The following is a 111,969-nucleotide window of genomic DNA, read 5'->3' as shown; positions in this document are numbered from 1 at the left end:
TTCCAAGGGCTTATCTTAGACATATCCCAAGATTCGGAAAAAAAGATCTTTCAGAAGTTTGGCCAATCTTAAGAGATATTAGGAGACTAGCTCAAAGATTTCAGGCAATTTCTTTTAGTTGGATTAGCAGGAATGCTAATCGGGTTGCTCAACAAGTTGTGGTGTTTTGCTTTCGTAATAGTGGCTGGCAGGGATGTGTTGCTACTAATAGAGGTGTAAATCGGGCCGTGTTGCCCGCGGCCTGGCCTAGCACGGCTCATATATATATATATATTATATAATATATTAATATATATAATTTGATTTTCAAATCTATTATACTATTCCATTTTATTATTGTATTTATAAACAATTGTATACCTCGAAATTCATATAAAATAAAAATTTAAGATATTTTTTAGTTTTTTGTATATATTTTTTAATTTATGTTAAAATTTTCATTATTTTTTCAAAAATTAAAAAAAACATGGCTTGGCCCAGCTTCGTAGCCCAGCCTGGGGCATGGCACGAGCCCACACAGGCTCAGGCTGTGGGCCGTGCCGGGCCAACCCCCCAAAATATCTCAGGGGAGGGAAGCACGACTTGATTTGACCCATAAGCTGACACGACACAGCCCACACTTTGCACGTGCCGCATGTGAGCTATGCCATGCCGACCCAGCATGGCCTAATTTACACCGCTAGCTGTTAATTATCTCTTATCAGATGGGTGATTTGTTTTTTATTTTATTTTATTTTTATGTTTTTTCTCGTCTACCAAAAAAATCAGCAAGATTTGGTCATTGGATTTTGCGCCATGTATGTTTCTTGATAGAGGGTTGGAGACCCGACTTTATCATACATTTTAGGTTATGGCTCGTTTGGTAGAAAATAAGAGACGAGAGAAATAGAAATTTGAAAGAAATTTATTAGAAAATTTTGTGAAATTCTTTAACAACCTTTTCACATTTTTTGTTTCTTTCTTATTTTCTTTCAGATCAAATACAGCCATAATGAAAACTCAGGCCTTTTTTTCTATCCAATAAATAAGGTTGTATTTGGACAAGTCTAAGAGTTTTTGTTTTTAAATCCCAAATTTTAGGAATAAAAATGTTTTGACTTCAGATTATAATTTTTTTTAAATCAACTCTTACCAAAATGCTCAAGATATTTTTTAGTTCAATTTTGTTTTTCAAAACCCAAAGCTCAAAAGCAAAAACTTATTCAAATGAAGCCTAAGTCATTATTTTCATCATCATCATCATCATCATCATCATCATCATCATCATCATCATCATCATCATCATCATCTAACTCTAATCCCAATTGTATGGGGTTGGCTACATGAATCACATTTTGTCATTCTGTTCTGTTTATTGTCATATCCAAGCCTGCATCATTAGTTTCATCATTATCATCATTATGGCCTACCCCAATTATATGGGGTGGGCTACATAAATCATGCTTTATCATTCCATTCTGTTTGATGCCATGTCCAGGCTTAAGTCAATAGCTTAAAAAAACAAAAGAAAAAAAGCCTAAATCGCTTGCGTCATCATCATCATTATTATTAGTCTTATTCAATTATATAGGGTTGGCTACATGAATCCTGTTTTGTCATTCTGATCTATTTATTGATATCCAAGCTTAAGTAATTAGCCTAGAAAAATAAAAGAAAAAATAAATAAATAAAGCCCCTAGTCATTATCTTCATCGTAGTTATCATTCAAGCCTTATCCCAAGTCCCAACTACATGGGGAAGGTACATGAATCCTATTTTGTCATTCCATTCTATTTAATACTAATCCAAGCTTAAGTCATTAGCTTAGAAAAATAAAAGATTGAAAAATAAAGCCCAAATCATTAGTTTATCATCATCTTTCAAGCCTTTTCCAATTATATGGGGTTGGCTACATGAACCCTATTTCACCATTCCATTTTGTTTAAGGCCATATCTAGGGGTTGATTCCAGCCAAGCCGCTATTCGAGCTCGACTCACCAAGGTAGTACAAGGCATGAGCTCGAGCTCGAGCTTGAGCTAGAATCTTGAGCTTGAGCTCGACTTGAGTCAAAAGCTCGTAAGCTCGAGCTCGAGCTCAACTTGAGAAAAATGTTTTATAAAAATAAAAAATATAATATTTAAAAAATTAGGAATTATAATAATTAGTTATTATTATATATAAAAATAAAAATATTATATATATAATATTTTTATTATTATTATTATATGTATGTATGTATGTATGTATATAGCTATTTGAGCTCAGCTCACAAGCCGAGATTTATTAGTCTCGAGCTCGGCTTGAACCTTGATTGAAACCGAGCCGAGCCGAGCTTTTCACGAGCTGAGCTAGAATAACTCATGAAGAGCTCGGCTCATGGCCACCCCTAGCCATATCCAAGCCTCAAGTAATTAGCTTATAAAAATAAAAATAAGAGAGAGAGAAAGAAAGAAAACTAAAATTCCGATCCATTAAATGCCGTCTCCATCCTCGAAATGATGCCTAGTACAAAGAATGTGGTAAGAGAGGCCTGTTCCGAAACAGTTAGAATTTTCTTTATATCAACTCCTCAAGCCATAAATGCAGGTTGAATTTTCAAATTTTGCAACCGAATTTGCAAATGGTTGGAGTGATTGAATTATTCTTCCTAGTTGCAATGTTCAGCGTACATATATACTATTCCAAACAGGGAGGAATGCATGGATAATAAATTAAATAATAGATGAAAATGACTTCTGAGAAACAACACCAAAGAAATAAATAGGGAAAATTAAGGAAATTAATGCATACATTTTGTAATTTACAGAAGTTTGAAGGAAAAAAAAATTACTTTCTTTGGAGGGAACACAAGAAAAATGAAAAGTGGGGGAGAGATGGTCATTTAGAGCACAAATGGGACAATTTTTTTTCTTAAAATGTGAAGCCTAATTTGTTAGAGAATAAAAATCTATTAAAAAAACTCACCTAATAATTTAAGATTTTAAGTTGAATGGTTCTTTGAGATGATATCAGAGTCTGCTGGATTAAGTGATCTAGTGTTTGATCCTTATTGCCTTTATTATAATCAATTAAATTTTAACACAAGGTACGGGTGGGCCTGTTCTTGTCCCCCCGATGGAGACAATGGGACATATTAAAAAATAAAAACTTACTCAGAAACTTAGCTTAAGCTTTTAAGTTGAATGGTTCATTGAGAACCCAGTTGCCTACCATTTAAATTTTGTGTACCCCACAGGAGTGTAAATTTCTATTTTTGATAGAATCAAGATTGATAACAAGGTAGGGTCATTGCAGTTTTCTCAACCAGAATTTTCTTATCTGATCATCACTCTTTGGCTAGTATGGGTAAATGGCTTTAGCCTTTTGAACAGGCGACTTAATAAGAAAATATAAAAAATTAAACTTTTGTTTGCTATACAACGTATCATAGATTTTGTTGTTTTTCTTACCCGATAATTTTTGTAGCTAGGGGTGCAATTCGGGTTGGTCCGAGTTAGCATTTTATACTATTTTGAGCTTGGGCTTCAGGCCGGAACCATTCAAATCTTGACAAAAGTTCAGCCCCAATCCACTCAAGTTGCACCCTTAAAATTTTGTGGGCAACCTGAACAGTCCAAAAGTTTCAACAGAAAGGGACCATGTAACCGATAAACATGCTTTTCTTCCTCAGTGCACATCAACTCTATACCTTACATGGAATTATTTATTATAGGGTTCGACTATGATACAGGAAAGATGATATTTGAAAATTTATTGTAAAAATAGAAACCAATCAAGTGGGTTTTCACCAAAATTGATAAGAGGGAATTGTGATTAGTCAAAAACCCTTTTCGTTATCATGTCTTTCCAACATCATAGATTTTCCCTTTAATGTAAGCTCTATACCTTACTACCATTTTGAGTTAAAAATTCTAGCAAAGAGAGAGAGACAGAGAGAGGGGTTTGGTTGGTTGAAAGTTCCCTCGAAAGGCATAAATTTCTCCTTTTGGGGCCCTATGTCTTTTATCTTTTCTCTAAACAATTCATTTTCGCATATATTGTATATGTGAGTAAATGTCAATCCGAAAGCAACCTAATTCAACTAATTTGGTTGGAATCCGTCAACCTGAACCCTGACAAATGAATGAATGAATAAAATAAAACAGAAAGATAATAGCATATGGTTGGTAGGCTGATTGAAGGCTTATCATATACCATCCCTACTATGAGGAGAAGTAAGGCCAAGTGCAATTACATCAACACTAGGATTGGGAGTAGATTATCCCAATAATACTGACTGTGATATGTGGGTGTTACAGTGCTATGAATCAGGGCATTAATCATCACTCGGGATTTTCTCTATTATGAATTAAGAGATGTGTGACTGCAATTCCAAACGGGTAGAGAGTGGGTAAGAAAAATGAGTTAGAAATCTGGACTCATTAACCATTGTTCTTGTAATGGTGGGGCTCCTCTCTGCGGCACTGTGTCTTTCTTTTTTTCTCTTTCTCTTTTTCATTTATTTTGTAATGTTATTGGTATAAAATATTTAATATAAAAAAAGAGAAGGTGGTGCACACTTGGGTGGCACGCTTTCTCCTTGGTGGGGTTGTTACCGTGCATTGCTCATATTAATCATTTCATAACCATTCCAAACCAAACACTTGAGAGTCACAATTAGTGGCTGTGATTTATACTCTCCGTTAGCTTTTTCTATAAATGGAACAAAGGGTGTTTAATAGGAACCATTCCAACAACAAAACAAATCACTAAGATCAAATTTCTAGCATTATTAAGGGATTAAAAAATGGGTCATTTACTTTCATGGATTTACTAAAATATATTCCATAGTTTGTATTTTACTAAATCATCCCCTATATTAATCAACCTTCCAAAATGGCACTTTTGGTTCTAATCATGGTTTTTAAAATTGGACTGGACCGGACGGTCGGATTGGAAAACCGGGAACCGGTCAAGTGACCAGTTCCATTTTTCCCTAAAACTGGATTTTTGCCAAAAAATGTTGATTTGGTCAACAAACCGCTGATCCAGGTGGTTGAACCATTTGAACCGTTAAACGGTTTTGACCGTTTTTTAATTTTTTTTGTCAGAACAGGCAGACCATTCGACCTGGGAATCGGACCCCTGACCGGTTCGTTGTCCGGGTCAATTTTAAAAACCTTGGTTCTAATTAATGTCCATTTGAATAAATTTAATCAAAAGTAATTAAAAATGAAAATACCATTTTTACCCTTGATAAAACATGAGCAACCACATTATTTGGATCTATTTGGTCAATTTTGTTTTATGTATGAAGAAGAGTTAGGGGTACTTTTGGAATAAATAATCATGGGCCCATGCCCTTGAACATTTTCCACAAAATTTAGGTGATTATGTCACTATTTTTAGATGGAAAAATAAACACTTATTAGTAAAAGTTGATTAAGTAAATAGGTTGCATTTGCTTCAAAAAAAAAAAGTAAATAGGTTGCAAACTATAGGGGGTGTTTTAGTAAAATGAAAACTATAAGTTAGATTTAAGTAAAATTGTAAAATTATAGGGGTGTTCTAGTAAATGACCCTTAAAAATCTAAAGGTGAAACTTAAGTGTGCTCGAGTTAAGAAATTGTTAAAAGTTTCAAATGGGTTTGGTCTGAAAGTGTGGCTTGCTTGAGGTGATTTCTGCCTCCATTCGATAGGTAATCAGTTCAACTTCCTCTTATATCACGCTTTGGTCACAAGTTGTAGTGAGAATGGGCTGAATGGGCCTTAGTGTTTTTTATTTCTTTTAAGTAGTGTTTAAGGTTATGCTTGTTAGTTATGGGCTTTGTTTTGTTTTCTTTAATTATTTCTTTAGTGCAGGCAACCCCATTAAGGGCATCCAAGTAATTGTATTTAATTTTAAAATTAAGTTAATAAAAGAGATCAAGGGGGCTAGAGAGAGAGGTTCAAACTCTTCTTTTCTCTCTTCCCTTCTCTTCTTCCACAACCTATTGTTGAAACCTTTTTTCTCTCCTTTCTCTTCATTTCTTTCTTTTTTTTCCTATATTTTCTGAATTATTGTAGGTGTATTTCTCAACTTGGTATCAGAGTGGGTTCTCACTTTTGACTTCTTTCTCTTTTCTTTGCCCATACATAATGTGTATGGAGAACTAATCGATTGATCAATCAACAACTTTTGCAACCTAGTTAGGGATTACACAAAGGATGCAAAAACATATAGGAAGTTGGTGGAGAGAAAGCAAGTTTTTGAGTTCCTCAACGAATTCAACTTGGAGTATGATATTGTGAGGCAAAATGTTTTAACAAAGGATGATGTGACTTTGTCTCAGGCATATGCTATGGTGAGTAGTGAGGAGAGAAAAATATAGGTTTAGTTTGTCTAGTCGTAGGTTGACCACTGTGAATACTGCATAAAGCCTAAACACACTAAAGACACCTATTGGAATCTGCATCTAGAGCTCATTCATGCTAGACTCAAGAAAAAAAAATGATGAAAAAAAGTTTGAAACTGGAAAATGTAAAAATGCAAATGTAATCACCTCCTCACAAGGTGAACAAGAACAGGATAGAGAGAAGTTAGTGGGAGATCAGCTTGCAGCGGCTTCCTCTTTTTTCACATTGATTACCTCCACCTCCATTCTCATGCAATCCTATTTATGTGCAACATATTTATTAATTCCTTTTCCTTATTTCCCTCTTCTCAATATTCTTTTACTTTTCTATATAGGTAGTCTTATTGTTTGTTTGGTTTTTTTAACAATTTGACTTGTGGAGTTTTATCATTTTCAGGGTAATTAATGCTTGGTTTTTTTATTCATTGCTTCTTTGATTAACAACTAACACACTTCATAGGTTATTTTGGTTGTGGTAATTCCTATCTTAATTTGTTCCCTTGTGATTGTTGTTCTCTTGTTCATGGTTGCTTTTGGATCCTCTTGATCTTAAAGCTTGTAGGTATAACAATGTCCATGTGTGCAATTGTTTTAGCTTTAAGCACTACCTCTTTGATTTCAACTTCAAGCATTCGGATTTAACCATTGTTTTATGATGTATTTTACTTGTTTGTTCTTTGTTTATTTCTTGACTTCTTGACTTTTTTACTCACTTTGGCTTCATTCTAGCTAGCTACCATATATAGTTCAGAGCTTCAATCTAAGCCACATAGCTAGGTAGCACGCATGGGCCAAGTTTAAATTTAGCTACCTCCCTTTCAATTAATATAATGCAAGTACAAGTAAACAATAAAAACTCAATAAAACTCGAATGCTTCCTAATCAAAGCCGTCCTTTAACTATTAGCTTATTAGGAAAAAACAATTAAAGGGTATGTTTGGTTCAAAAGAATAGGAGTCTGGAATCGGAATCGGAATAGTTCATTCCCATTTCGGATGTTTGGTTAAATGGAATGGGAATCCCATTCCCATTCTGGGAAGAATGGGATTCTCCCATATGGGGGAATGCTCATTCCCGACCCCACCCCAAGGAATGCCATTCCCATGTCGTGTTTCATGCTACCAAAATGTCATATACACTTGCAATCATTGAATGTTGAAGACATTTGTAGTGGCAAAGAGCTGGTGGTATTGGACCCTGTACAGCCAATGGTTCCTCTCCCCATTTGGAGTTAATACTTACCACGTGGTACTTACTACAAGACAAGATGGACCCCACTTAATAGACACCTCTTAATAGAATTTCTTTATGCATTTTTCTGCAAATGGTGTTTTTGCATTTTTTCTACAAAATTTTTACATTTTTTTTTGCAATTTCTGCAAATTTTGAGTATTTTCATGCAATTTTCTGAACTTTCAACAAAATTATTGTAATTTCTGCATTTCCTACAATCTGCATTTTTTATATTTTCATTCATTTTCTGCTTTTTTATTTTTATTAGGGGCAAAATTGAAAATCATGACCGATTCCGATTCCAGCCTCTTAATGAACCAAACAACATAAATTAGAATCCGATTCCGATCTGAACCAAACAAGCAAGTGAAATAGGCCATTCCGATCTGATTATGGGCCATAAGATATGTATGAGACAAGATAATGCTTGTTCTATATAAAAATGTTTCAGCACTTAAGTTATGTATTGGTGCATGTAATGAACTAATGGATCCTCTTCTTTTATCCCTTTATTTTTGTTTTCATATCCCACATCTATGTTGAGTTTTGTTATGCACATGAATTTATGCATCTTCGATGCAATTGATTAAATGGAATCTAAAGACATAAGAAATGGAATCTAAGTTCAAGTTATATGATGACAATTTATTCAATTAATATCAATTAATTAATTTATAGTTATGTAACATAATTAATTTATAGTTTTTAATATTCTTTAACCTAATTAATTTAACAATTTTATTATTTGTTTCTTATATTTTTCATTACTTTTTGTACCATTAATATTATATTAACAACAACCTTCCTTAAAATATTTTTCTATTTCATTTTTATGATTTTTACTATTTTTTGAGATGCAAATTTTATAATATTTTATTTATAGAAATGGTATTTTAATGTAAGCAAAAGTAAGAATGATTTTTTAAAAAATTATTAAAGTTGCTTTTTTTGCATTTTCAAGAAAACTAATGTTATTTATCTCACTATGACTTGAAAAAAGAGAAGAAGACCAAAGAAAAAAAAATATTATGTATATATATCATATAAAATATATTTTTTGTTATTAATATATTGTCAAGTCAGGCTCGAGCTCGAGCCAAGTATTTTTTGAGAAATCCTAAGCCCACGAGCCTAAATTAATGTCCAAGCCTAACTTAAAATGGATTAAGTAACCAATATAATAATTATTTCTCTCTCTCTCTCTATATATATATAAAAGAAAAAAAAACATTAGTAGGTGTATAAGAGGATCTTTCTCTTGCATTTAATGTAAAGATAGAGCATTGATAATTTATTTGTTAGTGCAATGCCAAGAATGTAATATCCTAATTGGCATACAAGGCTTTGGGTTTTGTTTAAAAAATGCTTATTCTCTCTTCATTTTATTGTTTTTTTTTTTTTTCTGTTTCCATCCATAACTAGATTATTGAGGTACGGGATGGCTGCATTTTAATATTTAAAAAAGTTCATTGATTCATAATGAATGTAGGGTATCTGGTAGGTTGCCTATGCAATAATCTATGATTCATATGGAAAAGCGGGATTGTTGTTATGAAATTCCTCTGGGTATCTCTCTATTTCCAAACCCCTTATAAAGAGATTGGATTGAAGTGAAAATATGAAATAACTGAATATATATATTCTTGTGACTAGTTTGGTGGGAATGGACAATGAATACGAATAATGGAGAAAGAGGTTGAGTGGTTTCAAGAGGGGAAATCCAATGGGTCCACAACAATTACCCAGCTAGAGGGTTTGGTGCATCATGCAGTTGGTCCTTGTGAAGCTAGCATCTTTTAGTTGGTCAGTGTGAATGTATATTATTAAGGCATCCCACCTCCATACATTAAGAAGTTGAGATGGTTGTTCATCTTGAACTGTATCCTTAAAACCCAGAAGAGCCTAGTCCAGTGAACCGGCAATAATCCACCTAAATGATATCTGGCACAGTGAACCCTGTAGTGAGAGGCAGACTGAACCAGGTATTCAAATTGTTCGTGGGTATATCCCATGCTTTAGCTATGGTTTTTATGAGTGAAGGATCTATGATGTGATCAACTTGGCCTAGTTTAACTGAACTTCAATTTCATCCTGTTAAGCTCCTGTCCAAATTTAACACCGAGAGGGATATTTAAGCCAACACATGCTGATTTTGACCGGTGCTATGATCATCCTCAATATCATGGTTTTCAAAACCGTACCACACCAGAGGGTCGGATTAGAAAAATCAGGAACCGGTGAGGTGATCAAAAATTGTTGATTTGATCAGCAAACCACTAACTCGGGCGGTCGAATCATTCGAACTGTTTAACGGTTTTAACCATCTTTTATTTATTTTTTGTCAGAATGGGTCATATGTTCATTTCGAACGATTGGACCGTTTGACCCGGGAATTGAACCCTAACCGGTTCATTGTCCGATTCAATTTTAAAAACCTTTCCAAAATATGCATGGCTAGTAGACCCACAAACCATCCGATTTGCTTACCCTTTATCTTTAATTGATGTGTCAAATCAAATTTTTCTTAGCTATCCATGGAAGATGGTCCATTTATCTGATGATATCCATTAATTGGTGGAAATTTTGGATATTTGGATCTTGAATTGGTGTTATCTGGCCTAGGGTGCAGCCATGCTTGATGCAGCCAAGGAAGATGTTATGGGATTTCAGTTATATAAAACCCGGAGAAGAAGAAGGCTGGTGAGATGTCTATCTCACTAAATTGAAAAAATAAGGAAGTCATTATAAACTTTGCCCCCTTAGAGGCAAAGGGTCAGACCAACTCAACTATTAAAATGTCCCAACTACTTTCAACACTTACAAAAGGGCTTTTAATAACAAATGAATTGAAAATTGTTTTCTCTTTGTAAGCCATTTTTAAATAAAGACAGCCCATGTTGTCTTTACTAGTACCTTTTCGTTTTGTATTCTTTATATATGTTTGTCTAACATGCATTTTCACATGAAATTACTTCTATGAATTGGCCAAAAGAATATGGATAACTCTTGAGAGATCTAAAGCCAGGTATTGTTTCCTTTATGTGAAGAGAAATAAATATCTCCTTGAGTTCCATTTGAAGCATGTTTTTTCCAAACTCAACTTGAATTGGACTATTCTCATTTTCTCATAATCAAAGAGGTTTAGTTATTAATAATCAGGTTGCATGGTTAGCTTAGTATGAGATTTCTCCAATATGTATTAGTCAAGCTGAAAGAGATATTTCATAAAGCTTTTAACAATAAATATTTCAACTTACACTTCAGTGTGGTAATGCAGTCAAGTCAATGAGCTGGGCTGAGCCAATCCTTTTTTTAAAGTACATTTAGCTTCAGAGTTCTGATGGGATCCAGGGCATTAGCATCGGTATGATCACAGGAAATTTGGTGGGTCATAACTGGATTCTTAACAGTGTGACTCCCTGACATGTTCCCATAACTAAATTATTGGATCACATCTTAAGGATCATTGATAATCTAGAGGCTAGAGCTGACCCCTACATTCTCACATTAGGACCCACAAGAACACCCAATTGAGATGCACTAAACTGCATCCGACAAAGACCTTAAGTAGGGATTTTGGGTTGCTTAGGCCCCAATAATTTAGTTAAATATGATTATATGTACAGTAAATGTAAGATAAAATATTGTTAATCAGGATTCAATGCATATAAAATAAGGAAGAGAATTCTATCATAGCAGCTGGGTTGTTATCACTTGGACTATTTTAAGGCACATATATGAGCTAGCTTCCATGTGAGAAAGAAAAAGGTAGGAGATCTAATCATAATCAAAAGGCCTAAACATTTAAAAATTTGTCTATGAGCATAGGAATATAGGTTGAATCTAAGGGTTATCTCTTTGAGTGGCATAATCTTATATGTGGAGGAAATGTGAGTGTGGGCCCCAATGTTTTAATGGATATCCCATCATTATCATCCAAAAATAATAGAAAAAATCTAGCTTACAACCATGTCAAAATGGTCTTCTGTAAAAATGAAATTGATCAGGTTATCACCATGACTCAGTCCTTGGCTTCCTTATGGACATGCCAAGAAAGAAGCAGTCATTGGTTCATTGACAAATGACAAGTAAAGAAAAAGAAAAGAACTCTCATATAGTCAGGGTCATCCAGCCAAGAAACTTTTGGCATATCTAATCTCCAAGTGGGAACTATCGGATGTATCATCTGTCTTTACACGTGTAAGTAATTCATGGCTTATAAACTAGATGGTCTCATCCAAGGTTTTCGAACCGCTGTTGATTCGGACGGTTGGACCGTTTGGCCCGGGAACCATCCAAGAAATCGGTTTCATTTTACCTAAAACCCAGTTTTAGTAAAAAAATATTGAAAAAGTCAACAAATCGTTAACTCGGGCAGTTGAACCATCGTCTCGTCAACCCGTTCAATGGTTTTGACCGTTTTTTTAATTATTAATTATTTTTTATTTTTTAATTTATTTGTCAGAATAGGCTATCCATTTGAACCGGATGATCAGAACGTCGACCCAAAAACCGGTGACTAAAATGATTACATTTCCGGAACATTTTTTAAAACGTTAGTCCCACCAATGTTACTGTAGGCTTGTCACAATTGTAAAATGATTATCCGAAGAGAAAAAGAAATACTAAACATATAAAACCTTTATTAGATCTAGATATCAATGAAATATCCTCTGTTGATGCGTATTAACTACTCGGATAAGCAAGACTGAGTAAAAAATGGTGGATGACTGCCAAAAGTCCCATAAGCTACAGCTTGTTTATCTAGCAGTGACAAGCTTCAATGTGGAAGGTTAATTAATCCCATGCCAGACCAGATTCTCTTCGACCACAATTGGAGTCTGTATTGTCACTCAGACATCGCAGAACCAAAAAGCTCACCGGGTCACTGGTCACCGGTTCAGAGTCTGACAATACTGATTAATACACCCTTAGGCCCGGTTCGTTTTTGGGATTTTGAAGAGGGAAAGTTCGTTAATGGGATCATAGTTTCCATTGATGAACTTATCCACGTTCTTATTTCAAAAATATGTGGGACCCACATCCAAATTGATTTTTCTAGGTCTCACTTACTTGAGTAAGTGATACTGATACATTTCTCGGACTTGGGTAAATTGAATTTCCCAAGTAGGGGCGTAAACGGATCGAATCCGAATCGGATAAGGCAATATCTGAATTCAAATCCGATTAAAAAAAATTGATATTCAAATTCGATTCGATATCCGACGAATATTGAAAATTAATATCCAAATTCGAATTCAATTAGATATTCAAATATTCGATTCGATTAATTAATTAATAAATATATAAAATAAATATTTTATTGATATAAAGTATTTAAATATATAAATTATTTATATAACTTAATTATTATATATAAAATATTTTATATATTATATAAGAATTAAATAATCGGTCGAATTCGAATATTTATCGAATTGAATCAGGTTATATCTGAATTTGAATCCGATTAACTATTCGGTACGAATAGGATATCCGAATTCAATAGATTAAATACTCGAATTATCCGAATTCGATTCGATTATGTCAAATATCGAATTCGAAATCGGATTTTTGAATACTGTTTACAGCCCTATTCCCAAGTAGAGGGTAGATTAAAAAAAATTAAAATGATAAAAAAAACCCCACAAGATACATTTAGATGAATAAATTAAACAAAAAAAAATATGGATAAGTACATTTACTGAAGAAAGTAGGTCCTGAAAAATGTAAGGCCTTAAGATAACTGCATAGTAACAAGATCAGCACATACCCTTGCCATACAATTTTTTCTGTATCGAATGATTCAGAGAATTAGACTTGGATTGACTTTGTATTTTATTTTTCTTTTAATTTCAAGAGTTGAGCCAGGACATCTTTAGAAAGGGTTTTACCTTTTACCCTTCAAAAGTGGCCACATGTCCCAACTCCCAGTATTTAGCATATTGGTAGGTTCAAAAACCGATACATATCGTACAATACACAAACAAAATACAAATGTTTCTAACTATTTTCTTAATCACAAGATAGAAAAACTTCGAAGACCAATGTCAACTTCCACATAAGACGAACTTCAACTTAGAATGGAAACAGCCATGCAGTTAATAGCTGTTAAAGAGGAGTAAATCTAAATAAACACATTGGCACAAAAATAGAGCCTAATTAGTTGGAATTTGGCATTTATTAATTCAGCATCATACGAATGTGGAGTTCAAAACAACCTGATCCGTCTCAATCTCAAACTAGAACCTATACTTTTTATAAATTTGATTAAAAAACTCATAACTACAGAGCCATGCTTGTACATCCTTGACAGTGGTTTTGCAGATACTCTTCAAATTAATCCATGCTTTCTGGTGAGTGCCTATTGCTCCTTCAAGGATTAGGATGTGAAGCAAAACTAGCTGGAGCTTTGCACAAGGCAGGTAGAAGTGGGCATTCTTCTCAATAGATATTTCTGATGCTGTAAGAAAAAATTCATATTAGAAAATTGCTTGGAAACAAGAGGAATACTTGCATGGGTTGCATCAACATGGATGGATATTGGGAAGTTGATATGTAAATGAAGAGAGAACCCCACTTGTTACATTAGGAATGTGGGTTCAAAGATTGCCAATTGCCCTTCCACCAAATAGAGTTGTATAGTTATGGACACCACCCAAACATGCAGAAATTTGTGCATTCTTTTCTTCTTTAGGTGGGGGTGGAATTATTTTTATTGTATTCCATCTATCTAATGATTAAGAGGCAATCTCTGTGCCTACTTTACATGCACAAGAAGAAAAACAGTCAACAAATTATATGTTCTATACCTGAGAATGGTTGATCCTATAAATAGTATTCAGTCGGACTGCTATATCTCTCCTGAAAGCAAAAATAGACCAAATGATTTCTAAATTCACCTAGTAAAACCTTATAACTAATCAAATAGGCCACATTGCTTCTATTTGTATCACACAAGGAATTCCAATAATGACATACAAAATTGCATTATTATATAAGCATCACACTTCCTCAGGGACTACTATTTGGCAGAAAACATTGTTACAAACTTGCAAATTTATTATAACATATCACTAGTGATCAAAAGAGTATCGTTTGTCAGTGCAGAGGTGATCAATTATAGCCTGACCCAGCCCAGCCCAGCCCAGAAATTTCCAGTCTTCGGCCTAGGTTTGTATAAAGGCCCATCCTGACCCACCCATATATGGTTCCAGAAAGATATGATATCAGAAGAACTTTGACCAATCAAAATCCCCCATGAATTTTATTCAATACCACCTGATTGGTTATCACTTTTATGATTCTGACATATTGGTAATATGATATAAAGCCCTTATCATAGGTAATAAGCCTGGGCTGGTCCATGAAAACCTATATTTGACAGGCATCGTCTAAGAATTCTTAAACCAGTTCTCACTCTTAGATTTACAAGGAAGCTCATCCATTTAGTTATTTTAGTTAGTTATTCTCCATGGAAAAACTTCCATTTCAAGTAAAGAAACTGGTATATAAGAGAAAATAATATGTATTCCCTCTCATGGTAGACTAAAATCTGACAATGCTTTTTCAAATCCTTCTCTTTCTAGTAAATGGAAGTACCAACATTGTTTTATCTCGTTGCATTTTATCAAGTTGCTCTCTTTATTTCTTTATGAATCAACATATTTATGTAGTAGTCAATTAAATTTATATACATAAGTGTAGAGAACACTGATGTGGGCCCCACAGTTGTGGTCCCCACTGTGTTCGTAGGACAGTATGTGTAATTATTTGTTTCAGTCATGGTAGTGTCAGTTGGTGGTTAGTTTGTTATTTCAGTTTTTTATTTGCTTTATTTGTCATGTAAGTACTAAGGGCAGATCTGTCCTTTCTCTATGTACTGAACATAACCTATAAATACTAAGAGAGTGGCGGCGGCAGATCATTCTGAATCTGTCCCTTCTTTTAACCTTTGTTTCTCCAGTTCTTCTCCTCTCTTTTCTCCCTTTCTCTTCTTTTCTTCTACTTTTCCTAATTTGAAATCTATTAGGGTTCAAGGCTGATTGTAGTCTTGATCGCCTACTTGGTATCAGAGCCTATCTATCTAGGGTTTCTCATGTGAGTCTAGTCCAACCGACCACATGAGAACCGTCTAGGGCTGGAAATTTATGAAGAAGTATACGTTGGCTGATTCTTGGAGGTTACCAGAAGAGGTTCGCAGCTGTTGAAGACTTGCCACAGCTTGCAGAGTGTTGGTAATCAGGAAGAATCAGAGAAGGCTAGGGGTCAGGCAACCTTGGAAGGTAGCGAACAACATTCTCTGGGTAAGTCTTATTTATTTTCTAGAGACTGCTATCAGTTAAGATAGGTTGGACCTATCAAGAAGGAGCGGCCGAACTGTTTTAGGGTTTTCTCTCAGTTCTAGGGTTTGATATTAACCTTAAGGCAAACCTTTCTGTTGGACCGAACTCTTGTTATCCTCTTGGAAAGTGCTTGTTTTAGGGCTTTCTCCCAGAGGTGATCAGTTTTAGGGTTTCACATTGACCCTACGACAAAACCTAACTATACGGACTGCTTGGAAAGTGCGGCTGAGCACTTATTTTAGACCTACGATTGAAACCCTAATTCTGTTCCAGCATCTCAGATTGCTCTCTAAGCTAGTTTCAGACCTGCTTTTGGTTTCAAGCTCTTTTAGGGGGTGAAAACTTGTACGAACTGCTTGGTACTGTGATTGCTGATTGGTTTCAGATCAGATTTATACTGGTTTCATGCATATACTATGGTTGCTGATTGGTTTCAGATCAGACCTGCACTAGTTTCATGCATATACCGTGATTACAGATTGGTTTCAGATCAGACCTGCATTGATTCCATACTGATTTCTGATTGTGATCGACTGTCCAAGTGCTGTTTTCTATTGTAGTGACCCTAACAGTTCGTACTTATTGGTTCTTGACCAAAGATGGAGTTTAAAAATCATGGAGAAGGTAGTCTTGGGAACAACAATTATGGTAGTATATCTGAAACTAGGTTTCAGATTACAACTGTGAGATTTGACAGGTCAAACTACTTGGAATGGGCCCAATCAGCCATGATGGCTATTGGGGGAAGGGGAAAACTGGGCTACCTCTTGAGAGATGTGAAAGAACCTTCCAAGGAGGACCCGATGTACACCAAGTGGGTTCAAGAAAACTACTTGGTTATGGCATGGCTGTGTAATTCTATGCAGCCACATATCAGCTGAAATTACTTGTGGGCCAAGACAACCAAGGAGATATGGGATGTTATGAAAGAAACCTATTCCCAACCCCTTAATGTTGCTAGAGTCTATGAACTGAAGTGTGAAGTGAATAGTCTTAAACAAGGAGAGAAACCAGTTTCTGTCTACTTCTCTACCTTGAAATCCCTGTGGCATGAGATTGATCACCTAGAGACCCTTGAGTCGGAGAGTCCCAGAGATGCACAGACTCACAGAAAGCAAGTCGAGACAAATAGGGTGTTTGAATTTCTGGCTGGCCTGAATTCAGAATATGACATTGTGCGGCAACAGATACTGATCAGAGATAGTGTGACCCTCTCTCAAGCATACTCCCTGGTGCATAGTGAAGAGACCAGGCGGAAAGTCATGATGTAACCTCAGCCTCTTTCCCCAGCCCTGACAGCTGTTAGTAAACTCTAGCAGATTCTAGGTTGAAGTAGAGAAGAAGAAAGAAAAGAAAAAGAAGAAGAAGAAGAAGAAGAAAGAAAGATTCGGCCAGACTAGAAGAGTGTCAAAATCCCTCTCCCCTAGCTGACCCACTTGTATTTATTCAAAAACATAGAGTTACAGGAAAGACCATTTTGTCCCTCATGGAAGATGGGACACATAACTTAAACTCAGATACAATAGACCTTTCACTCTCAAGCAGATAATCCAGAATGACCAAAATACCCCTGACTCGAGCATTCTAACACTCCCCCTCAAGCTGGAGAGTATATATCATATAGTCCCAGCTTGTTACAAATGTAATGTATTCTTCCCCGAGACAATCCCTTTGTGAGGAGATCTGCCCATTGATTTCCTAAGCTCACATGAGATGTGGTTATCACCCCACTTATTACTTTATCTCTTACAAAGTGACAATCAACCTCGATATGCTTAGTTCTCTCATGAAAGACGGGATTGGAAGAGATGTGAACAACAGCTTGGTTATCACAGTATAATTTCACGGGTTTGTCAATTGAGAATCCCATCTCTTGAAGCAAGTTCTTCAGCCATACTAGCTCACATGTGGTATGAGCCATAGCCCTGTACTCTGCTTCTGCACTATTTCTTGTCACCACTGTTTGTTTCTTGCTCTTCCAAGTTACAAGATTGCCACCAAGGAAGGTACAATACCCTATAGTTGATCTCCTGTCTGATATAGAACCAGCCCAGTCAGCATCTGTGTACCTTACTATCTCAAGAGTTCCTCCACTTTGGTATAACAAACCACGACCTGGAGCACCTTTTAGGTACCTAAGATAAATCCATGTCATCCTTGAAAAGTCATCAACAGAGATTACAAAATACTTATACCCATTGTATGACACCACTTTAATTGGACCCCATACATCGGAATGAACTAAAGAGAAAGGACTTGAGACACGACTATCAACTCTTGGACTAAATGAGACTCTATGATGTTTACCCAATTGACATGACTCACAATATAATGATGAAAGATGACTCAAGGAAGGAACCAGTAACTTCAAGGCCTTGAGAGAAGGATGACCAAGTCTGAAGTGCCATTGAAGAGGAGTAAGAGATGACTGAAAAGCTACTGGAGGATCACCACCATCAAGGTAATATAATCCACCTGCTTCATGCCCTCCACCAATCTTCCTCCCCGTCTTGAGATCCTGAAACATACAAGAAGAAGGGTAGAAGGTTACAGAACAATTAAGAGACTTTGTTAATCTGCTGACAGACATAAGGTTAAAAGGAAACTTAGGAACATATAAAACAGATGATAAAGGCAAGGAGGAGAGATTAACATCACCAACACCACAGATAGGAGATGTAGAACCATTAGCAAGTGTAACTGTTTGAGGTGTGGAGGAGTGGGAAAGGGAAGAAAATACATCATGAGTCCCAGACATATGGTCCGAGGCCCCGGAGTCAATGATCCAGTGTGAGTCTTTAGAAGCTAAGCAAGCCATACCTGAATGGGCAAGTGTAGCGGTGTTCTGCTGAGATGTTTGAATGAACTGCTCATATACTGCACGTGGTACACTCACCATTTCCTTCTCAGAAGCACAAGTAGATGTGGAGGGGATTGGGACAGTTTGCTTTCTTTCAGTAATTGTGTCACTACCCTTAGTCATAGCATGGTTAGCCCAAGTGTTGGGTGTACCACGCAAATCATAGCAGAAATTAACTGTGTGCCCCTCTAAACCACAATGTGTACACTTTCTCTGAGTATAACTCCTTCCTCTTCCCCGACCTCCCCCTGAGTCTCGACCTCCAGTCCGACCACTAGCCCTGCTAAACATGTGACCACTACGGTTGCTTGGGAGTCCACTCCTGACACCACCACTTCTATTTCCACGACCACCCCCTTTAGTCAATACCAAACCAGATCTGTCAGAGAGAGAAGAATGTTCTACTGACTCAATGGATGTCCTCTTAAGACGAGCAAAAACTTCTTCAAGTGAGGGAAGAGCAGATCCTCCCAATATTTGTGCTCTGACATGCTCATACTCAGCCTTCAACCCCACAAGAAACCTTGTCACATCAAGCTGCTCACGTTGCTGTTGGATCTGAACATCTGATGTTAGAGGATGATACACATTAAGCTCATTACGAATGTTCCTCAAACTTGCATAATACCCTTCTAAGCTTTGACTCCCTTGCTTCAAATTGAAATACTCTTGGTACAACTGATACACCCTAGTTGTATTGTCTTGTCCAGAGTACAATTTCTTAGCATGATCCCAGATTTCCTTAGCTGTATCTAGGAACATGAAGTTCACACTAATCTTTGGTTCCATGCTGTTCCAGAGCTATGTCATTATCTGTGCATCTACTTGTTCCCAGTCACTGAACCCAGGGGAATCAGAGGGAGGTTTCTCCTCTCTTATATGTTATACCTTTCTCTTGGCCTTCAAGAACACCTCCACAGATTTTGCCCATGGTACATAATTCTCACCATTCAACTTGATGGATGTCATTTGAACACTTAGATAGTCTGGGGAAAGCATGACACCTGTTTTGTTATTATTCCCATTTTCAAATGAAGCCATCTTAATTATTTTACCTTCAAATATACAACACAACCTCACACTCTTTCACAAGACTTATCTCACTTATAACACCACCAATTCCAGCTTTTTAAATACACATTGCACACCACACACTAAGGCTGAAATCACTCAGTCTTCACATCAAACACCTGAGCTGCACACTGCAAAACCATTCACCATCAACACACTAAGACTGAAATCACTCAGTCTTCACATCAAACACCTGGGCTGCACACTGCAGAACCATTCACCATCAACACACTAAGACTGAAATCACTCAGTCCTCTCATCAAACACTTGGGCTGCACACTGCAGAACTGATTACACACAAGGTATATGAGATCACTTTTAAATATTTTGAAACATAGATACACCAATCACCACGACACAACCACCACCAATCTACTGCTGTTGTTAACTTCAACAGTCGACAACTCTTCTTTCAACATACATACGAAGAGAAATGCAGAGGAACACGACTGAGATGCATATCAGTCACACTGAGCACCACCACCACAACCAACTTTTGAAACAAAAAAGAAACATTCACAGTCCCTTGGACAAACAACAGTAGTGTTCATACTTGTCTACATTCAGCCCTCTTCGATACTGAATAGAGGGTTTAGTATACCACTCCAACGACCACCACAGCAACGACCGGAGGCATCCTCACCTCCAGGCCCACAAAACGACAACTCCTTTTCAGCCCCTTATCGAATCTCCACTCAGGTTAGTCGAAAAGGAAGAAGATGACTGTGAAAGTTGGCGGTGAACCCAAAAAGAGAATAGCAGCAAGAAAGAAATGAGGATACGACCTTACAGCTTTGATACCATGTTAGTAAACTCTAACAGATTCTAGGTTGAAGTAGAGAAGAAGAAAGAAAAGAGAAAGAAGAAGAAGAAGAAGAAGAAAGAAAGGTTCGGCCAGACTAGAAGAGTGTCAAAATCCCTCTCCCCTAGCTGACCCACTTGTATTTATTCAAAAACATAGAGTTACAGGAAAGACCATTTTGTCCCTCATGGAAGATGAGACACATAACTTTAAACTCAGATACAATAGACCTTTCACTCTCAAGCAGATAATCCAGAATGACCAAAATACCCTTGACTCGAGCATTCAAACAACAACTATTAAACCTAAGTCAATGGGTGATCCAGAAAGGGACAGGAAGAAGGAAGATAAACGGGACCTGGTATGTGAACATTGCAAGAAACCCAAGCACACAAAAGATACTTGTTGGAAGCTGCACCCTCATTTGGTCCCAGCGAAACTGAGAAATAAAAAGGGTAATGCTCATGTGGCTGTGAATATTGATTCAACATCCTCGTCAAGCACAAAAGGCACACCCCTAGAGACCTTAGCTGCAGTTCGGGCTGCCCTACAGTTGGAAAAGGAAGTTGGACATTTAGCTCAGCCATCTCAGTCACCAACGGCCCATGCCACATCTGCCTTTGCACATTCAGGTACTCGAGCCTCAGCTTTCATGCTTCAGCTCCAGGTAATACTGAACACTGTTGGGTAATAGATTCAGGTGCATCCGACCTTATGACTACCTTGCCACCATTGTTTACTACTTATCACTTGTCCTCCGGTAGAGATAGAGTATCCATTGCTGATGGCTTTCTTGTTCCCATTTCTGGCAAGGGTGACATCAAGTTATCGGGTACTATCTCTTTATCTTCGGTCTTGCATGTTCCTAAGCTTGATACTAACCTGCTTTCAGTCAGTAGTATTACCAAACATATGAACTATTCAGTAACCTTTTTCCCTGACCGATGTGTTTTTCAGGACTTGGAGACAAGGAAGGTGATTGGGACTGGCCGTGAGACGAATGGGATCTATTTGCTTGGAGAGAGTTCTCGTTGGGAAGAGCCAGTGGATAAGAAGTCCTTTGTTTCTCAGTTTGTGAGTCCAGTTATGCTTTGGCATAACCGATTAGGTCATTTATCTTTCCGGTCCTTGAAGAGTCTGTTTCCTGCTTTATTTGAGTTTGTTGAGTTGTCCAAGTTGAGATGTGAGAGTTGTGAGATTGCCAAACATTGTAGAAAGTGGAAGTTCAGGACTATTATCAGTCTTGAACCCTAATGGATTTCAGGTTCGAAAATAAGAAGGTAAAGAGAAAAGAGGAGGAAGAGGGAGGAGAAGTAGTAGAACACAAGAGTTGAAAAGGAGGAGCAGAAGCTTCATGTTCTACCGCCGCCACTTTAATTAATATTTATAGGTTATGCTCATTACATGGAAAAGACAGATCTGCCCTTAGTCTTTACATAACAAATAGAGTAAAATAAGACTGAAATAAATAACAACTGAAACAACTAAATGACCAATAGCTAACCCTAGGAAGACTAGAACACCTTCTACCCTACAGACACAGTTGAACCGTAGCTGTGGGACCCACATCAGTGTTCTCTACACTCCCCTCTCAAGTTGGGAATAAATGTTTATCATTCCCAACTTGGATAGATCCACCTCTAGTTTCTTTCGTGGTACAACTTTGGTGAGGATATCTGCCAGCTGCATGTTGGAGGTGATGTATGGGAGACACACTTCTTGTGATGAGACCCTCTCTCACACAAAGTGTCGATCAACTTCAATATGTTTAGTTCTGTCATGTTGCACCGGGTTGTGTGCTATATTAATAGCCGCTTGATTATCACAATACAACATCAGGGGCTTCTCATACTCAATACCCAACTCCTCAAGTAGTGATCTCAGCCAAAGAATTTCAACCACTCCGTTAGCCATTGACCTGTACTCAGCTTCAGCACTAGATCGGGAGACAACACTCTGTTTCTTACTCCTCCAAGAGACCAGGTTACCTCCCACAAGAGCACAATATCCAGAGGTAGACCTTTTGTCATCAACACTCCCAGCCCAATCGGCATCCGTGTAGACTTCCACCTTCATGTGGTCATTGTTCTTGAACAGTATACCTCTACCCGGGCATCTCTCAATGGAACCATCCGCATTGTGCTTCACAGTAAATACCCATCTGCATCAAACTAGTTCTTTCCTTTGTGCAAGTCAACTAACTCCCAGGTATTATTTTTCAACAGGGCATCCATTTCAACTTGCATTGCACCTCTCCACTCCGAGACTGATAGGGCTTCTTGCACTATTCTTGGAATAGGGACATTAGCAATGAAAGTGAGAAAGGACCTGTAGGAGGGAGATAGGCGATCATAGGACAAAAACTGGGAGATGCAGTGGACTGTAGATGTGGTGCAATGCCGTTTTCCTTTACAGATGGCAATGAGAAGGTCAAGGTCATCTGTAGGGGGTGAGGTAGCAACAATGGAAGAAGTCTCTGTGGGCCCTAGGACTGTAATATCTGGATTTGGAGCCGTAGAAGAGGTTGGAGCTGACCGGGATGGCTAATGACCGGGATCAACCTGCCTGCATCGCCTGTGATAGACTCTCAACTCCCGATCCCCCTGACCACCCTCGCTACTGCAGCCCTCATCACCCACTGGAATAGTTAAGGGTACAACCCCAAAAGTATCAACCCTGCCCTCACTGCACTCCCCCTGAAGAAAAGGACCCAAATATCCATGCTCACTACTCTCCCCCTGAGGAGAGACCCGAGAATAGTAGTGTGTCTCCTCAAAGAAAATGACATCCATGGATACAAACTTCTTCCCTGAAACAGGATCATAGCAGCAATAACCCTTTTGAGTTTGTGCATAACCAAGAAAGATGCATTTGAAGGCCTTGGGTTCGAACTTGGAGTGATGAGGACCGAGAAGCTGAACAAAACAGGTACAACCAAATGTTTTGAGGGGAATAGTAAACAACTCCTCATTGGGGTATAGAAGGGAAAAAGAAAGTTTCATATCAAGAACCCGGGAAGGAACCCAATTAATAAGATATACCGCCGTAAGGATAGCATCATCCTAGAAGCGAATAAGGACATTGGAAGTAAACATAATACTTCTAGCCACCTCCAAGATGTGCCTATTCTTCCTTTCTACAACCCCATTCTGCTGAGGTGTATGAGGGCAAGTGCTCTGGTGGATAACCCCATGATTAAGGAGGTACGATGCCAATGGCTTAACAAAGTATTCCTTTGCATTATCAGATCTAAGAATTTTGATCTTGGCATCAAACTGGGTTAGGATCATTTGGTCGAAGTTTTGGGTCAGGGCAGACACCTCATCTCATGAACGCATAAGATAAACCCAAGAAAACCGGGTGTGGTCATCAACAAATAACAAAAAATATCTGTACCCACCCATAGAAGGAATGTGATATGGCCCCCAAACATCAATATGCACAATATCAAAAGAACTATTACTCCTTTTATTACTCAATGAATAAGAGTTTCTACAATGTTTAGCAAACTCACAACTTTCACATTTCAACTGAGATGACTCAACAGACTCAAACAAAGTAGGAAACAGACTCTTTAAGGACCGAAAAGACAAATGACCCAATCGGTTATGCCAAAGCATAACCGGACTCACAACCTGAGAAACAAGTAACTTCTTATCCACTGACTCTTCCCGACGAGAACTCTCCCCGAGCGAGTAGATCCCATTCGTCTCACAGCCAGTCCCAATCACCTTCTTTGTCTCCAGGTCCTGAAAAACACATTGGTCAGGGAAGAAAGTTACTGAGCAGTTCATATGTTTGGTAATACTACTAACGGAATTGAGGTTAGTATCAAGTTTAGGAACATGCAAGACAGAAGACAAGGAGATAGTATCCGGTAGTTTGATGTCACCCTTGCCAGAAATAGGGACAAGAGAGCCATCAGCTATAGATATTTTATCCCTACCAGAAGATAAGTGATAAATAGTAAACAAAGAGGGCAAGCTAGTCATATGGTCGGATGCACCTGAATCTATTGAAAGCTAAATTACTGTAGCCAAAGTAGCAGAAAAGAGAAGAAGAAGAAGAAGAGATGCTGGAATGTCTAACTGCTTTGCTCAGTCGACTGTACTATTATTTATATTATGATGTAGTACAATGATATAGAAAGTTACTAGAATGCCCCTGATTAGTGATGGGACACCCAGACAACTTAAAACATTAAACAGGATTAGGCCCATTAACAAAGGCCCAGTACAGGACAACTTAAACTTAAGTATAGGCTAATAAGAACTCTTATCAGCCGAATCTCATACATACAAAGACTTCAATCCAACATCTATTACCCAACAGGGTTCAGTAGTACCTGGAGCGGAGGCATGGTAGGCTGAGGCTCGAGTACCTGAGTGTGCAAAGGCCGATGTGGCAGGGGCTGATGATGACTGCGGTGATTGAGCCAAACTGCCAACTTCCTTTTCCAACTGTATTAAAGCAACCCGAACTGCAGCTAAGGTCTTTAATGGTGTGCCTCTTGTGCCAGATGAGGATGCTGAATCAGTAGTCATAGCCACATGAGCATTACCCTTTTATTTCTCAATTTTGCTGGGACCAAATGTGGATGCAGCTTCCAACATGTTTCTTTTGTGTGTTTAGGTTTCTCGCAATGCTCACACACCACATCCCTTTTATCTTTCTTCTTTCTGTCCCTCTCTGAATCACCCCCTGTTTTGGGTTTGACAGCTACCAAGGCAGGTGTAAAAGGCTGAGGTTGCATCATGACTTTCCTCCTGGTCTCTTCACTGTGCACTAAGGAGTATGCCTGAGAGAGGGTCACACTATCTCTGGTCAAAATCTGCTGCCTCACAATATCATATTCTGAATTCAATCCTGCCAGAAACTCAAACACTTTGTTTGTCTCGATGTGCTTTCTATGGGTCTGAGTAATCCAGTTGATTCTTGCGAAGGGTCAAGTTCTTTTGGAAAAACATTGCTGATTCTGCTCCATCCTACACTACGCCATCTTCAGTGGGAGCAGATTTTGGATCCTTCCTTGGGCGTGAACACCTCCATTGGGAGATATTGTTTCTCCGTATCAGGTACATCCTCCCTCCTCCTCCTTTTGGTTCAGATTTGGTTTGATTCATGATTCAAGATTGATCCTTGAAAAACATGTTTTTCTATAAATAGGGAATTCGATTCCCTGCAAAGATGGGAGAAATTTTTGAAATTCGCTCAGTCCATTCCGCAATACTTGGGCGTCCATGTGATGGATATCCCATCCCTTCAGGCGGAAACTGGAAAGTTAGGTTTTAAGCCTACTGATACACCCATTGAACAGAATCACAAGATTAGTGCAGAGGGCGGGGAGCCTCTTGAAGACAAAGTTATGTTCCAACGGTTGGTTGGAATGCTCCTATATCTCTGCCTCACTCAACCAGATATCAGTTATGCAGTTAGTGTTGTCAGACAATACATGCATTCCCCTAGAACTATTCATCTTCTTGCGGCAGAGAGAATATTAACATACTTGAAGAGATGCCCGGGTAGAGGTATACTATTCAAAAACAATAATCACATGAAGGTGGAGGTCTATACAGACGCCGGTTGGGCTGGGAGTGCTGATGACAGGAGGTCTACCTCTAGATATTGTGACCTTGTGGGAGGTAACCTTGTCTCTTGGAGGAGTAAGAAGCAGAGTGTTGTTTCCCGCTCCAGTGCTGAAGCTGAGTACAAGTCAATGGCTAACGGAGTGGCTGAGATCACTACTTGAAGAGTTGGGTGTTGATTATTAGAAGCCCTTGATGTTGTATTGTGATAATCAAGCGGCTATTAATATAGCCCACAATCCGGTGCTGCATGACAGAACTAAACACATTGAAGTTGATCGACATTTTATGCGAGAGAGGGTCTCATCACAAGAAGTGTGTCTCCCGTATACCACATCCAACATGCAACTCGCAGATATCCTCACCAAGGCAGTACCAGGGAAGAAATTAGAGGCAGACCTATCCAAGTTGAGAATGATAAATATCTATTCCCAACTTGAGGGGGAGTGTAGAGAACACTGATGTGGGCCCCACAGCTGTGGTTCCCACTGTGTTCGTAGGATAGTATGTGTAATTATTTATTTCAGTCATGGTAGTGTCAATTGGTGGTCAGTTTTTTATGTCAATTGTTATTTATTTCAGTTTTTTATTTGCTTTATTTGTCATGTAAGTACTAAGGGCAGATTTGTCCTTTCCCTATGTACTGAACATAACCTAAAAATACTAAGAGAGTGGCGGCGGCAGATCATTCTGAATCTGTCCCTTCTTTCAACCTTTGTTTCTCCAGTTCTTCTCCTCTCTTTTCTCCCTTTCTCTTCTTTTCTTCTACTTTTTCTAATGTGAAATCTATTAGGGTTCAAGGCTGATTGTAGTCTTGATCGCCTAGTATAAGAAATTCAGGGAAAAAGACTCAACACTTTTTTGGTTATTAAGCCCTCTGCTTATAGCACTTAAATTAAGAAAAAAAGAAGCAAACAGAACTTTGTTAATTATATATAATGACTCAAGATAATGTTAGAACAAGTGACCAAATTTAGTAGCTGTTTTTGAAAGAGTTACAATCCAGGGTTACAAACATTTATAATTAGGAAATAATTGCATAACACCAAGGGGTAAATAATAGCAAGAGGACCTCTGTGAAAAGCCCTCATATCTAGGCACCAGCTCTAGGTGGGATAGGCTTGCACCATACTCCTTAGTAGGAAAGGGAGGTAGAGAGCTATAAGATGGTTGAGACAGGGCTTGGAAAAAGTACAAGAAAAGGAGCCAGAAGGAGTACAAGTCTAAATTCGCTTATCATCCTTGGAAGGGTCAAAAAGACTTCTTCCAAAAGATCAAGTAGGGCTAGCAAATTCGGAAATTCAGTCTCTTATGCCCTTTCGAAATCCCAAATCCCAATTAAAGCCATTGCTCAAAGTTGAAGGAACCAAGAATTTGAAAATAGGTTCATTTTTAAAGCAAGTGAGTGCAAAAAGTTAGGGGAATTGTTACTTCAAGGGGGATGACCGAAACCATACATGTTCCCAAAATTTGATACGATTACCAATACAATGACTGTACTTGATAAAAGGCAATAACACAGGTAATAATACCTCATTGATGGCCTTCCAAGGAGAAGCTTGGGTTGCCCTTGCCAATGCTCCAGCATCCTAGCTGTTAGTGAAGAGCCCATGAATGCTCATTACCACCTTTGCCCATCACTTGTCCCGGTCTTGCAGCATTCTCCATAGCCATTTCCCCAAGAGAGCAAAGTTTCTTCTTTGTATATTACCTAATCCCAACCCCAACCCCCTTACATTCTTACCTCTACTAACCACTTACCAACTGATCCTAGGATCCCTCTTCCCTTCCCCTAGTTCCCAAAGAAAATCTCTCATCATCTTCTCTGTAACAACTACCTCACAAGCCTCTGAGGTACTCCCCTACTAGCTAATTACTCCCCATTTGTGGTAGATAACTTATGATTTGCATCAACAGGTGTGGGAGCAAGTTTGGCACCAAGTTTACCTATCTCAGTTAATAAATCCAGCATATATTTTCTTTATGAAAGAAGGATCTCATCTTTTGACCTTGCCACTTCAATACCCAAGAAAAAGCACAGTGAACCAAGGTCTTTAATTTCAAATTCGGTATTGAGAAAATGTTTAACTTTCCTAATCTCATCCACATCATCCCCAGTAACAACAATATCATCAACATAAACAATGAGGACTGTAACTAAAGCATCTCTCTTCACAAATAGAGTGTGATCAAATTGGGTCTGAACATAGCCAACTCTACTAAAAGTAATACGAAACCTCTTAAACCAAGCTCGTGGAGATTGTTTGAGCCCATAGAGAGATTTCTTCCATTGACAAACATTTCCTGCTAAGTCCTTACAATACTAGGAGGGAGAGACATATACACTTCTTCATGAACTCACCATTTAGAAACACATTTTTCACATCAAACTAATATAAAAGACAAGGCAAAGAAGCTACCAAGGATAAGAAAACTTGAATAGAATTCATTTTGGCAACGGGAGCAAAAATTTCCAAGTAATCCCATACTCTTAAGTATATCCCTTAGATGTTTAGGGAGTTGATAGGAACAAAAAAGATAAGGTATACTAGTCATGTGATTAGATGCACCGGAATCAATAATCCAAGGGATACAATGGATGCATGATCTAGTAGTGGCATGAGTACCTAAGTGGGCAAAGGCTGTAGATGCTGAATTGCCTGTAGAAGTGGAGTTAACTTCCATTTCCAAGTGGTTCAGAAGTTCTCCATACTTTTCAAATTCAGCCTTCACAATTGCTAATTGCTCCATAATGGAGTTCTTCTCACTAAGCCTCTTCTCACTATTTGGTATAATAGCTGCATTAGCAGTTCCACCCTTGTTGTTTTTGAACCTCTGCAACATCAAATGAGGTTGTAGTTTCTAGTAGCTATCTCTAATATGCTTAGACTTCTTGCAGTAATCGCATGTGACTGCCTTCTTCTTATTCTCACTGTAGAGAACACTGATGTGGGCCCCACAGCTGTGGTCCCATTCTGTCCGTAGGGCAGAATGTTCCTACTCATCCTAGGGTTAGCTTCTGTTAGTCTAGTTGTTATTTATTTTTCAGTTTTATATTATTATGTGTTATGTAAATACCAAGGGCAGATGTGTCCTTTCATGTAACTAGCATAACCTATAAATATTACATAGAAGTGGCAGTGGCAGAATAATTCAGATTCTATCCTTTCTTTCAAAGTTTGTGTTCTACTGCTCTCTCTCTACTCTTTCTCCTCTTTCCTCTACACTTTCTCTTCTTTTCGAACCTGAAATTTCTTAGTGTTCAAGACTGATAGCAGTCTTGAACAACTACATGGTATCAGAGCCAAGTTAGGGTTTCTCATGTGAGTCTAATACCAGCCGACCACATGAGAATCTCCTAGGACTGGAAGCTGAAAAGGTGGAGTTCGCAGACTGATTCTTGGAGACCGCCAGAAGTGCTAGCAGCTGTTAGAAGCTTGTTATGGTTGCAGAGTGTTGGTGGTCAGGAAGGATCAGAGAAGACTAGGGTTCGAATAACCTTAGAAGGTAGCGAACAATTTTTCCTTGTAAGTTATTTATTTTCTAAGAGAAGTTCTATCAGAGAAGATAGGTTGGACCTATCTGGAGAGGGAGGCCGAAGCATTCTAGAGTTTTCTCCCTTCGATCCTCTAGGGTTTTACAGCAAACCCTACTGTTGGGCCGAACTGTCTTAGCTTTGTTTCTCTCTGCTCTAGGGTTTGAAAGTGATCTTGCGGCAAGCCCTAGTGTTAGACTGAACCTTGCGATCTACCTAGAGCTGTCCTCAAGTTTATTGTTAGCATTGATCAGATTCTAGGGTTTCATATTAACTCTACTGCAAGTCTATCTATACAGTACTGATTGGATTGTGCAACTGAACTGTTCACTTTAAGGACTGATTAAAACCCTAATTCTGCCAAGCATATCAGACTTACTTCTAAGCTGTTTTCAGAATCTTTTGGGGTTTTCGAACTCTCTTAAGGGGTGAGAACCCTACAGATAGCTACTGTTGTGTTTGCTAGTTGGTTTCAGATCAGAGTTATCTCAGTTCTGTGCACATACACTATGAATACAGATCGGTTCTACACTGTTGTTGATTGTGATTGGTAGTCCAAGTGATGTTTTGAGACTTGACCGAGATGGAGTTTAAAAATCAGGCAGAAGGTAGCTTTGGGAACATCAGTTATGGTGGTGTTTCTGAGACGGGTGGTCAGATTACTACCGCAAAGTTTGATGGATCAAACTATTTGGAATGGGCCCAATCAGCCATGATGGCTATTGGGGGAAGAGGTAAATTAGGGTACCTCTTGGGAGATGTGATAGAACCCCCCAAGGGAGACCCTACGTATACCAAGTGGATCCAAGAAAACTACTTGGTTATGACATGGCTGTGTAATTCTATGTAGCCTCATATTAGCCGCAACTACTTGTGGGCGAAGACAGGTAAGGAGATATGGGATGTGATGAAAGAAGCTTATTCCCAACCCCTTAATGTTGCCAGAGCATATGAATTGAAATGTGAAGTGAAAAATCTTAAACAAGGAGAGAAACCAGTTTCAGTATATTTCTCTAACTTGCAGTCCCTATGGCGTGAAATTGATCACTTAGAGACTCTTGAGTGGGAGAGTCCCAAAGATGCACAGATATATAGAAAGCAGGTCGAGACAAACCGGGTGTTTGAGTTTCTGGCGGGCCTAAATTCAGAGTATGATATTGTGCGGCAACCAATTTTGACTAGAGACAGTGTGACTCTCTCTCAGGCATACTCATTCGTACACAGTGAAGAGACCAGAAGGAAAGTTATGATGCAGCCTCAGCCCCTCACACCAGCCTTTGTAGCGGTCACACCCAAATCAGGAGGTGATTCAGAGAAGGACAGGAGGAAGGAAGACAAGAAGGATGTGGTATGTGAACATTGTAAGAAACCCAAACATACAAAAGAAACATATTGGAAACTATCCTCACGGGGTTATCCACCAGAGCTCTTGCCCTCATACACCTCAGCAGAATGGAGTTGCAGAAAGGAAGAATAGGCACATTTTGGAAGTGGCTAAAAGTCTCATGTTTACTTCCAATGTTCCTATTCGCTTCTAGGGTGATGCTATCCTCACGGCAGTATATCTTATTAATTGGGTCCCTTCCCGGGTCCTTGATATGAGATCTCCTTTTTCCCTTCTATACCCAAGTGAGGAGTTGTTTTCTATTCCCCTTAAAATATTCAGTTGTACCTGCTTTGTTCTTCTTCTCGGACCCCATCACTCCAAGTTCGAACCCAAGGCCTCCAAATGCATTTTCCTTGGTTATGCACAAACTCAAAAGGGTTATTGCTGCTATGATCCTGTCTCAGGGGGAGAGCAGTGGGAGTGGGGGTTTGAGTCTTTGTCTTCAGGGGGAGAGGAGTGAGAGTGGGGCAATTCCTTTACCTATTCCATTGGGTGATGAGAGCTGCAATGGTGAGGGCAGTCAGAGGAATCAGGAGTTGAGGGAGAGCTGCAATGGTGAGGGTGGTCAGAGGGATCAGGAGTTGAGGGTCTATCACAGGCGGTGCAGGCAGGTTGATCCCGATCATCAGCAGTCCAGGCCAGCTCCAATCTCATCTACAACTCCAAGTCCAGGTATTACAGTCCTAGGGCCCACAGAGACTTTCTCTATTGTTACCATTTCACCTCCTACGACCTTGACCTTTCGATTGCCGTTCGTAAAGGGAAACGACATTGTACCACATCTACAACCCACTGTATTTCCCAGTTCTTATCCTATGATCGCCTATCTCCTACCTACAGGTCCTACCTTAGTTCTATTTCCAATGTCCCTACTCCAAGAATAGTGCAAGAAGCCCTATCCGTCCCAGAATGGAAAGATGCAATGCAGGTTGAGATGGATGCCCTGTTGAAAAATAACACCTAGGAGGTAGTTGATCTGCCCAAAGGAAAGAAACTAGTTGGATGTAGATGGGTATTTACGGTGAAGCATAATGCAGATGGCTCCATTGAGAGGTATAAGGCTCGGTTAGTTGCAAAAGGGTTCACACAGACTTATGGCATAGATTACTTGGAGACCTTTGCCCCGGTAGCCAAGATGACTACCATTCGGGTCCTATTATTCCTTGCAGCGAGTCACATTTGGCCTTTATACCAAATGAACGTGAAAAATGCTTTTCTGAATGGAGACCTGTAGGAAGAGGTATACATGCGTTTGCCTCCTGGATTCTATGATGCAGAAACAGGTAAGAAGGTCTGCCGGCTCAACAAGGCTTTGTATGGTTTGAAGTAGTCACCTAGGGCTTGGTTCGATAGATTCAGACTAGCCCTTGTAAAGTTTGGTTACGTACAAGCTCAGTCAGATCACACTCTATTCATTAAGAGGGTAGAGTCCTCCTTGACACTACTGGCAGTATATGTTGATGATATTGTGGTGACAGGGAATAATAGCCATGAGATTGAGTCCCTTAAACAGCTCCATCAAGAATTTGAGGTGAAAAACCTTGGTGTACTTCGGTATTTTTTGGGTATTGAGGTTGCTAGATCAAAACAGGGGATCTTTATCTCTCAGAGGAAATATGTCCTAGACCTGTTGGCAGAAACTGGAAAGTTGGGTGTCAAGCCTACAGATACACCCATTGAACAGAACCACAGGATTAGTGCAGAGAGTGGGGAGCTTCTTGAAGACAAGGTTATGTTCCAGCGATTGGTAGGAAAGCTCCTATATCTCTGCCTCACTCGGCCAGATATTACTTATGCTGTTAGTGTTGTCAGCCAGTACATGCATTCTCCTAGAACCACACATCTTCTTGCGGCAGAAAGAATTTTAGCCTACTTGAAGAGATGCCCGGGTAGGGGTATACTGTTCAAGAACAATAATCACATGAAGGTGGAGGTCTATACGGATGCTGATTGGGCTGGGAGTGTTGATGACAGAAGGTCTACCTCAGGATATTGTGCCCTTGTAGGAGGTAACCTTGTCTCATGGAGAAGTAAGAAATAAAGTGTTGTCTCCCGGTCTAGTGCTGAAGCAGAATACAGGTCCATGGCTAACAGAGTGGCTGAAATCCTATGGCTAAGATCTCTACTTGAGGAGTTGAGTATTGAGTATGAGAAGCCCCTGATGTTGTATTGTGATAATCAAGCAGCTATTAACATAGCACATAATCCCGTGCAGCATGACAGAACCAAACACATTGAAGTTGACCGACATTTTGTACGAGAGAGGGTCTCATCTCAAGAAGTATGCCTCCCTTAGATCACATCCAGTATGCAACTAGCAAATATCCTCACTAAAGTTGTGTCAAGAAAGAAGTTAGAGGCGGATCTATCCAAGTTGGGAATGATAAACATTTACTCCCAACTTGAGGGGGAGTGTAGAGAACACTGATGTGGGCTCCACAACTGTGGTCCCACTCTGTCCGTAGGGCAGAATGTTCCTAGTCATCCTAGGGTTAGCTGCTGTGGATACTAGCTATTGTATCCATCCTAGCTATGGGGCCCACATCAGTGTTCTCTACGCTCACTACCCTTTGGCTTCACACCAACATTAGCAAAATGATTTATAGTAGAATTTTGAAGATGCACCTGTCTTCTACTCTCCTCACTACTCACCAAAGGATATGCCTCAGACAATGTAACATCATCCATTCATCCTTGGAGGATATATTTGGTCTTGTAATATCATACTCTGGGTTAAGTCCAATAAGGAGCTCAAACACCCTATTTCCCTCCACCAACTTTCTGTATGTCTCTTGCCATAAAGACTTCAACAAAGTGAAGTATATTGCTAGAGGCTTCTCCCCCTGCCTTAAATTGTTGACTTCATTTTCTAGCTTGTATGCCCTTGCAACATTCATCTTTTGAGAATGCATTTCAGCCACACTATCTCATACTTCCTTGGTTGTATCCATCCATAGGTATTCCTCACTAATATGTAGTTGCATAGAATTCACAAGCCACCCAATAATAGTATAAACCTCTTGTGATCATTTATTAAGATTAGGGTCTCCATCTTTAAGTTTCTTTTTACTGCCTAACAAGTACCCCCTACTTGCCCCTACTGCTGGTGTGAAGCTAAATAGTTGGTGCCATCTAGCTTCTTTGTAGTCACAACACCTAGTAGGGATTCTACAGACCCTTTCGAACCACTTTTGAGTTCACCATTCTGCCTTATTTCAACTCCAGATGTCTCCATTGATCAAATGAAATAAATAAAAAATAATTTAGGCTCCAACTAAGATCTCCCAACACTTGAGAAGAGAAAAAACAAAGAAAAATAGAATTTCACACACCTTGCAATCTGGGAGAAATTGAGAAAACTTAATCACTCCTACCAGTGATGATAGAAAACTCTCCAACCTAGATTGATCTCACTAAGGGCCTCTAATAAGTCCTTCACACTCAAAGTGCGACTTTGGAAGGATCCCTTGACCCTCAACTCCAATTCTTCTTTAGTTGGCTAGGGTTTTAAGCCAGCTCTCCAAGAAATTTTGGGTATCAAAACTGATCTAAAAATCTCCAAAAACCTTCTACCAACTAGGCTGAACGAATCATTAATCAACTAACACCTTAGTTCTACATACACACTATATATGGGATTAAAGTGTAGAAACCACTAATGTGGTCCCCACCTCTTTCTATTGTACTCGTATACAACTATTAGTTATTTAATTCAGTCCACAATTAGTTATTAGTCTTTTATTAGGATTTTATTTTTGCCATGTAAGCAGTCTTATCCTTACTCCAGAATTAATATAAATAGAAAGAGGGGGGCAGCAGATTAAGCATCTTTTTCTTTTCTAAAACCCTTCCTTCGGATTCTTCTTCTCTTCTTCTCTCTTTCTCCTCTTATCTTCTTAATTTCCTATTGATTATACACCACAACTTGGGTTGTTAGTAGTCTCATACGACTACATGGTATCAGAGCCCGGTTAGGAAATCTTGTGATAGTCTGACATGGCCGGCTGCATAAGAATTTCCTAGGGTTGGAAAATTTCCAGCAAAAGGGATCATCGGCTGAATCTTGGAGATTGTTGGTGAAGCATCAGAGGATGACCAGCAATCAGGAAGAGTCAGAAGGAAGAACCCTCAAGATTAGGGTTCATACTTGATTTTGAAGGTTGCGGCTAGAAAGTCAGAAGGAAGAACCCTCAAGATTAGGGTTTAGACTTATTTTTGAAGGTTGCGGCCAGAATTTTGCTGAAGTAAGTTAATCTTTGATATTGATCTATTAAAAGATTACCTTTTCTGGTTATTTCAAAGGTTCAACTAAAAGTTTTTTCCTCCTGAACTGTTCTTGATACATTAAAAGAATAGTTTTTTGGTTACTTTAAGAGGTGTGGCTGAGAGATCCCCCCCTTTTCTATCCATTGGTTGTGTCCTTGCCTTGTTTGTTGACCTTTGATTGGTTCTAGGTTCAAGATTCTAGTTTCTTGACTGTCGCCAATTCTAAGGCTGCAGTTAGTTTTAGCTCTGCACTCTAAGTTGTTCTTGAAAGGTTACCTTTTTGGGTAGATTGCCAACCTAGAAGGATAAAGTAGGTTTGGCTGTTAACAAATTCTAGGTGAGATTACCCAGTCTTAGTGATAGAAAGGTATTGTTTCTTGACCTTAGGTTCGGTTGATAGCAAATTCTGGGTGTAATTACCTAGTCTCGATGATACAAGAGGCATTCTTTAACCTTTTCTTGACAAAGAGTGGAGTTTAAGAGCCAAGGGGAAAACCTTTTAGGGGTTGGTGGTGCTGGTAGCATACCTGAGAACAGTTTTCAGATTACCACTATAAAATTTGATGGGTCAAACTACCTAGAGTGTGCCCAATCAGCCAGGATGGCTATTGGGGGTAGAGGAAAGCTAAGTTATTTACTGGGAGATGTCAAGGAACCAGCCAAGGAGGACTAAATATATACCAAATGGGTTCAAGAGAACTATTTGGTTATGACATGGTTGTGTAACTCCATGCAGCCACATATCAGCCGAAATTATTTATGGGCAAAAACAGCTAAAGAAATTTGGGATATCATGAAAGAAACCTACTCCCAACCCCTCAATGTTGCTAGGGCCTATGAGCTAAAATGTAAGACAAATAACCTTAAGCAAGGAGAGAAGCCAGCCTCGGTTTATTTTTTCACCTTGAAATCCTTGTGGCATGAGATTGATCACTTAGAAACAATTGGGTGGGAAAGCCAGAAGGATGCACAAACCTACAGAAAGCAAGTTGAAACCAATAGGGTATTTGAGTTTCTATCTGGTCTGAATTCTGAGTATGACATTTTGAGACAACAACTTCTAAAAAGAGACAGTGTGACCCTATCACAAGCTTACTCTCTAGTGCATAGTGAAGAAAGTCGAAGGAAAGTTATGTTACAGCATTCGCCACTTGAAACAGCCTTGGGAGCAACTAAACCCAAGTTTGGGGGGGATAAGGAGAGAAATATGAAGAAGGAAGACAAGCATGACCTAATATGTGAACATTGCAAGAAACCTAAGCATACCAAAGAAACCTGTTGGAAGCTACATCCTCATCTAGTTCCAATAAAACTCAGGAACAAAAAGGGGAATGCTAATACAACAGTTACTACTGATTGTGCAACCTCATCAGGCACAAGAGCAGCACCGCTAGACACTCTAGCTGTTGTCCGATCTTCCTTGACTCAGTTGGAAAAGGAGGTTGGTAATTCAGCATCGCCATCTCAGCCAGTCACAACATCAGCTCCTCTCACCTCAACATTTGCTAATTTAGGTACATGGGCCTCAGCTTATCATGCTTCAGCTCCAGGTAACACTGAACATTGTTGGGTAATAGACTCAGGTGCATCTGATCATATGACTGGTTTGCCTTCACTATTTACTACCTATCACTTATCCTCTAGTAAAGACAAGGTGTCTATTGTTGATGGATCACTTGTTCCCATTTCTGGCAAGGGAGATATCAAGTTGTCTAGTGCCATTTCCTTGTCTTTTGTTATGCATGTTCCTAAATTTAGCACCAATTTACTTTCAGTTAGCAGCATTACTAAAAACCAAAATTGCTTAGTAACATTTTTTCTTGATCGATGTGTTTTTCAGGACTTGGAGACAAAGAAAGTGATTGGGACTGACCGTGAGACAAATGGAATCTATATGCTTGGAGGAAGTTCATAGTGGGAAAGTAGTGAAGTTAGAGGGTCTTTTGTTTCTCAATCTATTGGTTAAGTCATGCTTTGGCATAACTGATTGAGTCATTTATCCTTTAGGTCTTTAAAAAGCTTGTTTACTAGTTTATTTGAATCCATCCAGATGTCCAGTTTAAAGTGTGAAAGTTGTGAGCTTGCAAAGCATTGTAGAACAACCTATTCATTAAGTAATAAGAGAAGTAGTGTTCCTTTTGACATTGTGCATACCGATGTTTGGGGACCATATCACATCATTGCTATGGGGGGGGGGGGCGTACAGATACTTCTTGCTGATTGTTGATGACTACACCCAGTTTTCTTGGGTCTACTTGATGCGTTCTTGAGATGAGGTTCCTACCCTGACCCAGACCTTTCATCATATGATTTTAACCTAGTTTGGGGTAAAAATCAGAGTTTTTAGATCCGATAATGTGAGAGAATACTTTAAAACATCATTAGCCTCTTATTTTCCATCAGAGTACTTGCCCTCATACCCCTCAACAGAATGGAGTGGCTGAGAGAAAGAATAGGCACATATTAGAAGTAGCTAGAAGTATCATATTTAACTCCAATGTGCCTACACATTTCTGGGGAGATGCCATTCTCACAGTTGTGTATCTCATCAACCAAATCCCTTCACGGTTTCTTGACATGAAACCTCCATTCACTCTTTTATATCCTGATAAAGAGCTATTTTCTGTCCCTCTTAAAACCTTTGGTTGTACCTACATCGTGTAAACTCTTGGCCCTCATCGTTCCAAATTTGACCCTAAAGCCTCAAAATGTATTTTCCTTGGTTATGCACAAACTCAAAAGGGATATTGCTACTATGAACCTACTTCGGGAAAGAGATTTGTATCCATGGATGTTACTTTTTTTGAGGATGTACCTTATTACTCTAGGGTTTCTTCTCAGGGGGAGAGTAGTAAGGTTGGGGTTAACACATCAGAAGTTCTTTACCTGTTCCATTGAGTGAAGAGGGGTGTAATGGAGAGGGTTGTCAAAAATGTCGGGATTTGAGAATTTATCACAAACGGTGGAGGCAAGTTGATTTTGGTCATCAGTAGTCCAAGCCAGTCCCAATTCCTTCTGAGGATCCAAATCCAAGTACTACATATCTTTCATCTCCCATTACAGATGAGCCATCAGCTGTTGAGCCCTTTCCATCTTCTGAGCCCTCATTTCCATTGAATGTCCTTGACCTTCCCATTGCAGCCCGTAAAGGCAAATGCCGTTGCACCTCATCCACAACCCATTGTATCTCATAATTCTTGTCCTATGATCATCTGTCTCCCTCTTATAAATCCTTTCTTACATCCATTGTTGATATTCCCATTCCCAAAACAGTATAGGAAGCCCTGATCATTCCTGAGTGGAAGGATGCAATTAAGGTAGAAATGGATGCCCTTCTGAAGAACAATACCTGGGAGCTAGTTGATCAACCTAAAGGGAAGAAACCAGTTGGATGTAGATGGGTGTTTACTGTTAAACATAATGTCGATGGTTCCATTAAAAGATTTAAGGCCTGATTAGTTGCAAAGGGATTTACTCAGACTTATGGTATAGATTACTTGGAGACTTTCGCACCAGTAGCAAAAATGACCACTATCAGAGTGTTATTATCTCTTGCAGCCAGTTACTCTTGGCCCTTGTTCCAAATGGATATTAAAAATGTTTTCCTCAATGGAGACTTGCAAGAAATGTACATACAGTTACTTCCTGGCTTTTATAGTACAAAGACAGGTAAGAAGGCTTGTTGGCTGAATAAAGCTTTGTATGGACTAAAATAGTCCCCCGAAGCTTGATTTGATAGATTCGAACAAGCCCTTGAAAAGTTTGGCTATATGCAGGCTCAATCAGATCACACTTTGTTTATTAAGAAAGTGGATACTTCATTGACTCTACTTGCTGTATATGCGGATGACATTGTAGTAACAGGAAGTGATAACACTGAAATTGAATCTCTTAAGAAACTTTTCCATCAACACTTTGAGGTAAAAGACCTGGGAGAGAGCTATGATATTTCTTGGGTATTGAGGTAGCTCGGTCCAAGCATGAAATCTTTGTTTCTTAAAGGAAGTATGTCCTTGATTTGTTAGAAGAAACAAGAAAGTTGGGTGTTAAGCCAGCCGATACACCTATTGAACAAAATCACAAGATTAGTACAGAAGGTAGAGAGCCTCTTGAAGATAAAGTTATGTTCCAAAGATTAGTTGGGAAACTACTCTATCTTTGTCTTACACGATCAAACATCAGCTATGCAGTCAGTGTTGTTAGTCAGTATATGCACTCTCCTAGAACTACCCACCTACTTGCTGTTGAGAGGATATTGGCATATTTAAAGAGGTGTCTAGGCAGAGGTGTACTATTTAAGGATAATAATCATATGAAGATAGAAGTTTACACAGATGCAGATTGGACCAGTTGTATTGATGATAGAAGGTCTACCTCTGGATATTGTGCCTTTGTAGGAGGTAACCTTGTTTCTTGGAGGAGTAAGAAACAAAATGTTGTTTCTCGTTCCAATGTTGAAGCTGAATATCGGTACATGGAAAATGGTGTGACAAGAATACTATGGTTGAAATCACAGTTTGATGAATTGGGTATTACCTATGAGAAACCTCTAATGTTCTACTGTGATAATCAGGTTGCTATTAATATAGCTCATCACCCGGTATAACATAATAGAACCAAGCACATTGAACTGGATCGACATTTTATTAGGGAAAGGGTTGCATCTCAAGAAGTTTGTCTTTCATATATCAGCTCCAACATGCAGCTTATCGATCCTCTCACCAAGGCAGTTTCAAAGAAGAAGTTAGAAGCAGATCTATGCAAGTTGGGAATGACAAACATCTATTCCCAACTTGAGGGGGAGTGTAGAAACCATTGATGTGGTCCCCACCTCTTTCTATTGTACTTGTATACAACTATTAGTTATTTAAGTCAGTCCACAATTAGTTATTAGTCTTTTATTAGGATTTTATTTTTGCCATGTAAGCAGTCTTATCCTTACTTCAGAATTAATATAAATAGAAATAATCCTCTTCTTTTCTAAAACCCTTCGTTTGAATTCTTCTTCTCTTCTTCTCTCTTTCTCCTCTCATTCTCTCCTCTTATCTTCTTAATTTCCTGTTGATTATACACCACAGCTTGGGCTGTTAGTAGTCTCATACGACTACATAAAGAAAGAGGGAAAAAATGGTAGGGTTGCTCTAATACCAAGTTGACAATAAATGTTGTAAAATAGTATGTTTAGTCAAAAGAAAACAATGGAAAATAGACCTGAAACAGAAAGGAAGAAGAAGAAGAGATGAGTGAGGGAATTCATGCTTCCCAATTTAATCATACTTGGGATCTTACTCCTCTCCCTCCTAGGAAGATGAGAGTTGGTTGTCAGTGGGTTTACACAGTTAAGAATTGGCTGAATGGTAGTGTGGAAAGGTACAAGGTGTGGTTGGTGGCAAAAGAGTATACCCAAACGTATGAAGTTGACAACATTGATACATTCTCTCCTGTTGCTAAGATGGGCTTCATATGTGTTATTATTTCTTTCCTTGGCTATTATTATTGGCTTTTACTTCAGTTGGATGTGAAGAATGCCTTCCTCCATGATGATCTTCAGTTGTATGTAGACTTAAGATAACAAACAGTTACCGTGAGCCTAGTTTGGTTGGTTCAAAAGTGTAATATAGCAGTTCAAATTATGGCAGTGTAGTGTTGAGCACTTGGTTTTTAGTTGAGATACACCTCCCATTAAGATTATATTTGGCTATATATGTTGATGATATTATTGTTACAGGAAGTGATATACAGAGGATCAAGGAGCTGAAATAGTTTTTAGAACAGCAGTTTCATACCACCAATGACTTGGGGCATTTGAGATATTTTCTAGGTATTGAGATAACAAGGTCGAAGTGGGGAATCTCCCTGTCACAAAGGAAGTATGTGCTTGATTTGTTAGAAGAGACAAGTTTATTAGGAGCAAAACCAATGGATACTCCTATCAAGCTGAATGCTAAGATATCTGATAGTGAAGGGGAGCTCTTTGGAAGATCCTGGCCTCACTATCACAAGGCCAAATATTTCCTCAAGTGTGGGGTTACTGAGCCAATTTGTGTAAAAACGAAGAACAAGCCATTGGGAAGGTATTGATAGAGTTCTTCATTATATTAGGTGTTGTACCCTTCTTGGAAAAAATCTAGTTGCTTGGAGGAGTAAAAAGTAGAGTATGGTTGCTAGGAGTAGTGCTGAAGTATAGGGCAATGGCACACCCAACTTGTCAATTAATCTGGTTATAGCAATTGAGGCAAAGAAACTAGTCTAAAAGTTTCATCTCCTATAAAATTGTTTTGTGATAATCAAGCAGCAATCCATATCTCTTTCAATCCCATGTTTCATGAAGAAAACAAGCACATAGAAGTGGATTGACACTTTGTCAAGGAAAAGACCACCAATGGAGAAATCGTTACACCTATGTGAGGTTAGTGGATTATCTAGCTTAACTCTTCACCAAGCATTTAAGTCAAGCAACAATCCATAGAAGTATGAGGAGTTTTATTTCTGTTATAATTAAGTGGCTTGTAAATTATAACTTCTGCTTAAGAGGGATGGTATTATAACTTCTGCTTTATTATAAAATTAATAAAAGAGGGGAGGAAATTGAGATTAGTTATGTTCAATATCTTCTGCTCTCCTGCCCTAGTTTCCTTTTCATCTGTACATCTGTTTTTCTCAGATCTAGATATCTTCTAGATATTTTTCTACCATTATTCTATTTATTTCTGGTCTGATCACAAAAGATTTAATTAAAAATTGGCAAACTTGAAGAAGGCATATCTGTCAAAGGGGGCAGAGGGTAAGGTGACCTTAAATCTAGTGCGTCATCCAATCTGCTAGTATATTCTGTCTCACTGTTCACAGTTCTCAGGTTGGTGATCAATTCTTTGGGGAAAGCCATAAGGGATTTCTTGTGGGATAAGGTAAATGATGAGAAAAAATTTCACCTAGGAGCATGGAACCAGGTCTGTTTGCCAAAAAAGGGAAGGTAGAGTGGGTATTAAACCAGGTCTGTTTTCCTAAGGCTTCATTACCAGAATACCAACTATGAATTCAGAATTCAGATACATCATACACCTGCTGCCCTTATTCCATAATGATCAAGCCACTTGAATTGTGAAGGAGATAAGACAACTCATTCAGGGTAGTAGTTCTTTGTGCTATTAACTCTGCCTTTTCTGCTATAGGCCTATCTGGTAATTGTACTTGTTCTAGAGTTCTTATGAAATTTTTAGTCATTGACTTGGGTGCTTCCAACCATATGATGGGGGCATCTGTTGGTAAAAATTCTCCCAAACATTTTCTTGAGATGGGGGGAAATTATCATAGCCAATGGAGAAAATCTAGAAACAATTTGTGCCAATAATTCGTCTCTTTCTACTTTGGTGTCTCACTCCAACCCCATTCATCATATTACTGTCTTTCTTGTAGTTGCTCCTAAATTAATGATCAATTCGATATCTGTTGGTTTAACTTGTTGATAATGGTCACAGTTTTACCATTGCACGAAGCCATTACCCCCATTGTTTGACCCCCTAAGCATACTCTTACAACAGTTTTTGACAATTTGAAGCCTAACTAATGCAACATGATCGGAGGTTTAGTAAAGTAGCTAAGAACAATTGAATAAGGATAAGGTTTAAGGAACAAAGGGGATAATGGGTTGAGACAACAGCCCTGAATTAGAGTCTTCAACTTATCACCTTAATAACCTTAAATTGAGATTGGAGTCACACAAATCATTTAGAGACATGAAACCTATGAGATAGTTGGAGTCACCACTAAAAAATAGTCCTAGAGAAATCAAATTCAATTTACTCGATTGACTCTTCACTGAAAATAAACTGATACACATCCATATATATAGCCTGAACTTTCTTGCTAGCTAGCATTAAAATGGGGCATTGTGTCGGCATGGTTCAGAAGGCACCACTTGATGGGCCAATCTATAAAGCCAATGATTTCCTTGAAAAAATGGATTATGCTTTAGTTGTTTGTTCAGAAGGAAATGCAAAGAATACCAATGTGGTACTTGATGTGGAAGACTGTTAAATCACTTTCTATAAATACTTGAAAGTTTTTTGGTTATGTCTAATTCAAGAGGATGTCTACTTATTGATCAGTGAGGTTGATACCTAGGTGAAGGATTTGTACAGTGTATTTTCAAGGAAAAAAATTTTTAGTCCATTAATGCAAATCTTTACCTCTGAAAAGATCAATGCCGCAAAACTATCAATTTTTCTAGAAAGTGCTTCCTATTTTTTGAGAAGGAACTTGAATACTAAATGTGAAGCATCACCAACCTTGATTAAGTCTTTCAAACTGTCACCTTCTTTTCACCTATTTGAACTTGGTAAGGCCATGGGTCAACTCTGCAGCTGAAATTTCTATTCCCAGTGGCAAAACCTTTAGATTAACTACACTGGATCTGCTCTTTCTGCAGAACAGTAAAGATATGTGAAGATCAATTACTCTTGTAAACTGAAACTAGTTCACAGTCAGCTAATATTAGAAAACCATGATGAGCTGAAACTGAATTTAATCATATCAAGGAGGATTTTTCCCAAACTAGAATTAATTTCGGATGACCAACCAGGATAATCATCAAAATAGCTGATTTTGATGAATATTCAGGACAACAAATGGTATCTGTTTGTATTAAATTAGAATTCAAGTTCAACCCAGTGAAGGTATTCTGAATTTTATCCAGTAAAGCTGGTTTAAATGTAATATGCTTACTAGAGAGTCGCAAATTGATGTCAAAATCATTTTTAGTTATCTTATTAATAATGCATGATATTCCGCTCATTCTTAGTTTAATTTATTGATGCAGCATTCAATATCCAAATTCATTCCAAGTCCAGTCTAAATCTAATGGATAAGATTCTATTTGAATCCGAAAATTAACAAATCAAACTAGGATCTAGGCATACCCAATTTGATTAGATCCATTTGCAGCTCTGGCTATTAACCAAGAGAATAGTAAACACATCCAAATTGATGTCCAGAATGAATAGTTCAGTGTAAAGTTAACAAGTGCCTTTTTAAAAAGATAATATACAGCAAGTATATAAACTATCTTTACTTGGCCAAGTAATACCAACCACCGTATCAACCCCCAAAGCACATTTAGTAGTACTATGTTCTTACAATCAAATGTTGCCCAAGAGGAGCTGTACGAAGTGGATGGAATGGATCTCTTCTCCTTTTGAATATCAGCATCCATCAAGTTGAACAGATCAGTAGCAACGCCAGCTTTTTGCCCAGGAATTCCAAACTTTTGTTCTGTTGTTTGTGGCACCTTGGGGGGAGGCAAGCCAGTCACCTTGTCCTTCATATCTAAAGAGGCCTGATTATAGACATCAGTAACCTGATTAAGATCCTAAATATTCATTTTTTCTTCAAATAATTGCTGAGTTTTTACATAAAAAACTAAAAGACTGAAAATGGAAAGGAAAATAAGAGAAATAAAACATAAAAGTTGTAACTTTTAATCAAACTTGAACTAAATTTCTGATTTGTTTTTATTTTTTCTTTCAGAAGTAATGAAAACAAATTCAACAATAAAAAAGCTCAATAAAAAAGTATGGAATGGACATCTAAAGAAAAGAAGTGAGTCCATCTAGAAATACAATAGACCCATGGTGGTGAAGGCCCAGTGTACATTTTTACCCAATTGATCCCTGACTTAACTAAGAATCTATTCATATAATACATCCTAATAGGGGATTGTAATGAAAGGAACCCAATTAAACACACTCAATGCCATTAGAGTCAGGTAAGACAGAGCTATTTTGGTGACTGGGCCACAGGTCAAATGATTCAACCATCCAGTTTAACTGTTTGACTTATTCACATCAGATAGAGAACCATTTTAGCTGCAGGTTCCAGTTTTGACGGTCCAACCATCTCGTCCAATCCAAGTCTGACAACACTGCACTTGATTTCATTCCTACTTTGTTTTTTACTTTTGGAAAAAGAAATTCACAAATAAATATTCTTCTTTCTTTCATTTTTTTAATCTCTTGTGGTCATTTTCCTTATTATATATTAAAAAATTGTCATAATTGAATAGGACATAAAGTTGTATATAAGATTAAAAACATAAACCATGAAACTTAACAAATTACTGAACATAATTATCAAACCTAAAACAGTTTCAAGATATTCTGATCCATACTCAATCTTGTATGAGGCAATTCATCTGCACATTCCTTGGTTGATGTAGGAGAAAAGTGTCATTACTATGTAGCAAAAACAGTGGTCATTAATGTGAAAATAGAACTCTGGTCAAAATTGAGGCCAAGTTTTTGTCTTTTTATTTTCCTTTTTTTATTTTTATAAGGGATCATGAACTCTATGTAAAAGGGTTTACACAGGGACCAAAAAAACCTCCCAAAAGAACCAAGTCTGAAGTTGGCTGTTATTCCATAGTTCAAAATGATCTTTATTATAGTACTTCCATATTCAGATATAAACACCATTGGACAAGTGCGAGAGTAGGTTATGAAAAGGTGATGTAGAATGATGTTAGACGCCAAAGAATGTGATACTAGAAGGATCAAGTGTTTTATAGAAAATTATGGAAATCTCAAGTTGCAGTTATTTAGAGCTGTTAGGTTTGGTTTACGGGTGATCTCAAGGGCTATTTTTGTCAGTATAAGTGTAAATTTTGGGAATTCTAGGGTTATGAGATATGAAACCTAGGATAAATTGAAACTAGTAACTTGTCATAGAGACATGTTCTAGGAGGGAGGATTTTGAAAGAAGAATGTTCCTTCAATTGGAAAAGATATACCCGGTGAAAGAAGGTTAATTTCAAAGGGGAGTTCTGTTCTTTTGTCTGTTTCTGGGTGTAGGTCTGCTCCGGAGTCTTTAGGGAAGATGGCTGGGCTATGTATTTTCTTGATTTGTAATTGTTTGCTATGGCTGGGAGTGGGACAGGAAGGTTAGTGTTTGGACTTTGGGGTTTTGACCCTTTTGGGTGGCTTTTCTTTTTCACCTTGTTGTTTATCTTCTCTCTTAATAAAATTTTCTTTTATCTATTACCAAAAAAATAGAGGCATGCATTTTAATTATGGATTTTAGGTTATTGAGGCAAATAAAAAGTAATGTGCAGATTCATTTCTTGATTCCCTGGCTAGTTGTCACCCTCAAAGTCCTGAAAGAGCTCCATAATAGTCCCATGGGGTCCATGCAATCATATTGAAATTTCTCCCCTATCTTGTCAAACTGAAGTTTGTCAAAGGGCAAATTTGTAGGATGCCCCACTGTCTCTTCATCAGATATCTTTGGTCCAATACCCTTTAGGGTACTGGTTCAGTGTCATCAACTATATGTTCAATATTGTATTGCTGAATTCTATTTTGCTACACCATCATGAGTTTTTTTGGAGGACATGCAAACTTACTAATAACTACTAGCAACATGATTGAGTCAGATGCTTGCATGCTAAATAATGTGAACAACATTGTTAACCATTGTCTACAAATTTTGTGAAAGATGAATATTTGTATTAAAAATCCCCTCCTTTTACTTCTAATGAATAGTTTCATCAAAACATTTGTTAAAAAAGAAAAAAAGAAGACAGCATGAATTTTTTTTAATCCTCGTTGAGTATTAAAAGAGTTTCTAATAACTAATTGATCACAACCTTGAAAGGGAAAAATTTTCCCCAAAAGCATATTGCCATAGCTTTACAATTTCATGAAAGCTAAATAAATTTCCCCCAAAAATATTTCCAATTTGATGATACTCAAAATGAAGCCTTCCTAAAATACAAAACCCATTATAAATATCCATATAACATTTTCATAACAAAAATGCAGAACTTTAGAAGAACGTAGGAACAACTAGACAAAAATATCCTTTTTATAAAGAAGAATAGACAGTATCTTTCCATAAAAAGAAACTGATAATAAAGGAGGTTCTCTTCAAAATCTCAAAGGAAACAACAAACTAATATTAAATAATTCCATCACTTGGATCTTAAAAGTTTCACATTTGAAGCAACTTTTGTCCCTTACTATCTCTTAAATGTTTTTCAGCCCAAAAAGTTTCTAGATACTTATCCTATCACTTGGTAAAATTTATCCTAGATTTCCAACATCACCGTAATGCTTCCCTAGTTTCCATACTGGAAACTTCCTTTTTTTTGGATCACTTACTGGAAACTTCCTGCAAATTAATTTCCTTTCTACTAGAACTCAAGTGAACTCTTAAAATGAAATCAATTTTAGAAGATCTTCAGTTCATTCTGAAACAAAGTTTGAAGCCTTTCAAAACACCTATTAACTGCATTAATGCATTTAATTGTCAAGCCTACAGTTACAACAAAATTAATAGCAGAAAATATTTACTATGTGTGTTGACTTGGAAAGAATTTAACTAATTTAGATAAAGCCAAGAATCAGAAAGTATCAACATTACCCAACGAGGTCTTGTTGCTGAAGGTGGAGCCTGTAGGATCTGATTAGTGGGAATATCTCCATCAGAAAATGTTTTTGAGTGGTTGGATTTGCCATTATTTCCTCGATCTTCTATTCCCTTGTTAGAACAAGAGTTCTTTCCTTCTGATTCCATAGTTGGCTGTTCTGTTTGCTTTGAAACCCATCTTTTCTCGTCATACCTGAGAAGCGGGTATATTAGAATTTTCCTATAACTTCAGGTGAAATTTCTAATAAAATTTTGTGCCAACCTACTTTGCCCGTATGAAACTTTCAATGTCACTTCTGTCGTAATCCGGTGGCAACTCTGCTTCCCAATAACTGTTGGACTTTTCATTACTCATAGCTACAGAATAAGTTCACAAATTAAGAACTAACAACAAGGTGGTAGCTTAGTGGTGCAGCATGTATAATATTAATTTAAAATTTGACTTAAAAACAAAGCAAAGCAAGTTATAATGAGGTTTAGTTATAAGCCACCAACAACACACCCTACATATATAAGGGAGATAACAAATCAACATGGAGATTCCCGCTTTGTGGTTGAGCATTAGATGCAATCTATCAACAGCACACCCAGGAAGAAGGGGAGGTGATATCCACCACCTGATGGGTCTCCATGGAGATCTCCTACTTCAAGGTGAAGATACAAGCACAAAGCCAGTAGAGGTTCCCTTATCGAATGACGAGAAAAACTGGAGTTCAAGGAATCATTATTCTGGGGATAGACATGGATGTATGGTGGAAGTGAAGGTTAAATATCTTGATCATGATGATCTATTTTTGTGATATGAAAAAGATAAAGAAGGCTTATCTGACATGTCCAGAGTGAAGGAGACAGTCAAGGACTGGAGTTGTTGAGAAACGAGGGGTAGAAGATGGAGTGAGAATTCAACATAAGGAAAGAGTATAAGGCAGAGTTAGTTAGGACCAGGTTTAGGTAATAGGATGTTTTCTTGTTCTTTGGCACAAAAGGAGTCTAGAATTTCCATTTTTGGATAGGAGCTTTCATATTAGTCCTGTAGCTAGTGGTTGTGACTTTGAAATGGTTGGAAACAGAAATTTGTTGTGAAAATTATTAGAACTAACATTAGAAGGACAGATGTGTTAAAGAAAACAACTCTTTCTGACCTAGGGAAGGGAGTTGGAGTTTTAAAGGGGTTCATTTGATGTGTTTGGAAGAGGTGATTTGTGGATTGTAGTAGCAATCATATTCTGACTTATTGGATTCTAGTGAAGAATGCAGTTTCCTTGTTTGGTTGTTCAGCTTTCCATAAGGTGTAGGCTTTGGGTTCTTTTTCCTTTTGGTCAGTTCGTTTCTTTGGGCATAGTTGGATGTTAATGTTGCTATGTTACTTGGCTGTGGTTGAGTTATATTTTGTATATCCTCTTTCCACCATAATGTCTTATCACGTACTATTGTACTTTCCATTTTATTTTAATGAATTTTGTTTTACAATCAAAAGAAGACCCCCTACTTCAAAAATTAAATTATGTTGGTAAATCTGTTGCAGATTGGGTTTTGGTGATGCCTGAATTTGCACAAGTCAATAAAGATAACCCTGGGGTCTATGGGAGGTGTTGGGATTGCAAAGTTGTAATTTGGACAATTGGTTATGTTTTGTTTTGTTTTTTGTTTTTTCTGTTGTTTGAGTTGATTCTAGGTGTTGCCTTAAAAACTTCTCAGTTTGTAATTTTCTTTTTCCTTTCAACGAAATTTTCCTTTTACTTGTCAAAAAAAATTAAATTATGTTCCCTACAAACTTTTCTTAGGATTTACCTCCTCTTTTTATCTATAAACTGGAAAATTGCAACAGCTTAGATGGCTGCAGTCTTTTAGTGTAAGTCAACTTTAATATGGGAAATCTCTTAGGTTAGACTACTATCCTATTAACATTAACGAGCATTCTGAAGCTCTATGCAAAGAGATTACAAGAAAATGATGGTAAGTTATTCTTACATTTCATAAACGTGACTTGCTCAGGCAGCCAAGTATCCAATGTAGCTGACCGTACCTATGGTGCAAAGTCAAGGAGTCAATCTATTAATACTACTAAAACATAGATAAATCTTACAAATTTCTAATGGACCATGAATAAACTAGTAACCAGGGAAAATGTGTGAAGGGAAAAGCAAAATTTTATTTATTTGTATCCTACGTATATTAGTATTATGATAGGTTGTTCAACATGTCATCTTATTTATTTGAAATTGTAATTTTCTTATACATGGGGGCAGATATAACTTTGTACACTTTTTAAATCACAATTTATATACATCACTGGGACTTGTCAATGGACTGGTAATGGTTAATCAATCCCTAAAACACAACTCCGTGTTTTTGTCTTCTTTTCCTCTTATACAATTTAGTTTTTAGAATTCTACTTGATTCAATATATCATGGTATGACAGTCCTAGGATTAAAACCTTGTTATGATCAATGTTTTAAAATGTGGAGGCATGACGCAAGGCATTCCACTACCTAGAGGTGTGAGGCCTAGTTCAGAATGTAAGAGTTGTAAGCCTCCCAAACACAAGGAGGCATAAGCCTCCTTAAGAGGGGGGATGAGGAGGAAGAAGAAAGAGGGGGGGGGGGGGGAGGAAGAAGAAGAAGAAGAAAGAGGAAGGGGAGGAGCAGTGTTTAAAAGTGCAAGGCGCAAGGTGAGGCGTGCACCTTTTTGGAGCAAGGCGCAAAATTACAAAAAAATGCTAAAAATAAAAAAACTCAGAAAATTCAAAAAAAATGCAAAAAATGTGAAGGTATTTTGTTTTGCATGTTTTTGTAGTGGGACCACAAATTGTTGTTTTTGGGTAGCTTTGTTGACTGTTTGGGACCAGGGGTATATTTGCCAGTTTATAATTCAGGTTCTAGTCAGGGGCAATTGGGTGCAAATCTATTGGGTTTTGGTTTCGGTCTTTTGGTTCTTTCTCTCTTGTTTGAGTTGTAGCTAAGCCCCAACTAGGGTTTTCAAGTATTGTGAGTTTGGGTTTTGAGGAGTTAACCTATTTTGGCACCTTCAAATCCCTCTATCATTGCATGTCTGCATAGGAGGCTAGTTTGATGCCATTGTTGCTATAGTGGAACTGTTCCAGGAGGTGTTCTACTTCAGGTTCAGGTCTGAAATCCCTAAAAACCCAACTTGTTTTGTTGCTTTCAGCTTGGTACATAGTTGTCAAAGCGCCAAGGCGAAGCTAGGCGACAAGGAGGAGCCTAGGCGATGGATTTTTTTATGTAAAAAACATAGATCCTAGGGTAGTTCCCTAGGTACCATAACCATATTTCCTTAATAATCATTCATACTTTTCATAAGAAAAGTATAGAGTTCATGTTAAAGTACAGAAAATCAACATATTCTTGAGCAGAAAAAGAAGGAAAAGAAAATTCAAAAAATATAGGGGCTGAACCCTTATTTTTCTTATAGGAAAAGAAGAAAAGAAAATAGTAGTAGTACTTGTTGATTAGACAAACAAGTTCTTCCTTATTGGTTCTGGTTTTAAAGTTATTGGGGGTTTAATACAGCATTTATCAATGTATATATTGATTAAACCCTAACAAATAAGAAATAATAAAAAGAAATCAGTATATAAACACACAAAATGAATATAAACTGCTTGGAAATTAGGCGAGGAGCGTCTTGTTGCCTAGGCGTTGCCTTGACAACTATGGCTTGGTATTCTTGTGCTTATTTTTTGTCCACATCAAGTTGTATTAGAGCAAGCTCTTTGGGTTTGCTTCAAAGTTCATCTCCTTGTTGTGTTTTGCTATATGGCTGCAAGGGGTGGACATGGTAGGGGTGCTTGAAGACCACAACATGTCACAGTAGAGGTTTTCCAAGAGGCTATAAGAGGTCTGCAAGAATGGATTAAACATCTTGCTCACCTTGTAGCTCAAACTGCTGCTAGGGATGGTGACGTAGCAAGTGATTTGGGGCTAGGAAGATAAACAAGCACCTAGAGTTGATGAACAACCCACTGACATTATTAGTGAAGAATCAAGGGAAGAAGACATTGAACAACCCAAAGGTGATCAACATGAAAGAAATAACAACCAACGATGGGAAGACCGAATAGTGCAAGCTTTACAATTCAATCAAGGCCATGGTGTTCAACTTCATAACAATGAGCTTGATGGTGAGTTGGAACCTGAAGAGTTTCTAGATTGGTTGGACAGCATTGAAAATTATTTTGATTGGAAGGAAATGAATGAAGAAAGGACAGTGAAGTTTATAACAACAAAAATGCGTGGGACAGCCATGGATTGGTGGAAAAGTTATCAAAGGAACAAAGAAAGGAAGGGGAAAAGAAAGGTTAGTTCTTAAGGAAGAGATGTTATTCAGTCCAATAAAAGAACAGTAAAATATTTCAGATTATAGGAGAAAAGAAGAAGAAGAAGAAGAAGAAAATGATGGAGAAGAAGGGAGAAAGGAGTTTGAATGATCTCCTCTCTCCCCACACTAATTCTTTTATTAATCTTCATGAACTGGGTTAATTACAAGTTTGCCCTTATATGGGCAGCCAGCTAAGCAAGAACTTATAAAAGAGGTTAACAGGCCCATTAACATACAAAAAAATATAACACACTACTTAAACATAAAAACAGATACTAGGGCCCATTCGTCTCAGTCTCTCTACACTCCCCGTTAAGCTGAGCATAGATGTCAAATGTCAATCATGCCCAACTTGCTTATATAGTGTGTCAACTTCCCTTTTGGAATACCTTTGGTCAAAACATTAGCCAACTACTCTTCTGAAGAGATAAATGGCAAGCAAACCTTCCCTAAAGCAACTCTCTCCTGTATAAAATATCTATCAAGTATCAATTCTATGTGCTTAATTTTGTCATGTTGAACAAGATTATGTACAATGTTGATAGCTGTCTGGTTATCACAATAGAGCATCATTGGCTTCACATAGTCAATACCCAACTCTTCCAAAAGAGATCTTAGCCACAATAATTATGGCACTCCATGTGCCATTGCCCTGTACTCTGCTTTAGCTAAGGATCTGGCTACTATAGACTAATTCTTACTCTTCCATGAGACAGTGTTCCCTGCCACCGAAGCACAATATCCTGAGGTTGATTTCCTTTCCCTGGAGTGCCTTTCAAGTAACACAAAACTCTTTCTGCAACGGCCAAATGTGTATCTCTAGGAGAATGCATACACTGACTAATTACACTCATTGCATAGGAAATATCTAGCCGAGTCATGCAGAGATATAGACAATAGTTCACCATTAGTAGCAAAGAGCTCATGATTAAGGTCCATAAGGGTGAAAGCCAGTTTAGCACCAAGTTTACCAGTCTCTGCAAGGAGGTCAAGAACTATGTTGAGAAATGAATATACCATCCTTAAATCTAGCAACTTCAATTCCCAAGAAATATCTGAGATCTCCCAAATCCTTGATCTCAAATTCAGAGTTAAGAAATCTTTTGAGCTTAATCACCTCTTGGGTGTCATTACTTGTAACTACAATTTCATCAACATAAACAATTAGAAAAGTCACCAAGGAGTTGCTTCTTTTCAAAAACAAAGTATGGTCAGATTGAGTTGGTGTGTAACCAAAAGAGACAAGGGCAACTCTGAATCTCTCAAACCATGCTCGAGGAGATAGTTTGAAACCATAAATGGATTTCTACAGTTTACACACCTTCCCTTGCATTTCCTTTCCATACACCCTTGGATGAAAAGACATATAGACCTCTTCATGTAGGTCTCCATTCAAGAAAGAATTTTTAACATCAAACTGGTGGAGGGGCCAATCAAAAGTAGTAGCTAAGACAACAAAACTCGAATTGAAGTCATCTTAGCCACAGAAGCAAAAGTCTCAAGGTAATCAATACCATACATCTAAGTGTAGCCTTTAGGCTGCGTTTGGTTGGAGTACAAATATGAACCGTTGCCAATTGCATTCCGGTTCAGATTTGCATTCGTTTGGTAAGAGTTCAAAAATATGCCTATTTTTTATGCAAAAAATGTGTATAGACCAAGGTTTGCATAAAAAATAGGTGAAAATATTGCTTTATAAAAAAACAAAGGAAATTTTGCCACGATTTTGGTCGAAGTAAATAAGCATAGGTTTCAACTGTTTTCTCTTCGAGTGTTCGATAGAGAAGAGAAAGGTTCTGCGATAGAGGTAAGAGAGATCTGAACTCCAAATCCATCCATCTGTCGAGGTAATGAGAGATCTGAACTCATTTTCATTTTCTTTTCACTTTTAGGTCACTTCCCTCGTCAGAAGAGAGATCTGAACTCCAAATCCATCGATTTTCCTTTTCCTGAGAGGTATGTTTGCTATTTCTTCATCCTATAGGTTTTCTTGAATCTTCCTTCATTTTCCTCTTGAATCTTTAATCTATTCGGTTCATTAAGTCTTCCTTCATTTTTGGTTCCTTGGGACGTTATCTTATTATGGGTTCTCAGGGAATAAGTACGTGGAAAAAAATGCAGAGAGGTAGAGGTGATTTCTTTGGTTTTGGCGATCCTTTTGCTGAATTTGGTGGTTTTGGTGGCTTTGGTAGCCACAGGAGTCTAATCTCTAGTTTGGGGGAAGGGACCCTTTCGATGATCCTTTCTTCACTAGTCCATTCCAAAGCATGTTTGAATCTAGTATGATAGGACCAAGCATGTTTGGGTCAAGTTCAAGGTACATCCAGATGGATTCTTGGAGCATCAAGCTCCATAATCCAGTAAATCAAAGGGGTCGATTATCAAAGAGATAACATCTGAAGATGAGAACGAAGAAGAACAAGGAGCCAAAGCCAAAGAGAAGACTGAAAACCCTAGGAAGCATTCTAGGTCAAAGGAACCATATGTTGAGGATCCAAATGATGAATCTCAAGGTTAAGTCCTTGCTGTAATTGCATACTGAAACTATATATATACTCTTGTAGTTGCTATTATATTCTTGTAGTTGCTATTATATTCATATTCTTGTAGTTGCTATTGTATATACTGTTGAAGTAGAGATTCATTGTGTTTTATCTTTCAGAGAGGAAGAGCAAGCATGTTCAGTATTGGAATGACTATAACAGGGCAGATAGAGCACGTCCCCAGGCTTGTAGTTATAGCTTTTAGAGTTTCACTGTTATTTATGGAGGTGCCAATGGGGCATATTATACTTCATCTACAACCAGAAGGACTGGCAGTGATGGGGTATGTACATCTATTTGGTTGACAGTTTAGATGATATGGGACTCTTTAAACTAAAGCCTCTCTTTTGTTGGTCAGGTGACTGTAGATGAGAACAGAGAAGCTGATACAACTACTGGTCGAGCCTCACATGGGGTTTCGAGAGGACTTCATGAGGTTCTCTAACTCAACATCTTGATTTGTTTGCTCACCGTTGGTTGGACCACTGGAGTTCTCATTATGCCTAGGAGGCCTGTAAATTGGAAATTAAGTAATATTGCATGGATGCAACATAGGAATCAGAATCTGATGCGTGTTGCATTGTCTGACTTGGCAAGATGAAAAAAGGAAGAATCAATTGTCTATAGAAAAGTATAAGCTGATAAAATACTCCATACTCCTTGTTCTACCTCTATGAATTGTTTGCATGGATTCTCCTAACTGTACTAAGTTCTTTACCCGATGCCTATCGGATATCTACCTTGATGGACACTTCTATATAACATCTTTCCTTTATAAACAATGAATTGGACAGTCCATTGTTTTTCATTTGATTATGCTGAGGCTGCATCTTGCACCTTTTCTAGTGAAGACTCTTTGTATTATCCTTTGATTTGATCTTAATAAAATTTTCTTCATCTTTCAAAAAGAAATAAAAATATATGTTTTTGACCAAGACCAGAATTCCATAGTTCATGGGTTGATCTGTTTTTCATTTGTTTAGGATCCTCCCCCTTTCTGAGTTTGCTTTCCCATACTTGTATAGTGCTTCTTCTTGTGGTAATGTTTTATAGGTTTAGTAATATTATTTTCTTTTACAATTAAGGGGCCATTGATAATGGCTTATGACTGAAGCTGCTGAACTTAATGACTTATTGCTTTGTCTTTTGGTGGATAAAAGAATTAAATACTAAAATATCAAGGTATAATAATCTACCCAACTTCAGCTTTCATCCCTTTAGGATCTCATAACCTCATTCTTATTCACTAAAAGACAAAGCAATAAGCTTTTCAGTTCGGCCACTTCAGCTATTAACAAACAGACCCTTAGTGGGCTCTTTGGGGCGAACCAGGGAAAGAGGCAAACAGTGTAAAAATAAAAAATTGCAGTGTAGAATTGAATGATTTGGCAGCTTAGGCTCTAGCGTGTAATTTGAGTGTGATTTGCTTTGTTTCCCCTATCTTTAATAAAACTATTGAATTACTGTTACTTGTAAAAAACTCATTGATAAAATTGTTTAAGAACTGTTATTTGCCCCCCAAAAGCAAAGAAAAAAGAAACTTCAAGATTTCACTTTAGTGTCTACTTTAAGTTTGTAAGACCGGCTTTCTATAATACAAAATGACAATCAAGTTGTGCTTTATACATATATTTTCTAATGTCTACCATGAAGAAGGTTTGCTCTTAGTTTCTTTTGGAAAAGAAAATCCATCCATTCTCATAATCATTGCACCAAGATATATTATTCATTTTTATGATATTTCTTGTGCCTTCTGAGTTCTGTTGCATCTTTAATAAAAGAAGTCATGCTGACATAACACCTTAATTACTTGAACGAAGAGGTAACATAAAAACAGTACTTTGTGGGAGCATTATTTTGTATGTACTTAATTTTCATGCTCCTGACAACTTTAACGTGATGTCATATCCATGATCGCAATTGTTGGGTTGCATAGGTTGGAGGAACTTGCATAAGAATTGGGGGAATGGCAAAAGGTTCTGGCATGATCCACCCAAATATCGCTACCATGCTTGGTGTATGTCTTGTTCAATGAACTCTAATAATCTCAGAAAGTTCACATTGAAAATTAAGATTTACAAATGCCAATGAATTATAACTTCTGCTCCAGGTGATGTTTTCAGGTGTTTACAGAAGTGCAGAAGGGATGTTTAGCAAACTTGAACACGTTTTCATGTTTTCAGGTTAATCATTAGTCTTTCAACAGAAGAATACTTTTAACAAAAGAACCAGAAGAAGCTGAGCCTACTCTTATGTCCAAGAATGCACTCAGCAAGAGATTTGCTAAATTCTGTAATTTCAAAAAGAAGTCTTTAACAAAAGGATTTTTGTTACTTTTATATTTATTTAATGGTCTGTCATTTTTTATATTTGTTTAATGGTGGGAGTAGCTGGAACACCATTTGGTAGCAAGGAACAGTTACATCTGCAAAAATTGTATTCTTATTTGCATCTTTCGAAACAAATGAACTGAGTGCAAAGTGGATGTGTAAATCTTGAACCACTTTGCACTCACATGAACCAAACATTTTTGTTTTGCAGTCTACAAATTTGTATTCGTACTCCAACCAAACGCAGCTTTAACAATCAATCTATCCTTAAATCTCTTAATAGTGCCATCGGAATGATACTTAATAGTGAACACCCATTTACAACCCACTGGTTCCTTCCCTTCAAGCAAATCCACAATACCCCAGGTATAGTTCTTATGCAAAGCATCTAGTTCAGTCATCATAGCATCCCTCCATTCAGGTTTGGATAGGGTTTCTAGTACAGACTTGGGAATCACATGGGTAGAAACAGAGGCAAAAAAAGAGTAATAGGTAGGAGATAGGTAGCAGAAGGATTAGATGAAGGCTGACCTGTTACCCCAGAAGTGATGGGAGGTGCTAGAGGCTCTGTAGAAGGAGTGGAAACAACTTGCCCATGCCAGAATTTTTGTCTTTGGTACCACATTAGGACAATGAGATGTGAGGGAAAACTAGGAGGATGATTTGGAGGAGAAGGAACATGAGAGGTAGACCTAGTGGAAGGAGAATCAATAGAGGAAGATGGCTCAATAGGAAACTCAAAAGGAATAGTAAGAGGAACAATTGGGGACAACAAATGGCTCCTCAAAATGCTCCCCTTCAAGAGAAACACCAAAGAAAGGAGTGGACTCAACAAATGTGACATCCCTAGAGACAACGGGTGCCACGAACCAGATCAAAACAACAATATCCCTTCTGTGTGGAGGCATATCCTAAGAAGACACACTTATGTGCCTTAGTCTCAAATTTATGTCTCTAATGATTATGAACATGTACATAGCAGGTGCACTCAAAAACTCGGAGAGGAAGAGGAAAGAGATCCTCATTCGAAAAGAGAAGGCTAAGTGGAGTGTTAAAACCCAGAACCTAAGAAGGCATATCATTAATCAAATATGTGGAAGTAAGAACAACATCCCCCCAAAATTTGATAGGAACATGAGATGCAAACAGGAGGCATCTAGCAACCTCAACTACATGACAGTTCTTCCTTTTCGCCACTCCATTCTGTTATGGAGTGTAGGAACAAGAACTTTGTTGAATAACCCTAAAGGTCTCAAAGTATGATGAAAGGTTCTTCTCAAAATATTCCTTAGCATTACCAGAGCGGAATATTTTGATCTAGGTGTTAAATTGAGTAAGAGCAAGTTCATGAAACTTTTGCACAATGGTTGGAACTTCATCCCGGGATTTCATGAGGTAAATCCAAGTATAATGAGAATAATCATCAATAAAGAGGATAAAATACTTGTAACCCCCCATAGTAGGCAGATGATATGGCCCTCACACATTAAAGTGCACAATATGAAAAGGAGAAATAGATCTTTTATTGCTTACTGAATAAGAATGTCTACAATGCTTTGCAAGTTCACATGACTCGCAATGAAAACTCGATAGAAACATTCCCTTAAACATATCGGGAAACAAACTCAAAGCAAAAAGGGTAAATGACCAAACCATAAATGACATAACATGACTTTATCAAAAGACTCTGACAAAACAGACTCCAAGGCTACTCCATTAGGTGGTCCAAGACTCCTATCAGGTGTGTCTAGTAAGTATATTCCCTTAGCCTCATGGCCACTCCCAATCGTCCTTTGAGATGTTAGGTCTTGAAAAACACAATGGGTAAGAAAAAAAGGTTATGGTACAATTCATGGATTTAGTCAAGCTACTAACAGATAAAAGGTTGGTATTAAGTTTGGGGACATGAAGAGCAGAGGATAAGGGTGTTAGAGGCCTTGATATCCTCTTTGCTAGAGATGGGAGCAAAAGACCCATCAGCAAGGGATATCTTCTCTCTTCCAGAGAGGAGTTGATATGAACAAAAGAGGTTAGATAAACTGGTCATATGGTTTGATGCACCAGAATCAATAATCTAAGGGATTTTATGATTAACTGAAACAATACATGATTTGCAGAAGCACAAGTACCTAAGTGAGCAAATGCGGATGATGAGGTGTTGTTGGAAGGGTTGGATGCTAAGACAGTGGTTTTCAAGTGATTCAGTATTCTCCCATACTTTTCAAACTCTGCCTTTACTGCTGCCAGCTGCTCCATAGCTTATTTTTCTTCACTTTCCCTATTCCCTCCTTCAGGCATGTGGCAACATTAGCATTCTTAGGCTTTCCAGTCTAATCATTCTTCTTAAAATTACTGTTATTGTTGTTATTCCGAAACTTGTCAAGGAGAAGATCTGGATGAAATTTCCAATAGGTATCCTTAGTATGCCTTGGTTTCTTGCAATATTCACATATCACTTTTTTCTTCCCAGTCGGACCCTTTGGCTTTATTCCAACATGAGCAAAGTGTTCTATAGGTGGACCCTGTAACTACACCTACCACCTGCTCTCCTCATCCTTGGCCAGAATATTCTTCCTGGTAATGTCGAACTCAGGGTTAAGTCCTGCAAGAAACTCAAACACCATGTTTCATTCCACGAATTTTCTGAATGTCTCTGCATCCTCGGTGTTAGACAGTTTTGTATGCCCTTAGCTTCAATCAGAATGATGTACTTTATGAGTTTATTGTAAATGAATAAAAGTGCATATTTGATTCATGTTCCCTTGGTATGTTTCTGTGTAATACCCTTAAACTGGACACTTAATGAGACTCGTGTTAGTTTAGAATGTTCACAACCAGTGGGTCGGTCTGGGGAGACCTATCCTGATAAGGTTGACACTGTGGTGCCACCAAGTCGGTTGGGGTGGCCTGTCTCAGCTGCCAGGGTGAGACCCTAGGAACATACAGTGTAGGATTGATTGAATCTTTGAACTGGACCAGATTTCCAGTATTGCCCTGGACCTTGGAGATTGATGGGCAAAACTGGAAAGTTGCACCCGACCCCTAGACTCGATTATGATACTGCACTGGGTGTCGGATTGGGCTGTCTTTGATGTACCAATCAGTGAGATCCTTAGCGGGGGTCAAAACCTGGGTATGTTGGGACAATCTGAGAATTCATCTGAGTGGGTGATCATATTGACAGGATCAGCCCCTTTGTCGGACAAAGGTAATGATCGGGGATGCACTCTCACTGATGGAAACCAAGACTGCCGGCAGCCGATTTCAACCATTGAGATTTGTTTTGCAAAGTATATTTTATATGAGATATAAAAGTATATATATTATGGTTTCTAAAATGATTGCAAGAAGGTTTTAATTCCCGGGATCCATATAAGTAGAGAGTGCAACACTGTTCCTTGCAGCCGAGGGAGAGGTCCTCTCTTGTCGGGCAGTGTATGATCATTATGGGCTGAGAGGTTAAGTGTAAGACCATTGAGGATAATACCTGATGGGCTAATCTTGTATCTGCCCACAGTCCCTGGGTGTTACAAGGTGGCTTGGCCCAGGGACCACTTAGGGTAAGTGTTGGGCCCATAGAACCCATTTGATGGGTTTCAGGGGGTGCACTGTCCATAACAGTGTATTCGGCTAGGCCTTGTAACAAAGGCTGGGCCGAACCCATGTGGCTGATGTGTAGATCAATGCTTGGGTCCCACGCCATACAAGGAAGCCCAACTGGGCAGCAGTTAGGAAGGTTAAGTGAGCACATAGGCTTAATGGGCCTAAAGCCCATTTCGAACTAGGCTATTTAATTAGTTAATTATGGGGCGAATTCTGAGATGGATTAGCAGGTAGGATAGGGTCTTGACCCTATCCACTCAGAGAGACATTCAGATCTAGAAACCTCCTAATGAGAATAGGAGAAAGCTAATCTAATCTACAGATAAGATAAGGGTTTATCCTTATCACCTAAAGAGAGGGCTGATCCAAATATGATTTGGATAAGCAGCTCCTAATTGGATTAGGAGCTGATCTTTTAGGTTAACAAAAGAAGGAAGGGGCGGCAACCTTTAGAAGACACATAATCAGATCCTCTTCAGTGCCAAAAAACACAGAAGAAAGAATTAAGCAACCCTGCAGAATTCTTTCTTGCCGCCTCCCTGTTCTTTCCGCCCTGTTTGCCAGTTCGATCTCCAGTTGTGGGAGAAGTCAAGATTCGATCTTGACATCAGTTCTTGGAGGAAGAATTGATAGGAAGCTGTGCTCACGTGCCATCCTTCTGTTTCTTGCAAAGGACAGAGTTCTTGGAGAAGAACACTGTTGATTCTGCTCCATCCTGCACTACGCCATCTTCAGTGGGAGCAGTCTTTGGATCCTTCCTTGGGCGTGAACACCTTCGTTGGGGGATACTGTTTCTCCGTATCAGGTATAATCCTCCCCTACTCCTTTTGGTTCAGATCTGGTTCAATTTATGGTTCATGAATGATCATTGAAAATATGATTTTCTAAATAGGGAATGTGATTCCCAGTTGAAGGGAGAGAAAATTTTTTTTGAAATTTGCCCCCTTATTCCGCAATCTTTGGGCGTCCATACGATGGATCTCTCATCCCTTCACTCGGTGCTCTCCCATACCACTGTTTCCATAACATCAATCTCCTTCCATAGGGACTTCAACATTAAGTATTAGAAAGCTACACTCTTCTCCCCCTATTTCAAATTTTTAAATTCATTCTTCAGTTTGTAGGCCCTTGCAACATTCAATTTCTGAGAATACGTTTTTGTAACACTATCCCAAATCTCCTTAGCCGAAGTCATCCAAAGATAATGTTGATTTATGTGAGGCTGCATAGAATTAACTAACCATCCAATCACTATGTAGTTCTCTTGCATCCACTTCTCATATGTAGGATCAGTCTCTGTTAGTTTCTCCTCACTACTCGTGAGAAACCCCAGTTTACCTCTACTATAGACATAAACCTTTATAGGTTGTGCCTAGGCCAAATAATTGGTTCCATCCAGTTTGATTGTAGTCACTCTTATCAAAAGGGAATCTATTGGACCAACCTTTGGCATCGAGATCTGCTTCATCTCACTTCCAAATTGCTTCGTTGACCAAACAAAAATAAAAAAACAATGTTTTCAATCTTTATAAACCTAACTACGGTCAGTTCAACACCTAAAGGACCCAAAACTAGGGTTTCACTACATCCGTCTTCTGGGGAGAAAGAGAGAAGAAGCAATCGCTCCTACCAAAGCTTCCCAAACCTCTTCCAATTGCAACCACTCACTTCTAGAGGTCAAAAGGAGTCCTCCAAGCCTTGAGCGCCACAACCAAACAGTATCTCTATCCTACAACTGGAAACTCTCTAGTCGACTAGGGCTTTTGGCAAAAAATCAATAGCCCCACTTTCTTGGCAATCGATAGCCAAATTCTGACTCTCCAAACCCTTTACCAACTAGGCAAAAAAGTTCTCTGAATAATCAACAACTTATCTCTCCATATACTCTTCTAATTGAAGGGTGTATGAGAAAAGAAAAGAAAACCAAAAGAGGAGGAAGACCTGCTCTGATACCAAGATGTTATTCAGTCCAATAAAAGAACAGTAAAATATTTCAAATTATAGGAGAAAAGAAGAAAAAGAAAAGGATGGAGAAGAAGGGAGAAAGAAGGAGGATTTCAAATGATCTCCTCTCTCCCCACACTAATTCTTTTATTAATCTTCATTAACTAGGTTAATTACAAGTCTGCCCTTAAATGGGCAGCCAACTAAGTAAGAACTTAAAAGAACTTATAAAAGAGGTTAACAGGCCCATTAACATACAAAAAAAAAAAAAAACACACTACTTAAACATAAAAACAAATACTAGGGCCCATTCGACCCAGTATCTCTACAAGAAGAATGAAAGAAAAGCTGAAATCACAATTCTTACCACTAGATTATGAGCAAACTCTTTACCAAAAGGTGCAAAATTTAAGGTCATGGGAAAAGAGTGTAAAGGAGTACATAAAAGAGTTTAATAGATTAACTCTTTAGAGTAATATGACAGAAACTGAATAGCAAAAAGTTAGTAGATATATCAATGGTTTGAGGTTGCCAATACAAGATCAAGTCAGTCTGCATTGTCCGTATAAGGTAAATGATGCATATCAGCTAGCTCTAAAGGTTGAAGATCAATTGGGTCGGAGCTCAAGGCGGAAACTAAGTGCTGTCCAAGATACATCTTCATCAATAAGTCGAAGTGTTGGGGCTGGTAGGGGTCATGGGATCAACCAAACACGACCTACAATCCATGGGCTCTTAGATGCAACAAGGAGAAATCAAAGGCAGCCTACTATTAGATGTTTCAAGTGTATGGAGTTGGGACATCGTTCCAATGAATCTCCTAAGAGAAGGATTGAAGGGCAAACACACCTGGTTGATGAAGTCATTAATGAACACAGCAAGATGATATAGGTCATGTTGAGGATGGACAAGTGGTTGAAACTACTGAAGCTAATGCTTTAGAGGAAAAAAACTTGGATGGGGACATTGAGGGTGAAGCTCTAATGATACGGCACGGCACTCCATGGTTGCACCTTTAGAATTGCTACCAGGGGACTGGTTGAGAAAGAATATATTTAGAACACGTGATGGTGGGAAGTTGTGTAACCTGATTATTCACAACAGGAGTAGTGAGAATCTTGTTTCTCAAGAGATGGCGGACAAGTTTCAACTCAAGACTATTCAACACCCCGACCATATTCCTTTTGTGGTTCAGCAAAGGAAATGAGGTAAGAGTTTCTACTAAATGCTTAATTAATTTCTCTATTGATAATACATTTGAAGAATTAGTATGGTGTGATATTGTCCCAATGGATGCATGCCATATTCTTTTGGGATGCCCATGGAAATATGACCATAAGACCATTCATTATGGGGACAATAACACATACAACTTTGTGAAAGACAATAAGAAGATAATCAATGCAACTTGATTCATTTCCAAAGAAGGAAACTAAGCCAGCCAGTACTCTCTTCAAAAGAAGATAGCAAACAAAACACCCATTCCAGAGATGGTGAAGAAGCTACTTCATGAGTATGCTGATGTGATGCTTGAGGAATTACCCAATGGCCTTCCTCCACTAAGAGATGTACAACATCATATAGATTTAATGTTGGGAGCAACATTGCCTAACTTACCCTACTATAGAATGAGCCCTAAGGAGCATGAGCCCTAAGGAGCATGAGGAGCTCCAAAGACAAGTAGCAGAGTTGTTGAAGCAGGGGCTGATCCGTGAAAGCTTAAGCCCATGTGTTGTACTAGCTTTGCTCACACCAAAGAAAGATTGTAGTTGACATATGTGTGTTGAAAGCCGTGCTATTAACATATTACAGTTAAATACAGGGTGCTTCAGTGTAATTCTAATACATTTCCATTTGTTGCTTCTTTAAACCAATGGTTGTGTGAGATTAGGGTTTGAGGAGGAGTGGGGAAGAGTGTGGCTGAGAGAGAGAGAGAGAGTTGTATCTCTTGTTCTCATAGTGGATATTTTTCTTCTCCTCCCGTAGATGTAGGCTATCCAAGACAAACCACATTAAATCTTGGTGTTTCTCTATTTCTTCTTGTTTTCTCCTTGATTTGCTATTCTATTTTATGTTAGTTGACATGGTAGCAGAGCTATTTATGTTGTTTAACACTTTCAAATCATTTGGATTCTTCAGCCTACACCCTAGCTTAGAAACAAAGTCAGCCATACATATTTGGATAACACTACAATAAAGCAGGAAAAGGTTGGGGGCTATGGTAGTCATAATGAGAAAATTCTTTTTTTTTTGTCAGTAAGATGTTTAGATGCTATTTCTTGGTTTAGAATTAATGTGTAAGAAAGAAAACATTAGTGAACCAGCATAGTTTTGGAAATATGATATGAAGAAAATTTTGTATTCTGTCCACAAATAAATTGTGTCAAGAATATTGAAACCCTCCACCACCTTCAATAAAACAAAGAAAGAAAACAAAAGAGAAGAAATCAGCAACATATTGTCAGTATTTTCATAATGTAATCAGCATCTAAAGCCATGATTTTATTATGTTAAAAAAACTAATAATTGTGATCAAGGTATAAACAATGGAACAATGAATACCTTTGATATGTGCACTCCAAGACTCCGATGTATGCCTGAACATTGTATGCAAATAAAAATTCCAAGGTTGACACTTGCCCATCGTGGTCCTCTGGTTATAATATCAAGCACATTTGCACAGAAGTTATACAAACAATTAGGATTGAAAATTTTGGCTCAGAAGTCCATAAAGTTTAAACACCTTGTGATAGTTAAACTTAGTATCACTACAAAGGCCAATATCCAGAGGTTCCAAGTGTGCAACTAAAATAAAAGAATAGAAAGATAACAGCAATGAAGAAAAGAAAGAAGGCAGAAAAAATTGTGAACCCAGAAGGAAACCATGTATTATAAAGTGATTGCTATAAAAGTGTGGCTTAAAAATACTAGATTTCATCAAGTAGAAACTGCAATACTTTCATGGTAAGAATTTGTTAAATGAAATACTTAGGTCAATATGACTAACTTGTGAATCCAATATGCCATATAAATGATGCACAAGAGTGTGAGAGACAGCTCCTCACCTAAATTTGAATCAGATCAGTTCCACCAGAGGTCCTATTTAAGAAAATTACCAATTAAATAGTTCTTTTTCTGTAAAATATCTTAGAATTGTCAAACAAAACTACAATGAAGAACCCAAGAAGGTGATAACCCAACACTCTCCAAATTTGAACCATCCATTCATCTTGATTTTGGTCACAAGATGGAATCCTATCAATTTGACTTCCATCATACATTGCAGAAGGAATAAAGGAATTTTTTTTCTTCTTTCTTTTTCAACGAAAGAGATCTAAGAGAACAAAGGCAAAAACAGGAAGTGTGGCCCAAATCTTCCAGTAGAGCCAGCCACCTCAACCAGCCTCTGAAACATGCCTACATAAGGGGTTAAGTTCAATCAGCTGAATAAAATCATTCATTATGTGGGAGAAAATTGAAATATCCTTATATCTCATATTTCAGTAACAAATTTGTAATTCCTTCCAAATAAAAGCCATTTTTTGAGTTTTGGGCTACTTCTATATTTATTTTGGTATTGATGGGATTTCAAGGTTTTCTTGTTCATCTTGTAGAATCCACTTATTATAAATTAGCTGATAGTTTTTCTCAAGGAAACCATTCAACCTAAAAGCTTAAGCTGTTAGGTGACGCCCCCAAATAGGTTTTTATTCTCTAACATGCCCCTTCACGTGAAATTCCATTGGGCTTGAAGCATGGACAAGCACAGACCCTCTCATATATTGTGCTGAATATTAATTAATTATAATGGGGGTGATGAGGATCAAACACTAGACCACTTGGTCAAACAGGCTCTGATACCATGAGAACAACCTGGAATCAATTTAAGTACAGGAGAAAAATAAAAGAAACCAGAAATAATGAGAAGAGAAGAGAAGAGAAGAAAAGGAGAGGAGAGAACTAGGTTCAGTCAGAAGAGAATACCTCTATCTGCCACCCAACTTTCTTAAGGAACCGTTCAACCTAAAAGCTTAAGCTGTGAGATGAGGTCCCTGAATAGGTTTTTATTCTCTAAAAGTTTTCTTCTTTCCTAAAAGTTGTAGTAGGTTTAAAAAAGGTGTCCGAGGGCTCGTGAACCCTCTTCTTTTGTTACAAGTAACTATTGTAAGGCAATAGAAATTTGAATGATCAGTTGAAGCAATGTAGGGGCCATTACTTGGTATGATGGTAAAATCCCATGCAAGCAAAGGTGAAAACACAGGTTTGAGTTTGAGGGTGACCACTTTGTGCAAAACATAAATAGGCAAATGTTATGATCCTATGGTCCTTACCCAGTCTAACCCTCCCAAGACCCCAAATAGCTGAGACCAAAATTGGGTATTGGCCTTTTTTAGTTGAAGCAATAGTCTTTTTTATTTTTTTTTGCTATTCTCTCTTCTTCATGGATAACATTTAACCTTTCTCTTCTATTTTCATTCTCAATCTAACTTCACTGAATTATTATTTCTTTTCTTGTGAGCTTGCTTGATCCTTGCTAGTTCTTTAAGTAGTTTTGAAATTTGTTGATTTATTTTTATTTATTGCTTAAAATTCTTCTTTCTTGAAAGCATGTCTTTTGAAACTTATTTTCTGATATTTTTCTTATCTTTGTCAATCCTTGGGCCTACAAGATTATCCTAAAGGAAGCAATAGTAATCCTTTCTGTTAAGAATATTGTAGAAATAGTTAGTAGCCACGAGTGTGAGGTTCCATACCCACACTTAGGTTCTAGTGCGTGTGGTTCCATACCCACACTTAGTTATTTTCTTTTAATCCTTTTTCAGTTGGGCAAGATGGCCTTATCCTAGTTATGATTTCTTCTATTCTAGATAGCATTAGAATTTTCCTTTTTTTATCTCCTATTCTTGTAAGGAAACTAAACTATATTATGAAATTTATGTGGTGACAGAAATAACAACCGAACCCCTTCTTTCTTCTCTCTTCCCTCTCATTTTCTCTCTTATTTCTCTCTCTTTCTTCTTCTTTTCGAACCTGTTTTCTTTTCATCAACCACTGCAGCATCTTTTTGTTTATTCAGGTTGGTATCAGAGCACGATCTAGGGCTTCTCATGTGAGTCTAACCCAGCCAACCACATAGAATTACCTAGGGCTGGAAGATTAGAAAGGAGCTTTCTTTTGCCTGATTCTTGGAGGTTACCTGAGATCTTTAGCAACTGTTCAAAGATTGGAGAGTTTCTTTTGGTAATAAGGAAGAACCAGAGAAGGTAAAGGGATCAAGATTGATTTTTTATCAAGAATTGAAGGTGGCGATCAGAGTTTTTTATCAAGAATCAGATTTCTGGGTAAATCTTTCACCTATTCTTGAGGCCAACAGCAGTAAGAGATAAGTTAGATTTATCTAGAAGGTGCAGCTGAGAAAAAACTGAGTTTTCTAGGGTTTATTATTAACCCTATGAACTGTTTTTAGACTAAGGCCTTTTCTTGTGAGAAAAAAAAAATGAATTTTCTAGGGTTTATTCTTAACCCTACGAACTGTTTTTTGGATTGGGAATTCTTTGACTGTGATTATTGGACTGTTTCTTGGAGGGTGCGGCTAAAAACCAAACTGTGATTATTGGACTGATTATTGTCTACTAGGAGTTGACTCTTTGACTATGTTTGCTCTCTTGGAAGGGATTTATTTGCAGAAATTAAATTCTGGGATTGTTTTCTCTAATTTTTAGTGTTGCAGAAAAAAAATATATATCCTTTTTTAGGTCTTCTTCTTGGATTTTTAGCTTATTAGTGCTCTCTTGGAATGGAGAAGTTTGAAAGTGAGTTAAAAACACAAGGGGAAGGATTTTTTGGAGCTGGTAACATGACTGAAAACTCTTTTCAGATTACCCACTGTTAGATTTGGTGGAAACAATTACTTGGAGTGGGTCCAATCAGCAATGATGGCCATTGGAAGAAGAGGTAAATTGGGTTATGTGACTGGGGGGATACAAAGAAGCCAGCAGAGGAAGATACACCACATCCGAAATGGGTTCAAGAGAATTACTTAGTAATGACTTGGCTATGTAATTCTATGCAGCCCCACATCAGCCGAAACTATCTCTGGGCAAAAACAACCAAGGAGATTTGGGACAGCATGAAGGAGACCTATTCCCAACCCCTCAATGTTGCTAGAGCTTATGAGCTGAAGTGTGAGGTAAAAAACCTCAAGCAAGGGGAGAAGCCAGTCTTAATGTATTTTGCTACTCTGAAATCCCTTTGGCATGAAATTGTTCACTTGGAAACTATTGAATGGGAAAGCCAGAGGGATGCAGCAACATATAGAAAACTGATTGAAACAAATAGGGTTTTTGAGTTCTTAGCCGGTCTAAACTCAGATTTTGATATTACAAGACAACAACCTCTCACTAGGGAGAGTGTGGCTCTATCTCAGGCCTACTCATTAGTCCACAATGAAGAGAGTAGGAGGAAGGTAATGCTATCTTTTCAGCCCACAGAAGCAGCCTTGGCAGCAACAAAATTTAAGGTTGGAGGGGAGAAGGAAAGGGAAGTTAAGAAGGAGGACAAAAGAGATATTTTTTGTGATCATTGCAAGAAGCCCAAGCACACTAGGGACACCTGTTGGAAGTTGCATCCTCACCTAATGCCAGCTAGACTTAGAAACAAGAAGGGGAGTGCTAATGTAACAACTACTATTGACAGTGCATCTTCCTCCAACACAAGGACCACATCTTTGGATGCCTTAGCAGTTGTCTGGGCTGCACTGACACAGCTAGAGAATGAAGCTGGTATTTCTGGATCTACATCTCAGTCTTTAGCTACCACACCTGCTCATCCTACTTCAGCCCTTGCTCATACAGGTACAAGAGCTACCGCATGTCATGCTTGTGTCCCACGTAACAATAGACCTTTATGGGTAATAGATTCAGGTGCTTCAAACCATATGACCAACTTATCTACTTTATTTAGCACCTATTGTTTATCCTCTAGGAGAAATAGTTTCTATTGTTGATGGCTCCCTTGTGCCAATTTCTGGCAAGGGAGACATCAGATTGTCTGATGCCATCACCTTATCCTCAGTTTTACATGTCCCCAAGCTTAGTGCTAACTTGCTTTTAGTTAGTAGTATTACTAAAAATCAAAACTGTTCAGTAACCTTTTTCCCTGATCGGTGTGTTTTTCAGGATCTGGAAACGAAGAAGGTGATTGGGATTGGCTGGGAGATGAATGGAGTCTACCTGCTTGAACATTCACAGGGGAAGCAGAGTGAAGTGGGGAAATTGTTTTTCTCTCAGTCTTGGAGTAAGATTATGCTTTGGCATAACCGCTTAGGTCACTTGTCTTTTAGGTCTTTGAAGAGTTTTTCTAAACTTATTTTGAGTCAATCGAAGTGTCTAGTTTGAAGTATGAAGGTTGTGAGCTCGCAAAACATAGTAGATCGTCTTGTCCTTTAAGTAATAAAAGAAGCAACCTTCCTTTTGAAATTATGCATACCGATGTTTGGGGGCCATATCATACTCCCACCATGGGGAGGTACAAATATTTCTTGTTATTTGTTGATGATTATACCCATTTCTCATGGGTTTACCTTATGCACTCTTGAGATGAGGTCCCTTCTCTGACCCAGGCTTTCCATCAGATGGTTCTAACCCAGTTTGAAACCAAGATCAAAACTTTTAGATCCAATAATGCCAAGGAATACTTTGCAAAGCCCTTGGCATCCTATCTCCTTGATCATGGGGTCATTCATCAGAGCACTTGTCCTCATATACCTCAACAAAACAGGTTGCTGAGAAAAAATAGACATATCTTAGAGGTAGCCAGAAGCATCAGGCTTAACTCTAATGTTCCCATGCGCTTTTGGGGGGATGCAATCCGTACAGCCATGTACCTTATTAACAGGGTTCCTTCACGGGTTCTAAACATGCAAATTTCATTCAGTCTTCTGTATCCAAATGAGGACCTATTCACTATTCCCTTCAAAACTTTTGGGTGTACTTTTTTTGTTCAAATCCTTGGACCTCATCACTCTAAGTTTGACCCCAAAAATACTAAATGTATTTTCCATAGGTATGTACAAAATCAAAAGGGATATTGCTGTTATGAGCCTGTTTTAGGGAAGCGTTTTGTGTCCATGGATGTCACTTTTTTTGAGGATATGCCCTACTATTATAGGGCTTCTCCTCAGGGGGAGAGTAGTGAGGAAGGGATTTCAGTTTCAGCCCCAAAAGTTCCTTTACCTGTTCCAATTACTGAGAGGGAGAGTTGTAAAGAGGGTCGTCAAAAATGCAGAGTTGAGAGTGTATCACAGAAAGTGGTGGAGGCAGATTGATTCTCGTTCTCAACAGCAGTCCAGGTCAATTCCAACATCTTCTACAACCCCAGATCTAGACGCTACTACAGCTCCCACTGTTGATCCCACTATTACAAATGCTCAGCCTCCACCGTCAGATGACCTTGATCTTTCAATTGCAATTCGTAAAGGGAAGCGTCGTTGCACCTCATCCACTGCCCATTGCATCTCCAAGTTCCTTTCTTATGATTGTCTCTCAGAATCCTATAGATCTTACCTGGCATCTATTGCTATTATTCCTATACCCAGAAAGGTGCAAGAAGCCCTTTTGATACTTGAACGGAAGGAAGAAATGCAAGCAAAGATGGATGCTCTTGTTAAGAACAACACATGGGAACTAGTTAGTCAGCCTAAAGGGAAGAAACCTATTGGGTGCAAATGGGTGTTTACTGTGAAATATAATGCTGATGGTACTGTAGAGAGGTATAAGGCCAGATTGGTTGCAAAGGGATTCACACAAATTTATGGCATAGACTATACGGAAACTTTTGCACCTGTTGCAAAGATGAACACTATTAGAGTCCTACTATCCATTGCTGTGAACTTCTCATGGCCCCTATTCCAACTGGATGTTAAGAATTCTTTCCACAACGGAGACTTTCAAGAGGAGGTATACATAGAGTTACCCCCTGGTTTTTATAGTATAGAAGCAAGAAAGAAAGTTTGCCTTCTGAAGAAGGCTTTGTATGGATTGAAACAATCTCCAAGAGCTTGGTTTGATAGGTTGACTGGCTTTGGACAAATTCGGCTACATATAGGCTCAATCAGATCACACTCTCTTCTTTAAGAAGATAGGTCTTTCCCTGACTCTACTTGCAATCTATGTACATAACATTATGATAACAGGGAGTGATATTAGTGAAATTGAAACTCTTAAACAGCATCTTCACAAGGAATTTGAAGTGAAGGACCTAGGGGAATTGCACTCTCTCAAAGGAAGTATGTTTTGTACTTATTGGAAGAAACTAGAAAGTTAGGAGTGAAACCTACTGACACACCTATTGTGAGCTTAACCATAAAATAAGTGCAGAAAAAGGAGAACTTCTTGGGGACAGGGCTATGTACCAAAGGATTGTTGGGAAACTTCTTTATCTCTGTCTAACTCAACCAGATATTTCTTATGTTGTCAGTGTTGTTAGCCAATACATGCATTCTCCTAAGATCACCCACCTCCTTATAGTAGAAAGAATTCTTGCCTACTTAAAGAGATGTCTAGGGAGAGGTACACTCTTCAAAAATAGTAGTCACATGAAAATAGAAGTGTATAGATGCGGATTGGGTTGGATGTGTTGATGACAGGAGATCCACCTCTGGATATTGTGCATTTGTGGGGAGAAATCTTGTTTCCTGGAGAAGCAAGAAATAGAATGTTGTTGTTCCCTCTAGTGTAGAAGCATAATGCAGATCCATGGCCAATGGTGTTGCAGAAGTGTTATGGCTGAGATCATTGCTTAATGAGTTGGAAATTGATTATGAGAAGCTTCTGATGCTGTATTGCGATAATCAAACTGCAATTAATATTGCCCAAAACCCAATACAGCATGACAGGACTAAGCATATCGAGGTGGATAGACATTTTATCCGAGAGCGAGTTGCATCTCAAGAAGTATGCCTTCCTTACATTGCCTCAAACATGCAGTTAGCTGATCTCTTCACCAAAGCAGTCAAAAAAATCAAATTGGAGACAGACTTACGCAAGTTGGGCATGACAAATATCTACTCCCAACTTGAGGAGTGTAGAAATAGTTAGTAGCCATGAGTGTGAGGTTCCATTCTTGATTTTACTTGGAAGATAAGTGTGTTTGTCTTCCTTATGTAACCTCTTTGGTGAATTAATGAAATTGTTATTGATAAAAAAAAAAAAAAAAAAATGAGTGTGAGGTTCTATACCCACACTTAGGTTCTAGTGTGTGTGGTTCCATACCTACACTTAGTTATTTTCTTTTAATCCTTTTTAAGTTGGGCCGGATGGCTTTATCCTAGTTATGATTTGTTCTATTCTAGATAGGATTAGAATTTGCCTTTTTTTATCTCTTATTCTTGTAAGGAAACTAAACTATATAATGAAATTTATGGGGCGGCAGAATTAACAACCGAACCCCTTCTTTCTTCTCTCTTCCCTCTTCTTTTCTCTCTTCTCTCTTCTTTTTGAAATTTATGGGGTCCCACTGCAGTGGGGCCCACATCAGTGTTCTCTACACTCCCCCTCAAGTTGGGAGTAGATATCTATCATTCCCAACTTGGATAGGTCTGTCTCTAACTTCTTCCTTGGTACAGCCTTGGTGAGGATATCCGCGAGCTACATATTAGATGTGATGTACAGAAGACACTTCTTGTGATGTACAGAAGACCCTTTCTCGCACAAAATGTTGACCAACTTCAATATGTTTAGTTCTGTCATGCTGCACTGGGTTGTGGGCTATATTAATAGCTGTCTGATTATCACAATACAGCATTAAGGGCTTTTCATAGTCAATACCCAACTCTTCAAGTAGTGACCTCAGCCACAAGATTTCAGCCACTCCATTAGCCATTGACCTGTATTCCGCTTCAGCACTGGAGCGGGAAACAACACTCTGCTTCTTACTCCTCCAAGAGACAAGGTTACCTCCCACAAGGGCACAATATCCAGAGGTAGACCTTCTGTCATCAACACTCCCAGCCCAATCGGCATCTGTATAGACTTCCACCCTCATGTGATTATTATTCTTGAGCAGTATACCTCTACTCGGGCATCTCTTCAAGTATGCTAATATTCTCTCTGCCACAAGAAGATGAGAAGTTCTAGGGGAGTGCATGTACTGGCTAACAACACTAACTGCATAGCTAATATCCGGCCGAGTGAGGCAGAGATATAGGAGCTTTCCAACCAACCGTTGGAACATAATTTTGTCTTCAAGAGGCTCCCCGCCCTCTGCACTAATCTTGTGATTTTGTTCGATGGGTGTATCAGCCGGCTTAACACCCAACTTTCCAGTTTCCGCCAACAGATCTAGAACATATTTTCTCTGAGAGATAAAAACCCCCTGCTTGGATCTAGCAACCTCAATACCCAAAAAGTATCGTAATGCACCAAGATCTTTCACCTCAAACTCTTGATGAAGGAGCTGTTTGAGGGACTCAATCTCATGACTGTCATTTCCTGTCACCACAATATCATCAACATATACTACAAATAGTGTCAGAGAGGACTCCACCCTCTTGATGAATAGTGTATGATCTGACTGGGCCTGTACATAACCAAACTTTCCAAGGGCTAATCTGAACCTATCAAACCAGGCTCTAGGTGACTGCTTCAAACCATACAATGCCTTGTTCAGTCGGCAAACCTTCTTACCTGTCTCTGTATCATAGAATCCAGGAGGCAACTGCATGTAAACCTCTTCCTGTAAGTCTCCATTCAGAAAGGTATTTTTAACATCCATCTGAAACAGGGGCCAAGAATGATTTGCTGCAAGGGATAACAGAACTCGGATGGTGGTCATCTTGGCTACTGAGGCAAAGGTCTCCAAGTAGTCTATACCATAAGTCTGAGTGAACCCCTTTGCAACCAGCCGGGCTTTGTACCTTTCAATAGAGCCATCAGCATTATGCTTCACAGTGAACACCCATCTGCATCCCACCGGTTTCTTTCCTTTTGGTGGGTCAACCAGTGCCCAAGTATTATTCTTCAACAGGGCATCCATTTCGACTTGCATTGCATCTTTCCATTCTGGAACTGATAAGGCTTCTTGCACTGCTCTTGGAATAGGGACATCGGCAATGGAAGTGAGATAGGACCGGTAAGATGGAGACAAACGATCATAGGATAAGAACTGTGAGATGCTGTGAGCTGTAGAAGTGGTGCAATGTCGTTTCCCTTTGCGAATGGCAATATGGAGATCAAGGTCATCCACAAGAGGGAAAGTGGCAACAGTGAGAGGTATCTCAGTAGGCTCTTGATCTGGAGCCGCAAAAGGAACTGGAGCTGGCTGGGACTGCCGATGACTAGGATCAACCTGCCTGCATCGCCTGTGATAGATTCTCAACTCCGGCTCCCTCTGACCACCCTCACCACTACAGCCTTCATTATCCAATGGAATAGGTAAAGGAACAGCCCCACTCAAAACAGCCCCACTTCCACTCTCACTACTCTCCCCCTGAGGAAAGAAACTCAAAACAGCCCCACTCTCACTGCTCTCCCCCTGAGGAGAAACCCTAGGATAATAGGGTGTCTCCTCAAAGAAGGTGACATCCATGGAGACAAACCGTTTCCCTAAAACCGGATCATAGCAGCAATAACCCTTTTGAGTTTGTGCATAACCAAGGAAAATGCATTTGGAGGCCTTAGCTTCAAACTTGGAATGATGAGGCCCGAGAAGCTGAACGAAACAGGTACAACCAAAGGTTTTAAGGGGAACAATGAACAACTCCCCGTCTGGGTATAGAAGGGAAAAGGGGGTTCTCATATCAAGAACCCGGGAAGGAACTCGATTAATGAGATAAACTGCCGTGAGGATAGCATCATCCCAGAAGCGAATAGGAACATTGGAGGTAAAAATAATGCTTCTAGCCACCTCTAAGATATGCCTATTCTTCCTTTCGGCAACACCGTTCTGCTGTGGTGTATAAGGGCAAGTGCTCTGGTGAATAACTCCATGGCTAAGAAGGTAGGAGGTCAATAGCTGAGCAAAGTATTCCTTTGCATTATCAGATCTAAGGACTTTGATTTTGGTCCCAAACTAAGTGAGAACCATCTGATGGAAGTTTTTGGTCAGAGCAAGAACCTCATCCCGAGAACGCATAAGATAGACCCAAGAAAAACAGGTATGGTCATCAACAAACAGTAGAAAATATATGTACCCACCCATAGAAGAGATATGATATGGCCCCCAAACATCAGTATGCACAATATCAAAAGAGGAATTACTCCTTTTATTACTTAAAGAATAAGAGGTTCTACAATGTTTGGCAAACTCACAACTCTCACACCTCAACTTTGATAACTCAACAGACTTAAATAAAGCAGGAAACAGACTCTTCAAAGACTTAAAAGACAAATGACCTAATCGGTTATGCCAAAGCATAACCGAACTCACAGACTGGGAAACAAAAGACTTCTTATCCACTGACTCCTCCCGACGAGAACTCTCTCCAAGCAGATAGATCCCGTTCATCTCACGGCCAGTCCCAATCACCTTCCTCGTCTCCAAATCCTGAAAAACACATCGGTCAGGGAAAAAGGTTACTGAATAGTTCATGTGTTTGGTAATACTACTAACTAAAAGTAGGTTAGTATCAAGCTTAGGAACATGCAAGACAGAAGATAAAGAGATAGTATAACATAGCTTGATGTCCCCCTTGCCCGAAATGGGAATAAGAGAGCCATCAGCAATGGATACTCTATCTCGGCCAGAGGACAAGTGATAAGAAGTGAACAAAGATGGCAAGCTAGTCATATGGTCAGATGCACCTGAATCTATTACCCAGCAGTGGTCAGTATTACCTGGAGTTGAAGCATGGTAAGCTGAGGCTCGAGTACCTGAATGTGCAAATGCAAATGTGGCAGGAGCTGATGGTGACTGAGATGGCTGAGCTGAACTCCCAACTTCCTTTTCCAACTGTATGAGGGCAGCCCGAACAGCAACTAAAGTCTCTAGGGATGTGCCTGATGAGGATGCTGAATCAGTGTTCACGGCCACATAAGCATTACTCTTCTTATTTCTTAGTTTTGCTGGGACCAAGTGAGGATGTAGCTTCCAACAAGTATCTTTTGTGTGCTTGGGTTTCTTGCAATGTTCACATACCAGATCCCGTTTATCTTCCTTCTTCCGGTCCCTTTCGGAGTCACCCCCTGGCTTAGGTTTAATAGCTGTCAAGGTTAGGAAAGAGGGCTGAGGCTGCATCATGACTTTCCTCCTGGTCTCTTCACTATGCACCAGGGAGTATGCTTGAGAAAGGGTCACACTATCTCTTGTCAATATCTGTTGCTGCACAATGTCATATTCTGAATTCAAACCAGCCAGAAACTCAAATACCCTATTCGTCTCGACTTGCTTTCTGTGAGTCTGTGCATCTTTGGGACTCTCCCACTCAAGGGTCTCTAGATGGTCAATCTCATGCCACAAGGATTTCAAGGTAGAGAAGTAGACAGAAACTGGCTTCTCTCCTTGTTTAAGGCTGTTCACCTCACACTTCAGTTCATAGGCTCTGACAACATTAAGGGGTTGGGAATAGGTTTCTTTCACAACATCCCATATCTCTTTGGTTGTCTTTGCCCACAAGTAATTTCGGCTGATATGTGGCTGCATAGAATTACACAACCACGCCATAACCAAATAGTTCTCTTGAACCCACTTGGTGTATGTTGGGTCTTCCTTGGAAGGTTCTTTCACATCTCCCAAGAGGTAACCCAGTTTTCCCCTTCCTCCAATAGCCATCATGGCTGATTGAGCCCACTCCAAATAATTTGACACATCAAATCTCATAGTTGTAATCTAAAACCCGGTTTTAGATACACTACCATAACTGTGGTTTCCAAAACTACTTTCTCCCTGACCCTTAAACTCCATCTTTGATCAAGATTCAGTGGCTACAAACTGTTAGAGTCACTATACCAGAAAACAGAGTCAAACAAGCATGTCTGAAAACTGATCCGAAACCAACACAAATCTGATCTGATCTGAAATCTGATCTGATCCGAAATCTGATCTGAAACCAACCCAAATCTGATCTGAAATCAATCGCCTATCACAGTATAGGCAAGGAATCAACTCAAATCTGATCTGAAATCAATCGGCATGCACAGTACCAGGCAGCCTGTCAATCTGAGATGCTATTTTCTGAAATCACTACTGTGGGGCCCACTGCTGCGAGAGCAAAATTAGGGTTTCAACTGTGGGTCTGAAATAAGTGCTCAGCTGCACTCTCCAAGCAGTCCGCACAAGTGGGACTTGTCGTAGGGCAATATGAAACCCTAAAAACTAATCACCTCTGAGAGGGAAGGGGTTCGGCCCAACAGTCAAACCCTAGAAACAAACTTAAACACAATTCGGCAAGTCAAACCCTAGAAACAAACTTGACCACACTACAGCCCCTACTTCTAGATAGGTCCAACCTATCTCGACTGATTGCAGTCTCTGAAACTCAATAAAAAAAAACTTACTTATGTACTTCGGTTTACTATCTTCTAGGGTTACCTGAACCCTAACCTTCGCTGCTTCTTCCTGATTACCAACTCTCTGCAAGCCGCGGCAAGTCTTCAACTGCTGCGAACCTCTCCTGGTAATCTCCAAGATTCAGCCACCGAATACTTCTTCAAAGCTTCCAGCCCTAGCTAGTCCTCGTGTGGTCGGCTGGACTAGACACACATGAGAAGCCCTAGATAGGCTTTGATACCAAGTAGAAGATCAAGATTGTAATCAGTCTTGAATCCTAAAAGGTTTTAGGTTTACAAAACAAAAGAAAAGTGAGAGAAAGGAGAGAGAATAGAAGAGAAACAGGAGAACACAAGTGGTTGAAAGGAGGGACAGATTCTTACTGATCTGCCGCCGCCACTTTCTTATTATTTATAGGTTATGTTTAGTACATAATGGAAAGGACACATCTGCCCTTAGTACTTACATAATAAATGAAGTAAATAAAAGCTGAAATAAATAACAACTGAATTAACAAACTGACTCAAACTGACACTACTATAACTGGAACAAATAACTACACATGCTGTTCTACGAACACAGTGGGGACCACTGCAGTGGGGCCCACATCAGTGTTCTCTACATTATCCACTACGAAAGATATTTGAGATAGGGTTGTTGCCACCTACTCCTAGGCTAAGAATACAACTAAAGTGTATCAGTTCTGAAGAGAGGTTTGCGGTATGCATCAGAGGGAGAGATCAATGGCCATATATTTTTCTTTTCTACAATCACTTTGGGAAGAAATGGATCACTTGAAAGCTCTAGAATGAAGGACCATAAAAATGGTGAGCAATAATGGAGGAATATTGAGGAGAATAGATTCTTTGATTTCCTAGCTGGTTTGAATCCTAAGTTTGACTTTACTAGGCAACATATTCTTAGTGCAAACATTATCTTCTTTTAGCTACCTACTCCCTGGTGTAGGGAGAGGAGAGTAGGAGAATTCTATGATACAACCTCTAATGATTGAGCACTCAGCCTTTATATAATCTAAACCCAAGCAAGCACACTCTCAATGAAAGGCTTAAAGAGGTGGTATGTGAGTACTATAAGAAGCCTAAACATACCAAGAACAAATGCCTGAAGCTAAATCCACATTTAAAACCAGAGAGGTTTAAGTCTAGGAAGAAGGTAATGCCTATTTGGCCATAGTTGGTAGTGATTTTCACCCTACTTCTATTCCACCTTCTCCTCAGGACTCCTCTGATGTAATGGATAAACTCCAGAGTCTCTTGGTGCACCTAGAAGAGAGTGGGATATCTACATCTACTGGTTCTAGAAATCATTCTAGTGTTTTTGCTAAAACATGTATTGCACTTTCTTGTTCTTCTTTTAACAACTCTTGGATTGTAGATTCTAGGACTAGTGCCCACATGACTGGTATAACTTCATCCTTCACCTCATATAAGTTAGCTCCAAGGAAGGGTAAGATTATAGTGGCTGATGGATCTTATACTCCAATTTCTGGTCTAGGTGAAGTCATGCTTACCAACAACCTTACCTTGGGCTCTATCCTTCATGTGCCTCAATTACAGAAAAATTTACTATCTATTAGTTGTCTTACAAAATCTCATAATTGTTTTGTGACCATCTTTCCTATTCATTATGTCTTCTAGGACCTGAACATGGGGAGGACGATTGGAAGTGGACATAAGACTAATGGAGTCTATCTTTTTTACCACATACCAGAACAGGGGTTGTTGTGCTAGATTGAGTCTTATCCCAATAAAAATTTGAGTCTTTTGGAACTGTGGCATTGTTGTCTTGGCCATATATCTTTTGGTTCTGTTGTCAGTGCTTATTTCTGTTTTTTATTATTAGTCTATGTCGTAGGGATATTTATGTAATTCTTTCTTTTCTTTTATTGTAACATTGTCTATACCTACAAATAACAATAGGGGCACCAACAGCCAGAGACTTTTGAACCTTCCAAACTTTCTATTCGCTTCTCCTCTCTCTCCCTTCTCTTCTCTTCTTCTTTTCTCCACTTTTGTTAGTGCTTATTTCTGTTTTTTATTATTAGTATATGTCGTAGGGATATATATGTAATTGTTCCCTTTCTTTTATTGTAACGTTGTCCATACCTACAAATAACAATAGGACCACGAACAGCCAGACTTTTGAGCCTTCCAAACTTTCTATTCGGTTCTCCTCTCTCTCTCCCTTCTCTTCTCTTCTTCTTTTCTCCACTTTTGCAGATTTAGAGTGAAAAACATGGAATCAGAGTGGTAACCTAGGCAGTAAAAGACTACAAATCAAACATCAAACTGATTTGTATACTTGTGCCCCTGTTTTTATTCCTTCTTAGTCGTAGCACCAAGGTTAGTAGTTCTCTGTGACAATTGATGCTGTGAGGAAGTTTTTCATTGAGGTGTGTGCCTCAGCTATGGTGCTGTAGTGGATCATAGGGGTCTGTTCCAGCAAGTATTTGCTTCACCTCTCTACCATATGTGATTACAGTTTGCCATGTTGGAGCTGTGTGACTAGTATATTCCAAGTAGCAGCAGTGTTTTTTGGGTCCGGCTAGGGTTTTAGGCTTCAATTGAACCGACTGAACTATCTAAAGTGGTCTAAGGGTGTAAAACTCTATTTTACAGCCAGGGGGAAAGCAGGTTACATCAAGAGTATAGTGCAAGAACCCAAGTCAAGGAATGGGACTAGGAAAATAGTATGGTTATGCCCTGGTTCCTTGTTGCTATGGGTCAGGAAGAATTTTATGTGGGATGATACAGCAAGTGAGATTTAAGAACAGGTAAAATTGACCTATTCACATCAGAGAGACATTATGCTACGATTTATCAGTACTGGTTGAATCATCTACCTGTAAGCAGGGTGATCGTAGTTGGCCTACTTACTATTCAGCCCTTATCTCAGTCTAGAAAGAGTTGGACCACTACCAAACTATCAAATGGAAGAATGATGATGATGATGCAAAAGCATACAAGAATTAGTCTCTCAACAAGTTTTCACGTTCTTGTTAGGATTAAATCTTGTGTATGAGCCTCTTCACGTTCAGATTTTGGGTAGTAGTGACCTTCCTTGAGTCCATGAAGTATATGCCATTATCCAAACAAAGTGTGATGGTTACAATTGAGGGGGAGCAACAGATTGCTCCAGCAGCAAAGGGTGGTAACAATGGCATGAGAAAAAAGTGATTATAAGCGGAATGATGACAAAGATAAATTTTGGTATAGCCATTGTCAATGCCCCAAACACACCTGCGAAACCTGTTGGGATATTGTTGGGAAGCCCAAGTGGGCAATCAAGAGCCAGTAACCAAATAAGGGAAAAGGACAGAAGAAGTTTAGTGTAGCAAATATGGCAGCCAATGCTTCCCAAACTGGAAGTGTTACTATTGGTACCACTCAGGAACAATAAACCGGTTCTAATCCTAAGGAGGATCTCATCAACTCTTTCTGAGATTATTTGGAATCTTATGGTAGGGCACTGCAACAGATGGATGATACAACTAATACTCCCTCCACCTCATTTGCATCTACAGCATGCAATGCAGCTTCTGCTTTCCATGTGTCCTCTCTTGCTCCTATTCTAACTAGATTATTGATTCAGGGGCCTCCAATCACATGACTGGTAAGTCAAATTTGTTTCAGTCTTACGACCTCTTGTCCGGGAGGGATAAAGTGAGGCTTGTAGATGGTTCGTTCTCTTCCATTGCAGGTTGGATCAACATCCCTTACCCATGGCCTGACCCTTTCTAATGTATTATCCTTAAAATTCCTCTTAACTTGCTTTCCATTAATAGTATCACTCACTCTTTAAATTATATTACAGTATCACTCAGTGTAACCTTTACATTCTTGAGAATAAAGTTGGTTTCTTGACGTCCACATTCAGGTCAAGTAGTCAGTTCAGTCAAGTAAATAAGAGTAATGGCTTTTGTGGCACAATCACCTTGGTCATGTTTCTTTTGAGTTGCTGTAGTACTTGTTTCCTACTTTTTTAAGTCTTGTTTAGTGTCCAACTTCTAGTGTCAAATGTGTCAGCTCGGCATACATTGTAGAAATTCATTTTCTTTAAGTAATAAAAGGTCAGATTTTCCCTTTCATATTGTGCATTCCGATGTTTGGGGAACAATTATTATTCCCTTTGAGGGCGGCTACAAGTACTTTATTAGTTTGATTGATGATTTTTCCACTACACAAGGATACTTCCAATGCGAACCAGAGATGAGGTTCCAAAAATTGTAAAACATTTTCAACAAATAGTGTTTACGCAGTTTCACGTGGAGGTTCAGAAATTCCAATATGATGATGTGAAAGAATATTTCCATGGAAATCTAAATAAGTTCTTTGCATCCCATGGATCCCTTCACTGTAGCTCTTGTCCAAAGACACCACAACAAAATGGTGTTGTAGAGCGGAAGAACTGGAATCTTCTTAAAGTAGCTCGTGGCATGATGCTGCATATGAATATACCAAAACTAGGGGTACAAATGGATTGAATCATGATCCAATTCTATTTTGGTGGATTTGGATACCCCTGTTGGATTTTCAGATCGGATTAGATAATAGGATCCAATTGAAAATCAAATCAAATTCGGATTACCCCCTATCCGATCCAATCATATATATGTATATGTACATGTGTGTTATTTATTTATTTATAAATATGTTTATATTGCATTTTTGTATATTTTTAATATTATTTATTTTTTACGAAAAACATGTATATATGATGAAAATAGTTGAAAAAATACTAGTATTTTTTGTTTTTCTTCATATAAACTATTAAACTGTTATATTTTTTTATTTCCTAGAAATTAAATCGAATTGGATCATATTCGGATATCCGACATTCTTAACAGATTCGGATTAGAATCAATGTTAGCGAGATCCGATTGGATCTTCAGATCACATCTACTATATGTACTATCAGATCGAATTCAGATATACCCTGATTCAAATCTGATCCGATCCATTTGCATCCCTAACCAAAATGTTTTTTAAATAGATGCTTGTTGCTGCTTATGTAATCAACTGTATGCCCTCCAGAGTGTTGAACTACAAGGCTCCCCATTAACTCCTTTTCCCTAAGTCACCTATGTTATCCATTCCTATGAGAGTCTTTGGGTGTTGCCTAGATGACAAACCGACTACTTAACAAATTACATTGTAAATGACTCAAAATTACAAATATTCAACTCTATGGTACTCCAAAAATTCTCTATCAGATCTGGCTTGTTCACTTGGTCGAACTCTAGATGACTGAGAACCCAGGTTGTAGTCGAATTGCTCACTCTAGATAGGAAGTATTCGATATTCCAGTTCTACTTCTTGAAGTAATACCCCCTCTAGTTTGATACTTCTAAAAAAATTCTTACTACCTCCTTCTTCCTTCCTTCAAACCCCTCACGGTCCAGCTAAGGATCCTCATCTTCCCCCCTTCTCTCCCTGTCTTCCCTCGACCCCTAAATTTCACTCAATCTCGTCCAGCCCCTCCTCCTCTCCCCCTTCCTCGTCTTACCCCTTATTTTTTTCAAGGTATTCTTCCCTTTTCTTTTTCTCTTCTCTTTTCTTTTTTTCAAAATTCTCAAAAGCTATTCTTGCAAAACTTTCCCCTCACCAGAAGACTAAGCCGAGAGACTTACTGATGTAGGACCAGCTCAACTCTAGTCCTTTAGAGAATGTTGAATGGTCTTCTTGGATCAGAATTTTATGGCTATTGATGGCTGTAATGGATTCTTGAAGGAACAAGAGAGAAAATAGGGAGAGAAAGAATAGAGAAAATACCTGTAATCACTCACAGGGAGCCTAGAATCACTCTAGGGCATGAGAATCACTCACCATAGCTAGCATAAGCTGAAGAAAACTCAATATAATTCATTGCCTTTGTGTAAAACGTCCATCCAAACTTATAGACTCTAAACTCATAATAATTCTAGCAGTCAAACTGTTGGACTCATAATAGTCTTAGGAGTCAAACTGTTAGACTCAATAATCCTAGGACTCAAACTAAGCTATTATATCCTATTTCAATTCAAAGAAGAGTCAATAACTCTAATCCTACTTATGCAATGACTCTGAAATTTTAAATATAAACAAACTATAACTAGAGAAACTAAACCCTATCATTGGACCCCACAGAAAATTGCAAAAAATGACAAAAATACCCTTGGGTGTTCAATTCAGTCCAAATCCCAAGTACCATCACTATGCCATATCAAGACCTGTTGTAAGGCCTTCTTCTTTCTAGAATTAGTCTTCAAGGGTGCTGATCGATTCCTATCACTTACCTACCTCAACCTCCCTCTCCACCAGTAATGTTAATATTCACCTTCCCATTCTGTACTATCTCCGAAGCTTCTTGATCCCCTGGGTCTGATCAGCTCTTCCTCTTTCTCTATTCTTGTCCCCCGACTCTAAGGCTTCTCCCTCTTCCCCTTGCTTCTCTCCTTCTAGCCTCTGATTGGTAATTAAAATCCTTCTCTTTCTATTATATACCTTATCTTGGATTCCACTTTCCCCCTCCTCCTCTCGGGACTTTCGTTTTTTGTTATCTTCTCCCCTGCCTCCTCTGAGATTCTTTTTTCCCCTCTTTCCCTGTTTGTGACTTCCAAGGCAAAAAAACTTGGTGAACAAGATTGACACACCTCGACATTTCTATGCCGAGGTACCAAGATATCATCATCGCGTCTTACTTGTGTTTCTTTCTTGTTTCCTTCTAAATACAGTTGTTTTTTCAATGGTGCTTGAAATCTGGTTGTCACAACATCTCTTCTCCTCTGGAGCAATCATCCTCCCCGGTGCCCCCTTTTCTTCTGCGCCCCTTTCTTGGAAGCTTTCCTTTTTATTGCTTTCCACCCCTAACTGTGAGCCTAACTCCCTCTCTTCCAGCCTATTTAAGAATTCTTTGTTTCTCTAGTTTGTTGTTCTTCTGCTTCTTATTGAATCTCCAGACTCTTCTTCTGCAATAAATTTCTGTGAATTTACTTCAACCACCGAACTTATAAATCTCCTCTTTTACCTCTCCTCCTGAGAATTTGATCTTTTTTTTCCGTTTTCATACTTGGTCACCACCCAAATCCATCTATCTTCTTTCTTTTTCTTGTGATCTCTGCAAGTGATTTTCCTGGAACTCAAATGGTCGAACCTGGTCTTCTTCAAAAATGAATATCTTTTTTCATGTTTGCCCCTTCCGGTTACTGACTTTTTAACTCTCGAAACCATTTTGTAGTTTACCACTAACTTACTGAAGCAATAATCTTTTTCTGGGTCTACCTTCTTATTACCATCAACCTCCACCTCTCCCCCTTCTCGGTCTGCCATCTCGCCCCCTCCTTCCACTACTCAAAAATGACGCCATCATCTTCTTTTCTCCCCTTCGTCTCTTCAACTTCCTCTTCTTCTCCACCTCCTCCCTTGTGTTTCCACCCGCCTCTTCTCCCTCCTCCCTCCAACCTCCTTCCTCTTTACTCTTCTCATTCAAGTTCTTTGCCCATTCTTCCTTATCTGCACTACAATATGTGTCATCCATTCCCTCAACAAACAGCCTCAAAACATATCGTTCTCTTGCAAATAACAGACTCATATGCTTTGGTATATCTGATGTATGTTTTATTTCGACCAGTAACCTCACCATATCCATTTTCTCCCATTTTCAATTCCTATCATCCAATTGAATCCATAGGGTGCTGCTATTTCCTCGAACATATTGATGTGTTAGAATGTTAGAGTGATGTTCGGCTGATAAGAGTTCTTATTAGCCCATTCTTATGTTTAACTTATCTTGTAACTGGGCCTGTGTTAATGGGCCTAATCCTGTTTAATGATTTAAGTCATCTGGGTGTCCCATCACTAATCAGGGGCATCCCAGTAATTTCTTGTACCTTGTACTATATTCATCTATAAATAAAGGACTGGTCGACTGGCTAGTACAGTTCGACATTCTCTTCAGTTCTGTGGTTCTCTTCTCTTCCTTGCTACTTCGAGTATAGCTCTTCAGATTACATGGTATCAGAGCATTAGCTCCTTCCTGGTTTCAGCAGGTGGACTCTCTTCCCTTGCTGTCTTTTCATCTTCTCTCTTCTTTTTCTGGGTTGCTGCAGTAAAGACCTAGGAGTGTAAGAGAGTAAAGCAAGTTCGAACCTAGGGTTTCTCTTGGTTGTAGGACTCAAGGGAAGTAAGACCCAGAAGTAGATGTCCTACTAGATTATCTCCAGCAAGTAGTAGCTATTGGGCTACTAAGAGAGGTCTGTATAGGACAGACCTGGTTGAGGACTGATTCAGCAGTCCTAGCACTATCCGAAAGGGGGAGAGCTTCCTCTACAGTTGCAGCTTCGTGCTCCAGCAAGACTTGTGCAGAACAAGTGGTAAAGACTTAGCTTCTTCTACAGTTGTGGCTTCGGTGCATCAGCAAGACTCTTACAGAACTGTGGCAACTTCAGTTACAGATTTTTTTCTTCAGGTCGGTTATCAGCTCTACACAGTTACAGACCTTACTTTTACCAGCACTGCACTACACAGTTACAGAACTGCACTTCACAGTTGCAGCCTTAAACTTTTACCAGCACTGTGAACTGGTTCAGTTACAGACCTTACTTGCTACTGTACCCGAACTGTAAACACTTCTACCAGCACTGTGAACACTGTGACCACTTCGGCCAGTCCATAACAGAACCACCTACAGTACTGTGAACAACTCTTGGACTGAAGTCAGGATGTCCTCACTATCCGGTGAAGTTTCCTCTAGGGATAACAGACCTGTCACAAGGTCCTCAAACCTGGAAAACCCTAATCTACACAGCTTGCAGATTACAAGTGTGCTGCTGGATGAGTATAACTTCAGAGAGTGGTCCGTCTCTGCAATGCTGTTCATTACCTCTCGTGAGCTCACAGGCTATTTGGATGGAGACAAGAAACAACCAGAAATTGGCAGTCCTGAATACACCGTGTGGCGCAAGGAAAATGCCACAATCATGTCTTGGTTGCTGGCCTCTATGACTCCTAGGGTGGCCAGAACTGTTCATCACTTCCCCACAGCTGCTAAAATTTGGGAGAAAGTATCTAAGACATATGGCCAGAAAAAGAACAATGCTAGAATCTACAGGCTGAACCAAGACATTGCAGTCCTAAGGCAAGGAGACATGTCCGTGGCAGCCTACTTTGCAACATTGGAAGGCCTCTGGGAAGAGCTTGACCACCATTTGATTTTGGATTGGGAAAATGTCAATGATAAGGGAAGGCATGACAAGCAGATTGAGGAGGGCAGAGCCTTCAAGTTTCTGGCGGGTCTTGACCCTGTATATGAAGGTATAAGGTCAAGATTCTAGGGAGAGATGAGTTACTTGAGCTTCACCATGTCTACTACCTGGTGAGGAATGAAGAAGTAAGGAGAAAGGAGATGCAAGTTGACTCCCAGACACAGTCAACAGAACTACCTAGAGAACATTCAGCCTTAGTCTCCACTAAGGGGAATAGATTTTCAAACAAGAAGTCTCTCAAGTGTACACATTGTGGTGGTGAGAAACACACAAAGGAGAAATGTTGGGTCTTGTACCCTCATCTGAAGCCAGTTGCTCTGAGAAAGGACAAAAGGCAACATAAGGGCCACACAGCAAGTGGGAATCTTGCCACCAACAACAGTAGTGACAACTCACAGAGTACTCAGACAGTGTCATCTTCCATCGCAAGGCAGGTTGCCGACTCCTCCGGACCAAGTACTTCGGGCTTCATAGCTAGTGAGGTAGAGGTTCTCAGCCAGGCATTAGCCCGTCTGAAGAACAATTCTTTAGCTTCCACCTCTCTTGCCAAATCAGGTACAGCCTCTGCATTTAGTGCAACTAGTTCCATTAATTCTACCTCTTGGGTGATTGATTCCGGAGCCACTGACCATATGACACATATGTCCTCCTTATTCTCTACATATCATTTGTTGTCTGGCCAGGACAAGATGAGAGTAGCTGATGGGTCCCTCTCCACCATCTCTGGAAAGGGGGTGGTTGACCTAAGCAAGGATCTCTCTCTTAAATCAGTCCTACATGTTCCTAGTCTTACCTCAAATCTGTTGTCTGTTTCAAAGCTTACGAAAAATTTGAACTGCAGTATAACTTTCTTTCCTTCTCATTGTGTCTTTCAAGACAGATTGACGAGGAGAACGATTGGGAGTGGTCATGAGTATGGGGGCCTCTACTATTTTGATGAAGATGTTAGCTCAGCCTTGCAAGCTTCTACTACTAGTCCGGAAAGTGTGGAGTCAATAGCTAGGCTGCACTTGTGGCATGTTAGGCTAGGTCATTTGTCCTTTTCTTCTTTAGCAATGTTGTTTCCCGAATTATGTAAGGGCATTCCGAGTCAGAGTTTAATTTGTGATGTGTGTCAAATGTCAAAACAATGTAGATCAATGTATCCAATTTCTAGTAATGAAATTCAAGCCCCTTTTGATTTGGTTCATTCTGATGTTTGGGGTCCTTCACCCATTGTTTTCATTGATGGTTTCCGTTACTTTATCAGTTTTATTGACCATTATTCTCGGTGCACTTGGATTTATCTGTTGAAAGGACGTGATGAAGTTCCCCAGATAACTATGATGTTTTGCAAGATGGTTGAAACACAATTTGATAAAAAGATCAAGCAATTCCGTTCAGACAATGCAGCTGAATACTTTGAAAGATCCCTGAACTCATTCATGGAAGATGCAGGCATGTTACATCAATCATCATGTGCTTACACCCCTCAGCAAAATGGGGTTGCTGAGCGCAAGAACAGGCATCTATTGGAGACAGCTCGAGACCTTCTTTTCCAGCACAATGTGCCCAAGCAATATTGGTCTCAAGCTGTTCTCACTGCATCATACCTAATAAATCGGATGCCATCTAAGGTACTGGGTATGAAGACCCCTTTCTCTGTTTTGTGTCCCACTCTTCCAGAATTTCCTCTTCCCCCGCGGGTTTTTGGTTGTACATGCTTCATACATGTGAAGGATCCAAAGAAGACCAAGCTGGATCCTAAGGCTACAAAGGGAATATTTTTGGGGTACTCTCCTACGCAGAAGGGGTATAAGTGTTATGATCCTGTCTCCAAGAAAAAATATGTCACCAGGGATGTAGTCTTTTTTGAGTCTTAACCCTATTTCCAGTCTTCTCAGAATCCTCTTCAGGGGGAGAGTAGTGGGTTGGAAGAGGATTCTCATTCTCTTTCTTTTTTGTTCCCATTTCATCACCTTCCACTACTACTAGATGTAACATTCCGGGTCAACCTAGTGAGACTCCCACTGTGCCAGTTACTTCTCCAGATTCGGCTGATGCTTCTGAAGGTTCCAGTAAACAAGAGGAAGAGATACTTACATACAGTAGAAGGAAGAAGGCCCCTCAACCTCATGATTGCAACCAGTTGAACTCAGATCAATCTGTCTTTGCAATTCAAGGTAATTCTGACTCACTCAATTCAGATTTGGATCTTCCTATTGCTCTCTGTAAGCCTGTTCATTCTTGTACCACTCGGCATCCCATAGCTGATTATGTTTCTTACTCACACTTATCCCCTGCCTATCATTCCTTTGTGTCTGCTCTTTCCTCTGTATGTGTCCCTTCCAGGTATTCAGAGGCGGCATCTGATCCAAGGTGGAAAGAAGCCATGAATGAGGAGATGAAAGCCCTAATGAAAGCAAGGACGTGGGAATTGATGGACCTGCCAGAGGGGAAAGGCACTGTTGGGTGCAAGTGGGTATTCACAGTAAAGCACAGGGAAGATGGGTCAATTGAGAGGTACAAGGTCAGACTTGTGGCAAAGGGATTTACACAAAAGGAAGGAATTGACTACAAGGAAACCTTTGCCCCAGTAGCAAAGCTCAACACAATCAGGGTTCTACTGTCACTAGCAGCAAAATTCTCTTGGGAACTTCATCAGCTAGATGTGAAGAATGCCTTCCTAAATGGTGATCTTCATGAAGAGGTATTCATGGAACCCCCACCTGGATATGATGTTGGAAAGAAGGTATGTAAACTAAGGAAAGCATTATATGGTTTGAAGCAATCTCCCCGGGCATGGTTTGAGAGACTTTGTTTGGCCATGAAGAAAATAAGGTACACTCAGAGTAGTGCAGATCATACATTGTTTACAAGGAGACAGGATGACAAACTTACAGCACTCATTGTGTATGTGGATGATATGGTGATTACTGAAAATGATGTGAAAGAGATGAAGAGGCTGAAGGAGTTCTTAGCTTCAGAATTTGAGATCAAAGACCTGGGAAATCTGAGATACTTTCTTGGAACTGAAGTTGCTAGATCAAGAGAAGGAATCTACATATGTCAAAGAAAGTATGTGCTAGATCTCCTAGAGGAAACAGGCATGATGGGGTGCAGGCCAGCAGACACTCCAATAGAACCAAGCCATGGATTACAAGAATCAATGGGTGAGGAATACTGTGATAAGGAAAGGTACCAAAAGTTGGTAGGAAAACTGATATACTTATCCCTTACTCGGCCAGACATTGCCTATGCAGTGCATGTTGTCAGTCAATTCATGCACTCACCAAAGACCCCTCATATGAGAGTAGTGGAAAGAATCCTCAGATACTTGAAGACTTGCCCAAGGAAAGGAATTCTATTCAGAAAAAACAGCAGACTTGAAATTGAAGCCTACACTGATGTTGATTGGGATGGGTCTATTGGAGACAGAAAATCAACCTCAGGTTACTGTACATTCTTGGGAGGAAACCTAGTCACATGGCGCAGTAAGAAGTAGAATGTTGTGGCTAGATCAAGTGCAGAAGCAGAATACCGGGCTATGGCACACGGGGTTGCTGAACTCTTATGGCTCAGAACTTTCCTTAATGAGCTTGGTATCAAGACTGAGGGTCCTCTCAAGCTGTATTGTGATAATAAAGCTGCTATCAACATTGCCAACAATCCTGTGCAGCATGATAGGACAAAACATATTGAAATTGATTGACACTTTGTCAGAGAGAGGATTATTTCAGGAGAACTCTGTGTGTCTTATACTCCATCAGAGATGCAGATTGCAGATGTATTAACAAAAGGGCTGGCATCAACAAAGTTCAGGGACATACTTGGCAAGCTAAACATGATTGATATCCATGCTTAGCTTGAGGGGGAGTGTTAGAATGTTAGAGTGATGTCCGGCTGATAAGAGTTCTTATTAGCCCATTCTTATGTTTAACTTATCTTGTAACTGGGCCTATGTTAATGGGCCTAATCCTGTTTAATGATTTAAGTCATCTGGGTGTCCCATCACTAATCAGGGGCATCCCAGTAATTTCTTGTACCTTGTACTATATTCATCTATAAATAAAGGACTGGTCGACTGGCTAGTACAGTTCGACATTCTCTTCAGTTATGTGGTTCTCTTCTCTTCCTTGCTACTTCGAGTATAGCTCTTCAGATTACGTGATGCACCATGCATGCAGTGGGATCCCCACTATATCTATCCATGCCGTGCAGGTCCGTCTACCTTCTGCCAATACTCCGACCGTCGGTGACCACCAATCCATCCTTAAGTTAAAATCTCTTTCCTTTGATTTCTCTTCCACCAGAACCTATTTTGCAAATTCCTATTACTAGTAAAAGCTTTGTTTGTAGTTTCCTTACTCCCAAGACCTTTTCTCTTCCCCACTCTAAGATCACCCAACTTTCAAACTCCTTTACTTCTACTTCTCTCCCTACTATTCTACTTATCAAGCTTGCTCGAAGAGCATTCAACCTCTCCTCCAACTTCCCACTTTTCTTACTCCACTAAAGGCATTCTCCGCCAACTGCGCTCTTGTTCTCTAACACACCCCTCCACCATCCTTTGGTGTTATCCAATAAAGGCAATTGTTGTACATTAGATTCTTGGACATAAGGACATTTATCCAGCTATTTGTTCTAGATGGCATGCCCTTAGTATCTTGCTAGCACGTATACCTAGGAGTTTGTGGATCTTCTAAAGGGGAAAGAACCAGTAAGGTTTAAATGGGTATTCTCAATGAAGTATAAGGTAGATGAAACAATAGAAAGGTACAAGGCAAGGTTGGTGGAAAAGAGCCTACACTCATGTATATATTATTGATCATGTTAGAATAGTTAGTTTTTGGTGTGTCTGCTTCGTCCATAATCTGGGTCCCGGGAATGACAAGTTCGATGCCCGTCCTCTCAAGTGCATCTTCCTTGGCTATTCTCGGACCCAGAAAGGGTATAGGTGTTACCATCCTGGTTCTCGACGGTTCTTTGTGTGTGCTGATGTCAACTTCTTTGAGTCTACTCCGTTCTTTTTGGGGTCCGGTGATGCTTCTTCCTCCTCATCACCTCCTCCTCTTCCACTTCCCATTGTCGATCCTCCTTCCTTTGTTCCAGTCGTGACCGAATCCTTGCCTCCGGTGCCACCACCTGTTGAACGCCCACCTATTCGTCATGTGTATACACATCGCCCACGCGCACCAGCTACTACTCCTCCGGCTACATCTCCGTCGACGGATCCGGCACCAGACCCACACTTAGCATCTGAGCTTGATCTACCCATTGCTTTGCAGAAAGGTAAATGTACTTGCACCCTTCATCCCATTTCTAATTATGTTTCTCTTACTCACCTTTCCGCTCCCATCGCCAGTTTGTTACCCTGTTATCATCAGTTGTTGTCCCTAAAGATGTCCAGGAAGCCCTTGCCTCTCCAGGGTGGTGTTGTGCCATGGAAGAAGAACTCTCAGCCCTTCATCATAATCATACTTGGGACCTCACTGCTCTTCCTCCTGGGAAGCAAGCTATTGGTTGTAAATGGGTTTATACGGTTAAGTATCTGCCTGATGGTAGTGTTGAACGCCTGAAAGTGTGATTAGTTGCAAAAGGGTACTCCCAAACCTATGGTATTGACTGCACAGAGACCTTCTCACCGGTTGCTAAGATAGGGTCAGTTCGGGTTGTGATCTCTCTTGCAGCCATGTACAAGTGGCCACTATATCAGCTTGATATCAAGAATGCCTTTTTGCATGGTGACTTACTCGAGGAGGTCTACATGGAGAAACCTCCAGGGTTTGTTGCTCAGGGGGAGGATGGTAAGGTGTGCAGATTAAGGAAGGCTATATATGGGCTTAAACAATCTCCTCGAGCATGGTTTGGTAGGTTTAGTGAGGTGGTAAAGAAGTTTGGTATGAAACAGTGCAAAGTTGACCATTCTGTATTTAGTCATGACTCTCCGAGAGGAAAAATACTGTTGGTGGTGTATGTAGATGATATTGTTATTACTGGGAATGATAACATTGGTATTGACAGGCTGAAGACTTATCTGCAGGATCACTTTCAGACAAAGGATCTGGGTAAGCTGAAATACTTCTTGGGGATAGAGGTAGCGAGATCCAAGTATGATATTAACCTGTGCCAGAGGAAGTATGTGCTTGATTTGCTGGAAGAAACAGGCTTGTTGGGTGCCAAACCAGCTGAAACACCCATGGACACAAATACAAAGCTAAGCAGTGATATGGATGAAGTGTTTGAAGACCTTGGCAGATACCGACGACTTGTGGGCAAACTGAACTACCTAACCATTACCAGATCAGACATCTCATTTGCGGTTAGTGTGGTAAGCCAGTTCATGCAAAAACCTCTGATTCCTCGTTGGAATGCAGTTCTGAGAATTGTGAAGTATCTAAAAGGGGCTCCGGGTCGCGGTCTGATATATAAGAGTGGGGGAAAACTTGAAATAGAAGGGTATTCTGATGTTGACTGGGCCGGTTCTATGTCTGATAGGCGGTCTACTACAGGCTATTGCACGTTTCTGGGAGGTAACCTGGTGACATGGAAAAGTAAGAAGCAGACGGTTGTGGTAAGAAGCAGTGCAGAAGCAGAATATAGGGCTATGGCACACACCGCCTGTGAATTAGTGTGGCTAAGGAACCTTCTACAGGAAGTAGGGTACAACATTAACACTCCAATGAAGCTCTATTGTGATAATCAGGTTGCAGTTCATATCTCCTATAATCCAGTGTTTCATGAAAGAACCAAGCACATTGAGGTTGACTGTCACTTTGTGAGGGAGAAGGTGCTGAATGGAGAGCTAGACACTACACATGTTAATACAGGAAATCAGTGGGCTGACTTATTTACAAAAGGCTTGAGTCGGGGAAGAGTGGACTACATATGTAACAAGATGGGAGTATATGATATATACTCACCAGCTTGAGGGGGAGTGTTAGCGTAGGGGTATTTGTGTGTTTATACCTAGATTAATGTTGCTGATCTGTAATGTTGTGTTGGAACAAGTGCTCTTAACTTAAGTAAGGGCACATAGGTCTTTTCAGTTATGTTTTAATAATAATATAAATACTTCCTGGCCGACTGGGAGAAGTCAAATTGACTCTTTCAGCTCGAACCAGAATTCTCTCCTCTCTCTTTCTCTCTCTCTTTCACCTTTCTTCTTCTACATAACTGATCTCAAACAGGCAGAACTCTAAGGCAGACCCGAATTCTAACAAGGTCTATGCCTTAGTTTAGTCTGAGGAGAGTAGAAGTGTGCTGAACTGTTCAAAGGGGGAGCAGTTTCCCTGGTAGTCAAGGGAGGTACAAGTGGAAATGGAGGGGATTCTTTTAAGAATGATGACTTATAAAAGAGGGTGGACGATCACATACTATCAAAAGCCCAGGCACACTAGAGACACATGTTGGGATCTCCATGGGAAGCCTATGTGGGCTCAGGAATTAAGTAAAAAATCAGCATTTGATCAAAGTAAAAAAGCCAGTTCAACAAAATCAAAAGAAATACAATTCAGCAATGTGGCCTCTCAAGAGACTCGTCCCATGGCATCTCAAGAATGTCCCTCTGGTTCTGATCCCAAGGAAGTGATTATCAATTCCTCTCATGACCATTTAGGGTTATATGTAGGACACTTTGTCATGTGGATTTTGGCCCCACTCCTACTTCTTTTGTATCTACATCAAGTAACTCTACCACTGAATACCATGTGTCATCTTATACATCTAAATCACCATGGATAATCACTAGTAAGTCAAACTTGTTTTAGGCATATAACCTACTCTCTAGGAGAAATATGGTGAGACTGGTTGATGGGTCATTCTCTACCATAGTCAGTCAAGGAACTATCTCCCTTCCCTTCAGCCTTACAAATGTGTTGCATGTTCCAAAATTGCCTATCGATTTACTTTCCATCAATAGCATACTCACTCTTTGAATTGCTCAGTAACATTTTTCCCTCTTCTTGTGTTTTCCAAGATTTGACCTATGGGAGGACAATCGGTAGAGGAGGAAGTATGGTGGATGGTCTCTACATGTTGAAGAATAAAGTTGGTCTTGTGGCCACACAGTCTTTGAGTCCGTCTAGTGAGAGTTTACTTATAGCACAGTCGTCTTAGTCATTTTTCTTTTGAGTCCTAAAAGGTTGTGTTTCCAAAATTATTTAAGTCTTATGTCATTAAATGAGTTGTCGTGTCAGACATGTCAATTGAGTATACATTGTAGAAGTTCTTTTCTTTTAAGAAATAAAATATCTGAATTTCATTTTCACATTGTTTATTCTGATGTTTGGGGCCCTGTTACTCTACCTTTTGAAACTAGTTATAAGTATTTCATTACATTGATTGATGACTACTCCAATATACTTGGATTTATCCCATGCGATATAGAGATGAAGTGCCAAAGATTGTGAAAGATTTTCAATACGTGATTTTTACTCAATTCTAGATTGAGATTCATATTTTCCAATCAAACAATGCAAAGGAGTATTTTCATAGTGATCTCACGGAGCTCTTTGTTTTATGTGGATCCCTTCATCGAAGCTCTTGTGCTAAGACACCTCAACAAAATGATGTTGCTAAGAGAAAAAATCGTCATCTTCTTGAGGTTGCTCATGGATTGTTATTACATATCCATGTTCCAAAACATTTCAGGATGGATGTTATGTGTGTTGCATATATTATCAATTGTATGCCATCTCGATTGCTAGGGTATAAGGCCCCACATCATCTTTTGTTTCCTAAAGCCCCTTTGTTCTCTATACTATGCAGCTGGTGTGGTAAGTCAATATATGCATGAACCAAGGACTTATCACATGCAAGCAAAATTCTTGCCTATCTGAAGGGATTCCCTAGCGTGGGAAAGATATACTCCAACCATGGGTATTTGAAGTAGATTTGGCAGGATCTATTGATGACAAGAGATCTACATTTGACTACTATACTAGTAGGAAGCAGTTGGTGTGGTAAGTCAATATATGCATGAACCAAGGACTTATCACATGCAAGCAAAATTTCTTGCCTATCTGAAAGGATGCCTTGATAAGGGAATGATGTACTCCAACCATGGGCATTTGAAGTAGATTGGGCAAGATCTATTGATGATAGGAGATCTACCTCTAGCTACTATACTAGTAGGAGGCAAGGTGGTATAATAGAGAAGAGAGAAACAATAGTTGTTGCTCGTTCTAGAAAAAAGGCATAATACAAGGCCCCATGGAGTATTTGAATTACTATGGTTAAAGACCTTAATAATAGAGATGGGAATTTAGATTGATGCTTTGATGAGACTCTATTGTGACAACCAAGCAACTATAAACATCGCTCATAATCCTATGCAACATGACCATACAAAACATATTTAGTAGATCAATATTTCATCAAAGAGAAGATAGTAATATAGGCATGTTGGGATGATGGATATCTATGCTCAACTTGAGGGGGAGTGTTGAGAATCTATAATTATAAGGGCTTTTTGGTCATTGTCTCCTTTTGTATTTGGGCGCCCAAATAAGGGCTCTTTGGGCTTTTGGTTTGTGTTTTTGGGGTATATTGTTTCAGCCAAGGATTCTCCAATTTTTTTTCTATCTATTTTCATGGATATTATACCAAATGGAGGTAAAAAATGGGTTTCTCAATGGAAAACTACAAGAAAAAGTATATATGAAATTACATTTAGGTGTTTCTATTCCAAGGAGTTAGGGCAAGATGTGTAGGTTAAAGAAGTCTCTTTATGGCCCAAAACTTGGTTTGATAGTCTCATAGGTGCTCTCTTGAATGTGAATTTCAAGCAATCCCAATCAGATAATACATTATTCATTAAGATGAGAAATAACTCAATAACTATCTTAATAGTTTATATTGATGAATGATGTAGGAGTGATGATTAGAAATTATTCAACTAAAGAAGTATCTTGCTACTGAATTCAAAATTGAAAACCTTGGAAAACTAAAATATTTTTTTAATTATTGAAGTTGCAAGGTCAAGGAAGGGTATATTTATTGATTAAGGACACTAGCAAGTTAGGAGTCAAGCTAACTGATACTCCACTCCTATAGTCCTATTGATCTTAATCAAGATTTGTGCTTAGAAGGTGATCCAATAACAGATAAGAGTATGTACCAATGACTTGTGGAAAATGGCTCTATATGTGTTTGACTCTTCCTAATATTTCGTATGCTATTAGTGTGGTGGTTCAATATATACATCATCCTCAACTTCCTTGTATGGCTGCAGTAAATTGAATATTAAGCTACTTGAAAAGTAGTCTATGAAGGAGCATTCTCTATTCTCCTCATGGTCATCTCAAAATTGAAGCCTATACTGATGTTGATTGGGTTGGCATAATTGGTGATCATTGTATTTTTATTTGTTGGATATAGCCTAGTTCTTGGAGGAATAAGAAACAACCAGTAGGTGCAAGGTCAAGCACAAAAGCTAAATATAGCTATGGCCCATGGAGTTTCAAAAATTTTATGGTTGTGCAATTTGCTAACAAAAATTGGCATTGACTATGAATGCCCGATGAGATTGTACATTTGTACTATGATAACTAGGCAGCTAAAAATATTTCTGACAGTCCTATATAAAATTACTGTACCAAGCATATTGAGGTTGACAAACATTTTATCAGAGAAAACGTTGCAGGTGGTGAAGTTTGTCTCCATTTGTTAAGTCTGAATCTCAGTTAGCAAATTATTTCACCAAAGATGTTCATTGATCCAAGTTGGAGTCAAATTTATGCAAATTGGGCATGTACAACATCTATGCTCAACTTGAGGGGTGTGTTGAGAGTATACTTGTTATTGTAAGGGTATTTAAGGGTTTAAGTGTAATTTATGTACACAATATAAATACTACTTAAGTGAGGCAGACCCAATTTTCTTCTCCATCACATCTTAATCTTAATCGGAATTGCCAAGTATGTAGACAACTTATTTAGTTCCATATAAGTTTGCCATATTAATCCTTCTCCTTATTGTATCTACTCACTCCATAGGCCTTCCTATTAATGTTCCTAAATTTCAAGTAGCCAAGTGAATTTACATTTCTTGAATTAATTTCTTTACCAGCCCTTGTACAAAGGGTGTGGGAACCTTTGCCTATTTCTCATTGCACTTGGGTCAAGATGCATTGCATCAATTCCAGGAATAACCTATCATGCCTCCATGTGGATATTGGGTTCTGCATGTTTTAGTGAGATGCTGAATGAACAAACATGAATTTTGTGCACTTATTCAAAATCTATGATACTGAAGGAACTATGACAAACAGCTTGATCTTTATACAGATCATGAGAATATAAACATGTCAATTCTTGAAGGAAATTAGAGCTTAACAGCTAAAATAAATTGCTTACTTTTGGAAGTTCTTGGCTTACAGCATAAAGGGAGTTTGAGACAAAAGGTTATGGAAAAAGTCAGTCAAAGAGCTTATTTGTTGGTTATTGTGCAAGTAGGTATTAATTTGGGTCAACAAGGACAAAGGTAGAATTAGGTCAGTAATCTATTTCTTTTACCTTGCTTGAACTCATAATGAAGAAGACTGGAATTTCTCTTTTCAATGAATTCATGAACCTCAGAGAATATTTTCCTATCAAAAAGACACCTAGTATAGATCATCCTAATACATTTTTTGTACTAGAATCTATGTTCCTTTTATGATGTTTGTTCTGTTTGCAATTCTAATCTCAACTAATTTTACCATCCCAGTCTCCAATTCGAATTCAGATTTTTGTACAATCTGATAAATAGCTTTCAGATCCATTCCAGAACATTAAGACCCCCAAAGTTTTCCTTTCTAGGTGTTAGGTTGAAGGTTTTCATGTATTGATGGTTCGGCTGATAAGAGTTCTTATTAGCCTGTATTTGAGTTTAAGTTGTTATGTACTGGGCCTGTGTTAATGGGCCTAAGTTTGTTTAGTGTTTTAAGTTGTCTAGGTGTCCCATCACTAATCAGGGGCATTCCAGTCATTTCCTGTAATATTGTACTGTACTCTAATATAAATAATAGTACTGTCGACTGGGTCATTCAGTTTGACATTCTCAGCATCTCTTGGTCTTCTTCTCTCTTCTACTGCTTCGGCTACAGCATTTCAGCTTTCATGGTATCAGAGCTTTAAGCACCTTCCTGGTTACAGCCGACACCATCTCTTCTCTCTTGCTGTCCTTCTTTTCCTTTTTTATCTGGGTTGCTACTGCGAAACCCTAGGGTTGTAGGAGAACAACACAAGGTTCGAACCTAGGGTTTCCCTTGGTTGTAGGGTGCAAGGGAAGTAAGACCCAGAAGCTGATGTCCTACTAGACTGTTCCTAGTAGTTAGTAGCTATTCGGCTACTAAGAGAGGTCTGTATAGGACAGACCTAGTTGAGGACTGATTTCAGCAGTCCTAGTATTGGTCGTAAGGGGGAGAACTCTCTTCACAGTTGCAGTACTCGAAGCTCAAGTGAAGTCTGCATAGCATAGTGGTGGAGAGCCCTCAGTTTCAGGTCGGTTACCAGCCCAGAACACCTCATTTGCTGCTGTAACTGAACTGCTTCAGAACTGTGACAGTCTCAGCAAGTCTGAAACAGTGTTGCGAGCTGTCAGAACCTTCTTCAATTCTGCAACTAGTCTCTTTTTCAGCACTGTGATCACTTCGGCTAGTCTTAAACAGTGTCATCTACACAGAGGCTGCAATCAAGATGTCTTCAATATCCGGAGAGGTTTCTTCTAGGGATAACAGACCTGCTGCAAGGTCTTCAAATCTGGAAAACCCTAATCTGCACAGCTTGCAGATTACAAGTGTGCTGCTGGATGAATACAACTTCAGGGAGTGGTCCGTTTCTGCAATGTTTTTTATTACTTCCCGTGATCTCACAGGCTACTTGGATGGGAACAAGAAGGAACCTGAGGTTGGTAGTGCAGAGTATGCTGTGTGGCGCAAGGAGAATGCCACGGTTATGTCCTGGTTGCTTGCCTCTATGACTCCTCGGGTTGCCAGGACTGTTCATCACTTTCCTACAGCAACCAAGATTTGGGAAAAGGTGTCTAAGACCTATGGACAGAAGAAAAACAATGCTAGAATCTACAGATTGAATCAAGACATTGCTGCCATAAGGCAAGGGGATATGACAGTTGCAACATACTTTGCAACTCTGGAAGGTTTTTGTGAAAAACTTGACCATCACTTGATATTGGATTGGGAAAATAACAGGGACAAGGAGAGACATGATAAGCAAATTGAAGAGAGCAGAGCCTTTAAGTTCTTAGCTGGCCTGGACCCAGTGTATGAGGGTATAAGGTCACAAATTCTAAGGAGAGATGAATTGCCCAAGTTACACCATGTTTATTATCTAGTGAGGAATGAAGAAGTCAAGAGAAAGGAGATGCAAGTTGACTCTCAGACTCAACCAACTGAACAATTTGGAGAGCATTCAACCCTGGTCTCTACTAAGGGAAACAGACATCTAGACAAGAAGCACCTTAAGTGCACTCATTGTGGTGGTGAGAGACATGTAAAAGAAAAGTGTTGGGTCCTGTATCCTCACCTGAAGCCAGTTGCATTGAAAAAGGACAAGAAGCAACAGAAGGGTCATGCGGCAAGTGGGAATCTTGTCACCACCAACAATGGTGACAACTCACAGAATATACCAACAGTGTCTTCTTCTCCTATGAGGCAGGTTGCTGATTCCTCTGGAGCTAGTGCTTTGGGCTTCACTGCTAGTGAGGTAGAGGTCCTTAGCCGGGCATTAGCCCGTCTAAGGAATAATTCTTTTGCTTCCACCTCTCTTGCCAGATCAGGTACAATCTCTGCCTTTAGTGCAACTAGCTATATTGACTCTACTTCTTGGGTTATTGATTCCGGTGCAACTGACCACATGACACATATGTCCTCCTTATTCTCTTCATATCATTTGTTGTCTGGTCAGGATAAGATGAGAGTTGCTAACGGGTCTTTCTCCACCATCTCTGGACCTTCTTGGCAAGCTAAACATGATTGACATCCATGCTTAGCTTGAGGGGGAGTGTTAGGTTGAAGGTTTTCATGTATTGATGGTTCGACTAATAAGAGTTCTTATTAGCCTGTATTTGAGTTTAAGTTGTTATGTATTGGGCCTAAGTTTGTTTAGTGTTTTAAGTTGTATGGGTGTCCCATCACTAATCAGAGGCATTCCAGTCATTTCTTGTAACATTGTATTGTACTCTAATATAAATAATAGTACTGTCGACTGGGTCATTCAGTTCGACATTCTCAGCATCTCTTGGTCTTCTTCTCTCTTCTACTGCTTCGGCTACAGCATTTCAGCTTTCACTAGGCATCCTGGGCAAACTTATAGTTCATTCTAATGTCCTGTCAATCTGAACCCCAAAACAGTCATAAAACCCTGGTTATACTTGAACTTCCCATCACCATGTAAAGTTTATTTAAGCAAAAATTGTATGAAAACTCTAACAAAAAAAAAGGTTTCAAAACCTTCTTTACAGCAATCATCTCACTAAAACCATGGACTAAGATACACAAGTTGCAGCTACAAATAGCAGCAGAGTTTTTCCAAAGAACAACTTTTGGATTGATCAATTTCTTTTCCCTTCTGTTATTGAAAAGGACAACAACTCTATTTCTTGTTTTTCTCAGTAGGCTTTTTATTACCTTTGACTTCCTTCTTGAGATGATGATCCCCTAAAGAAAAAGAGAGGAGAAGAACAAAGAGCACAAAAGGCCACTTAAGTAAATGTAGCAGCTTACTGCTTACCCAGTTGGAAAATGTTGGGAAGTTTATTCTATTAAATGCTGCAGCTGACTCTAATAAGCATACTAGAGACATTTGGCTCTGTTTCTCACCCAAAAGGAAATGTCTCCAAAGTCCATTTCCAAATGATAAGCACAGGCATCATTTAGATAATAACAACACTTAAAGTCAACAGTTTTAACTAAAAGGCCATTAATTACCATATTGTACTTTAGATGTTGAGCTAAATCAAGAAAGTTTCCAAATTTAATTACCACAGAACTCCATATTACATTCCAACAAAGAAAAAGGAAATTCAAATTTTATTAGAAGAACTTTCTAAAACCAATTGTCTGTTTTCTGAAGTTTTCAGCTTGAAGGTTAGGTCCATATCCACTTCATGCAAAAATATCTGAAGGTTAGGTCCAAATCCAGTCCACCCCTCCCAAGACCCGAGATAGCTAAGACCACCATTAGTAGTGGCCCTTTATATATATGACACCATAAGACCAATTTCTCTTTTTTTTTCTGATGGGTAAAATAAAACCAGTTTTTTGTAAATACTAATGTACAGAAGGGGAGAACCCTTATTATCCAAACAGAAATGTTTAGACATGCATACTTGCTTTTACAGTCTGCGCAGTGTCTGTTCTCTGGCAGCTTAAGAAGGCCCTCCAATATCTGCACATAAGAGGATCCAAATATCGAGACATTACTTGGCTTATAATATAACCCATTTTAATAAAAGAGAAACCATTGCAAATTTAGAAATGAAAATAAACAAAAAAGAATGCTGAAGCTACATGAGGCTAATTGCAAGTTTAGCAGTTATCTTTAATTATTGATTGATTTCCCATTTTATGCCACAAGTAGCATTACTTCAGAATAAGGAATCCTAGAGTATGAACAAATTTCTAATGAAGTCCCATCTTTGCACTTTTGTGTCATTCCTGATTTCAAGTGAACAAGATGATGAATAAGATGCGTTTCTCATGCATATTTTATTATCACAACATAGAGCCGCTTATGCTTTTGGCATTTAAGGTATTTCCCTATCTCTTCGTCCCAACTATAGTGCTCTGCGAGCTGCGACAAACCAAACCTCCACCCCACAAAAAACAAAACCAGAAAACACAAAAAGAAAGCTGGTTCTAACACGTTTTTTTTTCTGCTACTTAATTACACTCAAATTAAAAAAAAAAAATGAAATCGAGCACAGACCCAAGGAACATTAGTTGATCAATCAATCAAGCTCTCGGCCCAAAGAAAGAAAAGAGATCAACCAACCAACCAATCTCATTACACCGAATTGAAATGGGTTGAAAATTCTCATCTTTGTTTTCATCTGTCGGAAAAATCATAATAACTATAAAACATCGATCAGAAACTGAGCAGAACACAATAAGATTGAAACTAGCTTTTTTTTTTGTAAAACAATTGAAAATACCTTGGTGTGCTTGGCATTGAGTTCCTTAGTGACGGAGGCCTTCTCGTTCATATTTGCCTTCTTCGTTTCAGATTTCACCGAGGAGGTAATTCGGGAAACAAGGAAAGGCAAACATACAGAGAGAGAGAGAGGAGAAAAAGCAGAAAGGATTTCATTAAAATTAGAAGATTAAATTATTATGGATGACTAACGAAAAACCAACCGACTCGGCTGATCACCTTGCGCAACGAAGGAAAACGGTTAAGATTCCTACCATCCCGCCATTACACTCATTCAGGTGGACGGTGAAATGGCGGAGCGCGCGTTATTCTGCACACCACCATTTTTGACATTTTGAGTTTTGCATGTCATTTTTGACATTTTGACTTTTGCATGTCTTATTTGCACGGGATCCCTTCAAAAGTTAAAAAGTTTATTTAAAAATTTGAAAAAAAAAATCTTAAAATTTTTATTTTATATGAATTTTGATGTAAACAATTGTTTATATATAAGATAATTAAATAAAATAGTATAATAAAATTAAAAATAATTATTTATTTTATTAATATATTATATATTATTATATAAATATATATGGCCATGCCACGAACCCGAAACATCGTGCCATGCCATGCCATGCCAGCACAACCTGCATAATTGTGCCATGCCTAGCATGGCTCGCATGCCATCATGTCGGGCCAGTCCAAAATCATGCCATCTGTGGCTCGGCACGGGATTAAAATTTAGGTTACAGTTTGAAAAATCACTTAAATTACATTCAAGTTGCTTTTACAATTGATAAATCCTCCCTAACGTCGTTGCAATCTATTTACATGTGATTTGTATAATTCTTTTTTTATTTCAAAACTATTTTTTATGGTGATTTTAACAATTTCTCTTTTCTTTTTCATCTCCCCCACCTCTTCAAATGGAAAAACTTTGGCTGATTGGAAGATTTTTCCGCATAGGCGAACTTGCTTGAAAATCTTGACATAAATTCTGCTTTATCTTTATTGGGATTCTTGTTTGATGTTTTATTTTGACTTTTCAGCTTTGATTCCGCTGTACCAATATTTAGACAAACGAAGAGGCCTCCATTTACGCGAAGAGATTTGCCAATGAAGAACATTGGAGAAGAAGACGTTAAGCGACCCTTGATTATCTTGCTCCCTGCAGACAAAAAGTTCAAAAGCTGAACCCTCCACCCGGTCCAAAGGTGGAGGGGTCTTGGGATCAAGCAATTAGAGAGTATGTAAAAGTGGACAAGGGTGGAATTAGGATTGTTTCTTCAAGGGGCAAACATGGATAAATGGTAGAGAAACGAAAAGTTAGGTAACATTTAAAAGGGTATTGTGGGGATTTTCAAAGCATCCCTCCTCTGCCACCCTGAAAAGTGGAGAAGTCCTTAGGATCAACCTTGTGTTTGTAAAGATGACAACTGGAGTGGTTCTCAAGCCACTTGTTAATCATTGACAAAAGAGCTGCAAAAACAATGTAAAATAACTTCACAGATCTCACTAGATAAATGTTGAACTAATGTAGACGAGAAGAAAGAAAAGAATAAACATCAAATAAATCATGTATATCGAATTTCTATCTTTGTTTCTTATCAAAATATTTTTGGGTTTTCTCTCAAAAATGGATGCAGGGTGGGTATTAAAGGGAAAATACCCGTTTGGTCCAATTCTCTTGTTTCCATGCCCAAATAGGTTCGGAGGCCTTCCATTTTTTTTTTCTCAAATTGGGGCAAGGAGAAGTGATAGACAGTGTACACCCTTAGTTCCAATCAGCTTGATGTACATTATGATATTTATTGTAAATTAATAAAATACATATTTGATTCATGTTATATTGGATAGCCGAACCCTAAGGAAAGTTAGGCGAAATTTCAAAAAATTTCTCTCTCCCATCTAGGATTCACATTCCCTATTTTAGAAAATTGCATTTTCAATGATCAATCTTGAAACAAATCGGACCAGATTTGAAACCAAAAGGGAGGAAAGGGATATACCTAATACGGAGTAACAGTAACTCCCAACGAAGGTGTTCATGCCCAAGGAGAAAACCAAAATCTGCTCCCACTGAAGATGACACAGTGTGAGGTGAAGCAGAATCAGCAGGACGGCTCTTTAGCAAGAACCGAATTCTTCAGCAAGAATTTAGTAGAAGGCTTGTGAGCACAACTTCAGATTGCCTCTTCTAGCAAGAAGCAATATCAAGAACGGTTCTTGATCACTCCCACAGGTGGAGATCGAACTAGGTAGGGGCAGCAAAACAGGAAGAAAAGAGCAAAAGACAGGAGTAGTCAAACTATGAATTGTCTTCTCTCTTAATTCACCAGACTGTGAGTGTGTTTTGAGGTCCACCCAGCTCTCCTATTTATAGCCTTAAAAAGAGGTTCTCCTAATACCATTAGGAGTTTCCTAATCCCAATCTTATATTTGGATCTGGACTCTCTTTAAGAGATAAGGATAATCCCTTATCTTATCTGCAGATAAAGATCAGCCTTCCTAATCAAATTAGGAGTTTCCCGATCCAAATCTTTATTTGGATTTGGATTCTTTGAGTGGATAGAGATAATCACTTATCCTAGCACCTGATCCAAATCCCAGAACCACCCCTTATTTAATTAATCTTATTAAGCCAGTTCGAATGGGCTTTAGGCCCATTAAGTCCAATTGCTCACTTAACCTCTTAACCTATTGCCCAGTAGGCTATCCTTGTATGGCGTGGGACCTAAACATTGATCTACACATCAATCATATGGGTTCAGCCAAGCCTTTGTTACAAGGCCTGGCTGAATTCATTGTAGGAGACAGTGAACCCTTGAGTCCATCACCATGGGCTCTTAACGGGCCCAACATTTACACTAAATGGTCATTGGGTCCAACCACCTTATGAAAACCCAAGGACTGCGGGCAGATGCAAGATTAGCCCATCAGGTATTACCCTCAATGGTCTTACACTTAACCTCTCAGTCCATAATGATCAAACACTGCCCGACAAGAGATGACCTCTCCATCGGCTGCAAGGTGCAGTGTTGCATTCTCTACTCAAATGGATCTCGGGAATTAAAACCTTTTGCAAACATTTTGAAACCATAATATATATATACATATATATATATATATATATGTATGTATGTATATCTTTATATAAATATATTTTGTAAAACAAATTTCAATGGTTGAAATCAACTGCCGGCAGTTTAGGTTTCCATCAAAGAGAGTGCATCCCCGATCATTTACTTTATCCGACAAAGCGACTGATCCTGTCACTATGATCACCCATTCAGATGAATTCTCGGACTGTCCCAACATACTCAGGTTTTGACCCCCTCTAAGGATCTCACTGATTGGCATATCAAAAACAGCCCAATCCGACACCAAGTGCAGTATCATAATCAAGTCTAGGGGTTAGGTGTAATATTCTAGTTTTGCCCATCTATCTCCAAGGTACAGGGCAATACTGGAATTTTGGTCTGGTTTAGGGTTTCAAGAAAACCCACACAACATGTACCTTAGGTCTCACCATGGTAGATGAGACAAGCCACCCCAACCAACTTGGCAGTACATCAGTGTCAACCTTAGTAGGATAAATCTCCCCAGATCTATGCAACGACTATGAAGATTCTAAACTAACATGAGTCTCATAAGTGTCCAATTTAAGGGTATTACACAGAAAATCACCACAATGACATGAATCAATTATGTACTTTATTCATTTACAATAAATGTCAAAAAGGTACATCAATCTGATTGGAGCTAAAGGGCATAACTGTCTAACACTTAGCTCCAATCAGCTTGATGTACATTATGACATTTATTGTAAATGAATAAAGTACACTTAGCTCCAATCAGTTTCTGTACAATACTCTTAAACTGGACACTTATGAGACTCGTGTTAGTTTATAATCTTCACAGCCATTGGATAGATCTGGAGAGATTTATCCTGCTAAGGCTAACACTGATATGCCGCTAAGTGGGTTGGGGTGGCTTGTCTTAGGATGAGACCTGAGGTACATGCAGTGTGGGTTTTCTTAAAACCCTGAACAGCACCAAATTCCAGTATTGCCCTGGACTTTGGAGACAGATGGGCAAAATTAGAATGTTACGCCTGACCCCTAGACTCGATTATGGTACTGCACTAGGTGTTGGATTGGGTTGTCTTTGATATGCCAATCAATGAGATACTTAGAGGGGGTCAAAACCTAGGTATGTTGGGGTAGTCCAAGAATTCACCTGAGTGGGTGATCATAGTAATAGGATCAGCCCCTTTGTTGGACAAAGTGAATGATCGAGGAATGCACTCTCTCTGATGGAAACCTAAACTGCCAGTAGTTTATTTCAAACTTGTTGAAATTTGTTTTGCAAAATATATTTAAATAAAGATCTACATATATATTATGGTTTCACAAAATGTTTGCAAAAGGTTTTAATTCCCGGGATCCATGTGAGTAGAATGTGCAACACTGTACCTTGCAACCGAGAGAGAGGTCATCTCTTGTCAAGCAGTGTTTGATCATTATGGGCTGAGAGGTTAAGTGTAAAACCATTTAGGGATAATAAACATGATGGGCTAATCTCACATCCACCCACAATCCTTGGGCCTTCATAAGATGGTTGGACCCAAGGACCAATTAGTGTAAATGTTGGGCCCATTAAGAGCCCATACTGATGGACTCAAGGGTTCATTGTACTCAATAGTGAATTCGGACAGGCCTTGTAATAGAGGCTAGGCTGAACCCATGTGGCTTATGTGGAGATCAATGATAGGGTCCCATGCCATACAAAGAGAGCCAAGCTAGCCAGTATTAAAGGAAGTGAGCCTGAAAGCCTAATGGGCCTAAAGCCCATTTCGAATTGGGTTAATTGGATTAATTAAATAGGGGCAAATCTGGGTATGAATCATCAGAAGGATAAGAGGATAACTCTTATCCACTTAAAGAGTCCATATCCAAATGAAGATTTGGATTAGGGGAAGTTGATCCTGATCTGCAGATAAAATAAGGGATAAGCCTTATCGCTTAAAGAGTCCATATCCAAATAAAGATTTGGATCAAGAAACTCCTAATCAGATTAGGAGATTAACTCTTTAAGGTCTAAATAAAAGAGGAGGGCGAACTAGAAAAACACTCACAGTTCTACTGCTTTCTGATTCTAGTTCTCTCTCTCTCTCTCTGCTCTTGCCGCCCTACCCTGTTCAATCTCCACCTCTTGGAGTGATCAAGATTGGATCTTGATATTGTTTTTTGGTGGAAGAAACAATCTTGAAGCTGTGCTCACATCCCTAAACATTTTTTGCTGAAGAATTGGGGTTCTTGCTGATCCTGCCTCACCCTAAGCTGTATCATTTTAAGTGGAGGAAGGATTTGGTACCCTCTTTGGGCGTGAACACCTACGTTGGGAGGAGCTTTTGCGTGGATTTTGTATCAAGTATTCCTCTTCCTAATCTTGGTTTCAAATTTGGTCTAGTTTGTTTCAAAAACAAACATTGAAAAATGTTGTTTTTCTAAATCAAGGAATAGTATTCCCGGATGGGAGAAAGAAATTTTTGAAATTTTGCCCAGCCACCGTACATGGTTCGGCCATCCATATGATGGATCTCCCATCCCTTCAAGAAGAACTTAGATGGCTTCTCAGATTTGTGAGTTTGTTTTACATTAATTGTTTTTGTAGCTTTATTGTCAATGATTATATTGCAACTATCAATTCAAGAAGATGGCTTGCCATGTCCTCAAATTATTGATAGAAGGGTTGATGATTCAGGTGAGGTATATGTTTGATGTAGGCGCACTTGGCCCAGACCAATGGGACGACAGCGTGTGTGCGGCAGCAACGTTCAAAGCGGACCCAATCAGGGCATGTGTGGAGCAGAGCTCGACATACATCCCGGAACCAATAGTGCAGGGTCACTTGGCGACCTTGGGTAACTGTGCTCCTCGCGTACAGACCACATCCAAACTGTCTGAGCACACCTACCTCTAGGCGGACTCAAGTATAAATAGAGGGAAACCCCCTTAAGAGAAACATTTTGAATACTGGAACACAAAACTAAGGACTCTTAGATTACTGGTGACCTCGTCTGAGTGCTCCTGCCTCAGACCTCGTCCACTTCACACTACCTTGAACTAACTTGATTGTTGGGGTCTCTGCCTCGGGTACTCACTCGAGACCTCTGACGCTCTCCCTTTGTCACAAGATGGGCCTACCATCCCTCGGACAACTCAGCCTCACCTCGGCTCAGAAGCAAATTGGCAATGTTGCCCCTGGCCCATTCCGGGTAGCAACAATGTTCAATAAGCTTTTGATGATGGATGAAAATAGTGACTCTTCTTTAGACTCAATCACTATCCTCCATGTCCCGAGCTTCCAAAACTGAGTGGTTAAAAGATTCAACTTGATTGGATATAATGAGATGAGATGACTCAAGTTAAAAAGTTGAAAGATGTCAGCCATGCCCTAAGATTGAAAGCTATATGGAAAGCATATTGTTTCAAGATTCTCTATGGTCATCCTTTTCAAAGCTAAGTACCCTCGTGATAGGCATTTCCATGTGGCTAATTCGTGAAGGTGAAGTAAATTTTTAGCTTAATAGGTGGCTTGATATTGGCCCACTAATCAATCTTCTTCCTACAGTACAGTTGATAATGTGGATGCTACTATAAAGGTTAAGGTTGTTTTAGATGAAAATGGTGAATAGCACTTGACTAAAATGACTAGAATCTTAGATCAATCAAATATGGACATAATCACAAATTGGATATCCATGATTATATGGATTCATAAGTCGAATGGAAAATTCTCCACTAAATTGTATGGAAATTGTTAAGAGGAAAGGTGGGTACAGATGTAGAGGATAAGGTGTTGTTTGTAAGAATCCTTCGACTGAAGATACTGACCATCTCTTTGTCTTTGTTGGTGGTTGTTTAGCGAGAAAAGTGCTTTTGGGCATGGATTGCCATGGAGCTTTGTTAGTGAGAGCTCTCCTTGTGAACTGGTTTCAATTTGCTTTACATTTGAATAATCAGTGGGTGGTGTTAGTAGGTGTGATAGCCTAGATTGTGTGGTTTGGGGAGTTTTGAAGGAAGGAAATTGTTGAAAAAATGAATGATCAGTACAGGTGCTCACAAATGGTGAGACTCTCCACCTAGAAATGGATTCAGGAAATTTTACAATCTTCAGCTTATTGGTTGAGGACCTTGAGGCTTATGCTTTCGGGATGGTCTTCTTTTGGTGAAAGCTATCAATTTGGACAAGGTGATTGTTGAGACTAATTCTTTAATTAATTCCGCTGCATAATATTTTCAAGGTCCTTACTTCTTGATGAGGGGTGATTTGGACCGACCTGTCAAATAGAGGACACGTGGGTGTAGAATACCAACTGGACAATGACTCAGCAATATGCCTGGTGTGTCTGGAAGCGCATCATTAAACACTCTGGAATACTAGTTTAATTATTTATAAAATTTTTCTATTTCTCAAACAACTACTAACGCAGTAAATGGTTGAGAACGGGTCGTATCCACAGGGAAGCAAGTGAAAAATTAATATATACTTAGATCCAGACAAGAGAATGCAATCGGGAATGGCAGAAAATACGAAAATAAAATCTATTATTGCTGAAATTAAATGTTTCAAATTTAAACAAGACAATAAATAAAAACTGGAACTTAATAAAGTATGGGAATCAACAAAGGAAATAAAAGAAATAAATAAATAAACGATCCAGAATCCGGATTCAGTGGCGGTAGCTATAGATCAACCAGACAGCTTGCAGAAACCCCTCCTGACAAGAACCGGGTGTCTGTCCTTTCTACAACCCTCGAAACACCTTAGCCTTGAACCAATGAGTTCAGATTTGCAAAATAAAGAAATGAACAAGAATTAAATCCAAAAGATTGCAGAAATAAAAATAACAGAAAAGAAAATGAAGAAAAGAAAAGAATGGTTGATTAGATCCAGTGGTGATAGTTGTAGAATGGTTGAATAACTTGTAGGAACCCCTCCTGACAAGATCTGGGCGTCCACCCCTTCTACAACCCTTGAACTCCTCAAGAAACCTTAGCCTTGTTAACTGGGTGAATTGACCAACCCCTTCTACAGGGCCCCTGGAACCCTTTTTATAGAGAATGATGGACACAACCAGAAATTTGGAAAAAGATGGGAGCGGCAGCAGGGATTTAGCAAAGTTAGGGATGCCCTAGGGTTTTTAATGGATGGCTAAGATGGTTTTGGGGTGGTCCTATGGCTGAAAATAAAAGGAGAAAGAACCCAATATTATGTAAGGCCGATATTTAATGGCTAAAGGCTAAATGGTGAAGATTAGAAGTTAGGTGGCTCCTAGGGTTAGAATGCTAAAAAGAGAAAGCCCTATAATGGATGGTGGAGATTAAAAGGGATGGAAGGTGAGGATTTAGCAGTTAGGGGTGGCTAGAGTTTGTTAAGAGTGAAAAGAATGGGTTAAAAGGCGCCTTAGGGTTTGCTAAGGCGTG

At 39.0% G+C, this 111,969-nt stretch overlaps 1 protein-coding gene and 1 pseudogene across 7 annotated transcripts; one reads left to right on the top strand and one right to left on the bottom strand.

The window, feature by feature from the left end:
* Positions 1-13,752: 13,752 nt before the first annotated feature.
* Positions 13,753-103,852, bottom strand: AGD15 (ARF-GAP domain 15). Of its 7 annotated transcripts, none has more exons than XR_016085194.1 (11): positions 103,497-103,843; positions 102,672-102,730; positions 65,625-65,682; positions 65,180-65,270; positions 49,830-49,884; positions 48,125-48,215; positions 47,853-48,051; positions 44,574-44,772; positions 43,727-43,860; positions 14,400-14,451; positions 13,753-14,050 (listed from the first exon to the last, which is right to left on the bottom strand). XR_016085194.1 is itself a non-coding variant. In XM_088902543.1 (11 exons), the coding sequence occupies exons 2-11, from the start codon at positions 103,511-103,513 to the stop codon at positions 13,988-13,990; spliced, it is 930 nt and encodes a 309-aa protein (XP_088758669.1). In that variant the 5' UTR covers positions 103,514-103,553; positions 103,715-103,852; the 3' UTR covers positions 13,753-13,987. The 7 variants fall into 7 exon arrangements, 4 of the variants coding, with proteins under 4 accessions (XP_088758669.1, XP_088758668.1, XP_088758671.1 ...); XM_088902543.1 differs by lacking the exon at positions 43,727-43,860 and having other exon boundaries at positions 44,528-44,772; positions 103,497-103,553; positions 103,715-103,852; XR_016085195.1 differs by lacking the exon at positions 43,727-43,860 and having other exon boundaries at positions 103,497-103,844.
* On the top strand, positions 52,473-63,636 carry LOC148800559 (uncharacterized; annotated as a pseudogene).
* Positions 103,853-111,969: the final 8,117 nt, after the last annotated feature.

This window comes from Nelumbo nucifera, chromosome 4 (assembly GCF_055504915.1).
Source record: "Nelumbo nucifera cultivar China Antique chromosome 4, China Antique-T2T, whole genome shotgun sequence".
NCBI classification, from domain to species: domain Eukaryota; kingdom Viridiplantae; phylum Streptophyta; class Magnoliopsida; order Proteales; family Nelumbonaceae; genus Nelumbo; species Nelumbo nucifera.
Note: the sequence above shows the minus strand (reverse complement) of the source record. Positions and strands in the feature narration are given on the sequence as shown.

Bases quoted from the DNA above. Each gene is read 5' to 3' on its own strand.
- AGD15 (XM_088902543.1), bottom strand. The intron at 14,452-44,527 runs GTTGGTATTACT...TTTTGCTTTCAG, and splicing joins CTTTGGGGGTTGATACGGTG to GAGAGATATAGCAGTCCGAC. The intron at 14,051-14,399 runs GTATAGAACATA...TTTTTCTTACAG, and splicing joins ATAGGATCAACCATTCTCAG to CATCAGAAATATCTATTGAG.